Source organism: Dysidea avara, chromosome 3 (assembly GCF_963678975.1).
Source record: "Dysidea avara chromosome 3, odDysAvar1.4, whole genome shotgun sequence".
NCBI lineage: Eukaryota > Metazoa > Porifera > Demospongiae > Dictyoceratida > Dysideidae > Dysidea > Dysidea avara.
This window is the reverse complement of record NC_089274.1, coordinates 24,963,892-25,108,070: the sequence shown is the minus strand read 5'-3', so window position 1 is coordinate 25,108,070 and position 144,179 is coordinate 24,963,892. Positions and strand designations below refer to the sequence as shown.

Below are 144,179 nucleotides of genomic sequence, written 5' to 3'. Positions count from 1 at the left end.
AACTATGAGGGAGCTATTGTCATGGCACGTAATACTAGTATTCCTACCAATGATTATGGGAAGATATCAATGTCATTTAAAACTGCTGTTGGTCTTGATTTATCAGAATTTTGTCAAGATGATGTGATGAATTGTGAGAATTTGAAGACAAACTAATTAACTTATTAGCTATATATTATGGCAAACATTTACAGTTAGTTATGAAACTTTTGTTTATTCTATACAGGTAATTTTGTAAAAGCTAATTTAAAATATAAAATGGCAGTAGAGGGAACCAGTTTGATAGACATTAACATTTCAGAATTGAAAAGAGAATTGCATGTAGAGTGGAGGAGGTTTAAGGGTTTCACAAAATCCTCCTTAAAAGGGCCTTGATCACTTATTGACTACAGTGTTAAAACATTTCAGGTGAAGTTTATCACTACATGAATTATACTTATTGTATAAGTTAAAGAACAAGCTATTACTGAAAGCTCGAATCACTCAAATTTAACCCCAAACTTGAATTTGTTCTCCAGCAGTTTTAGATATATTAAGCATCAATAATTATTTTAAAAATTATTAATGTCCCATGCATACACACTTAAAGATTATTGCATTAAACACTGACTGTTAAATTTTTGGAAGTAAACATGATTACTTACAACCTATGTGTATTGACTGTGTGCGGAGTTGTGTAAGGATAGGTTTTATGCTGGATGCCACAAACACTGATGAAAGAAATCATATCAAATGATTAGTTATCATAACCAAAGAAATGACCTTAATCATGCACATTGTCAAGCTCTCATGACACTTATTTTATGCAGTATGTTACATAAGACAATGTGAAGGTGCAAGTGAGAAAATCAAAGCTATGAGGTAGCCACCCCATGAAGTGCAATTGACAAAGAGTCGTCACTGACAAAAAGGTTATCTGATGGTAGCAGCTGTGGCAGCATGCCTACATATTGTGTATCATGATAAACGTTTATGCATGCAAGACATTATACTCCAGTACATATTTCAACTGATGTTTTCTAGCACAGGTAATTCAACATCACTTAAGAAGGTTGAAAATTAATGCAATTGCAGTCTAGACAGCTGTCTGTAAGTGCATATTTCGACATGCGGCATAAGTGTTGTAAATCAATTTGTAAACAAACTATGTGAGCTGGCCACATCATCACATTCATCAGCAAATCATGATAGGCATCATGAGAATTATGTTGCAAGTAGCTAAAATAGTAGCTACATCATCAGCAAATCATACTTTACTGCCCACATTCTGGTCCCAGCCTAAATATTAAAGATAAAGTTGTCGCAATAATTTTCACTACAAAGCATTCCAACTGACACATTTGATGGTCACTTAATAGCCAGTGCCACAAGAAATCAGTTAACTACAACAGAAAGTAATACAATAACTACATGGGATAATTATAAATATTAGCTGGAGTCAGCTGCAGACTGCATAAAGTAAAGGAAATTCCTATTGGTAATGTGAATTAACTCCTCTTATAAGTACAGTGGAGCCTCAGTTATCCGAACCCAAATGTGTCTCAGGAAATGAAAAAGGTGTTCAGACAAGCCAGTGAATTTTTTGGATAACTGAAGTCCATACGTTCAGAGCTCTGTTGAAATACTCGAATATAACATACACTTGGTAGTCAAATACTCTAATAAAGCCAGCAGTAATTTCCATTTTCGGATAAACCAGGGTCGGATAACTTAGGGTCTATTGTATGCAGCTGGTTATGGTAGTTTAACTAGGATATGGCAGTCAGCTGCAGATTGCATTGCACTGAGTAAAGGAAATTCCTTTTAGCTAGTAAATAGTAACATGACTCAATTCCTCAGTTCTTTTAGTTTTTACAAAAGATAATCCTTACCTTTTTGCATTGTGGTATACTGAACTCTCTAGTAAAATCTAGGGGAGTTAATTATTGTTGTTATTATATTTGATTAGCAGAGCTCACCTGGGGCGTAAAGCTAATTTACAAGTACAATTACAAATACGTATTATAGTTAAATCCTCCCGTCCCTGGTCGGTATAAACCAGTTGGCTATTATAATCTTTTTTTAAATTTATTTATTGTTACTGGGCAGACGGCAATTGCCGATGCACCCAGAGGGTGATCAACACCCCAAAGAAATCACACATACACATAAGATATACAGCAAACAATTAGATAATGTATCTACGTTTTCTGATTCTATGACAGATACTGGCAAGCTGCTCCAATCTTTGATTGTTCTTGGAAAAAAAGAATGTTGGTAATAACTGGACCGTGTACTGGGTTGGATAAAGTGGTGAGTGTGGTGGTGTCTGGTGGATCGTTGAGTTGGCAAGAAATATGGTGGAATGGATAATCCTGATAAGTTGTTGATTCCTTTATAAAATGTTTGTGGTCGACCAATTCTTCGTCTAGATTCAAGTGACGGCCAATCCAAAATCTCTAGCATATCAGTTACACTGCTAAGTCTATTATATAGTCAGACAGTGCCCACCGAGCAGCTCTACGTTGGACCTTTTCTAGGGATAAGATGTCATTTTGTTGGTATGGGTCCCATAATGATGCCGCATACTCTAAAACAGGATGAAATATAGTAAGGTAGGCAGTGGCTTTAACTGAGGGAGAACAGTTACTCAAGTTGCGTCTTAAAAAGTTGAATAATTGTGATGCTTTTGCAACAAGTTTAAATAATAATATGATTAGACCATGATAGGGATTTGTGTAACAGGACACCCAAATACAAATGCTCATCTCTTACTTCTAGAATATGATTATGTAGTTGGTAGTCATATTGAGTGGATCAAGTGATCGAGAGCATCGAATTAGTACACACTTAGATACATTGAACTTCATTTGCCAAAATGTTGCCCACTGAGATAATAGATCAAGATCACGCTGAAGGATAATAGAATCATTTTCACACTTGATAACTCTGTATAAGATGCAGTCATCAGTAATCAGACGAATTGAAGATGACACTCTATTTGCAATATCGTTAATGTATAATAAAAACAATAAGGGACCCAAGACAGTCCCTTGAGGCACACCCGATAGTACGGAAACCAGTGAGGAACTAGTACCATCTACAACAACAGATTGTGTGCATTGGATAAGCCAGGATTTGATCCAAGTCATAATAAAATTATCAATTGTACAATTTTTGAGCTTAATAAGGAGACGTATGTGAGGGACAGTGTCAAAAGCTTTACTAAAATCCAATAGTATCACATCTGTCTGAAATCCACTGTCCATTGCATGAGATATGTCTTCTACCAGTGAGATTAATTGTGTTTGGCAGGAAAATCCTGACCTAAATCCATGTTGATTATCAATTAAAATGTTATTATGTTGAACATGATCCATTATAGAGTGAAATATTACATGTTCCGTTATCTTACAACAACATGATGTTAAGGAAATGGGACGATAATTAGATGGCGTATTACGGTCACCTTTCTTAAAGACAGGACAGACATTTGCAGTAAGCCAGTCAGAAGGGAGAACCCTGAGTTTAGTGACTGTTTAAAAATAATTTCTAATATGGGAGCTATTTCTGCAGCACAGTTCTTTAACACAAAGGGGGCAATCTTATCGGGGCCTTGAGCCTTGTTTGGGTCGAGGTTATGTAACAAAGTTTGTATACCACTGGTTGAAAAAGAAATTTCTGGCATAGGAGTAATAAAACTGTTGTCATCCAATTTAGGTATGTTTGATGTGTCCTCTAGGGTAAATACAGACTGGAATTGATCACTTAAAGCAGCAGCTTTTCCCTGTGGATCAGATACTATGGAACCATTCACAAGTAAAGGAAAAATTCCTGATGAATCTTTGCATTTGGCTTTGATGTACTTCCAAAACTGTCTGCGATTGCCAGAAAAGAATCATCAAACATTCTTCTACAGTAGGAAGAGTGTGCTAACTCCAGTTTATTATTCACTTCATTTCTTGCTGAACAATATGCAGCCCAGTCTTCATGTTTATTAGAGAGAGAAACCATCACAAATGATGAAAATATGTGCAAATAAATACGCATGTGGGCCCTCGGTCAACATGCGATCACAAATGAAACTAATGTGGGCATGGAAAGGGAAAATACAAAAAAATACAATTATATGGATGTTACTTAATTAGGGTTCCACTCCCTACAGTCCTTCGCCAAGAATATTCTCCTGGATGCCAACATACTGGCAGAAGCAGCAGTATCTAGAAGTTTCTTGATGGCTGACCTTGATGGTTTCACTACAGGATGGACAAAAGTTAATAAATTCAGCAGATCCGTGACTGTGGATGGTTGGTAATGGCCTAGGACAGATATCTCAATTGTGTCATAATAGTTAGAGATGTTTAGATGGTCAAATTCAGCTAACAATTGGAGATACTCCACTTTATTCTGCTTCCTACCGCGGGCAGCCTGAATATGCTGACTGGAGTCCAGAGGGCAGGTTAATTCTAGGAGGGTGATAGATGGGCACTTGGTGTTGCATATCACAATGTTTTTTAGCATTGAATGTATACCCTTAGCCTACAATCTGAAGTAGTTGTCCAGGTAAAATGACGTTTAGCTAAATGCTGCTCAAATCACTTGCATTTGTTGTTGTTGTTTTTCTGATCTCCCAATAAAATTAGTTAGCGCCTCTGAAAATAATTACCGGTGGATTGTAAAATCGTAATACCGATCGAGCCGATATCCTCATGCTGCAGCATCAAAAATGGTAGATCCAATTTTGAAGCTATGTTAAGGAGTGATTTTTACTGTCATACGTCAGAGTGGAACTCCTCTGGATCCGCCCTTGCAGGTACAACATCGTTTTAGGGAGTCGTGACCGTGTTGTCCGTCACTTCCGGTTTGGTTGTAAATACGACTACGTGGCTTTGAGGTGCAACCAATGTCCTTGAAATTGGCTGCACGTGGAATTATGTAGAGATACAACAGTATACTCATACTGAATGACCTTATATGTAACTAGTTACTGTCCATCGTCCTCACAGTGGCGTGACTGCATGCTTATGCAATATGTTACATAAGACAATGTGAGGTTGTTGTGATAATAGAAGGTCAAAGCTATGTATGGTTGTTTCCATGCAGGGCTGGCACAAAAGACAGCAACACATCCATGGTAACGGCTTCAGCATGAGTTTCTATGACTAGATATTATGTAATGTTATTATATAATACTAGTTACAACTGCCCAGCTACAACGTTACATAATATCTACTCTTAGAAACTCATGCACTACCACCCATGACTCTTGTCTGTGTGGCTAAAACAGTATAATAGTGAACCCCTTTGATGAGTAGCTATAGTACATTCCTATAACAATTAAAGCCAATAAGCTGTAACTCTATAATGCATGTACATTGCAATATTAGTCTGGTTTGCAGGCAATAAATATCAATCAGTTAGCTAATGGTTCATTTAAATACTTTGTAATGCTAGACTAACTGGCTGATTGGTTACAGGTATAACTCATTTACTAGCAGCAAATCATTGCAATTAAGCAGTATTATAATTTATGCTTATGTCTATTTGGGAGTGAACAACCTAATACTTATGTGTATTGACTGCATGTGGAGTTACGTAAGGAGATGCAATATGGATTTATGCTGGTTGCAGTTGAAGAAACCATATTATATCAAACAGTTAGCTATCATAACAATTGTAATGAGGTAAGGGAAACCACATTATATCAAACAGTTAGTTATCATAACCAACGAAATAGCCTTAACTGTACACATGGTCAAGCTCGCATATCCACTTATGCAATATGTTATATAAGACAGTGTGAAGATGCAGGTGATAATAGCGCTATCCATCCATGCAGTGCAACTGACAAAGGGTTGTCACTGATCATTGGTAGCAGCTGTGGCAGCATGCCTACAAATTGTGTATCATGCTATCCACCACTTCAAATGTATAAACATTTATGCATGCATTTATACTCAAGTACATATTTCAGCGTTATCTAGCACAGATCTTTCAACATCACTTGAGAAGATTGAAATTTAATTAACGAAATTGCAGCTGTGGGTAAGTGCAAGTATTGACATGTGGCATATGTACTGTATTGTAAACAAATGATGTGAGCTGGCTACATCACACTGTAAATCCAACTTTGTCATCTTAACAAACATTTTGTTACTGCCATTTTGTAATGCCTTGTTTGATCATCACATTCATCAGCAAATCATGACTAAGCATCATGAGAATTATGTTCTCAACTAGCTAAATATCTACATCAGAAAATCATACTTTACTGACATACATTCCCAACTATATAAGTAGCAACATAAATTACAGTTATGTAACACAATGAAGTATATAGTGTACATCCATTACAGCTATATCTGAAGGCAGTACGTGACATGCAGTTGTCACCAATGCTGTTAACTACTTCCATCTGCACTGCCAGCAATATTGATATTATGCTCTTTTTGGTACATACAATAAGTAAATTGTCAGTAAATAACATTTAAAATTGTATTTTTACTACCTGGAATTTTATCAATTAAAAGCTAATAATGTATAGGGGGTTGCAGTTACCCTAGAGGAGTTAGTTCACGTTTGCAAAAGAATTTTCCATTATGCAATCTGAGTATCTGACTACAATATTTTTTAGTTGACTGATTCCTTGTTGCACCGGCTATTCAGTGACTACCAAACATGTCAGTTGGGATACTTTGTAGTGAAAACTATTGTGACAGCTTTACCTTTAATAATTATCATTGCAATTTTATAAGTACTCAGCTGCTTATGGTAGATATTGTCAGGTTGCATGGAGTAAAGAAGATTCTTTTGGTAACGTGAATTTTATCATTAACTTCTCAGTCTAGTTTTTAGTTTTTACCCTTTTTGCAGTGTTGTAGTTAGCTATACTCTCTAGTAAAATTCAGGTGTGTTGAATCCTCCCGGCCCTGGCCAGAGATATCCCCAATGGGAGTTGCTTATATGGTTACTTTATATTTTTAACATTGCATGGATGAATTGTATATACTTGTATACCCTACAATCTATAGTCACATGTCCCAATAAAAATGACATTCAGCCTAACTGTAATCCATTCTTTATAATTCTGGCTGTGGTAGCTACATGTTGTCCACAGGTCTTTGATGTAGGTCAAGGGTGAATCTTAATGTAGGTTCTGTCTTGATTGTCCACTTCACAGGTGAAGTTTATCACTAAATTTAAATTGGGTTACTTATTGCATATATAAGTTAAACTAATATTACCAGTAGTGCTCAAACCACTCAAATTGCCTGCATTCATTATAAAACTACCCAAATTTGACCTCCAATGTATTTAGTACCTCTAGCTAAAAATAGTTACTGATGTAATGTTTTTAGACTTGTTGAAAATGGTTTTAAAGGTGTGATTTTACTATCATATGAGCCCCTCTGTATCCGCCCCTGTAGATATACCATCATTTTATGGTTATTATCCTGTTAGGACTGTGTCGGTGAATTCTGGTTTAGATAGTTTTGTGCAACCAAAAGTTAACTGCACATGGAATTATGTAAGGAGACACAACAATATACATTTATGCTAGATGCCACAAACACAAAGAGATGAACCCACATTTTTCAGTATCACTGAAAATACCATGGCTGTGGCATGACTGCTTATGGTGTGACTGCTTATGGCATGACTACTTATGGCCGTGGCGAGCCATGGCTGTCAGTGTGGCATGACTGCTTATGCAATATGTTACATAAGACAATGTGAAGGTGTTTGTGATAATAGAAGATCAAAGCTATGTGTGGTTGTTGCCATGCAGCGCAACACAAAGGATGGACCTACATTCAGTTTTCATACTGTGGAATGACTGCTTATGCAATATGTTACATAAGATAATATGAGGGTGCTGTAGATCAAAGCTATTTGTGGTTGTTGTCAAGCAGTGTAGAAACACAAAGAGTCGTGGCAACACAATGAGACATCACTAGTGGTAACAGCATGCATGAGTTTCTAAGATTAGATATTATTATATAATACTAGCTACAAAACATTACATAATATCTACTTTTAGAAACTCGTGCTGTTACCACCCATGACTCTTTGTGTGCACTGTACTGCTTGGCTACAATAGTGAACCCCTTTTTATAGGTAGCTAAAGTACATTCCTATAGCAATAAAAGCCAATAAGCTGTATAACTCTTACTCTATAATGTACGTTGAAATAACAGTCCAGTTTGCAGGCAATAATATCAAGCAATTAGTTCAATTTTATTAATGCTAGACTATTTAGTTAATTGGCTAGAGGTATGACATATTTTTTTAATTAAGCACTACTACAATTTGAGAGTAAACATGATTTCAACCTATTTGTGCATTGACTGCATGTGGAGTAATGTAAGGAGATGCAACATTTGGATTTATGCTGGATGCCACAAACACAGATGAAAGAAACCATAATCAAACGATTGGTTATCATAACCAAAGAAATGACCTTAACACTATACACATTTCTCATGACCACTTATGCAATATAATGTGAAGATGATCAAAAAGTATGGTAGTGCTGTATATTAGATAGTACTGTATATAGGGATCACGGAAGTTTGCAACTTTTCACAACAAAATATTGACCAGAAACCAGCTTCACAATACGTGGTGTTTTGGCAGTATTGGTTAGGCATAACCAAGCCCAAAAGTGCCCTCAGTATGATGCAAAACGCTTACTATAAGTCACAATTCTTTTGTATTCGGTGGAATTTTCTGCTGACTGTCTAACTAATTGCCTGATGCCTTCAGACAAGCATACTCAATAACGGCTAAGGCTACTGATGATTTTTTCACTGCTAGATATCACTTCAGCCCGACAGGTGCCTTTTGGCATACCACAGTACACATGCAGACTGCATGCTTCATGGATTACCTTTGCCTCTTTGTGTGTTACTTAATTATCTTTGCTGACAGTGTAAGATGTCAATTGTGGCGGGGTGCTTTGATGGCTTCCCTATACATTTATAACAGAAATTGTCCATAGTTTTTTGTAGTACCCGCCGATTATGCTCATTAATTTACCTATTATGCTATGCTGCACTGCCCAAAAATTTACCTATTATGCTTAAATTAATGCTCAATATTTACCTATTATGCTCAAATTATGCTCAATATTTTTACCTCAGTTCCCATGTTTTTCTAATAACTTTGCACTTTATGGGAAAGCAGTAAGTGGTTGAAGCACAGACTGTAAATCCTTGCTTGTCGAAATGCAAGTCACAGAAAAGATCGATATACTCTAATAGAACAGTCCGCTACCTGATAATTTTATTGGAGTTACTGACTGTTCTATTAGAGTATATCGATCTTTTTGTGGGATATGTATTTTGATATAAGCAAAAATTTATAGTATTGCACAACTTTTCTGCCTATTATGCTAGCATTATGCTCAATGCTTTCAGGCACCTATTATGCCCATTATTATGCCAGCATAATCGACGGGTCCCTAAACTGAATTGATTGCAGAGGCGCTTCTTTCATTTGTAATGCTATGTAACAGGTTGAACATAGCTGAATAACGAAGTGTAATGGCCACTCTCCACTTTTCAAATTAATATTTGGGGGCATGCATTCAGACAAAATCATTAATTCTGGTGCCTATCTTTCTAGAATGCACGGGTTCAACAGTCTGTCCAGTCATAATTAAGTAAACAAAAGGAAATATTAAAATTTTAAGTTTGTTTAGGGATCAAAGGAATAAAAAGTAGTGAAACAAGTGAGGTCCCCCTACACCTGAAGGTATATTAGTGGACATTACTATTCATCCCTAATTCAGTCATGGGTATAGACTAAAATAGAGATTAATATTGTCCACTAGTATATATGTATATTTCAGGTTAGAGTTGTGGAACTGGACAGAATATCATATCCGCTTACTGAGCAGATCATAACTGTCGATTATCCAGCTAACTGATATTTCTTGCAATTTTTGTGCTGCACCTAGCTAGCATGTAATAATAAGTTATGTTCCCTTAAAATTTTTGGTACAGTTTTTCAGATTGTCCCTAGCCTATAGTGGCCAAAGTAATGGGCACAAAGTGATTATAGCAGAATCCTACTACAAATGTCAGAAGTGTGATACATGAGAAGAGTACCCAAAATGTACATTTTTGAACAAACAATCTTAGAGATTATAATTATAGTCATTCAATCATGCAAAAAATAGCTGTTAACTGGAATAACTGGCCAGTTAATGAGTTTACCCTGTAACATTTAACTGGTAGCTACAACCACTACCTTCTATGAGGGATTATAGAAATAGAAAGTACTAAAACAAGGGAGGTTGCCTATACAGTGGAGAATCAGTCAATTATCTGAACCCAATTATCCGAACATTTAACACCAAACTGACTGCTCAATTATAGTATTGTCAACAAGTGTATGCTTTATTAGAGTAATTTACTGAATATAAATCAATGGATGTTTGATTATTACATACTATAACACCCCTCCCCCATATGTGACCCAGTCTGACAAAACCCGGCTTATCACCTATTTAAAAGTATCGAGAAATGCCAGTTTTAAGTGTTTAGTGTGTTGTAGCTCGCCAATGGTTGAAGCTATGTGTACCAAATTTTCACACATTTTACACCAATTTCTTACCTTCCAGAACATCCACTGTGCAAGTAGCCAACAACTAAGTTTCCCACCATTTTAGATAGTTGTTAAACCTAGGTTGACTGTATCAGGCGAGCTGCAAATTGGGTGGGAGGCGGGGGCCCTGGAAGGCGGGAAAGATGGTGTTCAAAAATTGAAAAGGAAGGCCAAGAGATGAATTAGGCCAAGTTTTGAGCCATTGAGGTCTCAAAACTGGATAAAATGAAAGGAAATTCACAGTAGAGGCAATTAATCAACACCACAGAGCTGTACAGCCACATACAGTCATTCCTAGGTTGACCAGAGCTCCATTAAGGCCCCACACCACAAGTACGGATTAGTCTCGCGTGGCCAGATCGCTTCAAAAATTGAAAAGGAAGGCCAAGAGATGAATTAGGCCAAGTTTTGAGCCATTGAGGTCTCAAAACTGGATAAAATGAAAGGAAATTCACAGCAGAGGCAATTATTCAACACCACAGAGCTGTACAGCCACATACAGTCATTCCTAGGTTGACCAGAGCTCCATTAAGGCCCCACACCACAAGTACGGATTAGTCTCGCGTGGCCAGATCGCTTCAAAAATTGAAAAGGAAGGCCAAGAGATGAATTAGGCCAAGTTTTGAGCCATTGAGGTCTCAAAACTGGATAAAATGAAAGGAAATTCACAGCAGAGGCAATTATTCAACACCACAGAGCTGTACAGCCACATACAGTCATTCCTAGGTTGACCAGAGCTCCATTAAGGCCCCACACCACAAGTACGGATTAGTCTCGCGTGGCCAGATCGCTTCAAAAATTGAAAAGGAAGGCCAAGAGATGAATTAGGCCAAGTTTTGAGCCATTGAGGTCTCAAAACTGGATAAAATGAAAGGAAATTCACAGCAGAGGCAATTATTCAACACCACAGAGCTGTACAGCCACATACAGTCATTCCTAGGTTGACCAGAGCTCCATTAAGGCCCCACACCACAAGTACGGATTAGTCTCGCGTGGCCAGATCGCTATTTTCGCGCAGGGGCTTATCGATTGAAGATTATAAGCGCCCGCATAATCTTCAATCGATAAGCCCCTGCGCGAAAATAGCGGTCTGGCCACGCTAGACTACGTATGGATCGCCACTGGGTTCGGGAAAAGCAGCCAGCAAAACCAGACCACTCAAGTCTAGCTGATTTTAATGTGGAATTAGATGGTTTATTCATGTGGCTGTGTGTCCTGGGTGAAAAATCGAATCCGCTGACGTGGGCGATAAGACCGGTTTTCTCAGACTGGGTCACATATTAGTTCAGATCATCAATTCTCCACTATATAGCTACACCAGTAGTGCCCAGTGTAACTGACAAAGAGTCATAGAGTGGTTTGTAGTAACAGCTATGATGGCATGCCTGCAAATTGTGTATTATAAAATATGTAATGTAATGCAACCATATGTATACAATGTATAATATAACAAACAACCTATATGGGGGTACTTATCTAAAGCCAAAGAACTCTATAAAGTGTAGATTTCAGTAACAGTTATAGTAAAACATTGGGTTATGGTTTGGCTACGACTACCTAAAACAGCACTAGCGCAATCCAAAAATTGATACAACTATTTTGATAGGGTATACAGAGTATTAGGCATGTAGCCAGGTTTGGGATTTCCAACAGCAACTCTGTTACAAGCAACAGAGGTCTTGGGGCACAACTTAATAGTCCGATAGTCAACAGATTTGATGTAACAGCTATGACAAAGAGTCATAGAGTGGTTTGTAGTAACAGCTATGATGGATTATGTTGAAACATGAGAATTATGAGAATTATGTTGCAACTAGCTAAAATAGTAGCTACATCATCAGCAAATCATACTTTACTGCCCACATTCTGGTCCCACCCTAAATATTAAAGATAAAGGTGTCACAATAATTTTCACTACAAAGCATTCCAATTGACACATTTGATGGTCACTTAATAGCCAGTGCCACAAGGAATCAGTTAACTACAACAGAAAGTAATACAATAACTGCATGGGATAATTATAATTATTAGCTGGAGTCATGATCAGCTGCAGGTTGCATAAAGTAAAGGAAATTCCTATTGGTAATGTGAATTAACTCCTCTTATAAGTACAGTGGAGCCTCAGTTATCTGAACCCCAATGCATCTCAGGCAATGGAAAAAGTGTTCGGATAAGTGAATTTTTTGGATAACTGAAGTCCATACATTCAGAGCTCTGTTGAAATACTCAAATATAGCATACACTTGTACTCAAATACTCTAATAAAACCAGCAGTTATTTCCAATTATCGGGTACAGATAAAACCAGGGTCGGATAACTGAGGGTCTACTGTATGCAGCTGGTTATGGTAGTTTAACTAGGATATGGCAGTCAGCTGCAGATTGTATTGCACTGAGTAAAGGAAATTGCATTTAGCTAGTAAATAGTAACGTGACTCAACTCCTCAGTCTAGTGCTGGTACATTAGTTCTTTAGATTTTACAAAGGATAACCCTTAGCTACCTTTTTCAGTGCAGTGTGGTATACTCTCTAGTAAAATCTAAGCGAGTTAATTATTATTATTATATTTGATTAGCAGAGCCCACGTGGGTCGTACAAATTCATAATAATGAAAAGATTGACTGTTGCCCCTAGCAACCTAAATTTTACATTATTTGTAGGTGTCAATGTCTTAAGTCACCTCTCTAAGTTTTAAAAGGATAGCATATATAAGTCATGAGATATGACATTTTGAAGTTGCAATTTTCCCATACATTGTCAATGAGAGGGGCAACAGTTGCCCCTTCCCAGTAATCACACAAATTATGGGATTCAAAGAATGCCATATCTTATGACCTATACACTATCCATTTATAACGTGGAGAGATTATTGTTGACATTCACACCTACAAAATTACCAGTAAACTATCACTTGCATGTGTTGTATGCAAAGCACTTGAGCATATTATCTCAACTAATATCCACTCACATCTTAATAGACATGACATCTTTATTGACCAGCAACACGGTTTTAGAAGTGGAAGATCATGCAAGACTCAGTTAATTGGCACTATATCAACGACTTTGTGGAAACTTTAAATCATTTGGGCCAAATTGATGCAATTTTTTTAGATATGTCAAAAGCCTTTGACACCGTACCATTAAAGAGATTAAGTTGTGAACTTTCTCACTATGGTATTCGTGGATATACCCTCAAGTGGATAGAGGATTTGCTTACTGGTAGATCTCAACTGACAAGTAGTTGTAAATGGCGAATATAGTGATCCAACTACAGTGATTTCTGGAGTTCCACAGGGTTCAGTATTTGGCCCTTTATTATTCCTTTGCTATATCAACAACATTACTCAAAACCTTACATCTAAAGTTTGATTATCATGCTGATGACACCTTAATCAACCGTAGCATTTTGAATAAACAGGAAGTTGTTACTCTTCAGAATGATTTGAATACAATGATGAAGTGGTCTATAGACTGGCAAATGTCATTTAACCCAAACAAATCTGAATTTCTAAGAATTACGAACAAAGTCAACTACATTTCATCTGATTACTGTGACTATTTGAGAAATTGCCAAATACCCTTCGTTAATCATGCAAAATATCTGGGTGTGATTATTGACAAGCATTTAAACTGGACTGAACATATTAACATGATAACAGCTAAGGCTAACTCTGTAAGAGGGTTTCTACAACGTAACTTATATTAAAAGTCCTAATCAAAATTACGTTCACTGAGCATTAGCTACATGCTGCTCAAATCACCTGCATTTGTTATTTTAAAATTCTTTATGCTGTAAAGTCAAAAATAAATAAATAACTAATTCTGACCTCCCAATGAAATTAGTTAGCGCCTCTGAAAATAATTATCGGTGGATTGTAAAATCGTAAAACCGATCGAGCCGCGATATCCTCGGCTATCGTTTTGTTCACCCATGTTGAGTCCATAAGCGCCTCAGGTGCTTTTATAAAAATAATCAGATATTAATGTGCGCCTATAAAGATCGATAATACGAGACACACAGACACAAGCTTGGACACAAAAGAGAAGATATATTCAACTTTCAGGATGTGAGGTACGTTTCTTTTTTGTACGAAACGTGTACTACACGGTAATTTACCCTGGGGGCATTATTTAAATATACTCTATACTGTGACAGACCCTTTGTAGTCATGGTTTAACTTGCACAATCTGCCTTGGCTTATACAGGTGTGATCAACTTAGAGGCTTGGCTAAGGGAAGTGTTGTAATGTCTGAGTTTGGCATAATAGAGCAGGCAATGATTCTTAAGGTCATCACTTTAATTTTATATGTACATATGTCACACATTGGTGATTCCAATTGATGTGCTGCAAGATGAGTTTTTGAAGATACAATGTAGGGTTGGAACGAATGTACAGATAAATCCTCCGAAACTCTTGAAAATGTTACCAAAGCTTTGTTACAAATGTCATGTCAACAATTAATGCACACAGCTGATGGTAATTAGGGGTACTGTACACTGTAGTACAAACTCGCACACTTCATTATAGCTCCAGTACAACCATTGTTTAAACATACAGTGGAACCTGTTAATCAGGACACTTGAAAATGAGTACACCTGTATAACCTGGATGAATGGTAATGGTCTCAAAATGTCCGTTTGCATGCAATCTGACTTGGAAAATCAGGACACCTTGATAATCTGGACACTTTTGTTCGGTATTAATACACAGGGGTTTCACTGTATAACTAACCAAAAAATATGTAAATGGCAGCTCCCACAAGGAGTGACTATACTTGTGCAACTGGTTTAACTTGTTAGTATCCATGGTAATGAAGCTTTGGTGCAGTAAAGCAGTATCCAAAAGTTATTGTCTTAACCCTAATACAAAGTAGTCAGGATAAATTACCTGCAGCATTCTAACATTTGCGCTAGTCTTTTAAGGAGGTAAATAGTTGTTGGAAGTCTTCCAATTTCCCTAAACAGTCTCTGTGGTGTGTGTGGCCACAGCACTTTTTTTTCTTTGTCATTGAGTTGGGTAGTATCTGGTACAGTTCAAACCTCATACACACTTGCATTCATACACTACTCAGCTTATATTATTGTGTAATAGAAAGCAATATGATGAGCAGCAGTCACCGAGAGTAAGAATAATTTGTTGTTTTTTTCTCCCATGAAACAAGCATGAGTTATGTGCATTTGATTACGTTGCGGTATAACATAACTTTATCATTGCTGTTTCTAAGCTTCTTGCTTAATAGCATTGATGTATACAACTGTACCTTGATGAATGCCCCAGTTCATGGTGAATAGAATGACACAAGTCCCAACTCTATAGCCTATTGTACTCAAGACTTGTGATCGATTAAACAAAGTGCCTGTAAATTTCTGTACAAGTCGATTGTTTTGCTCTTCTTGATGTCTATTGCTACAACTCCGAAATTACTTACCGGATAATGCTGAAACTAACAGCCCATTGGTTTTCCAACTAAAAAAGTCAGAAATTCAAGAAAATGCAGACAAGTCAATTTTTTGCTCAGCGGGTCACTTATTGTCTACTATCTTCCAAGATTAAAATATGCTAGGAACTGATTATAATAATTCCATTCCCTAATGTTTTTGCACTAACTTATGTAAACTATCTGTATGTTGTAATGCTATATATGGTAATGCTATATATGGTAATGCTATATATGGTACTGTAGCACCATAAACAATTATTACTTTTGAAAGAAGTATTAAAGAAATGCTGGCTAAAATGTGCTGGGTGTTACCTTAATTAAATACAGTTGGCATGCATTGAATGAACCTCACTAATAGGGCCATGTGGCTAGGGATATATTATGGCCTCAGCAATGGAGCAGTATGTCCCATACACATTAACGTATGCAAATAAATTTTGATGTCAGAAAAATTTGATGAATCGACAAATTCATATGTTTATAAGCACCTTTAAAAGTACAGATTTTGTCTACAATTTCTTGATTTTCGTCAATATTTTATTCGTCAAATCTGCTGAAGTGTGAATTCGTCAAGTTTTTCTTACATCAAAATTTCCTTGCATACGGTAGCTATGTTCGGAGGTGGCCACTATATCAAAGTAGTCTTATTAAACACATGGCTTCTAAGTGAGGTGTTATGAAGTATAAGCAACTACAGTGGAACCTCTCTAAAAGGACCTCCGTATAAAGGGCACTGAACATTCAGTCTCTTGATAGTGTACAGTTGATAGTGTACAGTTTTAGAATGTCCCTTTACAAGCCTCTACCAATACAATCATACCCCTGAAAACACAACTCCCAATATAGTTCCCACACAGGGATTATTCACCACCAGATCCCCATAATAAAATGTGCCTATTGGAAGCTAAGCATTGTAGATATCTAGATACATAATATTATTTATTTCATCATTGCAGATGGATTTTGTACTTACAACCATAATACCATCTACTTGGAACCAGGGATGACGTCTTTCGTTTGTAATAATTACATACTGAAAACTTCCACAGATGTCCCTGCTCTGAGTCACCAGGTAGGGATGACTGTGCTAGCACAGTAGCCAAAGACTTTGCTTTGTGTGTGTGTGCGATATTTATGTGATATGATAGTGTACAGTAGTTGTGTCCACATTAGGTCTTGTGTAACATGTGACCTGTACTGAACTCAAGACTTTTATTACTTAATCATGTTGTAGTTATTAGGTTTTGTATGACATCATTAATGGTTACCACTTGTATATATAGTATCTATTAGTTAGTTGTCATGTGGTTGTGTTATCAGTTTTATTTGTTACTATTAAAAGTTATTATTGCATGTGATAAGTCAAGGGACTGGTTAACTAAAGTACTAGAGGGTACATTACACGACCTATCCCCTAATTATATTCCAATATGTTTACAGATTTAGTTTACTACATCAAGTTGCTGGGTGTCAATAGCAGACACTACCATATGACACATACACAGACTATAACTACTGGACCTCAACGAGTCAACCTAATTTATGAACAGGTTACTGTGATCAAGTCTATAATTATGCAGAAGTTACAAATGAAGCAGCTCACACTTCATGTTATATAATAATGCTTACAATTCCCATTAAATATTTCTCTAGGTCTACATAGGAAGTGTCTTGATGATAACCACAAGGTCTGTACATAATATACCGCTTACAGGATATGCATGTTATCTACTGATAATCCAGCTTTTTTTGTACTGCAACTGGTCCTTTCAAGTTGTAGCTTTTTTGTTTTCCCTATAAAGTTTTTGAGCCCAGCTTCATGTACCACACACAGTACATGGTGTCCATTAGCAAGAGCCTTCATACACTTGAAATCATCTTTAACACTTTGCAAGTAACTCAGTTTAGTTTAGTGCTTACTCCATACCCTATGGTCTATGATATAAGTTATGTCCATGTGTAGGTAACATCTTCTGTGTAAGCCAGACCAGAAAGGAATTAAGAACAACAATCCTGTAACCATCAAAATAATAATGTATCTCAAGATAATTGTATAAAGAAATGATGTAACTAAAACAACTAAACTTCATCCCTCAGTAAAGTGTACCTAAATACAATTTCATAAATGTACTCTTGGGAGGAGGAGCGGTCAGTCTGCTAGCATCATTACTGCTCACGGCTGTGTCACTTCATCCAGTGGTCATGTATAGGCTATGGAGTAGAGTGTATAATAGAGTAGTGGTCACATGGCAGCATGTTTATAATAATGTGTGAATATCACATGTGCCTTGTGGCGCTTATGATCATGAGCTCCTGATACAGTCAAACCTGAACACATGCATAATCGACATTGTTTCCTAATAAGACTTTGTAAGTTGATGAGCTAACCATCCTGACATTTTTTGAGCTTTAATTGATCTAGTGTGTGGTATTCATAAAATTAGGGTGAGAGATTTCACTGTGCAAGTTGCCCTTTGTAATGTTTTGGCGAAAGTCAGACTTACTGAGTGTTACTAAACTGGGAATGGAGTGTAATATTGCCCACTCACTAACTATATTCACACCATTATAATGACCTGTACTATGACCCTGTACTTACCCTATCACTCACATCAACTTCACGATGAATCTGTGTAGTTTACCAGAGTGAAGGTCAGCTAACATCATACTGCGAACAATATATGTACACATACAATAATGTAACTGCATCATAACTGGCAAAGCCGTTTTTCATTACCAGTGCATGCAAACACATGCTGTTACAAACAGCCATACTGTACAACCAAACACTCGAGACACAAAACAGATAATGTGTTTGAAACTGTCAATAGTAATCGACGGTAAAATCCTAATTTTGATGAAATAAAACAGAATACTATAAACTAATTTGCAGTATGTACGTGAAGACAGTTCCGTACAATGGTGACACCACTGAGGATAATACTCCTTATAGATCCACTAGGGAGAAGGAATTTCACTATTTTTACAAGTAACAGTAATGATCAACATGTCATATAGAAGTACTCATGTCAAAGCACATTAAAATTTCACAAATCAAACTCCACAGCCTTCGTGATGTTATTGTTAGGTAACAAATGTATCACATGAGCTGGCTAACATGGATCTTGTGACCTTAATTTCAATACCAACATTCTAAACAATATCTGAGCACTTGCAGTATTTATTTCAGCATTAAAAGTAATTTTCTTTTGGAACATGAGGTTCATGTTTGACGACCTGAATGAAGAACAAAAAGTGTATCGTTCAAGTTGAGTACGTAACTAATCAAATCATTATTTTCTTTTCTTCAGACTAGTTTGTTAATTTACTGAAATTAATTAAGGCTGGCAAAAGTAATTTCTGCCAGACCCTCAACACATTTACTTTCATACATACTGCACTGTATGTTGACTTAGTTCGTACTCCCTTGTATGTTGTGCTGTAAAGCCTATAATAATAATAATAATGTTCTCAGCACATTAGAGGGTATACTGTACGTACGTATACATGCACACATGAACACCGCTGTTTACATTGCTGATCACCAAAAATTGAAACGATTAGGGCATACGCTCCAAGCAAGAACAGGAAGTACAAGTACAATTTAAAGTACCACATATGCTTGTATGTACAAAAAATACAGCACTTGAGTGTGTCTCGAGGCAAATACAGCGCTCGATTTTGCCTCATCTCTTGACATGTCCCCTTATGCGTACACACATGTAGCACTGCTTTAACTGTAACACCCACTCACGATATCCTCAAAGCATGCAGCATTTATAGCCCATGTGTTTAAACTCTATTGTAACAAAACTGCAACAACAAAAATACAACATTCAGCTAACCTGTCTATCACTAAAGAACTTATAACCAATTCAATAAATTCCAAATGCAGCTTTTAACATAGATTATAATTATGATATACATACTCCATGCTTTTAGTCACATTAATTTGTAAATACATATGCATGCTTGTAATTAGAAACACAAATGGCTGCTGTTCATCACATTGCTTTCTACTACACAATAATATAAGCTGAGTAGTGTACGAATACAAGAGTGCATGAGGTTTGAACTGTACCAGATACTACTCAACTTAATGACAAAGAGAAAAAGGCTTCACACACCACAGAGGCTGCTTAGGGCAATTGGAAGACTTCCAACTACCATTTATGGTTTAGCACCCTCCACAAAGACACACGCAAAAGTTAGAATACTGCAGGTAATTTATCCTCTAACTACTTTGTATCTCCAAATACTCATCTTGTGGCACGTCAATTGGAATCACCCAGAGTGCGGCGTATGTATATAGCTAGCATGATAACATTAAAGTGTGTACGTGCCATTGATGACCTTAAGAATCATTGCCTGCTCTATTGTGCCAAACTCATAGACATTACAACACTTCTTTTACCCAAACCTCTAAGTTGACCACACCTGTAAGCCAAGGCATATTGTGCAAGTTAAACTATGACTTTAATTCCTGTCACAGCATTCAAATAATGCACCCAGGGTAAAGTACCGTGCAGTACACGTTTCGTACAAAAAAGTAACATACCTCACATCCTGAGAGTTGAGTATATCTTCTCTCTTGTGTCCAAGCTTGTGCCTGTGTGTCTCGTAATATCGATCTTCATAGGCGCACCGTAATCTCTGATTAATTATTTTTATAAAAGCGCCTGAGGCGCTTATGGACTCAACATTAGTGAACAAAACGATAGCCGTAAAATCGCGTAAAATCGTAATACCGATCGAGCCGATATCCTCATGCTGCAGCATCAAAAATGGTAGATCCAATTTTGAAGCTATGTTAAGGAGTGATTTTTACTGTCATACGTCAGAGTGGAACTCCTCTGGATCCGCCCTTGCAAGTACAACATCGTTTTAGGGAGTCGTGACCGTGTTGGCCGTCACTTCCGGTTTGGTTGTAAATACGACTATGTGGTTTTGAGGTGCAACCAATGTCCTTGAAATTGGCTGCACGTGGAATTATGTAAAGAGATACAACAGTATACTCATACTGAATGACCTTATATGTAACTAGTTATTGTCCATCGTCCTCACAGTGGCGTGACTGCATGCTTATGCAATATGTTACATAAGACAATGTGAGGGTGTTGTGATAATAGAAGGTCAAAGCTATGTATGGTTGTTTCCATGCAGGGCTGGCACAAAAGACAGCAACACAAAGAGCCATCCATGGTAACGGCTTCAGCATGAGTTTCTATGACTAGATATTATGTAATGTTATTATATAATACTGGTTACAACTGCCCAGCTACAACGTTACATAATATCTACTCTTAGAAACTCATGCACTACCACCCATGACTCTTGTCTGTGTGGCTAAAACAGTATAATAGTGAACCCCTTTGATGAATAGCTATAGTACATTCCTATAACAATTAAAGCCAATAAGCTGTAACTCTATAATGCATGTACATTGCAATATTAGTCTGGTTTGCAGGTAATAAATATCAATCAGTTAGCTAATGGTTCATTTAAATACTTTGTAATGCTAGACTAACTGGCTGATTGGTTACAGGTATAACTCATTTACTAGCAGCAAATCATTGCAATTAAGCAGTATTATAATTTATGCTTATGTCTATTTGGGAGTGAACAACCTAATACTTATGTGTATTGACTGCATGTGGAGTTACGTAAGGAGATGCAATATGGATTTATGCTGGTTGCAGATGAAAGAAACCATATTATATCAAACAGTTAGCTATCATAACTATCATAATGAGGTAAGGGAAACCACATTATATCAAACAGTTAGTTATCATAACCAACGAATTAGCCTTAACTGTACACATGGTCAAGCTCTCATGTCCACTTATGCAATACGTTATATAAGACAGTGTGAAGATGCAGGTGATAATAGCGCTATCCATCCATGCAGTGCAACTGACAAAGAGTTGTCACTGATCATTGGTAGCAGCTGTGGCAGCATACCTACAAATTGTGTATCATGCTATCCACCACTTCAAATGTATAAACATTTATGCATGCAAGACATTTATACTCAAGTACATATTTCAGCGTTATCTAGCACAGATCCTTCAACATCACTTGAGAAGATTGAAATTTAATTAATGAAATTGCAGCTGTGGATAAGTGCAAGTATTGACATGTGGCATATGTACTGTATTGTAAACAAATGATGTGAACTGGCTACATCGCACTGTAAATCCAACTTTGTCATCTTAACAAACATTTTGTTACTGCCATTTGTAATGCCTTGTTTGATCATCACATTCATCAGCAAATCATGACTAGGCATCATGAGAATTATGTTCTCAACTAGCTAAATGTTTACATCAGAAAATCATACTTTACTGCCATACATTCCCAACTAAATAAGTAGCAACATAAATTACAGTAACACAATGAAGTATATAGTGTACATCCGTTACAGCTATATCTGAAGGCAGTACGTGACATGCAGTTGTCACCAATGCTGTTAACTACTTCCATCTGTACTGCCAGCAATATTGATATTATGCTCTTTTTGGTACATACAATAAGTAAATTGTCAGTAAATAACATTTAAAATTGTATTTTTTACTACCTGGAATTTTATCGATTAGGAATTTTATCGATTAAAAGCTAATAATGTATAGGGGGTTGCAGTTACCCTAGAGGAGTTAGTTCACGTTTGCAAAAGAATTTTCCATTATGCAATCTGAGTATCTGACTACAATATTTTTTAGTTGACTGATTCCTTGTTGCACCGGCTATTCAGTGACTACCAAACGTGTCAGTTGGGATACTTTGTAGTGAAAACTATTGTGACAGCTTTACCTTTAATAATTATCATTGCAATTTTATAAGTACTCAGCTGCTTATGGTAGATATTGTCAGGTTGCATGGAGTAAAGAAGATTCTTTTGGTAACGTGAATTTTATCATTAACTCCTCAGTCTAGTTTTTAGTTTTTACCCTTTTTGCAGTATTGCAGTTAGCTATACTCTCTAGTAAAATTCAGGTGTGTTGAATCCTCCCGGCCCTGGCCAGGGATATCCCCAATGGGAGTTGCTTATAAGGTTACTTTATATTTTTAACATTGCATGGATGAATTGTATATACTTGTATACCCTACAATCTATAGTCACATGTCCCAATAAAAATGACATTCAGCCTACCTGTAATCCATTCTTTATAATTCTGGCTGTGGTAGCTACATGTTGTCCACAGGTCTTTGATGTAGGTCAAGGGTGAATCTTGATGTAGGTTCTGTCTTGATTGTCCACTTCACAGGTGAAGTTTATCACTAAATTTAAAATGGGTTACTTATTGCATATATAAGTTAAACTAATATTACCAGTAGTGCTCAAACCACTCAAATTGCCTGCATTCATTATAAAACTACCCAAATTTGACCTCCAATGTATTTAGTACCTCTAGCTAAAAATAGTTACTGATGTAATGTTTTTAGACTTGTCGAATTTTTCTGAAAATGGTTTTAAAGGTGTGATTTTACTATCATATGAGCCCCTCTGTATCCTCCCCTGTAGATACACCATCATTTTATGGCTATTATCCTGTTAGGACTGTGTCGGTGAATTCTGGTTTAGATAGTTGTGTGCAACCAAAAGTTAACTGCACATGGAATTATGTAAGGAGACACAACAATATACATTTATGCTAGATGCCACAAACACAAAGAGATGAACCCACATTTTTCAGTATCACTGAAAATACCATGGCTGTGGCGTGACTGCTTATGGCATGACTACTTATGGCCGTGGCGAGCCATGGCTGTCAGTGTGGCATGACTGCTTATGCAATATGTTACATAAGACAATGTGAAGGTGTTTGTGATAATAGAAGATCAAAGCTATGTGTGGTTGTTGCCATGCAGCACAACACAAAGGATGGACCTACATTCAGTTTTCATACTGTGGAATGACTGCTTATGCAATATGTTACATAAGATAATATGAGGGTGCTGTAGATCAGAGCTATTTGTGGTTGTTGCCAAGCAGTGTGGCAACACAAAGAGTCGTGGCAACACAATGAGACATCACTAGTGGTAACAGCATGCATGAGTTTCTAAGATTAGATATTATTATGTAATACTAGCTACAAAACATTACATAATATCTACTTTTAGAAACTCGTGCTGTTACCACCCATGACTCTTTGTGTGCACTGTACTGCTTGGCTACAATAGTGAACCCCTTTTATGGGTAGCTAAAGTACATTCCTATAGCAATAAAAGCCAATAAGCTGTATAACTCTTACTCTATAATGTACGTTGAAATAACAGTCCAGTTTGCAGGCAATAATATCAAGCAATTAGTTCATTTTTATTAATGCTAGACTAGTTAGTTAATTCGCTACAAGTATGACATATTTTTTCAATTAAACACTACTACAATTTGAGAGTAAACATGATTTCAACCTATTTGTGCATTGACTGCATGTGGAGTAATGTAAGGAGATGCAACATTTGGATTTATGCTGGATGCCACAAACACAGATGAAAGAAACCATAATCAAACAATTAGTTATCATAACCAAAGAAATGACCTTAACACTATACACATTTCTCATGACCACTTATGCAATATAATGTGAAGATGATCAAAAAGTATGGTAGTGCTGTATATTATATAGGTAGTACTGTATATAGGGATCACGGAAGTATGCAACTTTTCACAACAAAATATTGACCAGAAACCAGCCTCACAATACATGGTGCCTTGGTAGTATTGGTTAGGCATAACCAAGCCCAAAAGTGTCCTCAGTATGATGCGAAATGCTTACTATAAGTCACAATTCTTTTGTATTCGGTGGAATTTTCTGCTGACTGTCTAACTAACTGCCTGATGCCTTCAGACAAGCATAACTCAATAATGGCTAAGGCTACTGATGATTTTTTCACTGCTAGATATCACTTCAGCCCGACAGGTGCCTTTTGGCATACCACAGTACACATGCAGACTGCATGCTTCATGGATTACCTTTTCCTCTTTGTGTGTCACTTATCTTTGCTGACAGTGCAAGATGTCAATTGTGGTGGGGTGCTTTGATGGCTTCCCTATACATTTATAACAGAAATTGTCCATAGTTTTTTGTAGTAACTGAATTGATTGCAGAGGCGCTTCTTTCATTTGTAATGCTATGTAACAGGTTGAACATAGCTGAACAACAAAGTGTAATGGGCCACTCTCCACTTTTCAAATTAATAGTTGGGGGCATGCATTCAGACAAAATCATTAATTCTGGTGCCTATCTTTCTAGAATGCACGGGTTCAACAGTCTGTCCAGCCATAATTATGTTATTAAAAAGTAAACAAAAGGAAATGTTAAAATTCTAAGTTTGTTTAGGGATCAAAGGAATGAAAAGTAGTGAAACAAGTGAGGTCCCCCTACACCTGAAGGTATATTAGTGAACATTACTATTCATCCCTAATTCAGTCATGGATATAGACTAAAATAGAGATTGTCCACTAGTATATACGTATATTTCAGGGTAGAGTTGTGGAACTGGACAGAATATCATATCCGCTTACTGAGCAGATCATAACTGTCGATTATCCAGCTAACTGATATTTCTTGCAATTTTTGTGCTGCACCTAGCTAGCATGTAGTTATAAGTTATGCTCCCTTAAAATTTTTGGTACAGTTTTTCAGATTGTCCCTAGCCTATAGTCGCCAAAGTAATGGGCACAAAGTGATTATAGCAGAATCCCACTACAAATGTCAGAAGTGTGATATTAAAACATGAGAAGAACACCCAAAATGTAATTTTTTGAACAAACAATCTTAGAGATTATAATTATAGTCATTCGATAATGTAATAATATATATAGCTGATAACTGGAATAACTGGCCAGTTAATGAGTTTACCCTGTAACATTTCACTGGTGGCTACAACCACTACCTTCTATGAGGGATTATAGAAATAGAAAGTACTAAAACAAGGGAGGTTGCTATACAGTGGAGAATCAGTCAATTATCTGAACCCAATTATCTGAACATTTCATTATCCTAACACAAAACTGACTGCTCAATTAAGTATTTGTCAACAAGTGTATGCTTTATTAGAGTAATTTACTGAATATAAATCAATGGATGTTTGATTATTACATACTATAACACCCCTCCCCCATATTAGTTCAGATCATCAATTCTCCACTATATAGCTACACCAGTAATGCTCAGTGCAACTGACAAAGAGTCATAGAGTGGTTTGTAGTAACAGCTATGATGGCATGCCTGCAAATTGTGTATTATAAATATGTAATGTAATGCAACCATATGTATACAATGTATAATATAACAAACAACCTATATGGGGGTACTTATCTAAAGCCAAAGAACTCTATAAAGTGTAGATTTCAGTAACAGTTATAGTAAAACATTGGGTTATGGTTTGGCTACGACTACCTAAAACAGCGCAATCCAAAAATTGATACAACTATTTTGATAGGGTATACAGAGTATTTGTATGTAGCCAGTTTGGGATTTCCAACAGCAACTCTGTTATAAGCAACAGAGGTCTTGGGGCACAACTTAATAGTCCAACAGTCAACAGATCATTTCATGGATAAATTAATAATGAAATTATTTGTATAACACCCTGTTTTATTTTGGAGTGTACTGAGTAGCAGTTGTGGTTCCTCAAGACCTTTCCGGGTTTGCTCTTTTACCTTTGTCTTTAGGTTACTGATGTCTTTGAGGGGATACATTGATAAATGGGCATGCACATACAGAGATGAATCCAGTGACAAAAATGTAATAATTTGTAAGCAATCAAAGTATTATTTTTTCTAACTGCAATAAAGTGTATTGACGATATGTCTTGTACATCCAAGTACATGATATAAATACAGGAGGTCTATATCTATTCTCATGCATGACTAAAAATACTGCAGACTATATATATATAGCAGTATAAGCTCGTATACTCAGTTTTGCATCGTCCACATTTATATTGCTATATACAATGGTTAATCTAGAAATATTCCTTCCCTAATGAAAACCCTGAATTCAACACTACACCATTTCCAACAGTACAAAGTATTATTAAATAAATCTGTTAATACATGGATATTTATATGAATGCTCTATTAGAGTATAATTTATCTCAATTTTCAAACAGGCTCATCCCATCTGTGAGTCCTTCCCTGAGAGATAATTATTATAAAATTGTTGTGCTGTGCTACATGCTGTACCAAACTAAGTTCCTGTAGCGGTGGAAAGCTTAGAAATCTAGATTTCAAAGGGAAGTTTCCTTAACTTTTCACTTTTTTATTATTTATACAGTGTTTAAATAATTTAAACAAGATTAATGTTAATGGTGCAGCCCTCAGAAAGGATATGGTGAAAAAAGATGTGAGTACATGTTAATACCCTAACACTATAATGATACAGAGAAGCATTACACAATCCCGGACTGGAACAACTTGAACATTGAGGACTTAAGTAATTGTGATTTAGATTCCTTTAAAGGTTATTTATTTCATTGTTAGTTAACCACTATACATGGTTTTTGTACATTAGTGTTGTACCCTTGATGGGTTTTGCTAATCAGCAAATAAATAAATAAACTTGTTTTCCTATTTAAAGTTCCTGTTTGTGAATGAGTTCCCACAATAGTTTTATGATAAAATTGCCAAAACCCCTTACACATTTGCACACAAATTTTACTGTCAGTAAAACAGATTAATTGAATATGCATATTTCAGCAAGCAATGGGTTCTGCTGAAATGAGGATATTATATTGTCCATATTAATTCTTAACTGCAGCTTTCTTAATTTGCAGCTCCTTCCACTGCACGGTTTACAGGATACTCATACGGATTAATAATAATAGTTTCTCCTTCTGGTATTTCTAAAGGGTGTTCATGTTGCTGCTCATCATAAATATTTGATACTCCATGGTGCCTGACAAAGTGTTGAGGATATCGGATTGGTGGAGAATGATTACTGTAAACAAAATTAAAATATTTATATGGTGTTACAACATAAAATTAATACAAACACTTTGTGGTTTTAATATATTTACATGCTAGCTACAAATACGTAATATGGTAACAAAGTTGCTGTTAGTATAAAATTAAAATTTGATAAATTCCACCCGATAATTATAGAAGTGTACTGATATGAAAATTTACCAATATACCAATATCCAATCAATATAATGGCTACAAAATTACTGTTTCCAATGCCAATATTTTTTAGTGCTGGGTTGCATCTGAGCACTTTCAGTATGGACAATGAATGTTAAACATTATGGCAAAAAATGTTGCCAAAATGTTTTTGTAAAATGAAAAAAAAAGACTTGTGGCCCTTGGCCACTATGAAACAGTTAGCATCATCAGCTAATCACTTTACCCACAGTGCTACAAGGTCAGTCATACAAAGTATTGAGTAATAATACAGGATATGTACGCTATATTATTTGAAAGAAAAATGATCGATTAAAGTGGTGCTGCAGCCCTTTCCAAAAAAGTTAATGATGAACAACTATCAAAAATTTGTGAAAATCCCATATAAAAATGTTGATAGCAAATGCGGCTCAAACTATATATAACTCATTACTAATGCTATAGGTGGGCTTTCACTAGTCAATTGTACTACCTCAGGCAGAAGAAATCACCACTTTGTAAGAGGCGCTGTACTGGTCTAAAGTACATCTAGCCCTCCCATAGCATTAGTGGTGATTTGTAGTCTGAGCAACATTTGCTATCAACATTTTTAGATGGAAATTTCACAAATTTGATTCGCACTTCCTGCCACATGCCACAATACATTCATTCATCATCATGACAATCACATGCTTATTAAAACATTTTTGATATGCATATCCTCTATTATAGTACTTAAGTGAAATATTTGCTAAAAGTAAACTTTTCACTGATTTCCAATACTACTGATATTTAGACCAGTTAACTTTACATCCTGCAAAATTTGCATGCGCTTTTGAAACCACACTTTAAATCTATGACATGTAAGCATCGTCTCTGTTAGCCTTTACACATACCACTAAACAGTAAAATATATACACAATATTACAGACAACGAATTTATTATCCCTTCAATACAAGGATCAAATGTCCTGTGCACTCCTCAATCTCAAAACTAAAGCAGATTATTAACAAGAATTCTAAACTTACATAATATTCTGCTCTACCCTTGTCAATCAAGCTCTACACTCTAATCAAGACAAATTAGGTACCAAGCTTGAGCCAGTTATGCTTTGAAAACAGCCTATTGTGTTTGTGAGCAGTGCTAAAAAATCAAGCCCAAATTATCCCTCAAAATCAAGAAAGCTGACTGTTTTATTAGAGTGTATATCAGTGCTTCTGATAGCAGTGTTAGAGTAAGTGACTGCTCTATTAAAATATCTCAATCTTTTTTGTAAAAATGCAAATAATCAGCCATGAAACAATTAATATAATAATATTTACATGCTTTTTATATGAAGTGTAGTAATACTGTGTTTCTTTTTAGCATGCTGATGACACTCTAATTAAATAAATTTTGAAAATCATCCCCATTATACTGGCATAATGCTTGATAATTTTAAGACACATGACAGTGTGTTGTGCGGTCAAGTAGTGTGCACCACACCATAAATATATTGACAGGAAGAAATGCATTTTTAACTCATGCATAGCTTTCTCGAAAGCACACAATTTTTGCATTATAGTTGCCAGCTACCTTTGGTATCTCACTTCCCAAATTTCAGCAAAATTGCTTCATGCATTTGTGAAATACAAGCCCTCAAAGTTATGCTTAATTTCTTTCTCTCTCTCTCTCTCTTTTTCTTTCTTTCCTTAGCCTATATAATTCTTCTTTTTGCACACTTTACAAAAAACCAGTATAAAATCCAAATGCACAACTCGAATACTCGATTGCTGTGAATTTTGGCATTACATTAAGGAGGTATTGAGGTAAATTCATATATACACCAAGTCTAATATTCTTGGAGTTATGGATGATTACTTTCATGTCTGAAGGGTAAACCACCTAAGGGAATGGCTTGAAAATTGGTCTGTGTGTAGATTGCAGGCCTATCAACCCTCGGCCTCTGGGATTTACCATGAGACTAATTTTGCTATCAAGCTCAAGCTCTCATAAGCAGTAGCTCTAAATTCATGAGGCCAATCAATTCTCATGGATCAATACCATGAGACTCACAATTTCACTGCCAAACTCAGGCCAGAGACCAGAGTCAAGGTCTTATACAAGCAGTACAAGGTGCTTTTGGTTCTTTGAATGATCCGTAGTTTACATAATTGGTAGCATCATGTGGGCTTCCTATTTGCAAGTGTACTGCATTTGTGTGGATAATTTCTTTGCACCATGTTTTCTTACACTGAGAGATGATCATCTAGTGCTGAGTGTTCATATTGTAGAGCCAAGCTAAGTTTAGTGGCACCTTCACAACGATGCTCATGAACAAGACCAAATCGAAACAGTAACATGTAGCAGTTATGAACAACATGTTTTGCTTATTGTATCATGAGTAACGTCATCTGATGGAGGCCAAGGGATGGTGCATGTGAAGTCGGTAGTGATTCAATGAACCCAAGGAAACATTATTCATGACACCCACCACATTGTAATGTTATACACAAAGGTACTGTGTCATCCTTTCTTTCCTAACTTGATGTTGGTTCCACTATAAAAGTTAGGCCATAAATAGAGATGCAAATGCGTGATTATAAGCAGAGATTTTCCCAGCAATTAAAGTAGAGCAGTAAAATTGTCCATTTACTAAAAACATCAAAGTCAGTTTGTTAATTTTATAGACTCATTGAGTCAAACAATTTACCATATCAAAATAATGGTGAGTAAAGTAGGGTGGTGCTCTGTGAGTAAAGTAGGGTGGTGCTCTGTGAGTAAAGTAGGGTGGTGCTCCATTCTTAAGGAATGGGGAAGCCCTTGCAATGAATATGGCAGCCAGTTTGAATCCTGATCAAGAATTGGCCTTGAACCTACTGACTACTGCTTAATACCAGTACTATGAACAGAATCTGGACGTGGGTTTACGTCAGAACTCAAAAGAGGCTAATGCTGAGGAGGCAATACAACTACTAAAGCCCTTGGTTCAGACACCATGAACACCTGCTCTCCAGGCTTTGTGGCCAAAGAAAAGGTAAGTAGTATGTGTTTGGTGAGAATTTTATTTATTTTTAGCCTCTAGGTTGAATTGATACATCTCAACTCCCAAGTTGTAACATGGCCTTGTGTCACATTTTTAATTCAAGAATTTTCCAACTCAAGTGTTAAACACTGCAGTAATGGCAGAGGGAAATAATGGAGTAGGGCTGGGACATGTTTAAAAAGAACAACTAAGGAACAATGGCTTAGCAGCATTCAAGTAAAGATATCTTTAGATGGACAAATGAGAAGATGCCATTACTGTAAGTACAGCAATCCATGAGTAGCTTTGTGATGCACGTGTTTTAAAAGCTATAGTGATGCTCATAAAAGATGGGTATGTGAATATATATGTGCTACATGTTGAAGGTGGCCTACTCCCCAGGAATGACCGGGTGCTATGCCAGTGCAATCACCTGCTGTCTCTGCCTATATGATGATGTGCAGATACAGCAAACTGTTCTGGACATCATAACAGAGTCTTCAAGTTTTTCTGTTTCCTGGTTGGCAGATATATAAAAAATAGCAGTGAGAGTTGCAAAGTTACAAGGAAAAACCAACTTGATGTACAATTGCAGGGGTTAAAATACTCTAATAGAACAGTCACCAAATAAAAAGTGAACAAAAAGTTGTCTATAGCTCGAACAACAGTTTTAACTTCCAAATCCTTAACCACTGAACTATAGTCAGCTGCTCAGCTCACTTTGTATAAATGTAAATTCTAGTTTACAAAATCCTAACAAAAGTTCATAAGTAATCATAGATCTACCAAAGGAATAATTCAAATTGTTCTAAAACATCCCATGCGTTAAAAATTAATAATACAACAGCCAAAGAAAATTCCACAATACCACTGTGATTTCTGTCTTCCAGAATATCATAATCATCATTGTGCATGTAGATAAGAAATTTGGTAAAAACAAGCCCCAAAACCAGTTGATGGATGGGTTTGGGATATTTAAAATACAGTACAACAAGAAGTAAAGTATTACAAAAATTAGTCAAATAAAATTCACAGTATTTATAATACTATTGTATTTCTGTCTGTGAGGAAATTGGGTAAAAACAAATCACAAAGCCAGTTTATAGCTGGAATGGCTGCAATGATGTTAGTTGTTAATGCTAATAAGCCATTGATAGGTATTAACACCACTGCAGCCATTTCTTGGCCACCACCTTTGATTATGCACACCTTTATTCACCCAATCTTTTGAAGGATGCACCCTTTTTACAGCTTAGCTGTTTTGCATGGTTAACTACACATGATCAAGGTTTCGTGGTCCAAGCCTAATGCACACACATACATGTACAAGTCATGTAACTAAGTAAGTAACAACTAAAATGACACAGTTTAGAGATGCATGATAATACTCCACTTGAGATGTATGTACAGCAAACATATATTTTTATGCATATATTATTGTATATGACTGTCACATTTCTAAACAGCTATAATTATACATTTGATAACATACCTGTTCAAACTTTGCTCCACTTCTTCTGACCTATACGACATAAAGATGTTAACTGTATACGTAACTGATGTATGAATTATTTACGATATTATGCTATTGAAGCTAGTTAATATGCGAGTGGGTTTGGGGCCATCATGTGCTCTGATGGTTGCTGTACATTATAGCACTACAGCACATGCAGCATAAGACTTTTGTGCATGTACGTACACAGATTTGCACGTTAAAGCATAAAGCTTGCTACCACTCATATATACACATTTTCATTTTCAGTGTGGTTTAGTTTAGCAAATTTGGCAAGTCTGTCATTCCCAGTTTACTCTCTGTGACACCTGGCTGTTCTTCTCACACACACCTTAAAACAATATGGTATTATAATTCTATAAACTGCATAAAAGTGGATGAATCCAAACAACAGATGTACTACCAAATGCCTCAACTCAAGGAACACACTTCCTAAGATTGAGTTTTAAACTGTAACAGAACAAATTCAATGCTAGAAGAGAATCCAGCGCATAAGGAAGAAATTTACAAAAACTATAAGAACAACAAACTTTACAGTTAATAGCTATTATATTATTTAAACTGCACATGTACACATATGCTAACTTATATAAATCATTTTCAACAACACAGGTATGGCTGTTTTTCACTGATATAATCACAGGCTCAGGTTTACTTCTTCTCCACCAAACAGCAGCCACAACAATGGATACTATGACCACCACTACAGTGATAACTGATACAACAATAGGAACAACAATAGCAGCAGTGTTGCAATCACTACTATCACTTGATGTAACCAACTGCTTGTCCACTACAGACATAGTCATTTGTACTGTAGACATGACAACGGCAGTGTGAGTGTAAGTTACATATACTGTATTTGGTGTGTTTTGAACTGTGCTACTACTACTGGATGGTGAGATGCTGGATTCTGCAACTTTATTGGAGGATGTGGACTCTGAAATACTACTGCTACAAGTAGATACCCTGACACTAGTAGAGGATGAAACACCAATGGTAGATGGTGCTGCTGGAGTTACTTGACTCCGACACGTCTGTGTTGCTATTGGTAAATCGTCAATATCTTCCATGTGGCTAACAACTACACATTACAAGGTAATCTATAATATTATGTGTATAAATTAACAAAATAATGATTATAACAATATTGTACAACCTGGGACTTTACAAATGTATGACATGCAACATCACTTCTCATTGATACATCAACCAGATAATGAAGACTATACATGTAGCACCTCCAATATTTAATTTTACCTTATTTAGTAAAACTCAGCAAGAACAAAAATAATAGTAATATCCATAATAATAATGCCAACACTATTCCGCTGATTACCTTGACTACTTAGACATCCAGTTAGCTCAACAGCAAAGCAAGGATCGTCATCACTATCAAGTATTTGAAACTTGATTTCAGTTGAATTAACAGGTAGAAATATTGGCATAACAAGTGTGCCAAGTAAAGTATACTCCTTAAAAAACCAAAATTAAATGCATTATGTTCTTGGTAGTAGTAATGTATACATACATTTGCTCCACCAATATTGCTGTAGAGTACATCGCTGGAGTCATAATACAAACTAAAGGAGACTTCATTATTGGTGCTAACAACTTGTAGTTGTGTCAGGTAAACCAATTCAGTAAATGTTATGGTGGCACTCTGTGGTGCTCTGTGTGAGGCACACCAGGGATCTTGTAAGTTCAACACCTTCTTAGATTGACGACCAGATGATGTCACCATAACCTTGTCTATGTTATCATCATTAATGGTAGCAACAACAGGGCATTCTACATGAAAATAATGTGTATAGTATACGTACTCTCATTAAATATAGCAATAATATCATTAAAACAGCGAAATTGTGACCACAAATCATGATGGAAAATTTCATGGTTTCATAAAACTCAGCTAGGCTCATGTTTTAGCTAACATGCCACTTTAAGAGACAATTACTTAGTTTCCATAATTATATAGTTGGGGGGATTCATTAAATTTACATACTAATCTCATGTATAGTAGTACTGAGTCCATTACTGACAACTTTGTTCTGTAAGGACTATAGGTACAGTGTACTGCAATATTTTATAATTTTAGTTATTTCAACAGGGATACAACATTAGCCAAGGCTGTTTCTCAGCTGTGCCCTGAGCAAACAAGCATACACACATACATAATAAATGAAAGCATAGCTAAATGGTACCGCTTTAGTTGATATGGTGGAAAGGCTGTTCCAAATGACTGTGTCACAATAGTACAGACTTCTCTTCCCACAGTTTAAATGTATAGGAGGTACATATTGATGACAAATATTGCACCCATGAGGACGGCTTGTCACAGACACAGCAGTTTTGAAGGTGCCTTGTAAATAGAAGGGTAACCACAAAATTTAATATAGTGTAGATTCAAGAGTGTAGCAACAAAATTTAGTAGGTGAAACATACATGGCTGTTCTAGTATAGACAAGACTGCTCTTAATAGCATATATGTGACCGGATTTCACATAACCAGGCTTCCACACACACAAAATCAAACTTACGTTTTTACCAGAATTGGATTGCTAGCCTAATACACTATCATATTCCACACTGTACTTCCTTCAGGACTGGCAAGTCTGGTTTCTGTGGCAGCTTTCTTCCGACCCTGTCAAAGCCACGAGTGGGAGATTGGTGCCATTGAATGGCCATGGCTTTGTGATAATGGTGTGTAGTGAGCTGGGACTTCACAGAGAGCTCGCCAATAGTGTTCTCAGTCAATTTGGAGTGATTTGAGGGCCATGGAGGGCCATGGAGAGCCCAAACTTGGCTTCTGGATTCCAATCGTCTTCTTGTTTTATTTTATACCCTTATATTGAGCCCACCCACCGCCCCCCACCCTCCCACCCTATTACTACCACCTGTGATATTATTACCCGCTCGAGAAAAGCTGCCCAAAACAGGGCTAATTTTGGGTATCAGAAATGTATACACCCACTCAGTGATAGCTAGTAAATACTTGGTGCAAATTTTGTTTGCACAGCTGTAGGCACTGGGAAGTTATTACACAATGATTACTTAAAATCGCCATATCTCCTAAAGAAGCTTTGTGCGTCGAAGCCGGGTTTTGTCAAATTCAGTCACATATTTTATTTATTTATTAATGTTTGACAGTACAAATAAAGGTACTGAGAGCCACTGGCAAGTGCTGCCAGGAACTCAAACTAAAGAAAGGGGGAAATACAAAAATAAAATAATTTATTAGGTAAGTTCTCTGTGCAAGGGTGTCATCAATGCTGTGACACAGTGGCAACAAGGGCAGTTGTAATGAAAAGAATGCACATTAGTATCATGAAAATTTTGAATAAAGTTTTTCCACATGTATAGTTATATAGTTTACGTTTGATAATGCAAATAGGAAGAGATAAAATATCTAAGTTCTTTTCTGTGGCAGCTACCTTGTTTGTCATAATAGTAGCTACACCACTGGCATATTCAACCCCTTCCCTTGCACGTAATAGTGAGTTAACTAATCTAACCTTTAACAAAACATCCATATAGTTCCATTCTAAGGCAAACTGAAGCACCTTCCCACTGTATAGGAGTGACACGTACAAACTGAGCTAGTACTGGATGGGAGAAATTCCTTGTTTCTTCTTCCAAACCGCAAACACTGTTTCCAGCAAATATCTAAAAAGTATATAGTGAACTAGTATTTGATAATGTGCAATATCTTTACTTACAATTTGGTTTGAAAATTGTTCCCTAATACAGTCAAACACCCTATCAGACCTTGCATACTCCACAAAATACTGAGTTACATAACCACCAGCAGCTTGTAGAATTGATATCGCCTCTACCACAACTTCAGCACCAAAATCAATTTCAATGTATTCATCTTGTGTAATAGAACATTGAGAATAGTCAGAACACCACCCAATATCAGATTTTATTGCTTTAACTGGTTTGTATTGTTCATTTGCAGATGTGGAAGTTACCCTTGTACCCAATACAGAGCTGATTAGTGATCCCTCTTCAAGTAGTCCTATTCTGTTAATACACTGCGTGACTGTAAGGAAAAAAGTTTACACAAAAAATTAAGCTCATATATAGTACAAAAAATAAATTAACTATACACTTACAGTACCTATCTCTTGACTACAGAATAAAACCACATTAATGATATTTAGATGAGTTAAAGCATATAAGAAGGGTGCAGTGTTTTTGCAGGTTTATATATATATATATATATGCCTATACAGAGTGCCATGACTGCCATTTCAGCTCATGATCAGAGGTACAAAATTAGTCTATTGTTATCTTAGTTACTTGATGGTAGTGGATAAATTTTCACATACTGTGTATGTTTGTATTGGAGTATATGCACAATTTAGTAAGTTACATATCAAGACAAATAGTATAGTGTTTTGTGTTGCCAAGAAAGCTGACGTGCAACACCAAAGTTCAAGACACACAGCGTCATGCAGCCAAGAAAGTTTGGTGCATGAGTATTAACAAGAAGAGAAGGACGCATTTTCATGGCAATGCATTTCCTACAACTGTTTAATAGCACAAATGTGCCGTGAAAAGAAGATACGGCCTTTACAATTCATGACATGACAATGCTGTTATTATCAAATTTGATTGTCAATGTGGCCATTTCTTGATTGTCACCTTTCATCTCATTATACAGTGTAAAACACAGCTTGGTTGCTCTAGAATTGTTGTATTTAGCTACATATAGTGGTTTAAATGGTCACTTATCATGTGTGAATATTTACTTTAGCGTATTATGTTATCCTTCATGCTCACTATAACTGGTATAAATTTTTAGTTGGTAGCACTCAGATGATAGATATTATGCATTATAGTAGAACCACATGTACACATAGAAAATGCTGAGTGAGTATAAGCCATTCCAGTGTTGCTGGTTATCATGTACAAGTACATACAAGGCAGTTTGGTGACACATATTAGGTAAAGGAAAGGATTTCCATGTGGTAACCACATGTAGTAAATACTATTGCCTTCTTGATATTCATGATGCAGAATTTCAAGTGTGTGCAAACATTTCAAACACTTCATGCTTTGTGGGGGGAAGATTTTCACAATGGTTAATTGTGAATTCATACTTTTCCTTGCAAATTGGCTATTATAGTGAGCTAGTTAACTTATTACTATAAATCATTCTTAGACTATAAATCATTCTTAGACTATTCACTCTTGAATTTTAAATCACATTGCTTGTGAAAAATATTCTTACTTATTTACACAGTACATTGATGTTAGCATGTATCATAATCATTGTAACTATTTGAACAGAAGTTCAGCAAATCATGGAATGTCATCACTAAACCGAACAAATTCCAGACCCATGCATGCAGTGATGGCTTCATCCTCAAGCAACACATTCTCTATAGACACGTGCTAAAGGAGCAGGAAGTTCCTCTGCATTCAACTTCAGCTTTTATAGGAATTGCTATCCTACTAGTGATAATTATAGGTATCTAGTTTTACCCAATAGCTTTTGTAATGCATGGTTTATGGCAGCTAATGTAAACCTGACATGATACCACAGGGGCGGATCCGAAGGGGGGGAAGTTTCAAAGGGTTCCATGGAACCACCATTTTGGAAGAGCCTTAATATTATTTGATAAGCTGTTGCCAAGTTTTTCTCTAATTCAGTATGCTAGTGAAATAACAAGTACTCATCGCAAACACTTAGAGTGACAAAAACACTTGTTTTAGCTACTTTCTTTACTATAAAATCACTTGAACTGGTATACCCCAGCGTCTTCATATATACGCAATAGATGCCTCTAAAGTAATTATCGTTTTGTTGTTTAAAGTTATTGCAGGGATGGATCCAGGAGCTGACAAGGGGAGGGGCACAAACAGGCTAAGTCATAGGTGCGTGGCTGGGGGAAAATGAAGAAGCAAATAATCACCTCTTGATAGTATTATATTTGCCAGCTTGCATGGTCTTTGCAGATGGCTATGGAGTTTTAAAGCTTTTTAAAGGCTATGAGCATCTCAAATACCCGCAAAGTATAATTATTTTTAGAGGCACTTTGGTTTCAGGTGAGTTTGCACTAATATGGGCATATTTTTTATGAGATCTTGTATTAAGGTTTAGCGTTTCAATAGAAAGAAATAACTAGCTATAATGCACGGCTAGCTACTCCACAAAGCATTTCTAAATGCCAAGATTTAACAGTGAAACATTGCTTGAGAGTAATTATTTGCTATGAAATATGCTAGGTAGTTATACTGAAGTTGTAATTACCATGTTCCAGAGTGGAACTCCTTTTTAAAAGTCTGGATCCGCCCCTGTACCACAGGCTCTAATGATTATACACAATCTGATGCTTCGAGTGATGGATAATAGTGTAATATTTCTACCATGTACTACCTATTAATTTATTGGAGCAGGTCATGTTCTGTGCTTGCTATATATGTATGTGTAAAACACGATTAGTTACAGATGAGCTAACAAGCAAACAAAATGTAGCTCTTTTGCTACATATGGGTAAAGACCATAGTGGTGAGGTCAATTACATAAGTAAAAAGTGATAGCAAAATGTAGTTTAATACAGAAATGGTGCTAGCTATATTATCTTTTCTGCAAGATTGCAGCATCATCATATACATTTCATGTTATAGCTCATACAATTAGGCTATGGAAACATTATAAGCAATTTCTTACTGGCATTATAATATTCCAAGCTATTGTATTTCAAAATATACTGTGCAAGCAATGACTATTATTTTGCTTATGCTTCCTAGCAACATTAGTACAGATGTGCTGGCAGTCAATAATTTTGTAGTGCGTAAACATCTATATCATATATAGCATCACTGGCCGCTGCATCACTGGCCGCTGCATCACTGGCCGCTGCATCACTGGCCGCTGCATCACTAGATCATGTGATGACAACCAGTGCTGCTGCTGCCGGGGAGTCAAGCACAAAGACCAGCAACTGCCACTTAACTTTTAATAGCCTTACTGCACACTGATGATGCAAGATATGTTGAGGTAGACAATAGGTAGTTTTAAAAGATGCCACAGTGCCTTGCGGGTTTCTGCCCACACACGCAAAGAATACAATCAAACTGTATGATATGTAGTCTATTATGCAAGCAAGCCATTTTGTCAAGGTAAAGGCTGTTGCATTATCCGATTATGAAGTGGTATATATTGTACATCAGCCGGACTGCACAGGTGACGGACCGGCACCATCACCCGGCGCACAAACGAATAGTATTTTGTGACACCAGCCACAGCCTACAGTACATCCTTACCTCCAGTGGTCACTTTCACTTCTGTTGTTAAGTAAAGCAGCAGGGTACAGTAGCATATGCAAATCAGCCGAGTAGCAACCAGTCGACCCATAATGCTTCACAGATCACGTGCCTAAATCGATAGTTCATTATTCCGAATATTATTGTATTTTATTATTATTTATTTATGGATGTACATACATAATAATTCAAAAATAAAGGTTTAGGCTCCAGGTCTTTGTTCATATCCATGTCCTGTAACTTCATCAAGTTTTTGTTTAAAGGAAGATATAGTAGGTGCTGAGACTACGTCAGATGGTAAGGAATTCCACTCATTAACAACTCTCTAACTAGCAAATTTGCTCTCAATTTCAATCTGGTTGATCAGAGAAGACCATTATGATTATGATGAATGTGAACAACAAAAAAAAAGAGAGACAAATATGTGAATCCTTGGACTAACATGCGACCACAGATCTGATCTACACAGTATTTATTTATTTATTATCTAATTCATCCAAATAGGAAGGGGTGGCACCAAAAGGTTAGACCTGCACGAGGGTGCTTCCCCAAAATATTACACACATACGTGTACATATAAGTTACTATAGCATACAAAAAAATAAGAAATAACTGCACAGAGAACATGTACAAAAAGCAAGAAAACGCAACACATGCACACACAAGACAAACTAACAGATTACACAGAATCAAAAAAGTAGTGCTTTACAGCATGACGAAAAGCAGTACAATTTGACGACGATAAAATGTCAAAAGGAATATTGTTCCATATAAATGGTGTATTGCCAAAACAAGAATACCAGAGGGCATTGATGGTAGACTGCAGTGGGAGAATGGAAAGTGAATGCCGTCTCGTACAAGAGGTCACAAAAGAACAAAAGTCATTAAATTTGACCGCAATTCTATTGTTAATAATATCATAAAGGAGATTGACTGAAAGATAATCACGGCGAGATTTTAAAGATGGCCATCTCAACTGTTCCAAACATTGATCTGATGACTTGATCCATAAAAACACAGAGGGATCCCACCGACTACCACATACCCAACGAGCAGCACGACATTGGGTGTTTTCCAAAAGCTGAATGTTCTTTTGAGTAAAAGGATTCCATAGCTGACATCCATATTCTAACAAAGGGCGAACAACGCATCTATAGGCAGTAGATTTAACTTGTGGAGGGGCACCCCACAGAGTGTGGCATAAATAATTCAAACATTTGGTAGCCTTAGCAGCAATAATTTTACAATGTTTAGACCAACATAAATTAGTAGCAATATGAAGCCCCAAAGAGCATACTGAGATGGACCACCGAAGTGGAATATCATTCACAGAGTAAGTAGTAGTAATTGGAGAGCGTTTGTTTGAGATGTACAGAGCCTCACATTTAGGTGGACCAAGGCGAAGTTGCCAGTGTTCTGACCAGAAAAAGACATTATTCAAATCCTCTTGCAGTAAATTGCAGTCACTACTGGACTTAATCTCTTTATACAGTGCTACATCATCAGCAAAAACATTAAGCTCAGAGTGAGATATGACTTCATGTAAATCATTGATGTACAAGGGGAACAGTAGCGGTCCAAGAACTGAACCTTGGGGCACCCCCAAGAGAACTGGTAACCAATCAGAGTAGCAGCCATTCACCACCACCCGTTGATGACGATTGGTCAGAAAACCCCTCAACCAATTCAGAAGTGACCCTGTAATCCCTATTGCATTGAGTTTAATAAGCAGATGCTCATGAGAGACAGAGTCAAAGGCCTTTGCATAATCAAGGAATATACAGTGGGTAGTACTCCGACGTTCAAGACAAAGTGCCCAGTTATGAATCACAGACAACAATAAGGAAATAGTAGAATGGTTTGGGCAAAAACCATGTTGACATTTACTAAGTCTACAGTGATTAGAAAGGGCAGATCCAATTTGACAACGAAGAATTCTCTCTATCACCTTAACAATAATAGATGTGAGACTAATAGGTCTGTAGTTACTACAAATCACCCTTCTTAAATACAGGAACAACATTAGCAGTGACCCAATCCTGTGGCAGCTTTTAAGTTATCATTGACTGATTAAACAGTTTAGACAAAGGTACACAAATGTAAGCAGCTGCCTTCTTTAATAATAATGGAGGAATAAGGTCAGGACCATAAGCCTTAGAGACATCAAGGTTAATCAATTCCTGAAAAACATCAGTAGTCAGTTGTGGGCATGGCAAGGAAAGAAAAAATGTAACTACATGCATACATACATACATACATACATACATACATACATACAAAAAGAAAAAGTCCTATAAAGTAACTACAAAATCTAGTTCAACCAGTCTGGGTCGATAGTCCATTCTTTACAGTTCCTCCCAAAAAAAGATCCTCTGAGATGCAGAAATTGATGCCCCAGCCATTTCATCTAAAACATTCTTTTTTTAATTTCAGGTAATGGCCTCTTGTGTGGTGTACAGTACTTAGCTAGTTTTAAAAATTTAGACTAGTCAATATGGAACAGATCAGACTTTACAGACTCCTTGAGCCTTCTTTACCTGTACACAAATACTAATACTAATATTGTAGTAGCTGTTCAATAGTTTATAAGTCTCAATGAGGTCTCCACGTTTCCTTTGATAATACAGGGAGTAGTTTCCTTAATCTGGATTCATACGGAAAGATAGTCTGGGGACAAGTTTGGTCGCTCTTCTCTGCACTCTCTCCAAAGACCGTTCTTGTGCCTTTCTTAGGTCCCTTTGTAGTTCCATAGCATCACAGACACTCTTGATTATTGAGCATACCTTGGTATCATCCGCAAACATATCTAACTCACACTGAATAACTTCTGCAAGATCATTAATGTACAATACAAAGAGCAGTGGTCCTAGTACCAATCCTTGGGGGACTCCACAAGTTACTTTAGACCAATGAGATTGGATTCTATTTAATACTACTCTTTGTAAATGACCATCAAGAAAATTCTTTAACCACAGTAGAAAATTGCCTCCAATTCCATAGCCTTTTTAACTTCTCAATAAGCCGGGCATTGAATCAAAGGCCTAACTTAATAAATCACATCTATTTCAGAAATGTTTCGAGAAATTAGCATTTACAATGAATAATATAGCACTACATAGCAGCTAAACTTAATAACTGGCTTGTCACCATGAAGCAAGGGGACACTAGCAAACCAATAGCTAGGCTAATAGCTAGCTAGCTATATCAAAATTGATCAAGACTGACTTGGGGCATGGGCTCCACTGTCACCACTTGCCTATTTATTATCACTGCATAGGTGACTTGAATATTGGCATCCTCTGTGATCAATTTTGACAAGTCAATGTACTCCCATCAAGGTAATTCAAAGAATGCAGAGCTACATACATACACCTGTGTCTATGCGTTCATCTGATTTAAATATATACAAAAATTAGGAATTAATATTCTTGATTGCAAGAATTTTTAATTTTTGGCTGTTACAAAGTTAGGATGTGCAATCTATCTGCCATTCCAATGAGCATGGCATCAGCTCCATTGATATTTCAAGGTAGCTATAAACTGAATAAGGACTACATATAGCTATGTATAGCAGTTAACTTGCATTTGCAATAATTAAAGACCCTGCAGGTCATATGCATCAGCACTGGTAGCTAGTCTGATTCTTGTCATATCAGAATGTGTGACATGATGATGTTACTGTCTATGATATGCAATAGACAGCCATAGTTCAATTACCTTACTAGTAGAAAGCTAGGTAGCTAGCAGAAGCAACAAGTGCAATTGTATTGTAGGCACAAGATGCAAGGAAAGAGCAAGGGGAATTACTCAAGGGATAATCACTTCTAAAGATCAATGAGAAGTAATCAAATTTATATTTAACAAGAAATGGTTAAATTGAGAAATAGTCTTACTATTCTATAGAACGTCTACATTTATTTCATTGAAGCCATAAAAAACAAGTGTGTGAGCTGAAATTGAACCCTTCATAATTATGACCAACTACACTATAACTACAAACTAAATCATTTTAAAAATCGTTACATTTTTTATTGGTACACTGTATATAAAGAATAGTATAGCTAAACAGTTATGAATATTATGTTGACATGTGACATTATATAGCTGAGTAATAAGTACTAAAGCTATGCAAAAACAGAGTCCACATTGTGTCATACATACACCCTGTAGCAGCTATATCATTCTTGCTGAATGACATGCTGTTCGCCATAAATTGGATTAACAGCAACTGAGGTAGTAGATTCATAGAGTGATGATTGAATTTCATCTTCTTACATAGATACATCCAGTAATTCATAATCTGCAATGATATCTTCATTTGATGATTTCTGTACCACTCCATCAAAGTTTGCAGGAGTACTGATGTTTTGTGGCATCGTTGAGTTTTCATCTGTAACTGTTCTGTTATTTGTTACCGCTGGTTCTGCTGGAGGATTTTAGTGCCATGAGTTAGAGATATTTGTGGCTTCTTCTCTTTTTTTTGTCAACTTTTCTGCGGCCTCCTAAATTAGGATCTCTAACCAAAGAGTAGTGAATCTCACCCAAAGAATCACTGTAAAAATTGTAGAATATATTATTATAGCAAATAGAAATATAGCTACTTGTATGTACATAGTGTCATTGTGCTGCATAGATAACATTAGGACCTTTAGTAAATATACACTAAGTTGTCTTTTACGTCACTTATGTGTGTCCATACAATGTTAAGCAGGCCCATGCCATCATATTATAAGTGTGTACACAAGTACTAACTTGTATAAATCATTAATAACAACACAGGTCTGGCTCCTTGGCTTTGATGAATCACTTTGTTTATTCTTATGCCTGGTCCAACAAATCAACACTACCACATTGCACAGCACCACAGTGATAGCAAAGACAACTGCAGCAGTTGGAACAACTTTAATAATCAGATCACAATCAATGCAGTCACTATTGCCTTCTCTTTTCTGAGCTACTGGGCAGCTAGAATCAGTACCTTGCACTGTGTAATGTCAATAATGTACACTGACTAGTCACTTGTAAAGACAGTCATACCATTAACAGATGACACTGTGATAGCTACAACAAAAGATCACTAGTATATATGTAAATTAGCATGTGACATGTATGCATGTGTATTATTTCTTACAGTTACACCATGTGGTAACAGAATTGGATTACTTGATGAGGCATTGCTAACCAGTTCTGTACTAGGAACACGCACAAGTGCCACATCCTATAATAGTCCTCATGAGCCAATGGAAGCCAGAAAGTCTAGGTTTGGATGGTGCTCCAATTATCTTACATGCAATAGCACAACAGATGAGTATGAATACATTGAAATTGACTTTGGTGCTGAAGTTGTAGTAGAAGCAATAAGCACTGTTAGTGCTGGTGATGGTTATGTGACTCAGTATTATGTGCAATATGCAAGATCCAATGGAGAATATAATTGTATTAGAGAACAAATATCAAATCAGACTATACGTTTACATCTGCAATATATATTTTGTATACCCATAAACTATATCTTTGCAGGCGTTTGTTGGAAATAGCAACTGTAATTTGGGTGAAGAGTTAAGAAATTTTTCTCATCCAGTATTAGCTCAGTTTGTACGTGTTTTTCCTACACAATGGGTTGGTACTTCAGCCTATCTTAAAATGGAACTGTATGGATGCTTTATTGATGGTACGTACATAGGACCAATTGGTATACTAGCATATTGACTATTATTGATGTTTATAAAATGTATAGTGCATGGGTAATTTGAGCTTTCCATAATGTTGTATAGTATAGATTCCATGTGTCATTTTATACACTCAGCAATAATACATGTAATATGATTCCTGAATACAGTAGCTATGCCACAAATCTATGGAAGACAATAGTATAGTTGTCATGTGTGTAATGATGATCCACAACTTGTGGGAGTTGTGCTTTACTCTTCACTGTTTTTAGAATCTCTCAGTTACCATACTTTATCCAATTACATATTAGGAATATTTATTAGCTAACTACACAGAATTGTGACTGCTATTCGGAGGTACGTATTTCTGTTAACTAAGATACCAATTATTATTGTGCAGTTTTTGGGCTTACTCCTATGTATAAATACTGATTACTTCTTTTTTTGAATTTAATATTACAGTAGTGTTTGTGCTTTGTGGGGAGGTAAACCCACATAACTGTCATGCTTGCCTTACACAGAATGTTTAACTCTCACTATATTTGATGCTAACAGAGCACAATCAGTGATGGTAACATCATCCCGTTCTGATTCTGACGAAGTTTCAAACTTATCAGATCCATGGTGTGCTGATGCTGATGCCCCTCAAAATGTTACCATGTAGTTCAGTGAATTAATTTATTTGACACAAATACAAGCTGTTAGCACCGATGGTATTCATTTTAGCTTGTACACTGATTCAAATGGGAGAGTCTATAATAACATTAACAAAGCAAATGTAAGTCTTTTACAGGTGTTGGTCCTATTGAAATGTTCTTGCACTGGTGTATAGGAATTTAAGTGGAACATTTACTATGCCAATATGGCCACCAATTAATTCAAGTTACTTTCAGTTTCATATGTATAGCAACAATGGCTTTCCTTGCTTTGCTGTTCAGCTAATTGGATGCCCACTAAGTCAAGGTATGCTGCATGATATATATGCATACTAAGTTTAGTATACATTTTAAAATCACATATAAGTTCTACTGACAGGGAAAGTATTCACTTTGTTTTATTGTGTTGCATGCATCCACTATGTACATAGTGTGTATTTTAACAAAGAAGCTATACATATGTGTGTGGGTATTTTTTTAATATGATGTGAAGAACCTATTTAGCTAAACATGCTTGGGTTACAGCTACTCATTATTGTGTGTGCGTGCGTGTGTGTGTGTGTGTGTGTGTGTGTGTGTGTGTGTGTGTGTGTGTGTGTGTGTGTGTGTGTGTGTGTGTGTGTGTGTGTGTGTGTGTGTGTGTGTGGGTGTGTGTGTGCGCGTGCATGTGTGATAGCATGCATATGAGTCACTGAAACATCTATGGTTAAACCAAAATTCATGAACTCATATATACCACAGTAAAATAACTTTGCTAATAACCTTGTAAAACTATATATATTTTTTTGTACAGTTGTCCACCATTTGGAAAGCACAGATCATATGCCAGTAATGTCTTCTATCGCTCAGACATGTCAGCCACCAATAGCAGTAAATTCAACTGGTAACATAAACCTTCAGTGTTGTCACAATGATGCATGGCTATAATGTGCACTGATTGAAAGAAAATCTAAGCAAATATAAATCCCCTCCAGTCCTGATAATACAAATGTAGCTATATTTCTTTGGCCTGTCTTAACTATTCATGACTAGCTAGCTATGTCTACTATATAACTTGTAACTTCTAACCACCCCCAAAGAAGAGTTATAGCTAGCTAGCTAGCTATTAGCAGCTTAATTAGCTAACTCAGAGAGTAGTTATATAATTATATAGTTTATATAATAATTGACTTACTTCCAGCAGTCTTGGTAATTTCATTTGTAAAGTACAGAAAACAGTTGTAGAACAGAAGAATTTTGATTTTAGTAAGTGGAATAGGACGTCGACCCATTTACACACGATTCTGGCTCGGTGTGACTGAATGAACCTTGGAATGAACTCAACTGAGCTGCAGATAGGCTACGTAGCTAGCTATATTACTAGCCACTAGAGATGCGGGACTCACAAGTTGATCAGGATAACCTGTCACACCGTCAATAAAAATCACCTAGCTACACTTCTACGAAGTTATAGCAGTGCCCTGCAGGGCAGAACAGCAGGTGACCTTTACAACTGATTGAGTTGTTTACCCCAAGGTTTCCATTAGAAATAGCTACCGTAAATTTGTGCTGAATTGTTTTTGTTGTTATTTTTGTACTTTACAGCATGTTTACAAAATACATGCAAGAGATGTTTGATTACATCATTAAAAGTACACGAAAAAATTTGGAATTTTCAACTAGAGTAGGGGGTCGTTTACATCTTGACGTAAAAAGGCACTTAATCCCATGGGGCTCCCATGAGAAGATTTAACGTGAGCACTCCCATGGGTCACTCATGGGAAAGAATAACGTCACTATACCCTTGGGTCACTCATGGGAAGATTTTACGTACTTTACACTCACGTAAAATGCTGGTAGAAGGTAGGAGATCCACTTGAGAGCCTTATCCCTGGGAAGACTTTACGTAACTTTGTAAATCACGTGATACAAATGTCACGTGATGCGATCTAATCACGTGAGCATTGTTAATCAAGATTCCTATCGACTTGTTAAACTTATCACGTGAGCATTGTTGTACGAGACTCCTTGTTAAACAATAGTGCTGAGATGTGTTCTCTGTCGAGATCAAGATCTACATGGATTTTACTGCTCTGCTTTGGAAATCCTCTTTGCTTCACACAACCTCGTAGCTCTGGATGCTGAGCCATTGGCTGCTGGTGTCATTATCGGAATAGCCCTTCTAATTACTGTAGTGGCTGCAGTATACTTATATACAATTCCCTTAGTCATGCGAGGGTAAGCTAGCTACTATTGTATTACTTCTATGCAACTACAGCTAGCTATTTTTAGATTTTACACTACTTTCTGTCTGATAGAAGCATGGAGAATGCTATAGATACAATAGGGGTAAAAGGTGAGCTTAAAATTTCTCAGTGGATCAGAGGATCAAATGCAGCTTGGATACAGGAGTATGACAAACTTACACCATCACATGGAAATTTTAATCTGAAACATGGTGGCGACTATTCATAAAAATTTGCTATTCCTATATATATGGCTTTATACAATGAGAAATAAAGTCACTGATAAAAAATGGCCATTATGCAATTCTGGGTGTATCCCAAATCACAAAAGGTCATGAATTCATTACTACAGAAGACAATAAGATTACAATACCTTTTACTTTCAACCTGCTCAGGTAGCTAACTCTGAGGAACACCAACACTAATGATAGCTAGGTAAATGATGAGTGAGGAAGAAAATTAGAAAACGTTGACAAACGCAAAGTTAACGTCAGTATCCTGATGTGTATGAAACTGCCCAGACTCAGTGTGTTATCAAATAAATGATTACAAAGCATTATAACAATTAGTGGAAAGTGATCCTGGTTTTATTTGGAATGATATCCATTTGTCTAAAGGAAAGTTAAACAAAAGTAGGCTGGTGGAAATGGATGTAGGTGGTAAAAAAGAAAATATTTATATTAATCTGCACCCTGTGGTGGAGTGAAAGTATGCAGTGAGCCTTCATGCAGCTATGTTGCTGCAGTGTGAGAAAAAAAGATGATGCAAATTGCATCCATTTGCACCATTAAGCCATGTAAATGACTGTGCAGTAGAGTTTGCATATTTGTTTCCAGAAAATTCAAATGACAACCGTCATCGGATATTTGCACTCATCAGAAATCAAAAAGAACTGACGATTAATTTACATAGTCATGCAATTCATGGGCCAACTAAAACTGCCAAGTGCGTACAGGAAAATATTTCTAGAGCTGCATCACTTAATTCAACACTAGCACCTATTGATATAAGTCAAGGAAACGGTTTAGAATTTGTGCCAGGTGTAGTTGATAAGGCTAGTACACATTTTGGCCAAATAAGGACTGAAATAAAAAAGGCCAAACTGACATCATCTGCAGAGAAAACATTTGACTTTTTACAGATGGAACAGAATCTTGATAAAATTGATACAGAAGAGATTAAACAGCTAGGTGACGCTACTCAAGGATATGTGGTTAAAAAATTATCAAGACCATATCTAGTTTCTGCTGGACTGGAGGATGGAATAAAATACATATTGACAATGAATCCATACATGAGTGAATCGCTATCAATGTCTGAGTTTATACAAACAGATATAACAATACAATGTAAGTACAGAATTTACATACTTGTCCAATACTATAGCATTTGACTATTACTTGATGGAATGGGAAGTGGTGTCTAGGGTACATCTTTCCCATCAAAATAGCGATGCGCATGCACTTTCTTTCACCAAAATGTTTTAAAAATGCAAAGCGGATCATCCCAATTTCCGAAACTCTTTTGAGAATAGTGACAGATTGGTCAGATACTGAAATAAATGGATTAAAAAGAAGTATTGGAGAAGATTCAGCCATGCAATTACTGATAGGTTGCAAGGTGCATTGGATTAGATCCTGGCACTGTGTACGTGGCAGAGTATGGAAAAGGTTAAAGAAAAAGCAGATATTCAACAAAACTGCTACAGCTAGTATACACTGTGATGCCCCTAGTGCACTGAAATACTTTAAAGTATTGTGCTCACAATCATCTACAAAAACTCTACTTAATGTTATAAAAGTTTTGTCATTGGAAGAAGTGGAATTTCTGGACAAAAACTGCAATTGGATTGCTGCTAAGAAAAGGGTTGAAAGGTGGATCAGCCCTAACACTTAAAAATGCTACATAAAGATCATGCTGACATGGATATTGATACTTGGAAGAGATGTCCACCAACAACCAATGCTGTTGAACAGAAGAATAGAGATTGTAAAACTGCTACTCCACAATTGTTACTTCCTGCTTTAGTTAATCTATACAAAATGGACAAAGCTCTTTGTGCTAAATATGTTGTTGCAAAGCAAGGACATTCAGTGTCCTACAATGACCAAAGTGAGGCTAAAAAGCAAGTGACTGCAGCCAAATGAAAACAGCAAAGAAAACGCCAACATCAGCAAGAAGCAGAATGCACCAGTCTACCAGATAAGCATGCAAGATGACTTGAAGAAAAGGTCTCTTCGAAAGTGGGCCAATTTATACTTTTACGGGGATTTCATTCTTATAATAGACTTTAGGTAGTAGCTGCTTTTATTTTTGAGTGTGTCTCAGTCCTTGACCTGATGACTTGATGTGTCTTAAGCTTGATATGCTATGTTGCTTGATATATTATACTTGCATTGAGATGCATATTATTATTGTTATTTACCTTATGCACAGATCTAAATCTTTGGTTTTCAGTAGACTACAGAGTAGCTTGTTAAGGTATATATATCATGAAGTGTGTTTCATGCATGGGCTTATAGTGCTCATTATACATACATGTAGTTTGACATGGTATTTGTATTTACATAATTACATCAGTTGTATTGGAATATAGCTTGAGTAGTGAGGTCAAGAGGGCAATGCTGCACAGGCAAAGCTGAGGTTTCAACCATGAGCACTCTACAGTATCTTTTGTACAGTATCACTAAATGGTACTTTAACTGGTATATAGTATTTTTTATGTATGCTGTCTTCAATGTGAAACGGTAAAGGTAAGCATGTTAAATAGCGTAAAGGGAGAACAAGATTTAGCTTTGTTCTTCAACGTGTTAAATGTTGGGTTTATACATGATGTCTTTCAAAAGAATGCTGTATTTTGTGGAAAATAAACCTCAGTGATCCTCCCATGCAAAATACTTTATAATGGTTAGCTATTATTATTCAAACTTACAATATTGGAAGTTTTGAGGTTTTCTGGCCAAAAACACCACCCCAAAACCAGCCTCACAATACCTTCATGGTGCCTTGGCAGTATTGGTTACGTATAGTCAAGCCCAAAAGCCTTCAGTACAACCTGAAACAATTTCAATAGTGTAAGCCACCAATTACCGGCACCATGTCATCCGTTTGGAATGATGTGTTATATGAAATTCCAGTTTGCACTATTCAATAGAGCAGTCTTTAGTCTCTTAGCACACATAAATTTAACATTGGTGATCATCGTGTAGTGAGTGAAGTTGCAAAACATATCATGCCCCAATTATTGGCATGAGGTACATATTATTGACACTCTTTACTTCAGTGATTGACCAATTATCTGCAGATTTTGCAAATTAATCAGTATCTCTCTGGTGCCTTGTTGGTTCATTGTGAAAGTTTTGTGGGATATACAGTCCTTGGATAACTCTGTTTCACACAAGTTTTATGAAGATGAAGACAGCCATTCAAGAGATATTCAGTTCAGAAATAAAAGCATACTGGTTTCCAATACAAAATTATTTTACATAACTTCATATATTCCATAGTTTGTATAATTTACAAGTGCCAATATAATTGGTACCTGTCGATAATTGGCAACTTGCGTACACTAGATTGCTATGAATTTTTTATTCAGTAGAATTGACTAACTGACTGATGCCTTCAATCAAGTAACTTGATAACAGTTAGGGTTACAAGCTTGCACTGTTAAACATTGTTTCAGCCTGACTGGTGCCTTTTGGCATACCACAGTACCTACAATGTATGCACACATCATGCCATTTCTTTTCACTAACAGTGCAAAATGTCAGTTTGTAGCACATACGATTTCTTCTACGTATGCTGATTATCATGTTTATCTTGAACAAAATAGTCTGTATTTCCGTAGTGGCCAGATTTACTGCAAAGGTGTTTCTCATATCTGTAAGGCTGTGTAGGGAATATCTGTTTGTAAATTTTATAAAATAATTATGTTTTTGTGTAACTTAAACAGTTATGTACATGTAAGTTTCATACAAAACATAGCAGTGTATTGTGGCAGGTGGTTTATCCGTGGACTCATGTGCTGTCATTTTAAATTTACAGCAGTAGACATGCTAGAAAAAGGGCTTCAGCCCAGATCCAGTCACATAATTATGCCATAATTCTCAATATTGTATATGATGCATGTATATTATTTACATGTATATATTTGTATATAGCTCACAGAGTGATATCGGTACCATCTACAGTAGAACCTCTATTTAACGGACACTTTGGGACCAACCAATTTTAGTGAAATTTTACTGTTATAAGGAGGTTGTCCTCTTTCAGAGGTAAATTGTATTGGTAAAGGTCTATAGGGACTTCAGTAACTGTCCTTTATAAGGAGGTTAAATGTACAGTGTCCTTTACAGGGAGGGTCCATTAAAAGAGGTTCCACTGTACAACCCACCTGACTTGAGTTTGATGGGGAAAACCATTAAAATAAAGTTTTCTATAAAAGGAGGAGTAGAAAAGTGGCACAAAGGGACAGTACCAGTGGCAGATCTAGGATTTTAAAAGGGGGTTTCTGAAAGTTGGCATAGCTGAATACGACATCTGATGACATTTCTCTGGAAATTTTTGAGATTTTAGAAACTGAGATTTTTTTTGAAATCAGATTTTAGGCTATTTTTAGTTACCAATTGCAACAAATCCAATGCTTTAAACTGTAAATACTATAGCTAACTCTATAGGGAAAATATGGTGACTACAAACTATAGCCTTGGTTGCTCTATTAGAGTAGTTACATGACTGCTCTATTAGGTATCTCAATCATTCTTGTTGCAGGAGATAAAAAGTGAAGTGTTGCTGAGGTATAAATGGTGTTAGATAAGTGCAACTGCATGCATGCTACTACGTACAGTGGTATATAGTTGTTTGCTACGACAAATTGTCAGTACAACAATGTTTATGTATTTAGACTGCAACTGAACTAAATTTAAAAGGGGGTTTCTGTCGAAACCCCAGGAACCCATCTAGATCTGCCACTGAGTACCTTCATTTGATGGAAGAAGTGGGAAGTATGGCGTATACTTTCCTTGTGACAAACAGACTGTTTTATTTTACCTAATGATCCTGACATTACAGTAACTGAGAAGTGGGGAAGTGTAGTGTATACTTTCCTTGTGACAAACAGACTGCTTTTATTTTACCTGATGATCCTGACATAGATTGCAGTAGCTAAGCCGGAAGTGGGGAAGTGTAATCACTAGTGTATACTTTCCTTGTGACAAACACACTATTTTTATGTTATATACCTAATGATCCTGACATAGACATCATTAATATAAAGCTGCATGCATGCAATGTTTTTATATTCAAAATGATTTCAATATAGTGCACATGTGATCATGTTGCATCACATGACCTTTGTATCACGAGGTTTGCAACATGAGGACTTCCAAAACAGAGCCTGTGTATGTCTGTCTTTACATCCATATCGAAGGGGCGTATTTAACCTGCCTACTTTGGATGACTTAATTATCTACAACAAGATTCTGTGCTGTAATATGATGAACCATGATGTATTTGGAGAAATGTCTGACTCCTTCCACTGTGCACCTCAAGTGCAGGGTTTCCAAATGTTCCAAACCCCCTTAAAATTTTAATAAACAGAAACTGAACACACCATTTGTTATACAATACAAAAGTAACAACATATGAGCACAGTACAACAATTTATATTCAATTCTCAGAATTTAGAGATGGAACATGCCAGAATCCTTACTAAACTGTTTGTTGAAAGATAGTCTAATAGAGCATTTGAGATTTCAGAGTTTATTTCCAAGGAATTCTTACAGCCCGCATTGTAAGTATAGATCATACAAAGCTGGGTGTGGACTTATATATGGATGGATCTCCTGTATATATTTATCTAATCCAAAATAGCCAAGCTGTTAAAAAAAGTGTGCGGTAGGGACCCGCCGATTATGCTCATAATTTTACCTATTATGCTATGCTGCACTGCTCATTAAATTAATGCTCAATATTTACCTATTATGCTCGATTATGCTCAATGTTCATACCTTAGTTCATATGCTTTGCTACTAGTTTAACACTGTATAGAAAAAAATGAGTGGCTGGAGCATAAATAATAAATTCCTGCTGCATATGTAAGAGAAAAGATCGATATACTCGTCAGTTTGATGATTGTTCTATTAGAGTTACTGACTGCTCTATTAGAGTATATCGATCTTATTTTGCAATTGTCATTTTCCAGCAAGAATTTATACTATCGTACAAATATTTAACCTATTATGCTGGCATTATGCTCAATGCTTTTAGGTACCTATTATGCTCAAAATTATGCCAGCATAATCGGCGGGTCCCTAGTGTGCGGCCCTCAAAAAGGCTTTGGTGAAAAAGGCCAAGCGGCACCAAAATTCACCTGAATTGGCGTTATTAAATTTTTTACCATTAACCTACCATCACAGCCATTTCTTGGCCGCCACCTTGGATTTCACATCTTTTTTCACCATAGCCTTTTTGAGGGCCGCACACTTTTTTTACAGCTTGGCTGTTTTGGATTAGATTTCACTTCTTTTTGTATTTGCATACCCCAAAGCCAGCCTATGGCCGGCTTTGGGACTTTTTTAACCTATATTTTTTTCTTTGCCACAGGAAGAAGAAAAGATGAAGCAGATGTACTTTAGATATTTCTGATTTTATCAGTAAATGTACAAATCAAGACACACGGTAGTGTGTCGTGCGGCCCAAGAAGCCGGCGCGCCAGACCGTGAGTATATTGACAGGAAGAACGAAAACGTCATTTTCACACCTTTGTATCTCGGTGATCACGTATCTGATTAGAACCAAATTTGCTACACAGTTGCCCGCCAGTCAAGGGAGTCTACATTCCAAATTTGAAGGAAATCGCTCCAGCCATTTCCGAGATACGAGCTGCCAAAGTTTCGTTTTTTTTTTCTTCGTTTTTTTTTTCTTCTTCTTCTTCGTCTTTTCGCACACTTGCAAAAATTGCTATAACAAGCAAACGCGTACTCCGATCGCCTTGAAATTTGGCACACAGAAAGGGAGTCCAAAGGCGAATCCTAGCATCAAATTTGGTACAAATCCGATGAATGGTTCAGGAGTTATGACCGATTATTCGCGTAAAACAAGATCGATTTGTTGTCACGCCTACAGGGTAAACCGCTTCATGGAATGAGTTGAAAATTGCTATGTAGATGGAGTAACCATCGTAGGAGTGCCTTTTGGTGGTTTGAAAGAAATCGAGATAAAGACCACGGAGATATGACACAAAACCCAACCTGTGTCATAATTACGCGATCGATTTTAATGAATAAAAAAGTATTAGTTTTCACGCCTACTAGGCAAACCGCTTAGAGCAATGAGCTAAAAGTCGGTGTATATATAGCTGGAATAATCTTCATAGAAAGTCCTTGCAGTAGTACAGAAGAATCGGATTACAAACCACTGAGTTATGATTTGAAAGCCAACTCCGTGTAGCAAATGCGAGATCGAAATACTCTAATAGAACAGTCACCCTAATAGAGCATTCGGCTAATTTATTTACTCCATTATAGAATTTTATTACATCACAAGTTATTCTGTAGGGAGTTCAGCTGCAAACAGTTAATCTTATAGACAGTTCAGCAAGAAGACAGTCACCATGTGGAGAGTTAAGCAAATATACCACTATAGAGATTCAGAACATTACAAGTCACACTGAAGAAAGTTCAGCTATAAACAAGTCATGCACTGTGCAGAAAATTCAGCTACAATTAAGTCACTCTCTAGAGAATTCAGTTACACAGAATTCAGCTACACACAAGTCACTGTGGAGAGAGTTCTGCTACAAACAAATTACCCTTTAGAGTGATCAGCTACAAACAAAACACTTTGCAGGGTGTTCAACTGCAACAAATCAATTACCTTTAGAGCGATCAGCAATGAACAAATCAACACAAATCTACCTGTAGAGAGATCAGCTAGAAACAAATCACCCTGAAGAGAGTTCAGCTACAAAAAATCACCCTGTAGAGACATCAGCTAGAAACTAGACACAATGTAAGGAGTTCAGCTACAAGCAATCACCCTGTAGAGAGTTCAGCTAAAACAAATCAACCTGCAGAGAGATCAGCTACAAACAAATCACCTTATAGAGAGTTCAGCTACAAACAGATTACCTGTAGAGAGATCGGCTACAAACAAATCAACCTGCAGAGAGATCAGCTATATACACACAAATCAACTTGTAGAGAGATCAGCTACAAACAAATCACCCTGTAGAGAGATCAGCTAGAAACTACACACAATGTAAGGAGTTCAGCTATAAACAAATCACCCTGTAGAGAGATCAGCTACAAACTAGACACAAAGTAAGGAGTTCAGCTACAAGCAAATTACCCTGTAGAGAGTTAATCTACAAACAAATCAACCTGTAGAGCAATCAGCTAGAAACAAATCACCCTGTAGAGAGATCAGCTAGAAACAAATCACCCTGAAGAGAGGTCAGCTACAAAAAATCACCCTGTAGAGAGATCAACTACAAACAAATTGCCCTGTAGAGAGATCGGCTACAAACAAATCAACCTGCAGAGAGATCAGCTACACACAAATAAACTTGTAGAGAGTTCAGCTACAAACAAATTACCCTGTAGTAAATAGCCACCTACATTATTAAGGCCAAAAAAAATTGGCCTTACTGGCTTAGACAGCTTCCACTATAGCTACATTTGTGTATCAAAATACGTACTTGCATATCAACAATCAGCATTAAATGCTAACAGTAGCAGTAGCAGTTACTGTAGCTAGTAAAAATGTCATCAAGTTTAATATTTCACTACTATACAATAGACTTGGCGTCATAATCAGAAACAATATATACAAGCTTGATAAGGGGTAAATTACTTGAGTATATGTATTTAATTACAAGCTTTTACTGGGTTTTCTTACAAAACATAAACAAATTAACTTTACTTACAAACCAGCAATGTATAAAATAATTGTGACATACTATTATATAAAGTTACTTGCAATTGGTATTGCATCTTAGCGTATTTGAACCATACAAACAGCAGTGATTACAAGGCTACACATTAACACTTATAACTCATGATCTACTATTGGTCCCAACTTTAAACTCACAGTGATGAATGGTAGGTATTAGAGCAACATGTAAACCAAAAATAAATTTAATTAAAGAATACATATTTTAGAAAATTAAGATCAAAGGAAAAGGCTACATTTTTGTGGTTTGACCTTTTCCTTTGAGCAATTATAAAACATTATATATCACCTGAAAGAGACTTTAATAAACATTTCAAAACTCTAAACCAGATGTTTCTACGTCAATCACAAGCAAAGTTATGGCCATTTTATTGAAGACATGTAAGCAATATAAAATTTTCAGCAGAAACTTTAAGTGGTCATAACTTAAAGGGAGACCTATGAAATGAGCCAAATTTTGGTGTGAGAAAGTTTCTTGAAAAGGTCCATGTTTGTGCCAAATTTCACGAAAATCAAAAGGGGTCCGGATTTTTTTTTGTTGATTTGGTATGGAATGACCCTAATGTGAGATTGTGGCCTCTATTGGATGAGTCAATAAAATGAGGGATTTCAATAAGCAATCTTGTAGGAAAAGATGATAATTAGTGGAACTCTCCTTACCAGGGGCGGATCCAGAGTTTGGAAAGAGGGGGGGCACCTTTCTCAAAAACAGTTGAAGACCAAAAAAACTTACTGAAAACCAGTTGAAGACCAAAAAAAAAAAAAAAAAAAAAAAAAAGGTCGCAACAATAATAGCTAGTTATCCTTACCAACTATATCACGTCTGTTACGTAAAATAAAATCCTATTTATAGCTTCATAGGTAAGCTACACTGCCTCATGAACATTGTGACTACTTTATTAGAGTAATTGACTGCTCTATTAGAGTATCTCGATCTTGTATGCAATTTCGTGAAGGGGGGGGGGGGCATTTGCCCCAAATGCCCCATCCTGGATCCGCCACTGCTTACCCAGCTACATCTCCAATAATAAGAGATCACGTACACAAGGAAATGAACATAAGCTTAATCTACTCCACTTCACTGTATACAAATTTAGCTTCTTTCCTAGATTGATAAAATTTGTGGAACAAATTGCCAATTAGCTACTAATGATTGCACACTAACTGAATTTGAACACATTTTCTGTCTATATTTTATGAACAGTAATTACTAATCAAAAGATATTGTATTTACACTGAATTTTTTATGAGTTTTACAATTATTAATACTAGCTCAGAAATTTCTCTTCTTCATTCAAGGCTATATAGGAATGTTAGGATCTGAGAGTTTTTAGTTACACTACTGAAGCAAGAATAGTCAACAGATATAAATCTTGTACAGTCTGCATTTAATTGTTTAAGTTACTTCAAATTTTTAAAGAGGGTCAAATAAATAATTTATTGTCCCTTCATAGTACAGCATTTTTAAAATAGGGAATCAAATATTGCAAGTGGAATATTTGTTCCCGCTCAAACCACTAAATGGTAATTCAATAATATATCAAAAATTATGTATTTGTCATATGAAGGTATTAATGATGCTAATGATCTGATGTGATGTAAAAAAGCTGTTTATTAGATTATAAGGTCTGTATACTGATCATGAAGAGTTGTAAGTGGGAGGGGGATTATATTAAATGAGGTTAGGAATCTATAGCTCTTTCTGTGAATCATATTTTCACAGATTTCTGTTAAGTTCTATTAGAGTAGATACAGCTGTCTGTATGATTGCTTTATTGGAGCATATTTTATCATTTTCTACCTCCACCATTTAAATTTGCAATGATTTTCTCTCAATGATTGGCAGAGCCACTCTTTTTCATGGTAGGAATTGTATCATTGTAATATTGCTGAAATGTAATTTTCATTAAATTCATAGCAAAAAAACAGCTGTTTGATCATGACAAGCAACTTGAGATATTTAAGTTTGTGCTCAGACTATGGAAGCTGTAGCTATATACTCTGAGCTGTACTCTCAATAGTGTAGAAAATCCATCCAAAGGGGTTGCCTGAAACCCCAGCACACCCTTGCTATCACAGTCTGTAATGAAGACCTCTGTGCAAGAATTCTACAACAAACTCATACAGGTATTTTTTTGTTAACAGTATTTCTGGAATTGTGTCCTGCATAATGCAGCTACTTTCTGCACTCTGTCAATTCCTTGAGACATCTGTTGTATATATAAATTTGCAGTGAAAACCATTTTGCCATCCCTCCGTAAGGATTATTGGTACAAAACACAGAATATAATATAGCTACCCAGATAAACTCATGCATCTCATTCGACTAAGAAAGGTCACTTTTCTTAATTTATCGCATGTCCCTGTATACATGCACTTGCAAAGATACTGACATACTAAAGACCAAACAACAATAATTTTACTACATGTATATTACTAAGTGTGTGCATGTACATCTTTTATGTCCACAGAGAAAACAAATCTGTGTAATATCGCTGTTTCACACAAATCCTTGTGCTAATCTCATAATGCATCATAAGTGACACTCTCTCTATTGTAAAACTACCTGATGTAAACAAGTGTCTGTGGCAAAACATCCGCTTAATTTTGGTCTCAAGCTTTCTAATTGCTTTGTCACCATGAACAGCAGCATTCACAACAATATGAATTGTTATTAGATTGGGAGAGTTAGCAACAAGTATAGCAACACCTTCACTGGTCACTGATTTCACATTCAACACAACATGTACCAGTCCACCATGAGCTGATATTGTACTCATAAAAGTAGAGGAGATCACAGCAGTATAACTTTCTATGTACAACTGCTGCAAGTTTGTGTTGCATAATACAAAGAGTGACTGGCTAAGAAGATCATGACTATAATGTAAATACTTCAGCTCCTTACAGCTGGTTAATATATCTTGCAGGCCAGTGATATAGTGAGAGTGTAGGGACACATCCAACACACAGTGGATAAGTGATGGGAAGTGGGACAAAACTGAAATGCTACCATCAGCTAATAGGGACCTGCACTCCCTATCACACTGTGTAGACCACAATTCAATTGCACGTAGACTAGTACATTTCTGAAATGATACAATCAATTGTAGTTTATCATTTTCTGTAGTTAGCAAAGCACATACTTCTACTGCTAGGTGGGTTAACTTCATATCACTTAATATTTCCCACAATAGTACATGGCTCTCTACATGGCGAACTTGTATACCCAACAAGTTTAGTCCCTGTAGGTTGTGACAGGTGCTGGCAATGGTGCGCAGACCTTGTAAACTAGTCAAGCACTCGTCATTATACATCAAACTGAGTCGCTGAAGGTTTGGACAAGCAACAGCAAGTTGCTCAAGGTCTTCAGGACACAATTCACAGTCAGAGACATCAAATTCAAGTAATAACCAAGAATCATAGTTACCATTAAACAGTTGCTCTTCTGCAATGTAAACTACACCCGGTGATGTTTTACGTGCTACCTTACCACTACCAGCATGAATCTTTCCAGTAAACCATGTAACCGCATAATCATCTAATCCCAACAATCCAACACTGTTGGGTTTTACATATGGTGGGGTAGCTGCGTGACCAAAGTCCAACTGGAATTTCGGCAGAACAGTGAACAAGTTCAATGGAGCTCTAAAGCTACTATAGACCTCAATATGACCAGTGTGGTGAGGTGTACATTTAGAGTGTGCGTTATTCCAACTGTACATTATTCCATCTCTAAGCATTAGTGGGCTGGCAAACACAATGTTCAATCTCTGCGGTACTAATCCTTTTGATATCCAATAATCCAACCATGATGCTGTTTCATTTAGCATCGTGGGTGGGAAATCAAATGAATTATTCGGCTGAAATCTGATTGTGAGTACTTTCAGGTTTACAATGTCACCACCCACAATCTCAAGTAACTGTTTGATATCAAAACTATCCTGGCACTGAACATCAAGTCTCTGTAGATCAATCACCTGAAACAAAATCGTTTTTAGTAGTTCAGAGTCTAACTTAGTTGTTGGTAGGCTAAGTTCTATCAGATTGTTACAATATCCCATTACTGTGACCAGTCTAGATGGAGGTGTCTTGTGATCCAGAAAGGATAATCGTTTCACATGTTGCCCACACAACTTCAACACATTATTCACATATCCTTCATCACCAGTGTGGTAATAAGGCCACACAAACTCTCTCCACAGTGACGGTGTTTCCATCACACTTCTTAGTCTTCGTGAAACATATAGCAACTTAGTCTTGTCACGTACTGATAACGACGATATCATACGAACTAACAACTCTGTCGGGAGTGACAGAAGGATACTCTGAGACTCTCCATTATTCTGATGTGTATTTAAGTCGGGATCTGTAGTGAGCCTAGAATTTGGCCCAGAAAATAAGCTGTGAAACGAGCCCATACGTTCCGTCTGTGACCGGCGATACTGTGGGATACCACGTGATACAATTAAAAAAATAATTGAACTATATATCTGGGCCGGGTGTATTTTTTGGGCACACTTTTGACTTTAACCCTGAATTGACTACTGTAAATGCAAGACAGTACAAAACAATGATTTAGCTTATATTAAAGAGGTAAACAAACCCTAATCCTAAGGCCACCAATTATAGATTCCTTGTTCCTGTCACCCGACCGCATGGTAATTTTAAAGCCGCATGCAAATTTATTATTGCATTTGATAGCCACATGAGCTAAATATTACTACTGGCAGGGAGTTGTGTGGTCATGTCATTGGGATGAAGACTAGTGTCTTGGTGGATAGGTACCTTGTAACTAAAAAGTTCAAATCAGTACACAAACATAATACACAGAGTATTGTTTGATAGAAGCTGTGACAGCTGTCCAAAAATGAATCTATAGCTATTACATTGAATGTCAATATTATTATAGAAACCATGGCAAAAATACACACCACACTATAAACTGGTGATACACTGTTATATAAACAAATTTTCTGCCATCAACTGCTAAAGTGATACAAAATTCATGCACATAATAATATTATAAGCAAAATAATTTTGTATACATTAATTAATCATCTTGTGTGCTATGTTGTACAACATGTACACCATAAGAATTATTATTAACTGCAGTTATACTAGTAGAATCAGAGGATGGTGGCTCACTACTCTTTTTCTTCAGAGTATCACTCACAGTCTCATACCGCACATCATCTTCTATTGAGGGTGCAGGGTATTCATATAGATGACTACTGGTAGCGCGATTGGCTTTCACTGGTGACCTCAAGTTCTCATCTCTTATCACATCAACTGTTTTACCAGAATCAACTTCATCTGGTGTGTAGTAGATGTTTGATACGTTTCTCTCTGTATGGGGATTCTGATGGCTTTGTGACAATGATGAACTTTGAAGTAAAGAATGATCTGTCATTTCACTGCAATAAAGAAACCATACGTTATGTTCAACAGGAATGAGCCAATTTTAACATGATGAAATATATGCATGAAGGGTGACTATTTTGGCAACCTGCACCCTAGGTAGCTGAGACTCTATAGACAAAGGGATGTGGATGTGTCATTACTTTAGTTGGCAAAAGCAAAAAAAAATCTCAATTTCAAATTGAGCAGTCTTTATTGCTCAACTGTTTCTAATTCAGTTGCAAACACATGTTTTGTACATAAAAGCATGGTGACATTCTTCTGTATTTAAACCAGAATATGGTATAGCAAATGTAGAGTAATCTTTCACAGAATGATCCTGGGGCCCTAGCAAAAGGGTTTTTTTAAGGCCCTTATGATGATATATGCACAAACGTGAATTTGTGGCACTAAGTGGAGAGCTAAAAGGTGGTCACAAAAACACACAGTATGCAAAGCGAAGGGGCTGATCCAGGGGGTTTCTGAGGTTTCCAGTATATTCAAGCAATTAAAATAGATATTACATATTTGCAAAGGTATCAAATGCTCAGATTGAAATACTCTAATAGAGAAGTCAACTATCCTAATACAACAGTCACATTTTGTAAAAGTTGCATAGTTTACATGTATACCAACACAGTAAAAATAGTCTAAAATTGTATCTCAGCATGTTTAAGGTACGAAAATTTTCCTCAGAACGTGCCCCCAGACCCCCACAATGCTATCCATGTTTGTTGTATACTTCAAACTTTACATAATTCTGCCTCTTAAGTCTTTAGCCTGCTCCTGATATGCCAGCAGAAGCAAGCAAAAGCAGCCTATACCAATCTTAACACATGTTTAAAATGTCAGCTATAAAGATTTTTAGGTGAAAATTGGTACCAGATAATTTCAGAATAATAATTTCCTGGAAGAGCATGCCCCTAAATTTAAAGGTGCATGCAACAGAAAATTTGTAAACCTGTCACTGAAATTCCTGGAGCCACCCTTGAAGCATGCTCCTGCTGGGGGAGGGACATGCCCCCAGACAGATTTTTATTTCAAAAATCAACCCTTTGAGAATGAATCTAGAAGCAGATCTGACTGGAAATTATGTGACCATTCAGGTAAGTACCAATTATTAGTGCAGTTGCATAGGTTTAATGAGTATATTGTTGTTGCTTTAGTTTTCACAGTAACTGTCTATTCTTTGACTGATCTATTTGGGGTTGTGCAATAATAATGATAACGTGATTATTGTGATACCTATGTCATTATTGTGGTAAAGATAATGAATTTTCTATTGTGGATAACTCAAGATAATAGTAAATCTTCATAGACTATTGTATATTAAAAGCAGGCAGATGATACTCTTATGAGTACAAGGTCACACAATCAGCTGTAGTGATGCTGAAAAAGGCAATTTTCCAGCCTTAAACAATTATTATTACACAAAACTGTACTTGTAAAAGTACTTGTTGACAATATTTCATTATCAAGATAATAATGGTTTATCATTTTTGTTATCAAAACTTATCATAATACAGGTTTTTTTCATTATATCGCACAGCCCTAGCTCTATTGGAGTATTTCAATCTTTCTTACTGGTATAAATTAGTGGTCCAGTTAATTTGTTAAGGGAACTATGTACATACCATGTTAGCTCAGTGATACACTTTTTATAATTTGCATATTTTACTCCTTGGGGCTTGTATCTGGAATTTTGGAGCCCTAGATTTGGTATGCTTGCACGGGGCACTATAGCAGGCATTTCCTACTTTGCCAATACCCCTAAGACCTTCCCTGGTCCTTTAATTTAGATCTTTTATTCAATTGGAGATGTTTCATGACATATACCCTATTATGAATTTTCTGCCTAAGGAGTAACGTATCCTCCTTTGGATCCATCTATGCTCTGTATCTACACATGATCAGTGTCAAGCTACTTGAATAAGTATCAATGTGTTTGCCATTCACATTGCTACAAAACACATACATGAACATACTTTTTAGTGCTCTCCTCGACATCTTGTGATCTATACAACAAAAAGTATATAAATAAAAAGGACCCATACATCAACAACTAGAGTCTATTTGCATTCACATGAGTCCTGTAATATCAAGCAAGTGAATTATTTTTTCTCTCAATAGCTTCATATTGAAAAAAAAAACATGTTACAAGAAATTTTGTGTGAAAATTTGTGTGTCATATAACTGACTTGTTCTTGTTCATATTAAAGCACTTTTTTCTTAACTGATAGTTGTGGCATTAGAAGACTTTACAGTGTTACATAATGTTTGGGAAGATGGCCTGTGTAACAAAAATGTTTTCTTTAAATATCAGAGCTATAGTGATAATAGACCTTAAATACACATAAAATTAATGTAATTATAACATCTTAGCCAACAATAAAGAATACAAACACTTTTTATCATATAATGCAGCGTAACACAGGATATATATATATATATATAATATATAACAGACTAACTGGTATAGATCATTTTCGACAACACAGGTGGTACTATTCAGCATTGATGTCATTGAACGTTTGGGTTCACTTCTCCTCCACCAAATAGCAGCCACGACAACAATTGTGACCACCCCAATAGCAATAAATATTACCACAATAGGAACCACAATGATTGCTGGACCACAGTTGTCATTATCACTTGATGCTAGTTGAACCATTGGATCAGAAGTTGCAGTAACTTGTACAGTGATAATGGAGGTTATCAGATACACAGTTGAAGTGACATTTATAGTGTTTGTAACATTACAAGTAGCAGGTACATTTGTGGAGAACACTTCTGATGAAGTATTATTCATTGACACTGGTGCAGTGGATACTGTGGTAGATTCTACAGCTGTTGTTGGATGAATCTGGCATGTCTGTAGTGTAGGTAGAACCGGTGAAGCGTCCATGTCCTCTATGTGATTGACCACTATATACATACATGAAAGATGTTAGCAATAATTATAGTATGTTCACGTTGAGCTGAATCCTCAAAAACATTTAATAACTCATGGATGCAATTACACACGATCTTGAAATTTGGCTCATTTGTAGTACTGCTTGACCCGCTAAAAATGTTTCAAAATTTTTCTGTTCAAATGTTTGACATAATATTTACGGCCAATCAAAATTTTCACAATACATTTCCTATGGGGAAGCCATATAAGTACAGTGTCCATTACAGCCCTTTCCCGAACTTGTAATGGGGCCAAACTGTACGTGTCTGTTGTTGACACCTTTGCTATTACCAATAATCATCTGGTTGGCTGAAATGTTAACTCTGTTGAGAAAAAATCCACTTTTAATTTTTAGCTGTTTTTCAGGGTTCAGCTCAACATGAACATACTATAGCTGGTCACATAATTGGAATAAATTATAATTTTGAAGTGAAACAAACTTTAGAATCTTTTGCTGATGGCATGTTAGGCAGTACAACTATCTTAATTAATGCACATCAGGCCATACAATAATGTTTCTGCCGGGTCCTACTAACTCTTCAAAATTGAACAGGTGACCAGGAATCATAGGTGTAGGAAGTGGGGTATGCCCACCCACCCCCCCTCCCAATAATTTGGCTAGCCATCCCCTAAGTACTCAACTGTCTACTTATAGTTACCACCAATGTTTCAGATTATTCTATAATTTCACCTTTCTATTAAATCAGCAATCCATAAAGAATTATGAAATTATCAGCTTGCACAGTGTCTCCTCAGAAACACTCAGATCGACGATTGTGACAAGCACCTCCTCTAAAATTAGTTTTTGTAGTGTTTGTGACTAACATAGAAGTAAATTACACAAATAAGAATGCACTGCTCAAGCATGTTTTTACTATCTGAAATTCAATCCCAAAGTGTTAGTTTTCTCAAGTGTTTTAAAAAAAATTCTTGGGGCAAACACCCCTAGTTTAGCATGCTTAGCTTTTATTTTATCCTTACCATTGTCTGCCCCCCCCTCCCCAAACCATGAGATGCTTGCTACACCTATGCAGGTTAAGAATTTTCTACGTTCACAAAATTTTAGTTTCAAGATTCGTATTCGCAGGGTCATGTTTGGCCTTATTACAGGTCAATTAGCATTACAGAAGAACAAATTGTGCAATTGTATTCCACCTTTGTGTTGTGCATGTACATAGAAGAGATGGTCTGTACAATATTGGTGCAGTGCACTAAATCAAAATTTAATGTAACCGGCTCACTTCAGAAATATGTAAATAAATTTTGTGGTCTGATTTATATAGGAACTAGCCGGCCTACTGCATATGCATGTGAAAAACACGCACTACTATAAACCTTGCACCATTTGTACTCTAAGAAGACTTCATCTAAAGGGATATATGCTGTATGCTGTTGAGAGCTAACCATGTCTATACAGAAGTAGTTGACACATGAATTTAAATGATTTACCGATGGGTCTGGCTTTCTACACTGTTCACCAGTTTAATGGCCTTGGTAGTACACAATCTTTTATTACATGCACTAATGCATGCTATTTTACTAAACTCTTCAAGTAATTCTTATCATCATTGGCCACTTTACAATGCTGAGCAAAAATGTACTGCTTTGTGAGGTTGACAGTGCAACATGTTTTTACCTTCATGAGATAGGCATCCAGATAGTTCAACAGCAAAACAAGGAGGTACACTGGATCCAAGCAATTCAAATGTAAATCTTGTTGAATTAATAGGTAACCATAGTGATATAGTTCTAATAGTTAATGCCTGTATTGCATATCCCTAAATAGACGTAAACAAATACATCACATATTTAACTATTATAGTGATAAAAACTCACAATTATTCCACCAACATTTACGTATAACATGTCATTTGAATTATAATACAACCTAAAACCAATTCCATTGCTGCTAGAAGCTCTCATTCTTGTCAAGTACACGAATTCATTGAATTGAATGATGGCACGTTGAAAGGATACTTCTGCAGCACAGTATGGATCAAATAATTCCAACACTTTTGCAGAATCATTCTTGGCAGATGTCACAAATATTGTTAACATGTTTACCATGCTAGCATCAAATCTTGTGGTAACCGGACATTCTATATAGAAAGGAAATACATACAGCATAATAAATTGTGCAGGAAGGATGTGATCATGAACACATCAATTTTGAAATATCTCAACATTTGGTTATTATGCAATCTTCAATACTTTTCAAACTATTTAGTTACAGATTGCAGACATTTCATTCAGGATATTTCATGTGATCATGCAGGTATCACAAACTTGGTGTTTGCATGCCTGGTCACACTCTAAAACAATGATTTTGCATATAGAATGGCCACTTGAATTTAACAGTCAATTGATCCTATATACTTTTTAAACACAGGAAATTAATAAGGCTCATAACATGCAAAGGTACATCAGAGCCTGAGGAAGGAAAATTGCTGTTAAAATTGCTACTAGGTGTTGCCTGAAAGGAGTAGAGTGTAATGTGAAACACTAGCATTCTAGGGGGTCTGGGGACATGCTTCTCCAGAAAAATTCTACACTCAGACATGCAATTTTAGTTATATATATTTCACTGCCAGAGGTGTAGCCAAAACCCAGGCATCAATAATTGTATAATCACTAAGATCAAGATAGTCTAATAAAGCAGTCACAGTATTTAAGGAAATGTAGTTTGTGGAGGGCAGCTATTGTCAGCAAGTAGTTTTCCTTTTTTTTGGTCTTGCTATACAGCTAGGCCAAAAGTCTGCTATGCCCCTGTTCACTGCTAGCTATATGCTCAAACCATCTAGCCTATATATAGTTGTTTCAGACTTTCTATTACTAAAAAAAATTAGGAATTTTAAATTAGAGTAGGGACAGTGTATAGTGCTGCAATAAAGAGTACTGAAACAAGCTGGATCGGAGTAGTATGTAATGTCCAAATACTGTAAAACAATAAGAAGTGAATATCCCTACTGTGCATTGAGTGTACCACAGTAGGGATATTCACTTCTTACTGTTTTACAGTATTTGGACATTACGTACTACTCCAATCCAGTACTTTTCATTGCAGTACTATACACTGTCCCTAATCTAATTTAAAATTCCTAAAGTTTTGTTTGTAAAGTTTTTTAGCAAGCTCATGACCACTAAATAACCTGCTTTTCACAAAACCAGTCACAATATTTTAAAAGAGTTAATCACAGTACTATTATACTAGACTATGACTCATACAATAACAATACTGATCAGTGGGCATGGCTCTACATAAGCCTGCAGAAAATAATGAACATGGATTCATGCATACCTACAGACTGATGAATGGGCATGGCTACCACATGTCTACAGACAGTAATTTACATAAGAGGGCGTGGCTCACGAAAGAAGTAGGGCTATGCTATAATGTGTAGTAACACATCAACATTTAATTTAGTACGTGGGTCAGACCTGAATAATCTTTAAAGCGGAACCTGGATGACCCGACTTGTTATTCTTACTAAATAAATTTTATTGACTTACACATTGCTATATAGTTTGCTGCGAGTTGCTCTCAGTGATCGATATCAACAGCAAGTCACGTACGCGTGTGTTCAAATATTTTGATGCAATCGGCGACCAATTGTATTCGAATAGTTTGATGCAATATACACTGGTAGATGAAAGCTGTGTGCTGTAGTCTTTTAACACTCAGTAGTAGAACCTTGACTGATGGCCATGGTAAAGAAGGATAAAAGGTAAGGCAATAGCACAAGCATTGTATGTTTATCAATATACCAAAGGTTTTTCTTAAGCAAGCTAGAAACGTTTCTGCGAAAGAATTAGGGCTGTAGCTGTAGCAAGAGCTGTAGCCAGTTTTCCATTATGCTTGACTGAAGGCATCAGGCAGGCAGGCAGGCAGTAGAAGAATTTTTTTTTAATTCTGTAGCAACTTGACGGAAGCATTTCGGATCAATCTGAAGACACTTTTGGGGTTGGTTTTACCCAATCAATACTGTCATGTCGTTGTGAGGAAAAATCGCGGCAGGTTTTTGGGTTATATGATATCAAGGATTGCCCCCACACCTTTGATGTCCCTGCTATACAGTACTATTGTACTGTATGATATTCCATTAGGTAGGTAATTGTAGAACTGACATATAGACAGGCCATAATTACATAATGAAAATTGATAAGATTGTTAGTTCATTAGGATGACAGAAGACCAATACTTGCAATACACTACCAAAATTAATGTTTATCCAAAAGGATGAATCTCTGGCTAAATTGATAGAGTTACTGATATAGCCCACAATAATATACTGCATGAAGCATGATTAATGATAAACAATCTTACCATTGACAAAACATCCATACAATTCCATCCTTAGACAAGCTACTGTACCAACCCATTGTGTGGGAGTGACACGTATGAACTGAGCCAATACTGGATGAGAAAAGTTTCTTGTATCTTTAACCAAACTGCAGTCACTACTGGTAGAAAAGGCCTGAAATTCATACATTCATTGAACATGAGCCATTGTATTGAGAACTCACAGTTTGATTAGATTCTTGTTCCGTAACACAATTAAATTCTCCACTAGACCTTGCATATTCCACATTGTACTGAGTTACATAACCACCAGCAGCACCAAAAATGGATATTGCTTCTACCACAATTTCAGCAGCAAAGTCAATTTCAATGTATTCATCTCCTGCACTAGCACATGTGGTAAAATCTGAGCACCATCCAAATCCAGATGGTGATACTTCAGTTGGCACATGAGGACTGCTAGAAGATGTAGCACTTGCTCGTGTACCAAATATTGGATGGATTAAAGATGCCTCATCTAGTAATCCAATTCTATTAACACATTGTGTAACTGTAGTAAGAAAAGATGACAAAGAACTTGTAATATACAAACTTATGGAATTAACTTCAGTCCAAGTGCAGCTACAGATAAGTGTAGCAGTTTTGATTAACTGTCTGTAACCAGTTATAATAACTCTAATTTTTCAAAATCAGATCCCTGAGGTGAGCAGGCTTTATGGGCATCTATGACCATAGTTCAACAACTAGTATAACCCACTGGAGTATAGCATGATGCCCAATTATGTAAAAGTAAACACCAGCCTGTAAAACAGCTCGAAGAAAGTAATTGACCTGTTGCGGCAATTGAATATAGTTAAGAGATGCACTTCTACTGCATAACTTCAATGTCAAAGGCTCCTTACAATGAGTGATGTGTTAATTATCCAGCATTACTTGTTAACTTCCAACAGAATTTATTGCAGAAGTTATGTGTTGATTAATATCTATGTAATTTTAATCACAAATTGATTTGATCAAATTAAAAGCAAAGCATTTCAATATCCCATTCTACAGGCTTTTATAATTAACACTGTTGCATATTTACAAGTATTTTGGATGGTTTCAAATAATTGCCACACCTTTGCTTCTTTCAAGACACTTGTGAAATTGCTAACCTGAAAATAATACTATGACTTCATCATTTATAATTGTCAACAAACTTAGCTATAATAATGGTTGCTGCTGACCCAAAATTGGATTTTTCAGGAGTGTTTATATGTAATGAACTTTTCATTAATTTGACTGACTCATTACTCATCACTATACTGGTGCCAGCTATTATACCACAATGGGCATGGCAATATCAGTTGTATCATGCACCATTGCAAGTGTGTTGAATCTCAGTACACCTGTGTAGCTAAGTCTACAGCTGCAAACCTGCCCTTCAGTGCTAACGTAACTTGTATTCTCATAATGAATTAACCCCAACATATCGTAGCTGCATGGTTGGTAACATGAAGTGTATCAAGTAATTTTACCAAAGTTCTCACTATGAGATAATCTACACCCGTGGTTTGCTTGATATTGTGCATATCAAGTAAATCACTTGGGCACATGATCCAAAAAGTGTGGCAATTATTTGTGACCAAAGCCATGATATGAAGTATCAGTACTCATTCAGTCTACCTCTTTTACTGGCTGGTAATTTCAAGTAGTAAACAAGGTGGAAGAATTTATAAATGACTTCCATATAATGCTGTTATATCTATGAATACAAGTTATAATGACATTCATCCAGAAGGTCTCACACATATTACTGATGTCAGCTGATCACCCCCCATGCATGTTTGGCTATGCCACTGACCATAAATACCATTGACTGACAGTATTTGATTGTTTGATCATATATAGTATATGTACGTAGCACTTGCACACACTGTACTTAGCATCATTGTATATAGTTACTTCAGTCTGTACCTCCTGAGTGGACCCTTCAATGAAAATACTATACTGTCTTCAATGATGATATACCTTCAGTAATTATTGTAGACTGGGTAGCTAGCTAGCTTATGCATGCATGCATGCTACATCTGCTATTTGTCTATCACTTTGCAACTTGCACAAGGGGTATAATAGTAGTGTACACATCAAAGATTGTGTCTAGGTGTCTAGCCATGCTAAGTCACCACTGAGGAGGGATCCCACGCCAATGGCATTATAGTAGCTAGCTACCGACCTCGCCACTGCCGTGACACAAATTCTCGCACTCGCCTCTCAGTACATGCACGTAGCTACAAGCATAGATATACTAACCTGGGGTTGGTATATCTATGCTACAAGCATACACAAGTAGATATTACCTCCGGTAATCAGTTCAACTTCAGTTGTCAGGAATAGCAGACAATAGTGAAAGGATAATGTATATAGCACACTCCTTTCCATCATCACGCGTGAAGAATCACCTGATGCATGTAGTCTATAGCAGCATGAAAAAATGTAGCTAATGTTACATGGGGCAATTGGAAACAGTGGAAATGGAAACTGGAAACGGAAAGTGGAAATGGAAAACGGAAATGGTATCCTAGAGTAAAAACCTCACTTAGTGGTCACCTCTTAAAGACCACCTTTTTACAAAGACCACCTCGAGCTCTGTACAAAGACCACATTGTAAATAGGTTCTAAAGACATACATGATGATTAGACAGCTTCATGGTCACCTTTTATAAAGTCCACTTCTTTTCAAAGACCACCTCTTTACATGGTAATATTCAAACAGGTATTTCGTGACTCACAGAAAGGGGTCACCCATATTTTGATCCACACTTCACTCAAGTCACTGAGTCATCGCTTATAATTAGTTTGTACCAGAACGTGTCATAACAAAAACAGTCCATGCATTAAAAATGCAGCAACTAGCAATCCGGCTCTACAACTTAGCCTGTTTGTGCTCCTCCCCATGCCAGCTCCTGGATCCGCCCCTGATATAATCATGTGGGAAAATTCCTACATTATCATGCATGTTATACAATAGGTTCTCAATTATCCAGGTTCAACTTTAATTATCTGAACAGTATATGAATGACTGTTCTACTAGAGTATTTGACATCTGCTGTATGTTCTGTTAGAGTACAGTAGAATAGTTTAACAGATGTCTGTATAACAAATGAATGAGCTTCACACATGAACTGGCACAATGGTGTTTGAATAATGGAGTGAGCTACCATAATTCAATGTCAAAGTATGGATTTTCCCACATAATTATAATGCTATATTGTAAGAGCAATTGGAATTCTAGGAAACCAGAAAAGAAAGTAAGAATAGGAAAGACCAATAAAAAAAATGCTCAGTGTGTTATTAATGTTAATGCAATACTTCTCTGCAGTATTGTTATATAAATCTTTCTGCTAAAACAGTGAAAACATGCTAATAGAGTAGTCACCTACATTGAATATTCTAATACACAAATGTGACTGAATTTTGGAAAATCACCCATGTGGGCGTGCATGAAATAATTAGAATTTTTATGTTTAGTGGGTTGCTAACAAAGGCAGGACACAGCTTTAAAATTATTTCAAGAATTTTCTTGTAATTTAAGGTATTGAGAATGGCTTACAACTAGGGCTGCACCAATTCTAGTATCGGTATCAGTATCGGGCCGATACTGCTGTTTTCATGAAGTATCGGAATCAGCCATTATATTGTTGCAGATACCGATTCTTATCACGTGCGAGAATAAAATAACGTTTGTTTGTACTTGCTTATTTTACTAGCACAGTGGACACCTAAAAGTATCAAGTATAACACTAATAACTACCAGCAAGACTACTGATCTATGCTGAAACCTACATGTGAAAATGCTGTACTGAGAAAAAGATCGATATACTCTAATATCAATAACTCTAATAGAGCAATCAGGTAGAAGTGACTGTTTCAGTATTAGAATATTCTGTGTTTTTGTAAGCAACATTATGATATTATCTAAACTTCTCCAGAAGAATACTGGAATATCCACTGGTATGCATTTCAGTGACTTCCTTCTTTGTAAATCTTGATTGGCTACTTCATTATAAACATGGACCATACTGAAAACGTGTACAAGAAAACCATGAAATGCACTATATAATAAATGTGTGCACTATGAAGTAGCTACTTTAGGGTACTTGGTATCGGTACTTGTACTTGCAGATACTTCCCAGCTGAGTACTTGGTATTTGAAGTATCGGGGAATCGGTGCAGCCCTACTTACAACTATTAACAAGTAGATTTGCACTGTAAAGTTTGTTATTTAATCATTAAATATTATAGGTGTCAAATGCACCCATATGGGTGATTTTCCAAAATTCAGTCACAAACTAATAATGCTTTGTTGGTTAGCAAAGGTATAATCCGAGGTATAATCAGATCAGGGCCACCCAGAGAAATTAAGGGGCCGAGTTGAAGTGCATGGGGCCCCATGGGCCAAACTGTAAGTTGAAGGCCAAAAAAAAAGAAAAGGTCATTACATGCTGACAATGTCAACAGCTACCCCTCACCAACCATATCTCCTTATTTATAAGCTTGCTATACTGCTCTTCTGAAGAATACTGTGACTGCTCTATTAGAGTATTTAGATCTGATTGCTCTATTAGAGTATATCGATCTTTTAAACAGGTATTCAATTGGGGCCTCACTATTAAAAATAAAGTGCTATGGCAGCACCTCTAGGTGCTATTTTTTGACTGAAGCAGTCAAAATTTAGCACTTTTAGGTGCTACCATAGGCGGATCTAAGGGGGGGCCAAGGGGTGCTGTGCCCCACCTGGCCCTTCTCTTGCCCCCCTTGGACTCAGTACTATATTGATACCTGAAACTGGAATCATGCATTCATACTGTATTCAGAAGTATAGAAAGCCAATGGGCAAATAGAAGACAACAGTTATAAATGTACTTTACAGTTATACTGTATACATTTTAAAGAAAGTGAGGCAACAAGTTAAAATTTTTGTGCCAAGATCGAGATACTCTAATAGAGCAGTCACTACTCTAATAGAACAGTCACATTTCTAATGTCATTATAACAATGCTATACACCTTTATATTACACTTTACAATCAAACTATGAGGTGCCGTTTGAGACAAAATTACCTTTCCTGTTCTCTCTCACATTTTACACTTCTGATATGTATATACGAACTCGGATATATATATGCGAACTCGGATATATATATGCGAACTCGGATATACATATACGAACTCGGATATATATATCCGAACTAGGATATGCATATCTAACTCGGATATACATATCTAAGTTCGGATATGCATATCCAACTGGGATATGTATATCTAAGTTCGGATATGCATATCCGACTAGGATATGTATAACTAAGTTCGGATATGCATATACGAACTCCGATATGTATATTTTCCAGATCCCACCTCCTGAGATGTCACAATGATATCCTATTCGTGACGTGGCACTGAAAAAAATCGTTTCTACAAGTATGAGCATTATCGATATCACATATAATAATCGTTATCATAACTATAGCTAATAGTAAAATTATGAATGTTCTATTAGAGTATATTTATAGTACATGACAAGGAGCGCATGTGCGCCTGCGCTCATGCATGATTGCATGCCTGAATCGACTTAATTAGTTGTTTGGGCGCATGCTTAATGATGTATATAATATAATATGCACTTTGGATACAGTCTAGTTATCTACACATAACTAGCAGGTATTTTATAAATTTCTACATACTGAGCTAGCTAGTCCTTCTTTACTGTACAAAATATTGCACAATGTACCAATAAGATCGTCTGTATAGAGGACCCGCTTTTCACACGAATTTAAACTTGTACCTTACCGGCCCAGAATCGACTTATATACACTGTTAAAATGAAGAATAACCACAATTAAAGAGTTCCCATAATAGGGAGGATTAGCACCCTTGGAGAGTAACCATCACTCTGAAGGTGTAACACATGCTCTGAAGGTGGTGTCACTTACTCTTCAGAGTAATCGTTATTCTCTTCAGAGTGTTGGTTACTCTCCAGGGGAGTTAAATCCTCCCTACACTGGGAACTCTTTAGAATGGTGGTTACTCTTCATTTTGAACAGTGTAATAAGTACTCCTTCCTTCCAAGAACTGTACCCAAATGGAATAGACTGAGTGATGATACTATTGAAACTGACTGTGTAGAATTATTTTAACAAAAAAAATTAGCACTAATCATGTAATAATTATTAACTATATTTGATTGTAATTGCACATCAGCATTATACCCCTGGAGCATAGGCAGTGGAGACGGGGCCAGGGGGGCCATGCCCCCCCCCCCCCCCCCCCTCCTCCCACTTTTACTGATGGGACACTGTTTACAAGAAAATATTGAGATACTCTAATAGGACAGCAGTGTAGCAAGCTACTTTGCTACGTATATGTGTAGTTATAAATAAGGAAATATAATTGGTGGAGAGCAGCTATCGTCAGCAGGTAATGACCTTTTTTTTGGTTTTCAACTTACAACTGGCCTGGCCTCCTCACTCTTTGGCCTGCTCCACCGCGCCCTTGCCCTGGAGACTCCTGCTGATTGAAAATAAATGAAACATATACATTGCAAACAAATATATGTAGCTAATAGCAATACACAGAATTATAAATAATATACCTTATGGTTTATTTATTTCAATATTACTGGACAGACAGAATCATGATAGTTATGTCCATGGGGATCAGCCTGGAGTAAGTTACAAAAATCAATAGTTACAGCAATAAATCATGTAATTTAGCTAACTAAAAACTGTTCAACAGTGAGAGATTCAAAAACGTGCATGCAATACATTCTACATGGAATGTATAATAATTTATTTTTATATATCTACAGGAATAATCATGCACAAGACATGAAAATGAAGAAATATGGCACAGTGAAAGATACAGCCAGTAATTGGATGACACCAAAGCGGCACTCAACAATGAAATCTATATAGTAATCTCTGCACAGTGTCATTTTCTATTAAGAGAAGCTTTTTCATACTCTAAATTATGCATTATCTACTAAGCCAGCTCTGCTTCAGCATGAGAAAATCAATTAGTATGACTAGGATGCATTATTAAATCCTATACACTGTATATGTAGGGTCTATATGTGGTCAATAATAAAAATATCATTTAAGCATGCATAATGACTTATGAAGGTATAATATTAATGGATTTATACAGTTTCCTTGTACGTGAATACATCTCGTACAGGAAGTATTAGTTAAACTACATAAGTATGCTGCATTCATAGTTTGCAACATTATGGGGTCATGTCATGCGCAAGTACAAAGTGGAGATCATACAACGCTGAGCTACTAGAATGATCTTGACTTGTCTTATCATGATTGACTGTATTTCATTTGAAGTTACCATGCATCATGTGAAGTATCAGTGCTAGGCTTAGAGAAGATATGTTTATCGTATTACTTTTGTATCAAACGGTTAACAATTTATGATATAAATTAGAGAAGTTTTTGTCATTTTCTATACACCATCACATCAAAGAGAGGACACAATTTTGAAGTCATTTGTGATCAAGCCCTACACTATTGTGTATCTAGATATTATATTTCTGTTTCGGTCAAGCTATACCTATTTGAAAAGTTGTTGCTCGGGTTCTGTTTACTGCAAAACGGGTCACCAGTGCTACCCAATCAGCTAGTGATTGATGACAACTCTCCCTACAGTGTAAATCATGACCAGTGCATGCAAATATCTGCTGGACAGACACTATAATAATTATAAAGCATCAGGGGCATGCCTAGAATTTTATTTTTCAAAGATAGTTTCCACTGCAAAGCAGTCTAAGTAGATCCAGGTGCTCCATGCATTGATGAAGACATAAGTCCTGTACTCTGGATGCTACATATTATGGTCTACTTGTAGTCTAGCTACTGAACTGACCTAAATATTATGCCTGATGATCTCTCTCTCTCACACACACTACACATACACACACCACATGCACACACAAAAGCAAATTAAAGCCTCATGCAGCTGTACAAAATACAGCTATTGCCACCCAGTGAGCCAGCACAGGGATGTCTGCACACCACTCAGGCACTTGAGTCTAGTGCAGGAAAATCCACCGGGGGCAGGACTAGTAACCCTCAGGAGGTAGTACCACGTCAGATGAAGGTGCTGCAACTGTAGAGGGTTTTAATGTGGTGACTTTTCTATTAGAGTATATCTCGAACTTGTGTAACCATATATTTTTGTTTGGGGGAGGAGGTGGGACTGTGCTCCTCCAGATCCTCCACTGTAATAGCAATAATACATTTTGATGTACCTGTGTTGATTTGTGCGGTTGCCAAGAAAATTAACAGTAACACACTGGCCTGGGCTTTGCTTGCTATTGAAAATTACAGTTTCCTGAAACCCCTGGAAAGCCCATCGGAACATCCCTATACATGATATAAGTGGGTAAATTGTGTATAGCTTGATTTGAATGTACAAGCTGTGCCTCTATCCATTACAATTACAGTTACTATACTATATAGTTAATGATAATTATACAGTACTAGATTTGATTCAGAAGTCATGATCCACATATCATGTTGTTGACCACAGCATGCTATATATTAGATACATCATGCTAAACAAAGTAGCTCAATGACAAGGATCTAACTGGTGTATGTTTGTTGTATATACAAGCATTTATCAATTAAACCGGTGTTGTGTGCATATATATAATGCATGGCATGCTCTGAAGTTAGCACTACATACCTTCAGATATAGAACAGAAAAAGGTTTTTTCTCTCAAAATTTGATGCGTATCCTATAGTCTATAATCATCTCTATTACACCCTTTACGAGGTCAATAGGTCATGTATGTAATATATTATGCAGTGTTAATATTTTCCTACCACAACACATCCATGTAAATTAACAAACAGGTAGATGCAGTTGGTAATATTGTTGGGAAGTCAAGAAGACATTCAAGATCAATCTTTTTATTAGATCCTAATGGTGGGATACAGTCTGTACCAGTACAAAAGATCAACGCTTCCATATGCCTTCACTAGTTCAAATCAGTATACATACATGTATATAAGAATGGTTGCAGTGACGGATCTCGAAATTTTCAGAGGGGTTTCAGGTTCAGGAAGTTTGCAGTGACTAATCCAGCTGGAGTTGTTAGGCTGAATGTTAACTACTCAAATATAATCTATAGCAGCAATGATAGTCAATAAAATCACCCCACAACATTGTTTCAAAGTTGAATCTAGCCTTTGCAGAAAGCTTTGAACCGAAATAGCAATTGTGCTAATTAAAATAGTAAATACTTTTAGAGGCGCTCAACACATGTTTTGAGCAATTTCAAGGTAAATATATGAAGTTTGACCAATAGAAAGCTCCATTAGTTAAATCTCTTAGTGATTTGTACCACCTACCCGAATCGTAAATAGATTTGAGGCATGCACATCATTTCAAATGGTGCTTTCCATTGAAACCAGTGCAACCCCTCAATCCACTACTAAGTTATTATGCATTTTCATGGTCTTCACATCTGTCTAGGAAGTCAACAAAATATATATGAATACAAAACTAAGCTTAAGTGTAAGAACTATCAATTCCCAATTAAAACAATTACTTTTATATTTTAAAGCTTCACAGCATGTAGCAGCACCTGTGAAGCATAACAATTCTGCTATTGAGCTATAACATCTGTAGCTTTATAAACTTAATTATAATTTTTTATCTAGATGCACCATACAAAATCTTTTAGTTACTATACTATAACTACTTTGTAATAAGTTGATGATTCATGTATAGTAACATAAAGTGGTTGTAACAGTAATCATTTCAATATTATTTAGATTGCTAAAAGTTGGCTACACAACTCCAAAATTATGCTGACCCCCTTTCAAACCCATCTCCATCTTTTCATTAAACAAATCTGCATCCTGGTAGCATGTAGGTATCCTCAGAATCAACAAACAGGTAGATGCAGTTGGCAAATATTGTTGGGAGCCCAAGAAGACAAGGTCAATCTTTTTATTAAATCCTAAGGGTGGTACGCAGTCTGCACCAGTGCAGAAGATCAACACTTCCTCCAGCTTACATATGCCTTCACCAGCTACAATCAGTGTATGTACATGTGTATAAACAATGGTTATAAGTTATTATACACATTCACCTTCACATCTGTCCAGGAAGTCAACAAAATATATATATGATTGCTCCTCTGTTGCTCTGAGTGGGTTGCTATCTTCTGAAAAGGATGTGCTAAACATTCCTTTTAACATTACTTTAAAAATACATGTGGAGGTATAAATTTATTAAAAAATACTCAATGTGATTTGTGCTAACCTGCAGTCAGTGGTATCTTTGGTTTACAAAATAGAGGCTCCATTATTTCCGGGTAGTGCTTAACATAATGCATGACACCACTGCAGTGCAGCCCTTCAATAAATTGGTCAATGGCTGCCTTTGGCTTAATGACACAGTGATAATCAATTAATAAAGATACAATGCTATGTTTATCTTGTATCTTTAAAGCAGTAGTTAGCATGTGGCAGCCAGTCTCTAGCAACAGAAATTCATTTTCAGGCTCTTTAAAAATGTCACATAACTGTTCATCTGTATTTGCAGCTTCAATCTATATGCAAAATTATAGCATATATTGCAGGTACAGAAACTTATAGCCAAGTACCTCAGCAACAACAGATTGGAGTTGCAGTGGTAAGTGTTCACTTGGCACTTTAATTCCGGTTGTCTGACCAGTGGTCATGTAACGAAATAGAGCATCAGCAAGGATAGGAAATCCTGGCCCACCTTGAGCAATGGACATTCCAGCATAACATCCCATTGCTTTGAAATGCCCAGCCTTGGAGAATATTTGAAGTATAGACACACCAGAAATTTCTGTGCAGAATTACCTGGATTGCTGGAACATTACCAGTGAGAAACTTCTTCATCCCACCATACATGATGTCTGATTCTTTGAATGCTTTAATTAGCAAACGAAAGAATTCACGTTTTGGGCCGCCATAGTCTATTCCAGCCTCACCAACAAATGTGACCTAAATCAGTCTCATGTTAACTAACAAGCATACATGGATTGTACATTACCATTAGAGACTTCATTGGATCAAACTTCTTCTTCTTTGCTTCTTTTAAAGCATCCTTTAATAAGTTGCTGCGTCGAATGTCAATGCTGAGTTCATCATTTAAAGATGATTGAAGATGCTGTATGATTGACTGTATGCTAATGAACAAAAGCACAATAAAAACTTAATTACGGTATTGCTTATAATATTATACTTGTTAAAATTTTGAGGGTCAGGATTTCCAGTATTTTCTACACTATTACTACAAGTTTGTAGCAATATACACTCATCTGTCTCTTGCTCATCAACACTTAGTAGAATTATACCACTGACAATGTATCATAAAAAGTGGCATGGCTACACTATATTTAAGTTACCTGTTATCACTTTGATACTGATTTCCATCACTCGTATAAGGTCCACTATCACTCTCATCACTACTATCAATTATTAAAGTTAACAATGTATACACCTTAGCTTTTACCTTATTTGTACTACATCTTCCCTTGACATCCTCTCTTCGTCTTCCCTTGACCTCTCTTCATCTTCCCTTGACCTCCTCTCTTCATCTTCCCTTGAACTCCTCACTTCATTTTCCCTTGAACTCCTCACTTCATCTTCCCTGGACCTTCTTTCTTCATCTTCCCTATTCCTCCTATCTTCATTTTCCCTTGACCTGCAAAGATGTGAATGTACTCTTAGACTATAAAAACATTAATGCATCCTTAACTCTTAGCTTGGTTTATTATTTTTATGTGAAACGAGGTTGCATTAATTTTATTATATTATTTGTATGTGTGTCTGTATTTCAATTTATATAGTGCATTGTTTTAATTGTATGATTTCCAGAATATGTGTGTGCTGAAGTGCATGCAATTAGTCCAAACAGTGAATTGTAAAATAATGATCAAATCCAATCAACCTCCTCTCTGCATCTCCCCTTGATCTCCGCTCTGCACCTCTGGTTGATACCCTCTCTTCATCTCCTCTTGATCTCCTCTCTGCACCTCTGGTTGATCTCCTCTCTTCATCTCCCCTTGATCTCCTCTCTGCACCTCTGTTTGATATCCTATCTTCATCTCCCCTTAACTGTCTCTCTACATCTCCCCTTGACCTACTCTCAGTGACTTCCCTCGACCTTCTGTCTACATCTTGGGTCTCTGAAACCTCATTCTGTCCAGGTTGTCCTTGATTTCGTCTTGATGGAAATGGTATTAATAAATCTTCATCACTATCTCCAATACTACATGTGCATATAAAAATAGAATAAAATTATATCATTCTGATACTCCATGTAATTTGTATGCAATACCTACCCATCACAAACTTCCAAATGCTCAGGCAGTTCGAAAATTGGAAACAACTCAAAGCACTTTGAACATGTCTCAACCTATACAATATAAAAGTTAGGTATTATACAAGCTAGTAGGAATTATTACAACAAGCAGATTGAAGGAGAACTGTGGAATCTAAGCAGGATTAGTGATCAACCAAAAAAGGTATGAAACAAGGGAATATACAGCTAAAAAGGAGGGGGAAAAGGTTGCAAATATAATAGTGGACATTAGAATTTTAATCCCTATACTTCAGCCTATAACCATGACCGAGTTAACTAGCTAATAAAACTGCAGGTATAGACAACCTCTTTTGTTTCACTACTTTTTAGCTATTTCCTTGTTAGCTAATAATTTTTTTTTGTTCCCTAATCATACAGTATGTTAGTATCATACAGTATGATATTGCTGTATAGTAGGGACCACAAAGGAGTAGGCATGGCCCACAAAATATTATCACCCAAAAAACAGTCTCAATTTCCCGTGATGACAATGAGGCAGTAATGGTTAGGTGAAACTAAGCCCAAACAAGCTTTCAGATTGACCCGAAATGCTTTCAACAAGTTGCTATGGAATTTTGAAAATAATTGATTTAATGGAATTTTCTACTGACTGACTGATGTCTTCAGACAAGCATAACTCAATAACGGCTAAGGCTACGGGCTTGATTTTTTCACTGTTCGATGTTGCTTTGGCCCAAGAGGTGCCTTTTGGCATACCGCAGTATGTACAATGCATTCTTCATGGACTTACCAGTGTCCTCTTTTGTTTCCCATTCATCTTTGCTGACAGCGAAAAGTGTTGATTTGACGATAGCATGCAAAGGTGCCTCTTTACAGTGACTTGCCTTTGCTTTAAATCTTTAAGGTGATCACTAAAGCCTGATAGTCTAAAGTGTTGATTTGGCGATTGCAGAGGTGCTTTTTGAACAGTTTCTTGTTTCGAAATACTGCGTAACAGGTTGAACATGGCTGACAACGAAGCATAATGGTTACTTCACTTTTCAGACGATAATTGGGTTGCGCGGTGCCATTTCAGATGCAGTATGCGTGAGTTCACCAGTCTTAATAATTATTTACAAAAAAAAGTTAACAAACAAGTACACAGAAAGATTTGGAATTTTCAACTAGAGTAGGGACCATAACACATCAATAAAAAGTACTGAAACAAGCTGGAGTAGTGCACGATATTCGATCACAGTAAAACAATAAGAAGTACTATATCTCTACTGTGCATTTCTCTGTATACTTGTCTAATTTTTGTTGTTTACTTTTTATAACATACTATTGTATGACTCAAAAAGGGCATACCACATCAGAAGAAGAATGACACCTGGCATACCAATGTAGTGTCTGAACACATGCCCCAACTATAGTATATACGTGTTGAACTGGATCCTCTAAAACAATTAATAACTCTTGGATGGAATTACATAAATTCTTGAAATTTGGCTTTGTAGTATTGTTTGACCTGCTAAAACTACTTCAAAACATTTTCATTTAAATGCCTGACATAATTGTTTATGGTCAATAAAAATTCCCCATAAACTGCACATGTCGACTCTGCTCTGGACAACTTTCCTGTCACTACTAATCATCTGGTTGCCTGAAATGGTATATCTCTTTCAGAAAACATCTACCTTTTGTTCTTACCTGTTTTCTAAGTACCCAGCTCAGTGTATACATACTATAATAATTATTAACAAATAGGCAAGTTCCATTATCCTTCATTTTAGCTATGTTCAGGACTTCAGGTTACTATGCAGCATTATAGATGAATAAAAGTAGAGAAACACCAATGCAATGAGTCCAGTCACTACAGAAAATATGGATAATTTTAGATACTCAGCGGAGAGGAAACCGTATATATGCACCACTGAAAATTGACACCTGGGACTGTTATTGGAAAGTGAGGGAACACAAAGCAGCCAGTCAGTCAGCATAAAATTCTACATAGCAACTATTGGAAGAGGTTCACGTCACAATGAACATACCTTTGGGCTTGACTATGTCTGCCAAGGTGAATTTAATAATATCTACCATAATAATAGCTAATAGCTACCACCTGCAGCCATGCATAGAGATATGTATGTAGCAGTTATAGCTAGGTACTAGGTAAGCATTTATAATACTTAGCAGCAATAACTGTGTGTGGGAATATATGTATTCCAACCTGCATCCACTCTAAATTTGCTATCAGAATGCTTAAAGAGATACGAGTACTGTAGCAAATACAGGAAATCTCTTTAACATGCTCAAACACCCCTGACGGATTGATGCAATATGTACTCACTATAAAAACATATAATATTTCATAATGAACAACAAATATAGTTATATTAGGTATACTACACATAGATGGTTTAAGGGATATACCAAATTTCAAATTTTCTGGAGAAATACTTCACCAATTACAGTGTATACCATAACACAGTAATGAGTAGATATTCTATTGCATGCAGTTTGGTCAACAGTTATATATGAGCAGTGATGCACCAATTAACCAGTAAATAATTGGAAATCAGTTATCAGCCATATTTTAACAATATTGATATTAATAGGAGATTAATAACTCTTAACAGTGCCGCATCACAGGTTATCAGTTACAAGCAAGATCTGCACAATGTAGTTACAAATCACATTACTTCAAGATTTGCATCCTCATCACTGTATGTTTCTTCATCTTCCTGTATGATAAAAAGTAACAGCCTACACTTATTAGTACACTAAAACCTTATAAGCAATATATTTAGTACACATGGTGCATAGTCCATACAACGTATCTTCCTCGACTATATCATATGATCAATTAACTACAAAAGATCCCTTCCCATTGACTACAAAATTGAAAACAGAGGGAACAGCTTGCTGAGTGGAACTGGTGTGTCTTCCTGAAATTGCTACTCATGTGAGGGGAAATAATTAAAAGTGTACAGCTAAACCTGTGTATCAAGGACACCTTTTTGGACCAACCAAAAGTTTCCTGATTATCAAGGTGTCCTGCTTTTCTATGTCAGTTTACATGTATTTTGGGACCATTACCAAGTATCCAGATTATGCAGATGTCCTCCATTTCAAGTATCCTGATTAACAGTCCCACTGTAAACTGCTAAAATGCAGTGAAGCCCGGGACAAGAAGTGAGCTTAAGGCTAAATATTTGCAATTAACTAAAGTCAAATTTATGAATGTGGTACTGTTACCACCATGTGATACACATTTGCTACAATTGTCATTGAGATGGAATTCTCAACTTACTGCTGATCAGAATAGTTATTTGCTTTCAGCACTCGGTAGGCTATACTGCTGACCCAGTAACATGCCTATTTTGGTAAAAACCTATAGTACAGTGCTATTGTATGATCAAAACCCCATATATACAGTAGCTATGATAGGAATCAAAAATAGCACTCGAGAGGTTATGATCTTCCTAGTTTTTAGCACCCACACATCAGCATATAATCACATACACATATATGCAGTACGTTGTTATATCTGCATACCAATACAAATGGCAAAGGGTTCAGTGCCTGGATGTAGATAATCATTCCAGACTTTGCCAGTGAAGCTACATTCTTCCCATCCCACTCAAAGGAATCAGCTAAAGAAGGCCTAAAAAGTGTACGGGACCCAGCTCCAGCTCGCTGCAGGAACAAAAAATTAAATCTTTCCCCTCCATCTTCTATTTCTGTCTTTGAAAGGCCCAGTGGTTGGGCAAAGACATGGGAGACTTCCAGAACAATGTCATCTGATGACATTAGTGAATTAAACTGCATTTTACCAAGTAGGCCTCTCTCAGCCAAAAAATTCCGACGGTGTCCTCTTGGAATTGGTATCTGTGGCTTGGTGCACCAACTCTTTGGTAAGCATAAAATATCATGAACAAACTGAGATGCCTTGGTAGCTTGATTAAACTTCTTTCGTTTCTTTTTAAACTTCTTTCGTTTCTTTAAAAATAAACTTGGAGTGAGTTTGCTACTTGGCCGTCTTCTTGATTCTGAGTTTCCAGCATGATGCAGGCCTGCCACCTGTGCAAATATAGATGTTTGGGATCTTCCTGCTAACAAGATTAATGAGATTATCATAATATCAATGTACTGCTCGAAATAAAACACAAGAGTATGCAAATAACAAAGATATTATTTTATTGTTTTAAATTTTAGACAATGAAATATTCAGCCATCTGAAACAAAATGTTTCAGCCACCAAGTAACAGACACATATCATTTGGAAACAACTATATATATATGCAGCTGGATTCCATGCAAGAATGCTGAACCCCTTAAATCTGCTAATGGTATCACTTTAGCTTACGCAGTCATGTAAGGCTTACCAGGTGTTAGAGCAATTGTCATTATGGTACTAAGAAAAAACACACTCCTTGCAAACCAAGGCTGTGACCACAAATGCACAAATGTCAACTTGTGCGCTGCACTAACTGCATGTAATAAAGCCATATTACCACTATGTGTACTACATGAGGCTTTAATTTTATACATGTCCAGCTTAGTCCACTGCATGTGCTTGGGAAAAATTAAGATGGTGCAGAATACAGCTAATGGACCAGTAAAGCATTGTAAAATATATAATATCCTTTAAACATACACGATACTTATAGGAGGTGACAAAGAACTTATGTAACTGGTGTCATAGAGTGATAAAATTATTCAATTCAAAACAGATGTACTAGTTCCAAAGCGATTTTGTTGTCACAGCTACAGAATAATAAAATTATTTAATACAAATGTACTACATATGCAATTTCAGTGATATCCTGGGAGTCAATAGAGTGTGTGATGTGCTGCTCTGAGCAAATAGAGTTAGCATTGTCATGCAACAGAATATGAATGTGAATCTTGCTGCACTCAACCATTGCCTAGATATACTTGTGCAGCTTCCCTTTAACAATACCAGAGACAGGTTGCTGACCCATGGGAGGCTAAGTCTACACACAAATAACAATAAGCATGTGAATATAATTAAGGAATGAGAAGCATTATTCCACAAGTTAATAATGTGGAGGGAGAGTATCCCACTGCTGCATAGCCTTGCTTGTACAAATGTGCCTGTAAAGCCTAAGAGCTTCTAAGCTTTTTATATACAGGATAACTCTGTAGTTTTCTGCATTTGACCAAACTTTAGCTAATTTATTTCACCAGAAGCCTTTTGAATTTACATAGAAACCCTTAAAGACCTTTGACCCCCCAGGCTCGGTTCTGAAACCATTTAACAAAATTCATTTTCAAGGGCACATTTGTACAAGACTATATTATAGTACTGTAGTTGAATACTCTCCCTTCCACATTAATATACCCTATACTTGAATATTAGGGAGGTTAGTAAGTGACACATATACTGGCTCAGTTCAGACCCTGTCCACTATAGTTTACACAAGAACATAACCTTTGATCAGTGACCAGGTTTGTGGGATAAGGTGGGAGTCAGCTATGCATATAATTATTACATCATGCAGATCATTTCTTCTATCTGAGACTACTGAGAGCTCACTTGCAGGGCCACCAGAAGCAAGAACAGAAAATAAAAGTAGGGTCCCTGCAGTATGGAAAAGAAATAGAGTCAACATTTTACTGAGGTCCCAAACAGGCTATGGTCAGGGAAATAGCTGCTGCAGTATGTGCCCTGCTCCCTGCACACTAATAAATCTGTCATAATTATGGTGAGTATAGTTGCTCTTTGTAGAGATTCTAATTGTGAGGACACAGTCATTTTGGTGAGTGAAAACTTTTAAACTGACATTCCTCTATAGACCTTACATGAATATGATTAAACACAACCAATAGCTAAGTAGTAAAACTATTTTACAAAAAAGCATACAACCATTCCAGTCCATTCTACATGCCATGTTTTGCAGCATCCCAATAAACTTATCATAATTAAAGCCCACATGGTACAGAATTTGCCAGGAAATAATGTCCTTTAGCAATGGAACACAGTTTTAGGGTACATAGTTACTAGGCTAGCAAATAGGCCAGACATATAGTAAATAATCAAGTTACAGTATGTGTTAATGACCACAAAGGCATGCCCCCAAGGTCAATAATATTGTTATGTTGTGCTGGCCTACCTAGCTTGCCTTAGTAACTATTACAGTAATTTTAAATATTAGCTACTAGTGGTACGTAGCTATTCATCTGCACATTAAAAGTTAGAATGAACAAGATATCAGTGTCTCTAACTGATAGGCACTATAGCAAATTAATGGATAGCTACTGACTATACACTTAGGCAAATTCAGTCCTTCAGTCAAGTGTATGGTAATTGAGTTGTACGTAGCTACAATGCTTAAAGTAAATATCTATGTTGACTGAGTGGCCGAAACATGCACATTCAGGAAAGGAGAGCAACAAATATATAGCTAGTTAAAATGATCAGGCAAATTGCTTAGTGATGCCTATTCCACTTAAACCCGGCCGTCCAGTATAGCTAACATGTCTGACTTGCCAGTTACTCAGTTTTTGCCGACTGAACTGTGATTACCAATTTCAGTGGGCTTGCATTCCGTGGCCAGTCACACCAACGATTTATTAGACAGTATTAGTAGCTACTAAAAGAATGCAGACAGACGGTTAACTTTCCACTGCACGGTCTGTCCTGCAACAACGGGTTAGCTAGCTCACCTGTAGTGTCAAGGTTAGATGGCGACAAATCCAAAGTCTCAGGCAATGAGATCCTGCTGCGATTCAAGCTGCTCAGTCCCTCTCTTACTGCAGCAGTCACTATCTCAGCTATGGATTCAAGGGAACCTGGCGGCTGACCACTATGTGGGAGCTGATCTCGGGAGTTAGAAGACATAGCTAGTTACTCAGTTTAATACTCCGCCACGGCCCAGGCCTCTCCCCAAGGAATTCACGCCAACAACTACAAAAACTTTCCAAATAACGAGTTGACTGCTGTATCACCTTGCGCTCGGGCGCGCCGCGTGAGACGTGCATGGTGCACGTGACATGCGCAACAAACTCTCCATACACCCACGCAAAGGTGATCATAGCGTGGGCGGATGGGGACGAGACTACTAGCTGCTACCAGAGGCCGAGAGCGTTATTTGGAAGATCTGAGGAGAAGTAGCTAACAGTGAAATGGAAGATTCTCAAAGCTCCGATTCCAACACTACTAGTGTTTTAGGTGTAGGCAGACCAAGAGTCGATGTAGATCGCAATCACCTGCAGTTTTTGAGAGGTTTGCGCTTCACCTGGTTAGAAATTTCATTGATACTGAATATTTCGGTAAAGACACTTCAGAGAAGAGCCAATGATTGGAATATCGCCAAGTATACCGATATACCTGATGATGCATTAGACAGCACTGTCAGAGAAATTTTGGTACAGTTTCCAACAGCTGGGGAAGTCATGCTTAATGGACATTTGAGTTCCAGAGGAATGTCTTTGCAACGTGCTAGATTACGCAGCAGTATCCATAGAGTAAGAGGTCACAATAGGCAAATTCATTCACCAATAGTTAGAAGGGAATACTGTGTACCTGGGCCAAACTATCTTTGGCATGCAGATGGCAACCATAAACTAATACGCTACAGGATAGTAGTGCATGCAGCAATTGATGGCTTTTCACGAGTAGTTACTTATATTAACTGTGCTGTGGACAATACAGCCGAGACAGTACTGGAGCATTTCATTAAATCTACTTCAGAGTTTGGTCTGCCATCACGCATTAGAACAGATCGTGGTGGTGAAAATATTGGCATTTGGAGGTACATGAACTACATGCGTGGGGAAGGACGTGCATCATGCATTGCTGGGTCTAGTGTACATAATTCACGAATTGAAAGGCTTTGGAGAGATGTTAGAACAAATGTCCTGTCTACCTATGCAATTGTGTTTCATAGCTTAGAGAATGAAGGGGTTCTAGATATTGAAAATGAGGTTGACTTATTTTGTTTGCACTATGTGTACCTACCACGCATTCAAGAGTCCCTTCAGATTTTTAAACGAGGGTGGAATCATCATGCATTGTCTACTGAATGTGGATGGTCTCCAATGCAACTGTTTACAGCTTATTCACTTGAAAATCCCCTTTTTGATACAAATGTGGATGAACTATCATATGGTATAGACTCAGACAATGACGATATTGAAGAAGACTCAGAAAGAGAGGTTTCTGTTCCTGAAACTTCATCTCCACTGTCTGAAGAAAATATGGTTGTTTTAAGAACTGATATAGATCCATTGCAGGATTCTAGAGTATACGGAGTTGATCTCTATATCAACACCATTGTCTTAGTATTTGCTTTGTTAGAAAATCAAACTGTTTAGATAGATATTTAATTTTCTATACTGCATTAGTTCATGTGTAAGATTTAATCTGCAGCTGTCTATGTATATGATTGTGTAAAAGCTGAAATAATTGTATTGTTTGGATTTAGCAATAGCATAGCAAGTCACTTGAGAATCAGAGAGAGAGAGAGAGAATTCTTCCAAATGCAGGTAGCTCCGGGAAAAGGAGGTTTCTGTATAGTTCATAATTATTTAGCAGTCACCCTGAAGAACATGCCCCCCTAGACTCTAGAGTGCTTCCCATTATGCTATAGTGAGGGTGCTTCTCACACTATAATTTAAAGTCTATGAGTATCTTACTACGTACATGATTTTGGTTACGATGTTAATAGAGGTATAGACCCAGCATGGTAAACATCTAAATTGAAAGCCAGTTGCCAAAATTCCCTGAGCCACCCATAGATTACATGCCATGCATTATATATATGCACAAAACACCAGTTTAATTGATAAATGCTTGTATATACAACAAACATACACCAGTTAGATCCTTGTCATTGAGCTACTTTGTTTAGCATGATGCATCTAATATATAGCATGCTGTGGTCAGCAACATGATATGTGGATCATGACTTCTGAATCAAATCTAGTACTGTATAATTATCATTAACTATATAGTATAGTAACTGTAATTGTAATGGATAGAGGCATAGCTTGTACATTCAAATCAAGCTATACACAATTTACCCACTTATATCATGTATAGGGATGTTCCGATGGGCTTTCCAGGGATTTCAGGAAACTGTAATTTCAATAGCAAGCAAAGCCCAGGCCAGTGTGTTACTGTTAATTTTCTTGGCAACCGCACAAATCAACACAGGTACATCAAAATGTATTATTGCTATGACAGTGGAGGATCTGGAGGAGCACAGTCCCACCTCCTCCCCCAAACAAAAATATATGGTTACACAAGTTCGAGATATACTCTAATAGAAAAGTCACCACATTAAAACCCTCTACAGTTGCAGCACCTTCATCTGACGTGGTACTACCTCCTGAGGGTTACTAGTCCTGCCCCCGGTGGATTTTCCTGCACTAGACTCAAGTGCCTGAGTGGTGTGCAGACATCCCTGTGCTGGCTCACTGGGTGGCAATAGCTGTATTTTGTACAGCTGCATGAGGCTTTAATTTGCTTTTGTGTGTGCATGTGGTGTGTGTATGTGTAGTGTGTGTGAGAGAGAGAGATCATCAGGCATAATATTTAGGCCAGTTCAGTAGCTAGACTACAAGTAGACCATAATATGTAGCATCCAGAGTACAGGACTTATGTCTTCATCAATGCATGGAGCACCTGGATCTACTTAGACTGCTTTGCAGTGGAAACTATCTTTGAAAAATAAAATTCTAGGCATGCCCCTGATGCTTTATAATTATTATAGTGTCTGTCCAGCAGATATTTGCATGCACTGGTCATGCTTTACACTGTAGGGAGAGTTGTCATCAATCACTAGCTGATTGGGTAGCACTGGTGACCCGTTTTGCAGTAAACAGAACCCGAGCAGCAACTTTTCAAATAGGTATAGCTTGACCGAAACAGAAATATAATATCTAGATACACAATAGTGTAGGGCTTGATCACAAATGACTTCAAAATTGTGTCCTCTCTTTGATGTGATGGTGTATAGAAAATGACAAAAACTTCTCTAATTTATATCATAAATTGTTAACCGTTTGATACAAAAGTAATACAATAAACATATCTTCTCTAAGCCTAGCACTGATACTTCACATGATGCATGGTAACTTCAAATGAAATACAGTCAATCATGATAAGACAAGTCAAGATCATTCTAGTAGCTCAGCGTTGTATGATCTCCACTTTGTACTTGCGCATGACATGACCCCATAATGTTGCAAACTATGAATGCAGCATACTTATGTAGTTTAACTAATACCTCCTGTACGAGATGTATTCACGTACAAGGAAACTGTATAAATCCATTAATATTATACCTTCATAAGTCATTATGCATGCTTAAATGATATTTTTATTATTGACCACATATAGACCCTACATATACAGTGTATAGGATTTAATAATGCATCCTAGTCATACTAATTGATTTTCTCATGCTGAAGCAGAGCTGGCTTAGTAGATAATGCATAATTTAGAGTATGAAAAAGCTTCTCTTAATAGAAAATGACACTGTGCAGAGATTACTATATAGATTTCATTGTTGAGTGCCGCTTTGGTGTCATCCAATTACTGGCTGTATCTTTCACTGTGCCATATTTCTTCATTTTCATGTCTTGTGCATGATTATTCCTGTAGATATATAAAAATAAATTATTATACATTCCATGTAGAATGTATTGCATGCACGTTTTTGAATCTCTCACTGTTGAACAGTTTTTAGTTAGCTAAATTACATGATTTATTGCTGTAACTATTGATTTTTGTAACTTACTCCAGGCTGATCCCCATGGACATAACTATCATGATTCTGTCTGTCCAGTAATATTGAAATAAATAAACCATAAGGTATATTATTTATAATTCTGTGTATTGCTATTAGCTACATATATTTGTTTGCAATGTATATGTTTCATTTATTTTCAATCAGCAGGAGTCTCCAGGGCAAGGGCGCGGTGGAGCAGGCCAAAGAGTGAGGAGGCCAGGCCAGTTGTAAGTTGAAAACCAAAAAAAAGGTCATTACCTGCTGACGATAGCTGCTCTCCACCAATTATATTTCCTTATTTATAACTACACATATACGTAGCAAAGTAGCTTGCTACACTGCTGTCCTATTAGAGTATCTCAATATTTTCTTGTAAACAGTGTCCCATCAGTAAAAGTGGGAGGAGGGGGGGGGGGGGGGGGGGCATGGCCCCCCTGGCCCCGTCTCCACTGCCTATGCTCCAGGGGTATAATGCTGATGTGCAATTACAATCAAATATAGTTAATAATTATTACATGATTAGTGCTAATTTTTTTTGTTAAAATAATTCTACACAGTCAGTTTCAATAGTATCATCACTCAGTCTATTCCATTTGGGTACAGTTCTTGGAAGGAAGGAGTACTTATTACACTGTTCAAAATGAAGAGTAACCACCATTCTAAAGAGTTCCCAGTGTAGGGAGGATTTAACTCCCCTGGAGAGTAACCAACACTCTGAAGAGAATAACGATTACTCTGAAGAGTAAGTGACACCACCTTCAGAGCATGTGTTACACCTTCAGAGTGATGGTTACTCTCCAAGGGTGCTAATCCTCCCTATTATGGGAACTCTTTAATTGTGGTTATTCTTCATTTTAACAGTGTATATAAGTCGATTCTGGGCCGGTAAGGTACAAGTTTAAATTCGTGTGAAAAGCGGGTCCTCTATACAGACGATCTTATTGGTACATTGTGCAATATTTTGTACAGTAAAGAAGGACTAGCTAGCTCAGTATGTAGAAATTTATAAAATACCTGCTAGTTATGTGTAGATAACTAGACTGTATCCAAAGTGCATATTATATTATATACATCATTAAGCATGCGCCCAAACAACTAATTAAGTCGATTCAGGCATGCAATCATGCATGAGCGCAGGCGCACATGCGCTCCTTGTCATGTACTATAAATATACTCTAATAGAACATTCATAATTTTACTATTAGCTATAGTTATGATAACGATTATTATATGTGATATCGATAATGCTCATACTTGTAGAAACGATTTTTTTCAGTGCCACGTCACGAATAGGATATCATTGTGACATCTCAGGAGGTGGGATCTGGAAAATATACATATCGGAGTTCGTATATGCATATCCGAACTTAGTTATACATATCCTAGTCGGATATGCATATCCGAACTTAGATATACATATCCCAGTTGGATATGCATATCCGAACTTAGATATGTATATCCGAGTTAGATATGCATATCCTAGTTCGGATATATATATCCGAGTTCGTATATGTATATCCGAGTTCGCATATATATATCCGAGTTCGTATATATATATCCGAGTTCGTATATACATATCAGAAGTGTAAAATGTGAGAGAGAACAGGAAAGGTAATTTTGTCTCAAACGGCGCCTCATACATATCAAACAGGTTTTATCTCATATATGCATTGCAAGCATACACTTTTTTAGCTACATGCTATCAAAAATGCTTCCAAATTCAAACCTAAAAGGTCTAAATTTTAAGAGTTTTCTCTAACTACAGTCTTAAAACTGTATGTCTATCATTCATCCAGCTATACTGAATAGAGTTATGCAATTGAATAATAACTTGTGTACTAGAATTCCTCTTAGTGGAGTAAACACTGTTGTACACTAAAACTTCTTGCCCCTCCTTGGCCCCCCCTGACAGTGCCTCCTAGATCAGCCTATGGGTGCTACCATGGCACCTCAGTTTTAACAATGTTCCTGGGGCCCCTTTCAGGCTGGGGCCCAGGAAAAAATTCCCCAGTTGTCCCCCCCTGTGGGCGACTCTGAATCAGATTGCAAAAAGGTATCTTTTCACCAGCATGCTAGCAAACATACAAACATATAACAGTTGACTCTTCCTACTGATTAAGGTGCTCCTTATATCAAATAAGGCCAGATATTGTAGCTTTATGATGGAATATTTCAGACTGCAATGATAAAAAAAGCTATGAAGTTCTAAAGTTCAAAACAAGGGTCAAGTGTTTGTGGGTGAATAATGGATTTGTTTGCAAATCCCATACTGCTAATTATAAGTTATCAACACTAGCTACTCCACTGCACTGACTATTCTGAAAACAGTCCTCATACAATGTAGCTATAATGGATTTTTTCAGTTTTTAGCTATATAAAAACTTAATGCTAGATCGCTTGGGCTAATTAAATTGCTTCCTTTAGCAACTAAAGCATTAGTTAAAGTAGTATATAGTTAAAATGCAGGTTTACAATGTGTGGGAGCTATACCTCCTGCTACCAGAGATTCTATTTATTTGATTGCTTCACTGACATATACATAATTATATACAATAATCTAATTTCAAGTGACTCTAATTAGTACTAAATCACCATGTACTGCATGTATACATCCCTTGTATATTATTATGCATTTCAGAGTCACTATATATGCAGGTGCATAGCTTTTGTCAGTGTAAAGAAGTACAGTACACATATGATGTACTACAGTATAAATGAGACTAGAAATTTGAAGTGACTATGATGTAAAGGGTGTAATGGTAGTTACCTTGTTACATGCATGGTTACCTCAAATAATCATGCTATCCATGCAAACTCATGCCATTCCCACTGTGGTATTAACTTTGAAATATATTTGGTTTTTGTTCAGTTACCTGACAGTTACTAGACCATGACATTTGGCTGATAGCTGCCTTGTTACATGGTTACCTAATATACAGCCATGCTATCCCGAACTCGTGCTGCTCCCACTGTGGCATTATAACTTTGAATTTTTCTTCAGTTACCTGACAGTTACTATATAAATTCTGACATTTGGCTGGTATACAGTTACCTTGTTACATGGTTACCTAATACAACCATGCTACCCCAAACTCATGCTGCTCCCATTGTAGGATCAGCTTTGAATCTTCTGTTACCTATAAAGCAGTAATTAGCTACTGCTTAAATCATGACATTTGCCTGGTAACTGGGTTACCGCATGTACTGTTGTGGCACTTAAAACTAGTACTGCTCAGTACAGTATCTCTCTGCTCCAACAGTTTTGTAGCTATAAGATTTGATTAATATCAAGTTAATGAAAATAGAAATCATAAAATTGAAACAGTCTCTCCTTCTGTTACCTTGTTACCTATGTTACTATGTAACTTCCCTAAAAATCGACATTTGCCTCTCCACGTATGTAGCCATATCTAGTTAGTAGAGTTTGGGCAGTTGGCACATGTAGCCATCTGACCCTCAACACCACCACACTTAATTTGTACAATCCATTTATAATCTTGCATCTGCACTGTTAAAACGAAGAGTAGCCACAACTCTTACAGAGTTCCCATAATAGGGAGGATTTAACACCCCTGGAGAGTAACCATTACTCTAAAAGAGTAACACATGCTCTGAAGGTGGTGTCACTTGCTCTTCAGAGCAATGGTTATTCTCTTCAGAGTGTTGGTTACTTTCCAGGGGTGTTAAATCCTCCCTACACTGGAAACTCTTTAGAGTAGTGGTTACTCATCATTTTTAACAGTGTGGTGTTGCTCAGAACTGGGCAAATCAGCTGTGCTGCCTGCCCAGTTTTATTTTTATTAATGCTTTACAGCACAAGTGCTGAAGGTCTGTGGGACACCTGGTCCTACAGCCTGCTCAAAGACTTTAGCTACTTAGACTTTAACTACTTAAGGTGTATTTGAAAAGTTGGAGAAAGGAGAAAAAATCCATGACTGGACCTAGGTAGCTTCGAACCTGCAGCCATCCGATTTACGCTCGAACGCTTACAGGAGTCTACCAGGTGGTCAGGATGTTTTCTCCTTGTTATTTTCATGTAATTATAGCTATCCATAGGAATTCTAGAGAGTAATGAATAATAAAGAAGAATAAAGGACATAATTTAGTGGCGCGATTTAGGGGTGGGGTCCAAGGTTTCCACGATAACCACCTTTCAAAATTGATTACGCAACAGTCGAGTATTTTAATTAATTGTTGCGGCGTGCGCGCTAATAATCACTCCTACGATTCGTGTGGGTGATAAATCACCAAGAGTTATGTACCTGCGAAACTTCATACTTTTGCCCATTACGGCGTTCAACAGCATGTAGAGCAGCTCAGGTATTTCCGACCACCATGTACTTTAGGACGCAATATTTCCTAGAGGAACAACAAGATTCGATCAATTATTACACTATTATGAAGACCTATGACTATAACCTCCATATATAAAATATAAAAGGATTCGGTAGTATCGTCTGGCTGCAGTGGCCTCGGAAAGCCACTGTCCAAAAACGTCGATGCTCGGACAACGACATGTGTGCTCGGACCCCACCCTCTACACCCTTCCCATGCAACTTCAATAGCTATTGTGTGGTAGTGATTGATAGAGCTAACTTTGGGCTACCCCATGATATAAGCAGATTGGATTTTTATTAACTGGTATTGTAGATAGCCGGTTTTTCCCAAAGGTGGTAACTTGATCAATCGTCGGACGCAAAAAAATCATTATATTTTCGGACTTTTCATTTATTTGTGATAATTTTGGTATTTTATGACTTTCAGTAAAGCACTAACTTACAAGGTTTTAAATGCAGTAATTTAAACACAGGTATAGGGTGTTTTTGTCAATTTTAGGTGGAAGAAGCCAAGCTACATATAGCTGTATTATAGTACGTCTATACAAATTAGCTAAATAAGGCTACTTCTCTACTCATTTGACATTTTGATATTGTTTAAGTCAATTTCTGGTAGTGGAGGTCAGCAGTAAACTGCAACAGTGTGTGAAGCCTCGCTACCGCATATATGACTGTTCTATTAGAGTAGTTTATATTTTGAGCGAATTTCGCTGGTTTAAATTTTACAGGTTTTCGTGTTTGCATGACCCAACGTCTATGACTTGCTCCAGAACAAATTCTAGGAAAATACAGGAGCTTACAACACGAAAGTTAACAAGTGAAATTCGCTCAACCAATAAACTACTCTAATAGAACAGTCATATATGCGGTAGCGAGGTTTTGCACACTGTTACAGCTTATTGCTGACCTCCACTATCTGAAATGAAATTGATTTTAACAATATGAAAAATGTGAAATGAGTAAGAGGAGTGGCCTTATTTAGCTAATTTGTATAGACGTACTATACTACAGCTATATGTAGCTTGGCTTCTTCCACCTAGAATTGACGAAAAACACCCTATACCTGTGTTTAAATTGCTGCAATTAAAGCCTTTTAAGCTAGTGCTTTACTGAAAGGCGCAAAATACCAAAATTATCACAAATAAATGAAAAGTCCGAAAATATAATGATTTTTTGCGTCCGACGTTTGATCAAGTTACCACCTTTGGGAAAAACCGGCTATCTACAATACCAGTTAATAAAAATATAATCTGCTTATATCATGAGGTAGCTCAAGGTTAGCTCTATCAATCACTACCGCACAATAGCTATTGAAGTTGCATGGGAAGGGTGTAGAGGGTGGGGTCCGAGCACACATGTCGTTGTCCGAGCATCGACGTTTTTGGACAGTGGCTTTCCGAGGTCACTGCAGCCAGATGATGCAACCGAATCCTTTTATATTTTATATATGGAGGTTATAGTCATAGGTCTTCATAATAGTGTAATAATTGATCGAGTCTTGTTGCTCCTCTAGGAAATATTGCGTCCTAAAGTACATGGTGGTCGGAAATACCTGAGCTGCTCTAGTATGTCGTAGTAACCCTTTTTTTTTGAGAAACCCCTCTGAAAATTTCTAGATCTGTCATTGACATTCAAGTTTATTCCTGGACCACTTTGCGATGACAGGTGTAAAAATCTCACTGAGTGTACTTGAAAGGGTGAAATTCCCAGAAGATCTTCTCACCAAAAAAGAATTTCGTTTACAGTTTGACGTAACTTGAAGCTACGTATATAGCTATATACGTTCGGAGATCACGTGATGCTCGCGCGTAGCGCTACTCCCCCCTGGCAATGTGCCACTTCTCCTGACTGGACTATTATTGATGAACAACTTCGCCAAAGGTTGAATGATCTTCACTTTAACCTTAGCAACGAGATTTGTGATTCTGGAACTGCAGCATTAAGATTTTCTGAGATACTGAGTGAGCTCTTATTAGAATTTGATGTTTTACGCTCCCACGGCCATCATGGAAAGCATCGTGTAAGGAAAATTGAGTCTACCGTTTCTGAACTGGCCGCTATGAAACGTAATCACCGTCATCAGTTATCCACCAATCCTAGATCATTCTTGACCGTGATGCGTGCTCACAATAAAAGCCTCCGCTGTTTTCGAAAGTTTGAGAACGACAGGAAAGTACTTCGAAATGAGAGACGTTTTCGACAGAACCCTTGGGCATATGCCCATGATCAGTGTTTTCCATCCAAGGACTCGTGTGAGCCTACTTTTCCTATGTCCACTGCAGTTGGATATTTTACTGAAACCTATGCTGAAGGCAGTGTCTCTTACACTGGTCTCCCTGAGTGGGTACTAAAGAGTCTTCCAGATTCCTTCAATGTGCCATTTAATGATTCTGCCATTACTCCTGGAATTGTCAAGGGAACCCTTGGCCGCTGCTCAGCTAAGTCATCTCCAGGTCCTAACAACATCACATATTTCCACCTCAAGAATTTACCAGCGTCTCACCATTTTCTAGCCACCTTATTTAATAAGCTGTTAAAATCTAAAACTTCTCCACCTATGTGGTCTGCTGCTAGGATTAAGTTATTGTATAAGCAGAATGCTACAGATGATCCTAAGAACTTCAGGCCAATTGCTCTTACCTCCGTGGTGGGTAAATTGTTCCACAAGATCATTAGTCAGTGACTGGAGCATTATCTTATTACTAACAATGTTATTGATACATCTGTACAAAAGGGCTTTATCTGCAGGTTTCCTGGAATTTTTGAACACATTTATTCTGTTTCTAACATCATAGAAAAGGCTATCTCCTCTAAATCACCGTTGATGATGACATTTATTGACCTTCAGAATGCATTTGGGTCTGTCCCTCACCAGTACATATTTGACATGTTGGAAGGAGTTCAGGTCCCAGCTCCATATGTTTCATACATTAAATCTGTTTACTCACATTTGTCTGCTACTATTCAATGCCATCAGTGGACGACTCCACCAATTTCTATTCGCCGTGGAGTGTTTCAAGGAGACACTATGTCTCCCATAATATTTATTCTCACGTTTAATCCTCTACTGAAGTTAGCAGAAGATTTGAACAAAGGCCATGGTTTCCTTTTTCAGTTGTCGATCCCTAACTCTTCCGACCTCCCTCCAGTTGGAGCATATATTTACATTAAATGGTTGGAACCAGGTGATGAACTCCCGGGGTGGTACAAGGCACAAGTTAGTGAATACAACCTGGATGGTTCATGTAAAGTAGTCTATGATGATACTTCTTCAGTGATTGTTTCTGAAATTGTCTTGCTTGAAGAAGTTGAATGGCTACCCTGTAACAAGCGTTCAGCTCGGTTTGTTTCACTGTCAACAGGACCTAAACAGTTGAAGCCTCGATGGAAATCAGAGCTTAAGATCGCTACATCTTCAGAACATTCTATCAAGGCATATGCCGATGATGCAACTTTAATCTCTACATCTAAAGAAGTTCACACTAAAGTGCTAACTGAAATAGACTCGAAAGCTGGTGATGTTGGCTTAAAACTGAAGCCATCTAAATGTGTTTCCTTATTGTTTGATGGCACAAAATTTTGTTCTTGTGGAATAACTCTATCTGGTGGTACTACCAAAACTATCTTAGATGGCCCGACCAAATTTTTGGGGAAGTTGATTGGAGTTTCTGCTCATGCTACCAAAAGTGCTTCTGGCAAAGCTATGTTTGCTAGGTTCTCTGACCTTATACAGAAAGTTGATAGTTTGCCATTAAGACCTGAGTACCAAGTATGGATTTATAGGAATTATGTTCTCTCAATCATCAGATTCCATCTCACTGTTGATAGTGTTGGACCATCCACTATCAATAAAATGGAAAATCTAGCTACTAAATACCTGAAACGTTGGCTCTGTTTACCTCGCAGTGCCACTCGTGTGATCTTGAACTATCCAGGTGTTTGCTGTCCTAGTGTGCGTTCAATTTCAAAGCAGTGTAAACTTAGTTTACTTGCCAACATCTCCTCTTCATCAGATCCGATGATTAAGGAGTTGGCCTTACAAGTGGATCTTTCCTCCAATTTCCTCCAGATTAACAGTTCTCATCAGGAGTTACTCAATGAAGCCAGAGCTCAACTGGACTCTATTCCTACGGCTCGCAAGCTCTACACAGCTAGCAAACACCTTGCCATTTCTAGAGAACTGACACTATGCAGAGAGAAGCTGGACACTCTCTCTGTTCAATGTAAATTTGAATCAAGTGCTGTTCTGGAAGCTGACTCTAAGCTGTGGAATCGACTCCTGTTGGGTTTTCATCCAGGCCAGCTTTCGTTTGTGCTGCGAGCTTCATCAGATACATTACCAACTCCGTTAAATTTACGTCGCTGGCATATACAAACTGGTGCAACTTGTTCACTTTGTTTGTCACCTCGTCCAACTTGTCACCATGTGCTAAATGGGTGTCCTGTGGCTTTGCAGCAAGGCAGGTTTACTTTTCGTCATGATGCTGTTTTATTATGTTTGATGTCTGAGTTGCAGGCTTGTTTGGATAATGTAGAAATATTTGCTGATTTGGATGGCAAACGTGAGTCTGACTCTCCTCCTGCCACCATTCCCCCTGCTGTACTAGTGTGTTATCACCGACCTGACATTGTTATATATAATGCAGAAATGAAATCTGTTGTACTTCTGGAACTTACCTGCCCATTTAATTCTCGTGCTGACCTTTCTGCTGCACGAGAACGTAAGCAGGAGAAGCCAGAATATCTGCAAATTATTGCTGAGCTTGACCGCTTGGGTTTTGTTAGTCATTACCACACAGTTGAAATTGGTTGCCTTGGCCATTACCTTACAGAGACAGTAACATCTATGAAAAGAGTTTCAAATCTGAGTTTTTCCAAGACGAAAGCATTGCTTGATAGAGCAGCTGCTGTGGCTATAACTTCCTCTCAGAGAATCTTTTATGCACGTAGTAATCCAACCTGGACACTTTAAGTTAAGTTTTGTAGTTAATTATTTTTGTATGTATCCTTGCCATGCCTACGCGGATCTTATCTTTGTAGTCGCATGTGTCCGAGGCTCTGTATGTAATTTTGTCATTTCATCATTATTCTGATGGTTAAAAAAAAAAAAAAAAAAAAAACCTATTATATAACACATCGCCTATATAAACGGTTAAATGATCGTGCGGCACTCAAAAGCTGGTGGATAAAGTTGGTGAAAGTATCAAGATAGACTAGACCATAGTTGTTCAAATCTAGCTATATAGCTACCAGAAACATGAGGCTAAGCTGTGCGTGGATCATTGCCTTTTCCGCTATAATATCAGCGGTAGCTGCAGTACCTTTTGCTTCAGGAGGAGGTTTCAACCTGCTTTGTCTCTACGATAACTGCTACAGCGAAATGGTAGCATGCAAAGAAAAGAATTGTCAAGATTTTTTGACATGTGGTGCTACGTGCATAGCTCATTGGGATGAAGACACCACCAAGGGGAAATATGATGTCCTAAATTGCACGAGTAAGTGCCAGTTCACTTATACTGATGATAATTCCGACAAATTCATGACCTGCGCTGCCAGCAACGATTGCTTGGAGCTTCCTCCCATACCAAGCACATGTCGAGCGGCAAGTGCAAAACCAGCAAAGCAACTTTCTGTGAAAGACCTTCAAGGTGATTGGTGGGTAGTTCGTGGATATCATCCAGTCTTTGATTGCTACGCCTGCACGCATCAGCATTTCGAATCAATGAGCGACACTACTTGGCAGTTTGCTTCATCATCTGTTGTGACCCTTGTTGATGGTACCCATAAAGCTTTTTCATTGAAAATTGAAATGCCTGTTGAACCACCTGGAAAGGGCTTTACATTCACGTACGACTTTGCAGGAGCAGCCAACAATGCTACATGGTGGGTCGTAGATAAAGCTGATGACGGGTCATATGTGCTGGTCTACTACTGTGGTGCTGTTGCGGACTGGAACTACGAGGGAGCTATGGTTATGGCACGTAGTACTAGCCTTCCCAGTAGTGCATATACTAAGATAGCGGAATCATTTCAAAGCACTGTCGGCCTTGACTTAAAAGATTTTTGCTCCAACCAAGTTACGAACTGCAACAATGGAAAAATCTGAAGACTGACTGCAAGCCGGTTTGCTGACTGTTTACTCGAGGGTGCTTGTAATCTAGGTTTATAGCTATTTTTAACAATAGGTTGTTTTTTTCTATAACGTGAATTTTTTACAATATATAATATAGGTTGTATATGTATATTTTTAAAGTTTGATTACTGCTATGCCCTCGCCACTCATAGCTATACATGCGTATGTATGCATAGTTTTAGAGGGGCATATAGCGTCCCTATATAATATTTATAGCTATGGCATTAACTAGCTACGTATATGCGCAGCATGCAACATAATTATTGTAGCTACATAACTTTCAGCACTTCTTGCATGTATTTTTAGTGCGAATTAAGGCGTAGCGGTATTGCGCATGCGATACCATGCACTACTTTTTTTTAAATAGAGCTTAGAGTTGCAGTGTGGTGGATGCATGGGTGTGCCATTAGTATAGGCATTCCAGTATCCGAGATTTTTTAATAAAAAATTCTCCGTATATTCCCCTTTTGGGGTTCCAACGAGTGTACGCCCTATCTTTTCTTTAATCTTCAATCAGGCTGCTTGTCTTCATCCAACGAAACCATATCGAGGCATTAATTTCCATATCATCACGTTCTTTAAGTAGCATAATAGCAGCGATTTCCAACCTACCAATTTTTCACACATATTTTTGCTACTTAAATTATACACCTTCAATAAACGTTTCACAAGCTGCCGTTCCAGTAAATAGTAGCCAATGCTTCGTACTTTGTATTGCACTTTACTGGATTAAAATCTATGCGGTAGCTATTTATTGAAATACAGCAAATCAAAGTTTGAGAAATAAAAATCCCCATAGGGAGCCCATACAAATAATTGCGTACGTAATTCTAATTGGAAGAATGTGGCACCTGTGATAGCCGAAGTTTCTGAGTGTTCCCGCGTGAATCTGCTGCTGATGAGGACGAAGAAAGTGGTTCTGGGCAAACCGTATATGCTGATTTCGATTTTGCCATGTGTTTTTTTGATTGGAGGACGATTGATGTTGGATTACGATGGAAATATGGCCCTTTTAAAGGTAAATCGCCATCTAACACTGCTCAGAATTCAGTATTACAATCACTATGGGAGCTATTTCTGCAGCACAGTTCTTTAACACAAAGGGGGCAATCTTATCGGGGCCTTGAGCCTTGTTTGGGTCGAGGTTATGTAACAAAGTTTGTATACCACTGGTTGAAAAAGAAATTGCTGGCATAGGAGTAATAAAACTGTTGTCATCCAATTTAGGTATATTTGATGTGTCCTCTAGGGTAAATACAGACTGGAATTGATCACTTAAAGCAGCAGCTTTTCCCTGTGGATCAGATACTATGGAACCATTCACAAGTAAAGGAAAAATTCCTGATGAATCTTTGCATTTGGCTTTGATGTACTTTCAAAACTGTCTGCGATTGCCAGAAAAGAATCATCAAACATTCTTCTACAGTAGGAAGAGTGTGCTAACTCCAGTTTATTATTCACTTCATTTCTTGCAGAACAATATGCAGCCCAGTCTTCATGTTTATTAGAGAGAGAAACCATCACAAATGATGAAAATATGTGCAAATAAATACGCATGTGGGCCCTCGGTCAACATGCGATCACAAATGGAACTAATGTGGGCATGGCAAGGGAAAATACAAAAAAATACAATTATATGGATGTTACTTAATTAGGGTTCCACTCCCTACAGTCCTTCGCCAAGAATATTCTCCTGGATGCCAACATACTGGCAGAAGCATGCAGCAGTATCTAGAAGTTTCTTGATGGCTGACCTTGATGGTTTCACTACAGGATGGAGAAAAGTTAATAAATTCAGTAGATTCGTGATTGTGGATGGTTGGTAATGGCCTAGGACAGATATCTCAATTGTGTCATAATAGTTAGAGATGTTTAGATGGTCAAATTCAGCTAAAAATTGGAGATACTCCACTTTATTCTGCTTCCTATCGCGGACGGCCTGAATATGCTGACTGGAGTCCAGAGGGCAGGTTAACTCTAGGAGGGTGATAGATGGGCACTTGGTGTTGTATATCACAATGTTTTTTAGCATTGAATGTATACCCTTAGCCTACAATCTGAAGTAGTTGTCCAGGTAAAATGACGTTTAGCTACATGCTGCTCAAATCACTTGCATTTGTTGTTGTTGTTTTTCTGATCTCCCAATGAAATTACTCAAATTAGTTAGCGCCTCTGAAAATAATTACCGGTGGATTGTCCAATCGGGCTATCGTTTTGTTCACCCATGTTGAGTCCATAAGCGCCTCAGGTGCTTTTATAAAAATAATTAATCAGATATTAATGTGCGCCTATAAAGATCAATAATACGAGACACACAACCACAAGCTTGGACACAAAAGAGAAGATATATTCAACTTTCAGGATGTGAGGTACGTTACTTTTTTGTACGAAACGTGTACTACACGGTAATTTACCCTGGGGGCATTATTTAAATATAGTCTATACTGTGACAGACCCTTTGTAGCCATGGTTTAACTTGCACAATCTGCCTTGGCTTATACAGGTGTAATCAACTTAGAGGCTTGGCTAAGGGAAGTGTTGTAATGTCTGAGTTTGGCATAATAGAGCAGGCAATGATTCTTAAGGTCATCACTTTAATTTTATCATGCTATGTACATATGTCGCACATTGGTGATTCCAATTGATGTGCTGCAAGATGAGTTTTTGGAGATACAATGTAGGGTTGGAACGAATGTACAGATACATCCTCCAAAACTCTTGAAAATGTTACCAAAGCTTTGTTACAAATGTCATGTCAACAATTAATGCACACAGCTGATGGTTATTAGGGGTACTGTACACTGTAGTACAAACTCGTACACTTCATTATAGCTCCAGTACAACCATTGTTTAAACATACAGTGGAACCTGTTAATCAGGACACTTGAAAATGAGTACACCTGTATAACCTGGATGCATGGTAATTGTCTCAAAATGTCCGTTTGCATGCAATCTGACCTGGAAAATCAGGACACCTCGATAATCTGGACACTTGTTCGGTATTAATACACAGGGGTTTCACTGTATAACTAACCAAAAAATATGTAAATGGCAGCTCCCACAAGGAGTGACTATACTTGTGCAACTGGTTTAACTTGTTAGTATCCGTGGTAATGAAGCTTTGGTGGGGTAAAGCAGCATCCAAAAGTTATTGTCTTAACCCTAATACAAAATAGTCAGGATAAATTACCTGCAGCATTCTAACATTTGCGCTAGTCTTTTAAGGAGGTAAATAGTTGTTGGAAGTCTTCCAATTTCCCTAAACAGTCTCTGTGGTGTGTGTGGCCACAGCACTTCTTTTTCTTTGTCATTGAGTTGGGTAGTATCTGGTACAGTTCAAACCTCATACACACTCGCATTCGTACACTACTCAGCTTATATTATTGTGTAATAGAAAGCAATATGATGAGCAGCAGTCACTGAGAATAAGAATAATTTGTTGTTTTTTTCTCCCATGAAACAAGCATGAGTTATGTGCATTTGATTACATTGCGGTATAACATAATTTTATCATTGCTGTTTCAAAGCTTCTTGCTTAATAGCATCGATGTATACAACTGTACCTTGATGAATGCCCCCAGTTCATGGTGAATAGAATGACACAAGTCCCAACTCTGTAGCCTATTGTACTCAAGACTTGTGATCGATTAAACAAAGTGCCTGTAAATTTCTGTACAAGTCAATTGTTTTGCCCTTCTTGATGTCTATTGCTACAACTCCGAAATTACTTACCGGATAATGCTGAAACTAACAGCCCATTGGTTTTCCAACTAATAAAGTCAGAAATTCAAGAAAATGCAGACAAGTCATTTTTTTGCTCAGCGGGTCACTTATTGTCTACTATCCTCCAAGATTAAAATATGCTAGGAGCTGATTATAGTAATTCCATTCCCTAATGTTTTTGCACTAACTTATGTAAACTATCTGTATGTTGTAATGCTATATATGGTACTGTAGCACCATAAACAATTATTACTTTTGAAAGAAGTATTAAAGAAATGCTGGCTAAAAATGTGCTGGGTGTTACCTTAATTAAATACAGTTGGCATGCATTGAATGAACCTCACTAATAGAGTCATGTGGCTAGGGTTATATTATGGCCTCAACAATGGAGCAGTATGTCCCATACACATTAACGTATGCAAGGAAATTTTGATGTCAGAAAAATTTGATGAATCGACAAATTCATATGTTTATAAGCACCTTTAAAAGTACAGGTTTTGTCTACAATTTCTTGATTTTCGTCAACATTTTATTCGTCAAATCTGCTGAAGTGTGAATTCGTCAAATTTTTCTTACATCAAAATTTCCTTGCATACGGTAGCTATGTTTGGAGGTGGCCACTATATCAAAGTAGTCTTATTAAACACATGGCTTCTAAGTGAGGTGTTATGAAGTATAAGCAACTACAGTGGAACCTCTCTAAAAGGACCTCCGTATAAAGGGCACTGAACATTCAGTCTCTTGATAGTGTACAGTTGATAGTGTATACTTTTAGAATGTCCCTTTACAGGCCCCTACCAATACAATCATACCCCTGAAAACGCAACTCCCAATATAGTTTCCACACAGGGATTATTCACCACCAGATCCCGATAATAAAATGTGCCTATTGGAAGCTAAGCATTGTAGATATCTAGATACATAATATTATTTATTTCATCATTGCAGATGGATTTTGTACTTACAACCATAATACCATCTACTTGGAACCAGTGATGATGTCTTTCGTTTGTAATAATTACATACTGAAAACTTCCACAGATGTCCCTGCTCTGAGTCACCAGGTAGGGATGACTGTGCTAGCACAGTAGTCAAAGACTTTGCTTTATGTGTGTGTACGATATTTATGTGATATGATAGTGTACAATAGTTGTGTCCACATTAGGTCTTGTGTAACATGTGACCTGTACTGAACTCAAGACTTTTATTACTTAATCATGTTGTAGTTATTAGGTTTTGTATGACATCATTAATGGTTACCACTTGTATATACAGTATCAGGAGCTTATGAGCCACCAAAGGCGGCGAAGGAGCATGAAACTCGGTTCCATCACAATCCAAATTACGTCACGTTTTTTGAATAAATTGCTACGAGTGTCGCACACAATTAGTATACAGCATCGATTAATGAGATTTTACTTTCCTTATATGGAAACTAATCGCTAATGAATTTGGATTTTGATGGCACCCAGCAGGCTACGTAAGTTTCATGCTCCTTCGCCGCCTTCGGCGGCTCATAAGCTCCTGACAGTATCTATTAGTTAGTTGTCATGTGGTTGTGTTATCAGTTTTATTTGTTACTATTAAAAGTTATTATTGCATGTGATAAGTCAAGGGACTGGTTCTAAAGTACTAGAGGGTACATTACACGACCAATCCCCTAATTATATTCCAATATGTTTACAGATTTAGTTTACTACATCAAGTTGTCGGGTGTCAATAGCAGACACTACCATATGACATATACACAGACTATAACTACTGGACCTCAACGAGTCAACCTAATTTATGAACAGGTTACTGTGATCAAGTCTATGATTATGCAGAAGTTACAAATGAAGCAGCTCACACTTCATGTTATATAATAATGCTTACACTTCCCATTAAATATTTCTCTAGGTCTACACAGGAAGTGTCTTGATGATAACCACAAGGTCTGTACAAAATATACCGCTTACAGGATATGCATGTTATCTACTGATAACCCAGCTTTCTTTGTACTGCAACTGGTCCTTTTGAGTTGTAGCTTTTTTGTTTCCCCTATAAAGTTTGTTTGAGCCCAGCTTCATGTACCACACACAGTACATGGTGTCCATTAGCAAGAGCCTTCATACACTTGAAATCATCTTTAACACTTTGCAAGTAACTCAGTTTAGTTTAGTGCTTACTCCATACCCTATGGTCTATGCTATAAGTTATGTCCATGTGTAGGTAACATCCTCTGTGTAAGCCGGACCAGAAAGGAATTAAGAACAACAATCGTCTAACCATCAAAATAATAATGTGTCTCACAATAATTGTATAAAGAAATGATGTAACTAAAACAACTAAACTTCATCCCTCAGTAAAGTGTACCTAAATACAATTTCATAAATGTACTCTTGGGAGGAGGAACCGTCTGTCTGCTAGCATCATTACTGCTCACGGCTGTGTCACTTCATCCAGTGGTCATGTATAGGCTATGGAGTAGAGTGTATAATAGAGTAGTGGTCACATGGCAGCATGTTTATAATAATGTGTGAATATCACACGTGCCTTGTGGCGCTTATGATCATGAGCTCCTGATACAGTGAAACCTAAACACATGCATAATCGACATAGTTTCCTAATAAGACTTTGTAAGTTGATGAGCTAACCATCCTGACATTTTTTGAGCTTTAATTGATCTAGTGTGTGGTATTCATAAAATCAGGGTGAGAGATTTCACTGTGCAAGTTGCCCTTTGTAATGTTTTGGTGATAGTCAGACTTACTGTGTATTACTAAACTGGGAATGGAGTGTAATATTGCCCACTCACTAACTATATTCACACCATTATAATGACCTGTACTATGACCCTGTACTTACCCTATCACTCACATCAACTTCACGATGAATCTGTGTAGTTTACCAGAGTGAAGGTCAGTTAACATCATACTGCAAACAATATATGTACACGTACAATAATGTAACTGCATCATAACTGGCAAAGCCGTTTTTCATTACCAGTGCATGCAAACACATGCTGTTACAAACAGCCATACTGTACAACATTAAAGGCAAACCAAACACTCGAGACACAAAACAGATAATGTGTCTGAAACTGTCAATAGTAATCAACGGTAAAATCCTAATTTTGATGAAATAAAACAGAATACTATAAACTAATTTGCAGTATGTACGTGAAGACAGTTCCGTACAATGGTGACACCACTGAGGATAATACTCCTTATAGATCCACTAGGGAGAAGGAATTTCACTATTTTTACATCACTATTTTTACAAGTAACAATAATGATCAACATGTCATATAGAAGTACTCATGTCAAAGCACATTAAAATTTCACAAATCAAATTCCACAGCCTTCGTGATGTTATTGTTAGGTAACAAATGTATCACATGAGCTGGCTAACATGGATCTTGTGACCTTAATTTCAATACCAACATCCTAAACAATATCTGAGCACTTGCAGTATTTATTTCAGCATTAAAAGTAATTTTCTTTTGGAACATGAGGTTCATGTTTGACGACCTGAATGAAGAACAAAGAGTGTATCGTTCAAGTTGAGTACGTAACTAATCAAATCATTATTTTCTTGTCTTCAGACTAGTTTGTTAATTTACTGAAATTAATTAAGGCTGGCAAAAGTAATTTCTGCCAGACCCTCAACACATTTACTTTCATACATACTGCACTGAATGTGCATGACTTACTTCGTAGTCCCTTGTATGTTGTGCTGTAAAGCCTATAATAATAATAATAATAATGTTCTCAGCACATTAGAGGGTATACTGTACATACGTATACATGCACACATGAACACCGCTGTTTACATTGCTGATCACCAAAAATTGAAACGATTAGGGCATACGCTCCAAGCAAGAACAGGAAGTACAAGTATAATTTAAAGTACCACATATGCTTGTATGTACAAGGAATACAGCACTTGAGTGTGTCTCGAGGCAAATACAGCGCTTGATTTTGCCTCATCTCTTGACATGTCCCCTTATGCTGTATTTTCCGTACACACATGTAGCACTGCTTTAACTGTAACACCCGCTCACGATATCCTCAAAGCATGCAGCATTTATAGCCCATGTGTTTAAACTCTATTGTAACAAAACTGCAACAAAAAAAATACAACATTCAGCCAACCTGTCTATCACTAAAGAACTTATAACCAATTCAATAAATTCCAAATGCAACTTTTAGCATAGATTATAATTATGATATACATACTCCATGCTTTTAGTCACATTAATTTGTAAATACATATGAATGCTTGTAATTAGAAACACAAATGGCTGCTGTTCATCACATTGCTTTCTACTACACAATAATATAAGCTGAGTAGTGTACGAATACGAGAATGCATGAGGTTTGAACTGTACCAGTTACTACCCAACTTAATGACAAAGAGAAAAAGGCTACACACACCACAGAGGCTGCTTAGGGCAATTGGAAGACTTCTAACTACCATTTATGGTTTGGCACCCTCCACAAAGACACACGCAAAAGTTAGAATACTGCAGGTAATTTATCCTCTAACTACTTTGTATCTCCAAATACTCATCTTGTGGTACGCCAATTGGAATCACCCAGAGTGCGGCATATGTATATAGCTAGCATGATAACATTAAAGTGTGTACGTGCCATTGCCTTAAGAATCATTGCCTGCTCTATTGTGCCAAACTCATAAACATTACAACACTTCTTTTACCCAAACCTCTAAGTTGACCACACCTGTAAGCCAAGGCATATTGTGCAAGTTAAACTATGACTTTAATTCCTGTCACAGCATTCAAATAATGCACCCAGGGTAAAGTATTAATGTTGATTAAGCTATTTGTTTGATGTTTGTTTGTGATCTGTGCGCCATACTCTTTTCAGAGGTCTGCATAGTAATAATATAATAATAAGTACCGTGCAGTACACGTTTCGTACAAAAAAGTAACATACCTCACATCCTGAGAGTTGAGTATATCTTCTCTCTTGTGTCCAAGCTTGTGCCTGTGTGTCTCGTAATATCGACGATCTTCATAGGCGCACTGTAATCTCTGATTAATTATTTTTATAAAAGCGCCTGAGGCGCTTATGGACTCAACATGGGTGAACAAAACGATAAGGCCCCTATTTGGTGATTATTAGTTTCTCATCCAGCCTTTCTAATTATTATGATTCGGGCGGGAGGGTATTACCATTATGCCATTATTTTCACACTGATGTACAGACCTTGTCCAAATTGTCTTTCTTTCTTACTACAAACATTTCCTTCACCAGCTGATTCTACTTTTCGTGATCGCCAACTGTTTTTCGACAGTCAACTGAAAGCGAAGTCGATAGAACACGATTGCAACTGGCACTGCACCAATTTGCTAAGGACAACAACAGTTCTCCTGGCGATATGTAGCGCATTGTAGCGTTCATCAACAAAATATTATAAGAGTTTGGCCTCACGTGTTCTTCTGAGCAAGCACAGAGTAAATAATGGCTTACCATGCGGTAGCTTAAGAAGGATGCGGGCGGTGGATAAGAAACTAATAATCACCGAATAGGGGCCTAACCGTAAAATCGTAATACCGATCGAGCCGATATCCTCATGCTGCAGCATCAAAAATGGTAGATCCAATTTTGAAGCTATGTTAAGGAGCGATTTTTACTGTCATGCGTCAGAGTGGAACTCCTCTGGATCCGCCCTTGCAGGTACAGGGTATCACTCTTTTCACCCTATTTCATAACCCTACAGAACTTAGACTAAAAACGGTGAACCAAAAAGGCGAAAAAAAAAGTGCAGTATTGAAGTGGGATAGAACCTAGGATCCCAGTGTGATGGGACAGTGTGATGGGCCAGTGTGATGGGCCAGTGTGCTACCGATTATGCTACCGCTGCTAGCTCCCTTGATTCCCTTCTTTTGTATCTTATAAATGTGACTAACGAAATAAGCTGTATATAGTAAGAAGAACCTAACCCTAAAGGTGAAGAAGAAACCAAAGCTGAACTCTAACCCTAACGCTAACACTACTAGACGCTTCCCCTAAAGTCTACTACTCGTGGCAACTACTGGACGCTTCCCCTAAAGTCTACTACTCGCGGCAACTACTGGACGCATCCCCTAAAGTCGACTACTCGCGGCAATTACTAGATGCGTGCCCTAAAGTCGAAGAGAGAGAGCAACAACTACAGTAGGAAGTCTGGATGCTTTTGAGCTTAATATTACGTAAGGGTTATGAAAGGTGGTGAAAAGAGTAAAACCCTGCAGGTACAACATCGTTTTAGGGAGTCGTGACCGTGTTGGCCGTCACTTCCGGTTTGGTTGTAAATACGACTTCGTGGCTTTGAGGTGCAACCAATGTCCTTGAAATTGGCTGCACGTGGAATTATGTAGAGATACAACAGTATACTCATACTGAATGACCTTATATGTAATTAGTTATTGTCCATCGTCCTCACAGTGGCGTGACTGCATGCTTATGCAATATGTTACATAAGACAATGTGAGGGTGTTGTGATAATAGAAGGTCAAAGCTATGTATGGTTGTTTTCCATGCAGGGCTGGCACAAAAGACAGCAACACAAAGAGCCATCCATGGTAACGGCTTCAGCATGAGTTTCTATGACTAGATATTATGTAATGTTATTATATAATACTGGTTACAACTGCCCAGCTACAACGTTACATAATATCTACTCTTAGAAACTCATGCACTACCACCCATGACTCTTGTCTGTGTGGCTAAAACAGTATAATAGTGAACCCCTTTGATGAGTAGCTATAGTACATTCCTATAACAATTAAAGCCAATAAGCTGTAACTCTATAATGCTTGTACATTGCAATATTAGTCTGGTTTGCAGGTAATAAATATCAATCAGGTAGCTAATGGTTCATTTAAATACTTTGTAATGCTAGACTAGCTGGCTGATTGGTTACAGGTGTAACTCATTTACTAACAGCAAATCATTGCAATTAAGCAGTATTATAATTTATGCTTATGTCTATTTGGGAGTGAACAACCTAATACTTATGTGTATTGACTGCATGTGGAGTTACGTAAGGAGATGCAATATGGATTTATGCTGGTTGCAGATGAAAGAAACCGTATTATATCAAACAGTTAGCTATCATAACAATTGTAATGAGGTAAGGGAAACCACATTATATCAAACAGTTAGTTATCATAACCAACGAAATAGCCTTAACTGTACACATGGTCAAGCTCGCATATCCACTTATGCAATATGTTATATAAGACAGTGTGAAGATGCAGGTGATAATAGCACTTTTCATCCATGCAGTGCAACTGACAAAGAGTTGTCACTGATCATTGGTAGCAGCTGTGGCAGCATACCTACAAATTGTGTATCATGCTATCCACCACTTCAAATGTATAAACATTTATGCATGCATTTATACTCAAGTACATATTTCAGCGTTATCTATCACAGATCCTTCAACATCACTTGAGAAGATTGAAATTTAATTAATGAAATTGCAGCTGTGGGTAAGTGCAAGTATTGACATGTGGCATATGTACTGTATTGTAAACAAATGATGTGAGCTGGCTACATCACACTGTAAATCCAACTTTGTCATCTTAACAAACTGCCATTTTGTAATGCCTTGTTTGATCATCACATTCATCAGCAAATCATGACTAGGCATCATGAGAATTATGTTCTCAACTAGCTAAATGTCTACATCAGAAAATCATACTTTACTGCCATGCATTCCCAACTATATAAGTAGCAACATAAATTACAGTAACACAATGAAGTATATAGTGTACATCCGTTACAGCTATATCTGAAGGCAGTACGTGACATGCAGTTGTCACCAATGCTGTTAACTACTTCCATCTGCACTGCCAGCAATATTGATATTATGCTCTTTTTGGTACATACAATAAGTAAATTGTCAGTAAATAACATTTAAAATTGTATTTTTTACTACCTGGAATTTTATCGATTAAAAGCTAATAATGTATAGGGGGTTGCAGTTACCCTAGAGGAGTTAGTTCACGTTTGCAAAAGAATTTTCCATTATGCAATCTGAGTATCTGACTACAATATTTTTTAGTTGACTGATTCCTTGTTGCACCAGCTATTCAGTGACTACCAAACGTGTCAGTTAGGATACTTTGTAGTGAAAACTATTGTGACAGCTTTACCTTTAATAATTATCATCGCAATTTTATAAGTACTCAGCTGCTTATGGTAGATATTGTCAGGTTGCATGGAGTAAAAAAGATTCTTTTGGTAACGTGAATTTTATCATTAACTCCTCAGTCTAGTTTTTAGTTTTTACCCTTTTTGCAGTATTGCAGTTAGCTATACTCTCTAGTAAAATTCAGGTGTGTTGAATCCTCCCGGCCCTGGCCAGGGATATCCCCAATGGGAGTTGCTTATAAGGTTACTTTATATTTTTAACATTGCATGGATGAATTGTATATACTTGTATACCCTACAATCTATAGTCACATGTCCCAATAAAAATGACATTCAGCCTACCTGTAATCCATTCTTTATAATTCTGGCTGTGGTAGCTACATGTTGTCCACAGGTCTTTGATGTAGGTCAAGGGTGAATCTTAATGTAGGTTCTGTCTTGATTGTCCACTTCACAGGTGAAGTTTATCACTAAATTTAAAATGGGTTACTTATTGCATATATAAGTTAAACTAATATTACCAGTAGTGCTCAAACCACTCAAATTGCCTGCATTCATTATAAAACTACCCAAATTTGACCTCCAATGTATTTAGTACCTCTAGCTAAAAATAGTTACTGATGTAATGTTTTTAGACTTGTCGAATTTTTCTGAAAATGGTTTTGAAGGTGTGATTTTACTATCATATGAGCCCCTCTGTATCCTCCCCTGTAGATACACCATCATTTTATGGCTATTATCCTGTTAGGACTGTGTCGGTGAATTCTGGTTTAGATAGTTGTGTGCAACCAAAAGTTAACTGCACATGGAATTATGTAAGGAGACACAACAATATACATTTATGCTAGATGCCACAAACACAAAGAGATGAACCCACATTTTTCAGTATCACTGAAAATGCCATGGCTGTGGCATGACTGCTTATGGCATGACTACTTATGGCCGTGGCGAGCCATGGCTGTCAGTGTGGCATGACTGCTTATGCAATATGTTACATAAAACAATGTGAAGGTATTTGTGATAATAGAAGATCAAAGCTATGTGTGGTTGTTGCCATGCAGCACAACACAAAGGATGGACCTACATTCAGTTTTCATACTGTGGAATGACTGCTTATGCAATATGTTACATATAAGATAATATGAGGGTGCTGTAGATCAAAGCTATTTGTGGCTGTTGCCAAGCAGTGTGGCAACACAAAGAGTCGTGGCAACACAATGAGACATCACTAGTGGTAACAGCATGCATGAGTTTCTAAGATTAGATATTATTATATAATACTAGCTACAAAACATTACATAATATCTACTTTTAGAAACTCGTGCTGTTACCACCCATGACTCTTTGTGTGCACTGTACTGCTTGGCTACAATAGTGAACCCCTTTTATGGGTAGCTAAAGTACATTCCTATAGCAATAAAAGCCAATAAGCTGTATAACTCTTACTCTATAATGTACGTTGAAATAACAGTCCAGTTTGCAGGCAATAATATCAAGCAATTAGTTCATTTTTATTAATGCTAGACTAGTTAGTTAATTGGCTACAGGTATGACATATTTTTTCAATTAAGCACTACTACAATTTGAGAGTAAACATGATTTCAACCTATTTGTGCATTGACTGCATGTGGAGTAATGTAAGGAGATGCAACATTTGGATTTATGCTGGATGCCACAAACACAGATGAAAGAAACCATAATCAAACGATTAGTTATCATAACCAAAGAAATGACCTTAACACTACACATTTCTCATGACCACTTATGCAATATAATGTGAAGATGATCAAAAAGTATGGTAGTGCTGTATATTAGGTAGTACTGTATATAGGGATCACGGAAGTATGCAACTTTTCACAACAAAATATTGACCAGAAACCAGCCTCACAATACATGGTGCCTTGGCAGTATTGGTTAGGCATAACCAAGCCCAAAAGTGCCCTCAGTATGATGCGAAACGCTTACTATAAGTCACAATTCTTTTGTATTCGGTGGAATTTTCTGCTGACTGTCTAACTAACTGCCTGATGCCTTCAGACAAGCATAACTCAATAATGGCTAAGGCTACTGATGATTTTTTCACTGCTAGATATCACTTCAGCCCGACAGGTGCCTTTTGGCATACCACAGTACACATGCAGACTGCATGCTTCATGGATTACCTTTTCCTCTTTGTGTGTCACTTATCTTTGCTGACAGTGCAAGATGTCAATTGTGGCGGGGTGCTTTGATGGCTTCCCTATACATTTATAACAGAAATTGTCCATAGTTTTTTGTAGTAACTGAATTGATTGCAGAGGCGCTTCTTTCATTTGTAATGCTATGTAACAGGTTGAACATAGCTGAACAACAAAGTGTAATGGGCCACTCTCCACTTTTCAAATTAATAGTTGGGGGCATGCATTCAGACAAAATCATTAATTCTGGTGCCTATCTTTCTAGAATGCACGGGTTCAACAGTCTGTCCAGCCATAATTATGTTATTAAAAAGTAAACAAAAGGAAATGTTAAAATTCTAAGTTTGTTTAGGGATCAAAGGAATAAAAAGTAGTGAAACAAGTGAGGTCCCCCTACACCTGAAGGTATATTAGTGAACATTACTATTCATCCCTAATTCAGTCATGGGTATAGACTAAAATAGAGATTGTCCACTAGTATATACGTATATTTCAGGGTAGAGTTGTGGAACTGGACAGAATATCATATCCGCTTACTGAGCAGATCATAACTGTCGATTATCCAGCTAACTGATATTTCTTGCAATTTTTGTGCTGCACCTAGCTAGCATGTAGTTATAAGTTATGCTCCCTTAAAATTTTTGGTACAGTTTTTCAGATTGTCCCTAGCCTATAGTGGCCGAAGTAATGGGCACAAAGTGATTATAGCAGAATCCTACTACAAATGTCAGAAGTGTGATACATGAGAAGAACACCCAAAATGTACATTTTTGAACAAACAATCTTAGAGATTATAATTATAGTCATTCGATAATGCAATAATATATATAGCTGATAACTGGAATAACTGGCCAGTTAATGAGTTTACCCTGTAACATATATTTCACTGGTGGCTACAACCACTACCTTCTATGAGGGATTATAGAAATAGAAAGTACTAAAACAAGGGAGGTTGCCTATACAGTGGAGAATCAGTCAATTATCTGAACCCAATTATCTGAACATTTCATTATCCTAACACCAAACTGACTGCTCAATTAAGTATTTGTCAACAAGTGTATGCTTTATTAGAGTAATTTACTGAATATAAATCAATGGATGTTTGATTATTACATACTATAACACCCCTCCCCCATATTAGTTCAGATCATCAATTCTCCACTATATAGCTACACCAGTAATGCCAGTGCAACTGACAAAGAGTCATAGAGTGGTTTGTAGTAACAGCTATGATGGCATGCCTGCAAATTGTGTATTATAAATATGTAATGTAATGCAACCATATGTATACAATGTATAATATAACAAACAACCTATATGGGGGTACTTATCTAAAGCCAAAGAACTCTATAAAGTGTAGATTTCAGTAACAGTTATAGTAAAACATTGGGTTATGGTTTGGCTACAACTACCTAAAACAGCGCAATCCAAAAAATTGATACAACTATTTTGATAGGGTATACAGAGTATTTGTATGTAGCCAGTTTGGGATTTCCAACAGCAACTGTGTTATAAGCAACAGAGGTCTTGGGGCACAACTTAATAGTCCAACAGCCAACAGATCATTTCATGGATAAATTAATGTGATAGTTTAATGAAATTATTTGTATAACAGCCTGGGATACATTGATAAATGGGCATGCACATACAGAGATGAACCCAGTGACAAAAATGTAATAATTTGTAAGCAATCAAAGTATTATTTTTTCTAACTGCAATAAAGTGTATTGACGATATGTCTTGTACATCCAAGTACATGATATAAATACAGGAGGTCTATATCTATTCTCATGCATGACTAAAAATACTGCAGACTATATATATATATATATATATATGTATAGCAGTATAAGCTCGTATACTCAGTTTTGCATCGTCCACATTTATATTGCTATATACAATGGTTAATCTAGAAATATTCCTTCCCTAATGAAAACCCTGAATTCAACACTACACCCTTTCCAACAGTACAAAGTATTATTAAATAAGTCTGTTAATACATGGATATTTATATGAATGCTCTATTAGAGTATAATTAACTAGTATCTCAATCTTTTTATGAATTTTCAAACAGGCTCATCCCATCTGTGAGTCCTTCCCTGAGAGATAATTATTATAAAATTGTTGTGCTGTGCTACATGCTGTACCAAACTAAGTTCCTGTAGTGGTGGAAAGCTTAGAAATCTAAATTTCAAAGGGAAGTTTCCTTAACTTTTCACTTTTTTATTATTTATACAGTGTTTAAATAATTTAAACAAGATTAATGTTAATGGTGCAGCCCTCAGAAAGGATATGGTGAAAAAAGATGCGAGTACATGTTAATACCCTAACACTATAATGATACAGAGAAGCATTACACAATCCCGGACTGGAACAACTTGAACATTGAGGACTTAAGTAATTGTGATTTAGATTCCTTTAAAGGTTATTTATTTCATTGTTAGTTAACCACTATACATGGTTTTTGTACATTAGTGTTGTACCCTTGATGGGTTTTGCTAATCAGCAAATAAATAAATAAACTTGTTTTCCTAATTAAAGTTCCTGTTCGTGAATGAGTTCCCACAATAGTTTTATGATAAAATTGCCAAAACCCCTTACACATTTGCACACAAATTTTACTGTCAGTAAAACAGATTAATTGAATATGCATATTTCAGCAAGCAATAGGTTCTGCTGAAATGAGGATATTATATTGTCCATATTAATTCTTAACTGCAGCTTTCTTAATTTGCAGCTCCTTCCACTGCACGGTTTACAGGATACTCATACGGATTAATAATAATAGTTTCTCCTTCTGGTATTTCTAAAGGGTGTTCATGTTGCTGCTCATCATAAATATTTGATACTCCATGGTGCCTGACAAAGTGTTTAGGATATCGGATTGGTGGAGAATGATTACTGTAAACAAAATTAAAATATTTATATGGTGTTACAACATAAAATTAATACAAACACTTTGTGGTTTTAATATATTTACATGCTAGCTACAAATACGTAATATGGTAACAAAGTTGCTGTTAGTGTAAAATTAAAATTTGATAAGTTCCACCCGATAATTATAGAAGTGCACTGATATGAAAATTTACCAATATACCAATATCCAATCAATATAATGGCTACAAAATTACTGTTCCCAATGCCAATAATCTTTAGTGCAGGGTTGCATCTGAGCACTTTCAGTATGGACAATGAATGTTAAACATTATGGCAAAAAATGTTGCCAAAATGTTTTTGTAAAATGAAAAAAAAAGACTTGTGGCCCTTGGCCACTATGAAACAGTTAGCATCATCAGCTAATCACTTTACCCACAGTGCTACAAGGTCAGTCATACAAAGTATTGAGTAATAATACAGGATATGTACACTATATTATTTGAAAGAACAATGATCGATTAAAGTGGTGCTGCAGCCCTTTCCAAAAAAGTTAATGATGAACAACTATCAAAAATTTTTGAAAATCCCATATAAAAATGTTGATAGCAAATGCGGCTCAGACTATATATAACTCACCACTAATGCTATAGGTGGGCTTTCACTAGTCAATTGTACTACCTCAGGCAGAAGAAATCACCACTTTGTAAGAGGCGCTGTACTGGTCTAAAGTACATCTAGCCCTCCCATAGCATTAGTGGTGATTTGTAGTCTGAGCAACATTTGCTATCAACATTTTTAGATGGAAATTTCACAAATTTGATTCGCACTTCCTGCCACATGCCACAATACATTCATTCACCATCATGACAATCACATGCTTATTAAAACGTTTTTGATATGCATATATATCCTCTATTATAGTACTTAAGTGAAATATTTGCTAAAAGTAAACTTTTCACTGATTTCCAATACTACTGATATTTAGACCAGTTAACTTTACATCCTGCAAAATTTGCATGCACTTTTGAAACCACACTTTAAATCTATGACATGTAAGCATCGTCTCTGTTAGCCTTTACACATACCACTAAACAGTAAAATATATACACAATATTACAGACAACGAATTATTATCCCTTCAATACAAGGATCAAATGTCCTGTGCACTCCTCAATCTCAAAACTTAAGCAGATTTATTAACAAGAATTCTAAACTTACATAATATTCTGCTCTACCCTTGTCAATCAAGCTCTACACTCTAATCAAGACAAATTAGGCACCAAGCTTGAGCCAGTTATGCTTTGAAAACAGCCTATTGTGTTTGTGAGCAGTGCTCAAAAATCAAGCCCAAATTATCCCTTCAAAATTAAGAAAGCTGACTGTTTTATTAGAGTGTATATCAGTGCTTCTGATAGCAGTGTTAGAGTAAGTGACTGCTCTATTAAAATATCTCAATCTTTTTTGTAAAAATGCAAATAATCAGCCATGAAACAATTAATATAACAATATTTACATGCTTTTTATATGAAGTGTAGTAATACTGTGTTTCTTTTTAGCATGCTGATGACACTCTAATTAAATAAATTTTGAAAATCACCCCCATTATACTGGCATAATGCTTGATAATTTTAAGACACATGACAGTGTGTTGTGCGGTCAAGTAGTGTGCACCACACCATAAATATATTGACAGGAAGAAATGCATTTTTAACTCATGCATAGCTTTCTCGAAAGCACACAATTTTTGCATTATAGTTGCCAGCTACCTTTGGTATTTCACTTTCCAAATTTCAGCAAAATTTCTTCATGCATTTGTGAAATACAAGCCCTCAAAGTTATGCTTAATTTCTTTCTCTCTCTCTCTTTTTCTTTCTTTCCTTAGCCTATATAATTCTTCTTCTTGCACACTTTACACAAAACCAGTATAAAATCCAAATGCACAACTCGAATACTCGATTGCTGTGAATTTTGGCATTACATTAAGGAGGTATTGAGGTAAATTCATATATACACCAAGTCTAATATTCTTGGAGTTATGGATGATTACTTTCATGTCTGAAGGGTAAACCACCTAAGGGAATGGCTTGAAAATTGGTCTGTGTGTAGATTGCAGGCCTATCAACCCTCGGCCTCTGGGATTTACCATGAGACTAATTTTACTATCAAGCTCAAGCTCTCATAAGCAGTAGCTCTAAATTCATGAGGCCAACCAATTCTCATGGATCAATACCATGAGACTCACAATTTCACTGCCAAGCTCAGGCGAGAGACCAGAGTCAAGGTCTTATACAAGCAGTACAAGGTGCTTTTGGTTCTTTGAATGATCCGTAGTTTACATAATTGGTAGCATCATGTGGGCTTCCTATTTGCAAGTGTACTGCATTTGTGTGGATAATTTCTTTGCACCATGTTTTCTTACACTGAGAGATGATCATCTAGTGCTGAGTGTTCATATTGTAGACCCAAGCTAAGTTTAGTGGCACCTTCACAATGATGCTCATGAACAAGACCAAATCGAAACAGTAACATGTAGCAGTTATGAACAACATGTTTTGCTTATTGTATCATGAGTAACGTCATCTGATGGAGGCCAAGGAATGGTGCATGTGAAGTCAGTAGTGATTCAATGAACCCAAGGAAACATTATTCATGACAACCACCACATTGTAATGTTATACACAAAGATACTGTGTCATCCTTTCTTTCCTAACTTGATGTTGGTTCCACTATAAAAGTTAGGCCATAAATAGAGATGCAAATGCATGATTATAAGCAAACAAAGCAGAGATTTTCCCAGCAATTAAAGTAGAGCAGTAAAATTGTCCATTTACTAAAAACATCAAAGTCAGTTTGTTAATTATATAGACTCATTGAGTCAAACAATTTACCATATCAAAATAATGGTGAGTAAAGTAGGGTGGTGCTCTGTGAGTAAAGTAGGGTGGTGCTCTGTGAGTAAAGTAGGGTGGTGCTCCATTCTTAAGGAATGGGGAAGCCCTTCAATGAATATGGCAGCCAGTTTGAATCCTGATCAAGAATTGGCCTTGAACCTACTGGCTACTGCTTAATACCAGTACTATGAACAGAATCTGGACGTGGGTTTACGTCAGAACTCAAAAGAGGCTAATGCTGAGGAGGCAATACAACTACTAAAGCCCTTGGTTCAGACACCATGAACACCTGCTCTCCAGGCTTTGTGGCCAAAGAAAAGGTAAGTAGTATGTGTTTGGTGAGAATTTTATTTAGTTTTAGCCTCTAGGTTGAATTGATACATCTCAACTCCCAAGTTGCAACATGGCCTTGTGTCACATTTTTAATTCAAGAATTTTCCAACTCAAGTGTTAAACACTGCAGTAATGGTAGAGGGAAATAATGGAGTAGGGCTAGGACATGTTTAAAAAGAACAACTAAGGAACAATGGCTTAGCAGCATTCAAGTAAAGATATCTTTAGATGGACAACTGAGAAGACGCCATTACTGTAAGTACAGCAATCCATGAGTAGCTTTGTGATGCACAAGTTTTAAAAGCTATAGTGATGCTCATAAAAGATGGGTATGTGAATATATATGTGCTACATGTTGAAGGTGGCCTACTCCCCAGGAATGACCGGGTGCTATGCCAGTGCAATCACCTGCTGTCTCTGCCTATATGATGATGTGCAGATATAGCAAACTGTTCTGGTCATCATAACAGAGTCTTCAAGTTTTTCTGTTTCCTGGTTGGCAGATATATAAAAAATAGCAGTGAGAGTTGCAAAGTTACAAGGAAAAACCAACATGATGTACAATTGCAGGGGTTAAAATACTCTAATAGAACAGTCACCAAATAAAAAGTGAACAAAAAGTTGTCTATAGCTCGAACAACAGTTTTAACTTCCAAATCCTTAACCACTGAACTACAGTCAGCTGCTCAGCTCACTTTGTATAAATGTAAATTCTAGTTTTACAAAATCCTAACAAAAGTTCATAAGTAATCATAGATCTACCAAAGGAATAATTCAAATTGTTCTAAAACATCCCATGCGTTAAAAATTAATAATACAACAGTCAAAGAAAATTCCACAATACCACTGTGATTTCTGTCTTCCAGAATCATCATAATCATTATTGTGAATGTAGATAAGAAATTTGGTAAAAACAAGCCCCAAAACCAGTTGATGGATGGGTTTGGGATATTTAAAATACAGTACAACAAGAAGTAAAATATTACAAAAATTAGTCAAATAAAATTCACAGTATTTATAATACTATTGTATTTCTGTCTGTGAGGAAATTGGGTAAAAACAAATCACAAAGCCAGTTTATAGCTGGAATGGCTGCAATGATGTTAGTTGTTAATGCTAATAAGCCATTGATAGGTACTGCAGCCATTTCTTGGCCACCACCTTTGATTATGCACACCTTTATTCACCCAATCTTTTGAAGGATGCACCCTTTTTACAGCTTAGCTGTTTTGCATGGTTAACTACACATGATCAAGGTTTCATGGTCCAAGCCTAATGCACACACATACATGTACAAGTCATGTAACTAAGTAAGTAACAACTAAAATGACACAGTTTAGAGATGCATGATAATACTCCACTTGAGAGGTATGTACAGCAAACATATATTTTTATGTATATATTATTGTATATGACTGTCACATTTCTAAACAGCTATAATTATACATTTGATAACATACCTGTTCAAACTTTGCTCCACTTCTTCTGACCTATAAGACATAAAGATGTTAACTGTATACGTAACTGATGTATGAATTATTTACGATAGATATTATGCTATTGAAGCTAGTTAATATGTGAGTGGGTTTGGGGCCATCATGTGCTCTGATAGTTGCTGTACATTACAGCACTACAGCACATGCAGCATAAGACTTTTGTGCATGCACGTACACAGATTTGCACGTTAAAGCATAAAGCTTGCTACCACTCGTATATAGTATATACGAGTGGTAGCAAGCTTTATGCTTTACTATATACACATTTTCATTTTCAGTGTGCATGGTTTAGTTTAGCAAATTTGGCAAGTCTGTCATTCCCAGTTTACTCTCTGTGACACCTAGCTGTTCTTCTCACACACACCTTAAAACAATATGGTATTATAATTCTATAAACTGCATAAAAGTGGATGAATCCAAACAACAGATGTACTACCAAATGCCTCAACTCAAGGGACAAACTTCCTATAATTGAGTTTTAAACTGTAACAGAACAAATTCAATGCTAGAAGAAAATCCAGTGCATAAGGAAGAAATTTACAAAAACTATAAGAACAACAAACTTTACAGTTAATAGCTATTATATTATTTAAACTGCACATGTACACATATGCTAACTTATATAAATCATTTTCAACAACACAGGTATGGCTGTTTTTCACTGATATAATCACAGGCTCAGGTTTACTTCTTCTCCACCAAACAGCAGCCACCACAATGGATACTATGACCACCACTACAGTGATAACTGATACAACAATAGGAACAACAATAGCAGCAGTGTTGCAATCACTACTATCACTTGATGTAACCAACTGCTTGTCCACTACAGACATAGTCATTTGTACTGTAGACATGACAACGGCAGTGTGAGTGTAAGTTACATATACTGTATTTGGTGTGTTTTGAACTGTGCTACTACTACTGGATGGTGAGATGCTGGATTCTGCAACTTTATTGGAGGATGTGGACTCTGAAATACTACTGCTACAAGTAGATACCCTGACACTAGTAGAGGATGAAACACCAATGGTAGATGGTGCTGCTGGAGTTACTTGACTCCGACACGTCTGTGTTGCTATTGGTAAATCGTCAATATCTTCCATGTGGCTAACAACTACACATTACAAGGTAATCTATAATATTATGTGTATAAATTAACAAAATAATGATTATAACAATATTGTACAACCTGGGACTTTACAAATGTATGACATGCAACATCACTTCTCATTGATACATCAACCAGATAATGGAGACTATACATGTAGCACCTCCAATATTTAATTTTACCTTATTTAGTAAAACTCAGCAAGAACAAAAATAATAGTAATATCCATAATAATAATGCCAACACTATTCCGCTGATTACCTTGACTACTTAGACATCCAGTTAGCTCAACAGCAAAGCAAGGATCGTCATCACTATCAAGTATTTGAAACTTGATTTCAGTTGAATTAACAGGTAGAAATATTGGCATAACAAGTGTGCCAAGTAAAGTATACTCCTTAAAAAACCAAAATTAAATGCATTATGTTCTTGGTAGTAGTAATGTATACATACATTTGCTCCACCAATATTGCTGTAGAGTACATCGCTGGAGTCATAATACAAACTAAAGGAGACTTCATTATTGGTGCTAACAACTTGTAGTTGTGTCAGGTAAACCAATTCAGTAAATGTTATGGTGGCACTCTGTGGTGCTCTGTGTGAGGCACACCAGGGATCTTGTAAGTTCAACACCTTCTTAGATTGACGACCAGATGATGTCACCATAACCTTGTCTATGTTATCATCATGGATGGTAGCAAAAACAGGGCATTCTACATGAAAATAATGTGTATAGTATACGTACTCTCATTAAATATAGCAATAATATCATTAAAACAGCAAAATTGTGACCACAAATCATGATGGAAAATTTCATGGTTTCGTAAAACTCAGCTAGGCTCATGTTTTAGCTAACATGCCACTTTAAGAGACAATTACTTAGTTTCCATAATTATATAGTTGGGGGGATTCATTAAATTTACATACTAATCTCATGTATAGTAATACTGAATCCATTACTGACAACTTTTTTCTGTAAGGACTATAGGTACAGTGTACTGCAATATTTTATAATTTTAGTTATTTCAACAGGGATACAACATTAGCCAAGGCTGTTTCTCAGCTGTGCCCTGAGCAAACAAGCATACACACATACATAATAAATGAAAGCATAGCTAAATGGTACCGCTTTAGTTGATATGGTGGAAAGGCTGTTCCAAATGACTGTGTCACAATAGTACAGACTTCTCTTCCCACAGTTTACATGTATAGGAGGTACATATTGATGACAAATATTGCACCCATGAGGACGGCTTGTCACAGACACAGCAGTTTTGAAGGTGCCTTGTAAATAGAAGGGTAACCACAAAATTTAATATAGTGTAGATTCAAGAGTGTAGCAACAAAATTTAGTAGGTGAAACATACATGGCTGTTCTAGTATAGACAAGACTGCTCTTAATAGCATATATGTGACCGGATTTCACATAACCAGGCTTCCACACACACAAAATCAAACTTACGTTTTTACCAGAAATGGATTGCTAGCCTAATACACTATCATATTCCGCACTGTACTTCCTTCAGGACTGGCAAGTCTGGTTTCTGTGGCAGCTTTCTTCTGATTCTGTCAAAGCCACGAGTGGGAGATTGGTGCCATTGAATGGCCATGGCTTTGTGATAATGGTGTGTAGTGAGCTGGGACTTCACAGAGAGCTCGCCAATAGTGTTCTCAGTCAATGTGGAGTGATTTGAGGGCCATGGAGAGCCCAAACTTGGCCTCTGGATTCCAATCGTCTTCTTGTTTCATTTTATACCCCTATATTGAGCCCACCCACCGCCCCCTACCCTCCCACCCTATTACTACCACCTGTGATATTATTACCAGCTCGAGAAAAGCTGCCCAAAACAGGGCTAATTTTGGGTATCAGAAATGTATACACCCACTCAGTGATAGCTAGTAAATAGATGCATACTTGGTGCAAATTTTGTTTGCACAGCTGTAGGCACTGGGAAGTTATTACACAATGATTACTTAAAATCGCCATATCTCCTAAAGAAGCTTTGTGCATCGAAGCCGGGTTTTGTCAAATTCAGTCACATATTTTATTTATTTATTAATGTTTGACAGTACAAATAAAGGTACTGAGAGCCACTGGCAAGTGCTGCCAGGAACTCAAACTAAAGAAAGGGGGAAATACAAAAATAAAATAATTTATTAGGTAAGTTCTCTGTGCAAGGGTGTCATCGATGCTGTGACACAGTGGCAACAAGGGCAATTGTAATGAAAAGAATGCACATTAGTAACATGAAAATTTTGAATAAAGTTTTTCCACATGTAGTTATATATTTTGTGTTTGATAATACAAATAGGAAGAGATAAAATAAGTTCTTTTCTGTGGCAGCTACCTTGTTTGTCGTAATAGTAGCTACACCACTGGCACATTCAACCCCTTCCCTTGCATGTAATAGTGAGTTAACTAATCTAACCTTTAACAAAACATCCATATAGTTCCATTCTAAGGCAAACTGAAGCACCTTCCCACTGTATAGGAGTGACACGTACAAACTGAGCTAGTACTGGATGGGAGAAATTCCTTGTTTCTTCTTCCAAACCGCAAACACTGTTTCCAGCAAATATCTAAAAAGTATATAGTGAACTAGTATTTGATAATGTGCAATATCTTTACTTACAATTTGGTTTGAAAATTGTTCCCTAATACAGTCAAACACCCTATCAGACCTTGCATACTCCACAAAATACTGAGTTACATAACCACCAGCAGCTTGTAGAATTGATATCGCCTCTACCACAACTTCAGCACCAAAATCAATTTCAATGTATTCATCTTGTGTAATAGAACATTGAGAATAGTCAGAACACCACCCAATATCAGATTTTATTGCTTTAACTGGTTTGTATTGTTCATTTGCAGATGTGGAAGTTACCCTTGTACCCAATACAGAGCTGATTAGTGATCCCTCTTCAAGCAGTCCTATTCTGTTAATACACTGCGTGACTGTAAGGAAAAAAGTTTACACAAAAAATTAAGCTCATATATAGTACAAAAAATGAATTAACTATGCACTTACAGTACCTTCTCTTGACTACAGAATAAAACCACATTAATGATATCTAGATCAGTTAAAGCATATAAGAAGGGTGCAGTGTTTTTGCAGGTTTTTTATATATATATATATATATATATGCCTATACAGAGTGCCATGACTGCCATTTCAGCTCATGGTCAGAGGTACAAAATTAGTCTATTGTTATCAGTTACTTGATGGTAGTGGATAAATTTTCACATACTGTGTATGTTTGTATTGGAGTATATGCACAATTTAGTAAGTTACATATCAAGACAAATAGTATAGTGTTTTGTGTTGCCAAGAAAGCTGACGTGCAACACCAAAGTTCAAGACACACAGCGTCATGCAGCCAAGAAAGTTTGGTGCATGAGTATTAACAAGAAGAGAAGGACGCATTTTCATTGCAATGCATTTCCTACAACTGTTTAATAGCACAAATGTGCCGTGAAAAGAAGATACGGCCTTTACAATTCATGACATGACAATGCTGTTATTATCAAATTTGATTGTCAATGTGGCCATTTCTTAATTGTCACCTTTCATCTCATTATACAGTGTAAAACACAGCTTGGTTGCTCTAGAATTGTTGTATTTAGCTACATACAGTGGTTTAAATGGTCACTTATCAGGTGTGAATATTTACTTTAGCGTATTATGTTATCCTTCATGCTCACTATAACTGGTATAAATTTTTAGTTGGTAGCACTCAGATGATAGATATTATACATTATAGTAGAACCGCATGTACACATAGAAAATGCTGAGTGAGTATAAGCCATTCCAGTGTTGCTGGTTATCATGTACAAGTACATACAAGGCAGTTCGGTGACACATATTAGGTAAAGGAAAGGATTTCCATGTGGTAACCACATGTAGTAAATACTATTGCCTTCTTGATATTCATGATGCAGAATTTCAAGTGTGTGCAAACGTTTCAAACACTTCATGCTTTGTGGGGGGAAGATTTTCACAATGGTTAATTGTGAATTCATACTTTTCCTTGCAAATTGGCTATTATAGTGAGCTAGTTAACTTATTACTATAAATCATTCTTAGACTATAAATCATTCTTAGACTATTCACTCTTGAATTTTAAATCACATTGCTTGTGAAAAATATTCTTACTTATTTACACAGTACATTGATGTTAGCATGTATCATAATCATTGTAACTATTTGAACAGAAGTTCAGCAAATCATGGAATGTCATCACTAAACCGAACAAATTCCAGACCCATGCATGCAGTGGTGGCTTCATCCTCAAGCAACACATTCTCTATAGACACGTGCTAAAGGAGCAGGAAGTTCCTCTGCATTCAACTTCAGCTTTTATAGGAATTGCTATCCTACTAGTGATAATTATAGGTATCTAGTTTTACCCAATAACCTTTGTAATGGTATACAGCAGTTAATGTAAACCTGACATGATACCACAGGGGCGGATCCGAAGGGGGGGAAGTTTCAAAGGGTTCCATGGAACCACCATTTTGGAAGAGCCTTAATATTACTTGATAAGCTGCTGCCAAGTTTTTCTCTAATTCAGTATGCTAGTGAAATAACAAGTACTCATCGCAAACACTTAGAGTGACAAAAACACTTGTTTTAGCTACTTTCTTTACTATAAAATCACTTGAACTGGTATACCTCAGCATCTTCATATATACGCAATAGATGCCTCTACAGTAATTATCGTTTCGTTGTTTAAAGTTATTGCAGGGATGGATCCAGGAGCTGATAAGGGGAGGGGCACAAACAGGCTAAGTCATAGGTGCGTGGCTGGGGGAAAATGAAGAAGCAAATAATCACCTCTTGATAGTATTATATTTGCCAGCTTGCATGGCCTTTGCAGATGGCTATGGAGTCTTAAAGCTTTTTAAAGGCTATGAGCATCTCAAATACCTGCAAAGTATAATTATTTTTAGAGGCACTTTGGTTTCAGGTGAGTTTGCACTAATATGGGCATATTTTTTATGAGATCTTGTATTAAGGTTTAGCGTTTCAATAGAAAGAAATAGCTAGCTATAATGCACGGCTAGCTACTCCACAAAGCATTTCTAAATGCCAAGATTTAACAGTGAAACATTGCTTGAGAGTAATTATTTGCTATGAAATATGCTAGGTAGTTATACTGAAGTTGTAATTACCATGTTCCAGAGTGGAACGCCTTTTTAAAAGTCTGGATCCGCCCCTGTACCACAGGCTCTAATGATTATACACAATCCGATGCTTCGAGTGATGGATAATAGTGTAATATTTCTACCATGTACTACCTATTAATTTATTGGAGCAGGTCATGTTCTGTGCTTGCTATATATGCATGTGTAAAAACACGATTAGTTACAGATGAGCTAACAAGCAAACAAAATGTAGCTCTTTTGCTACATATGGGTAAAGACCATGGTGGTGAGGTCAATCAAATAAGTAAAAAGCAATAGCAAAATATAGTTTGATACAGAAATGGTGCTAGCTATATTATCTTTTCTGCAAGATTGCAGCATCATCATATACATTTCATGTTATAGCTCATACAATTAGGCTATGGAAACATTATAAGCAATTTCTTACTGGCATTATAATATTCCAAGCTATTGTATTTCAAAATATACTGTGCAAGCAATGACTATTATTTTGCTTATGCTTCCTAGCAACATTTTAGTACAGATGTGCTGGCAGTCAATAATTTTGTAGTGCGTAAACATCTATATCATATATAGCATCACTGGCCGCTGCATCACTGGCCGCTGCATCACTGGCCGCTGCATCACTGGCCGCTGCATCACTGGCCGCTGCATCACTGGCCGCTGCATCACTGGCCGCTGCATCACTGGCCGCTGCATCACTGGCCGCTGCATCACTGGCCGCTGCATCACTGGCCGCTGCATCACTGGCCGCTGCATCACTGGCCGCTGCATCACTGGCCGCTGCATCACTGGCCGCTGCATCACTGGCCGCTGCATCACTGGCCGCTGCATCACTGGCCGCTGCATCACTGGCCGCTGCATCACTGGCCGCTGCATCACTGGCCGCTGCATCACTAGATCATGTGATGACAACCAGTGCTGCTGCTGCCGGGGAGTCAAGCACAAAGACCAGCAACTGCCACTTAACTTTTAATAGCCTTACTGCACACTGATGATGCAAGATATGTTGAGGTAGACAATAGGTAGTTTTAAAAGATGCCACAGTGCCTTGCGGGTTTCTGCCCACACACGCAAAGAATACAATCAAACTGTATGATATGTAGTCTATTATGCAAGCAAGCCATTTTGTCAAGGTAAAGGCTGTTGCATTATCCTATTATGAAGTGGTATATATTGTACATCAGCCGGACTGCACAGGTGACGGACACCATCACCCGGCGCACAAACGAATAGTATTTCGTGACACCAGCCACAGCCTACAGTACATCCTTACCTCCAGTGGTCACTTTCACTTCAGTTGTTAAGTAAAGCAGCAGGGTACAGTAGCATATGCAAATCAGCCGAGTGGCAACCAGTCGACCCATAATGCTTCACAGACCACGTGCCTAAATCGATAGTTCATTAATCCGAATAATTATATTATTTATTTATGGATGTACATACATAATAATTCAAAAATAAAGGTTTAGGCTCCAGGTCTTTGTTCATATCCATGTCCTGTAACTTCATCAAGTTTTTGTTTAAAGGAAGATATTATAGTAGGTGCTGAGACTACGTCGGATGGTAAGGAATTCCACTCATTAACAACTCTCTAACTAGCAAATTTACTCTCAATTACAATCTGGTTGATCAGAGAAGACCATCATGATTATGATGAATGTGTACAACAAAAAAAAAAGAGAGACAAATATGTGAATCCTTGGACTAACATGCGACCATAGATCTGATCTACACAGTATTTATTTATTTATTTATTTATTTATTATCTAATTCATCCAAATAGGAAGGGGTGACACCAAAAGGTTAGACCTGCACGAGGATGCTTCCCCAAAATATTACACACATACGTATACATATAAGTTACTATAGCATACAAAAAAATAAGAAATAACTGCACAGAGAACATGTACAAAAAGCAAGAAAATGCAACACATGCACACACAAGACAAACTAACAGATTACACAGAATCAAAAAAGTAGTGCTTTACAGCATGACGAAAAGCAGTACAATTTGACGACGATAAAATGTCAAAAGGAATATTGTTCCATATAAATGGTGTATTGCCAAAACAAGAATACCGGAGGGCATTGATGGTAGACTGCAGTGGGAGAATGGAAAGTGAATGCCGTCTCGTACAAGAGGTCACAAAAGAACAAAAGTCATTAAATTTGACAGCAATTCTATTGTTAATAATATCATAAAGGAGATTGACTGAAAGATAATCACGGCGAGATTTTAAAGATGGCCATCTCAACTGTTCCAAACATTGATCTGATGACTTGGTCCATAAAAACACAGAGGGATCCCACCGACTACCACATACCCAACGAGCAGCACGACGTTGGGTGTTTTCCAAAAGCTGAATGTTCTTTTGAGTAAAAGGATTCCATAGCTGACATCCATATTCTAACAAAGGGCGAACAACGCATCTATAGGCAGTAGATTTAACTTGTGGAGGGGCACCCCACAGAGTGTGGCATAAATAATTCAAACATTTGGTAGCCTTAGCAGCAATAATTTTACAATGTTTAGACCAACATAAATTAGTAGTAATATGAAGCCCCAAAGAGCATACTGAGATGGACCACTGAAGTGGAATATCATTCACAGAGTAAGTAGTAGTAATTGGAGAGCGCTTGTTTGAGATGTACATGCAGAGCCTCACATTTAGGTGGACCAAGGCGAAGTTGCCAGTGTTCTGACCAGAAAAAGACATTATTCAAATCCTCTTGCAGTAAATTGCAGTCACTACTGGACTTAATCTCTTTATATAGTGCTACATTATCAGCAAAAACATTAAGCTCAGAGTGAGATATGCATGACTTCATGTAAATCATTGATGTACAAGAGGAACAGTAGCGGTCCAAGAACTGAACCTAGGGGCACCCCCAAGAGAACTGGTAACCAATCAGAGTAGCAGCCATTCACCACCACCTGTTGATGACGATTGGTCAGAAAACCCCTCAACCAATTCAGAAGTGACCCTGTAATCCTTATTGCATTGAGTTTAATAAGCAGATGCTCATGAGAGACAGAGTCAAAGGCCTTTGCATAATCAAGGAATATACAGTGGGTAGTACTCCGACGTTCAAGACAAAGTGCCCAGTTATGAATCACAGACAACAATAAGGAAATAGTAGAATGGTTTGGGCAAAAACCATGTTGACATTTACTAGTGATTGGAAAGGGCAGATCCAATTTGACAACGAAGAATTCTCTCTATCACCTTAACAATAATAGATGTGAGACTAATAGGTCTGTAGTTACTAGAAAGACATGGATCACCCTTCTTAAATACAAGAACAACATTAGCAGTGACCCAATCCTGTGGCAGCTTTCCAGTTATCATTGACTGATTAAACAGTTTAGACAAAGGTACACAAATGTAAGCAGCTGTCTTCTTTAATAATAATGGAGGAATAAGGTCAGGACCACAAGCCTTAGAGACATCAAGGTTAATTAATTCCTGAAAAACATCATTATAGGTACACAAATGTAAGCAGCTGCCTTCTTTAATAATAATGGAGGAATAAGGTCAGGACCATAAGCCTTAGAGACATCAAGGTTAATCAATTCCTGAAAAACATCAGTAGTCAGTTGTGGGCATGGCAAGGAAAGAAAAAATGTAACTACATGCATGCATACATACATACATACATACATACATACATACATACATACATACATACATACATACATACATACATACATACATACAACAAGAAAAAGTCCTGTAAAGTAACTACAAAATCTAGTTCAACCAGTCTGGGTCGATAGTCCATTCTTTACAGTTCCTCCCAAAAAAAGATCCTCTGAGATGCAGAAATTGATGCCCCAGCCATTTCATCTAAAACATTTTATTTTTAATTTCAGGTAATGGCCTCTTGTGTGGTGTACAGTACTTAGCTAGTTTTAAAAATTTAGACTAGTCAATATGGAACAGATCAGACTTTACAGACTCCTTGAGCCTTCTTTACCTGTACACAAATACTAATACTAATATTGTAGTAGCTGTTCAATAGTTTATAAGTCTCAATGAGGTCTCCACGTTTCCTTTGATAATACAGGGAGTAGTTTCCTTAATTTGGATTCATACGGAAAGATAGTCTGGGGACAAGTTTGGTCGCTCTTCTCTGCACTCTCTCCAAAGACCATTCTTGTGCCTTGCTTAGGTCCCTTTGTAGTTCCATAGCATCACAGACACTCTTGATTATTGAGCATACCTTGGTATCATCCGCAAACATATCTAACTCACACTGAATAACTTCTACAAGATCATTGATGTACAACACAAAGAGCAGTGGTCCTAGTACCAATCCTTGGGGGACTCCACAAGTTACTTTAGACCAATGAGATTGGATTCTATTTAATACTACTCTTTGTAAATGACCATCAAGAAAATTCTTTAACCACAGTAGAAAATTGCCTCCAATTCCATAGCCTTTTTAACTTCTCAATAAGCCGGGCATTGAATCAAAGGCCTAACTTAATAAATCACATCTATTTCAGAAATGTTTCGAGAAATTAGCATTTACAATAAATAGTATAGCACTACATAGCAGCTAAACTTAATAACTGGCTTGTCACCATGAAGCAAGGGGACACTAGCAAACCAATAGCTAGGCTAATAGCTAGCTAGCTATATCAAAATTGATCAAGACTGACTTGGGGCATGGGCTCCACTGTCACCACTTGCCTATTTATTATCACTGCATAGGTGACTTGAATATTGGTGTCCTCTGTGATCAATTTTGATACGTCAATGTACTCCCATCAAGGTAATTCAAAGAATGCAGAGCTACATACATACACCTGCGTCTATGTGTTCATCTGATTTAAATATATACAAAAATTAGGAATTAATATTCTCGATTGCAAGAATTTTTAATTTTTGGCTGTTACAAAGTTAGGATGCGCAATCTATCTGCCATTCCAATGAGCATGGCATCAGCTCCATTGATATTTCAAGGTAGCTATAAACTGAACAAGGACTACATATAGCTATGTATAGCAGTTAACTTGCATTTGCAATAATTAAAGACCCTGCAGATCATATGCATCAGCACTGGTAGCTAGTCTGATTCTTGTCATATCAGAATGTGTGACATGATGATGTTACTGTCTATGATATGCAATAGACAGCCATAGTTCAATTACCTTACTAGTAGAAAGCTAGGTAGCTAGCAGAAGCAACAAGTGCAATTGTATTGTAGGCACAAGATGCAAGGAAAGAGCAAGGGGAATTACCCAAGGGATAATCACTTCTAAAGATCAATGAGAAGTAATCAAATTTATATTTAACAAGAAATGGTTAAATTGAGAAATAGTCTACTATTCTATAGAACGTCTACATTTATTTCATTGAAACCATAAAAAAAAACAAGTGTGTGAGCTGAAATTGAACCCTTCATAATTATGACCAACTACACTATAACTACAAACTAAATCATTTTAAAAATCGTTACATTTTTTATTGGTACACTGTATATAAAGAATAGTATAGCTAAACAGTTATGAATATTATGTTGACATGTGACATTATATAGCTGAGTAATAAGTACTAAAGCTATGCAAAAACAGAGTCCACATTGTGTCATACATACACCCTGTAGCAGCTATATCATTCTTGCTGAATGACATGCTGTTCGCCATAAATTGGATTAACAGCAACTGAGGTAGTAGATTCATAGAGTGATGATTGAATTTCATCTTCTTGCATAGATACATCCAGTAATTCATAATCTGCAATGATATCTTCATTTGATGATTTCTGTACCACTCCATCAAAGTTTGCAGGAGTACTGATGTTTTGTGGCATCGTTGAGTTTTCATCTGTAACTGTTCTGTTATTTGTTACCGCTGGTTCTGCTGGAGGATTGTAGTACCATGAGTTAGAGATATTTGTGGCTTCTTCTCTTTTTTTTGTCAACTTTTCTGCGGCCTCCTAAATTAGGATCTCTAACCAAAGAGTAGTGAATCTCACCCAAAGAATCACTGTAAAAATTGTAGAATATATTATTATAGCAAATAGAAATATAGCTACTTGTATGTACATAGTGTCATTGTGCTGCATAGATAACATTAGGACCTTTAGTAAATATACACTAAGTTGTCTTTTACGTCACTTATGTGTGTCCATACAATGTTAGCAGGCCCATGCCATCATATTATAAGTGTGTACACAAGTACTAACTTGTACAAATCATTTATAACAACACAGGTCTGACTCCTTGGCTTTGATGAATCACTTTGTTTATTCTTATGCCTGGTCCAACAAATCAACACTACCACATTGCACAGCACCACAGTAATAGCAAAGACAACTGCAGCAGTTGGAACAACTTTAATAATCAGATCACAATCAATGCAGTCACTATTGCCTTCTCTTTTCTGAGCTACTGGGCAGCTAGAATCAGTACCTTGCACTGTGTAATGTCAATAATGTACACTGACTAGTCACTTGTAAAGACAGTCATACCATTAACAGATGACACTGTGATGTTACCAGTTGAATTTACTGCTATTGGTGGCTGACATGTCTGAGCGATAGAAGACATTACTGGCATATGATCTGTGCTTTCCGACAACTGTACAAAAAATATATATAGTTTTACAAGGTTATTAGCCAAGTTATTTTACTGTGGTATATATGAGTTCATGAATTTTGGTTTAACCATAGATGTTTCAGTGACTCATGTGCATGCTATCACACACGCACACACACACACACACACACACACACACACACACACACACACACACACACACACACACACACACACACACACACACACACACACGCACGCACACACACACACAATAATGAGTAGCTGTAACCCAAGCATGTTTAGCTAAATAGGTTCTTCACGTCATATTAAAAAAATACACACACACATATATATATAGCTTCTTTGTTAAAATACATACTATGTACATAGTGGATGCATGCAACACAATAAAACAAAGTGAATACTTTCCCTGTCAGTAGAGCTTATATGTGATTTTAAAATGTATACTAAACTTAGTATGCATATATATCATGCAGCATACCTTGACTTAGTGGGCATCCAATTAGCTGAACAGCAAAGCAAGGAAAGCCATTGTTGCTATACATATGAAACTGAAAGTAACTTGAATTAATTGGTGGCCATATTGGCATAGTAAATGTTCCACTTAAATTAAATTCCTATACACCAGTGCAAGAACATTTCAATAGGACCAACACCTGTAAAAGACTTACATTTGCTTTGTTAATGTTATTATAGACTCTCCCATTTGAATCAGTGTACAAGCTAAAATGAATACCATCGGTGCTAACAGCTTGTATTTGTGTCAAATAAATTAATTCACTGAACTGCACGGTAACATTTTGAGGGGCATCAGCATAAGCACACCATGGATCTGATAAGTTTGAAACTTTGTCAGAATCAGAACGGGATGATGTTACCATCACTGATTGTGCTCTGTTAGCATCAAATATAGTGAGAGTTAAACATTCTGTGTAAGGCAAGCATGACAGTTATGTGGATTTACCTCCCCACAAAGCACAAACACTACTGTAATATTAAATTCAAAAAAAGAAGTAATCAGTATTTATACATAGGAGTAAGCCCAAAAACTGCACAATAATAATTGGTATCTTAGTTAACAGAAATACGTACCTCTGAATAGCAGTCACAATTCTGTGTAGCTAGCTAATAAACATTCCTAATATGTAATTGGATAAAGTATGGTAACTGAGAGGTTCTAAAAACAGTGAAGAGTAAAGCACAACTCCCACAAGTTATGGATCATCATTACACACATGACAACTATACTATTGTCTTCCATACATTTGTGGCATAGCTACTGTATTCAGGAATCATATTACATGTATTATTGCTGAGTGTATAAAATGACACATGGAATCTATACTATACAACATTATGGAAAGCTCAAATTACCCATGCACTATACATTTTATAAACATCAATAATAGTCAATATGCTAGTATACCAATTGGTCCTATGTACGTACCATCAATAAAGCATCCATACAGTTCCATTCTAAGATAGGCTGAAGTACCAACCCATTGTGTAGGAAAAACACGTACAAACTGCGCTAATACTGGATGAGAAAAATTTCTTAACTCTTCACCCAAATTGCAGTTGCTATTTCCAACAAACGCCTGCAAAGATATAGTTTATGGGTATACAAAATATATATTGCAGATGTAAACGTACAGTCTGATTTGATATTTGTTCTCTAATACAATTATATTCTCCATTGGATCTTGCATATTGCACATAATACTGAGTCACATAACCACCACCAGCACTAAGAGTGCTTATTGCTTCTACTACAACTTCAGCACCAAAGTCAATTTCAATGTATTCATACTCATCTGTTGTGCTATTGCATGTAAGGTAATTGGAGCACCATCCAAACCTAGACTTTCTGGCTTCCATTGGCTCATGAGGACTATTATAGGATGTGGCACTTGTGCGTGTTCCTAGTACAGAACTGGTTAGCAATGCCTCATCAAGTAATCCAATTCTGTTACCACATGGTGTAACTGTAAGAAATAATACACATGCATACATGTCACATGCTAATTTACATATATACTCGTGATCTTTTGTTGTAGCTAAACCTTCAGTGTTGTCACAATGATGCATGGCTATAATGTGCACTGATTGAAAGAAAATCTAAGCAAATATAAATCCCCTCCAGTCCTGATAATACAAATGTAGCTATATTTCTTTGGCCTGTCTTAACTATTCATGACTAGCTAGCTATGTCTACTATATAACTTGTAACTTCTAACCACCCCCAAAGAAGAGTTTAGCTAGCTATTAGCAGCTTAATTAGCTAACTCAGAGAGTAGTTATATAATTATATAGTTTATATAATAATTGACTTACTTCCAGCAGTCTTGGTAATTTCATTTGTAAAGTACAGAAAACAGTTGTAGAACAGTAGAAGAATTTTGATTTTAGTAAGCGGAATAGGACGTTGACCCATTTACACACGATTCTGACTCAGTGTGACTGAATGAACCTTGGAATGAACTCAACTGAGCTGCAGATAGGCTACGTAGCTAGCTATATTACTAGCCACTAGAGATGCAGGACTCACAAGTTGATCAGGATAACCTGTCACACCGTCAATAGAAATCACCTAGCTACACTTCTACAAAGTTATAGCAGTGCCCTGCAGGGCAGAACAGCAGGTGACCTTTACAACTGATTGAGTTGTTTACCCCAAGGTTTCCATTAGAAATAGCTACCGTAAATTTGTGCTGAATTGTTTTTGTTGTTATTTTTGTACTTTACAGCGTGTTTACAAAATACATGCAAGAGATGTTTGATTACATCATTACAAGTACACGAAAAAAATTGGAATTTTCAACTAGAGTAGGGGGTTGTTTACATCTTGACGTAAAAAGGCACTTAATCCCATGGGGCTCCCATGGGAAGATTTAACGTGAGCACTCCCATGGGTCACTCATGGGAAAGAATAACGTCACTATACCCTTGGGTCACTCATGGGAAGATTTTACGTACTTTACACTCACGTAAAATGCTGGTAGAAGGTAGGAGATCCACTTGAGAGCCTTACTCCTGGGAAGATTTTACGTAACTTTGTAAATCACGTGATACAAATGTCACGTAATGCAATCTAATCACGTGAGCATTGTTAATTGAGATTCCTATCGACTTGTTAAACTTATCACGTGAGCATTATTGTACGAGACTCCTTGTTAAACAATAGTGCTGAGATGTGTTCTCTGTCGAGATCAAGATCTACATGGATTTTACTACTGTTCTGCTTTGGAAATCCTCTTTGCTTCACACAATCTCGTAGCTCTGTGGATGCTGAGCCATTGGCTGCTGGTGTCATTATCGGAATAGCCCTTCTAGTTACTGTAGTGGCTGCAGTATACTTACATACAATTCCCTTAGTCATGCAAGGGTAAGCTAGCTACTACTGTATTACTTCAATGCAACTACAGCTAGCTATTTTTAGATTTTACACTACTTTCTGTCTGATAGAAGCATGGAGAATGCTATAGATACAATAGGGGTAAAAGGTGAGCTTAAATTAAAATTTCTCAGTGGATCAGAGGATCAAATGCAGCTTGGATACAGGAGTATGAAAAACTTACACCATCACATGGAAATTTTAATCAGAAACATGGTGGCAACTATTCATAAAAATTTGCTATTCCTATATATATGGCTTTATACAATGAGAAATAAAGTCACTGATAAAAAATGGCCATTATGCAATTCTGGGTGTATCCCAAATCACAAAAGGTCATGAATTCATTACTACAGAAGACAATAAGATTACAATACCTTTTATTAGTATAGGGTTAGTGAAACAGTGCCAACCAGAAACAAAAAAATATTGCACTACTTTCAACCTGCTCAGGTAGCTAACTCTGAGGAACACCAACACTAATGATAGCTAGGTAAATGATGAGTGAGGAAGAACATTAGAAAACGTTGAAAAATGCAAAGTTAACGTCAGTATCCTGATGTGTATGAAACTGCCCAGACTCAGTGTGTTATCAAATAAATGATTACAAAGCATTATAACAATTAGTGGAAAGTGATCCTCGTTTTATTTGGAATGATATCCATTTGTCTAAAGGAAAGTTAAACAAAAGTAGGCTGTTGGAAATGGATGTAGGTGGTAAAAAAGAAAATATTTATATCAATCTGCACCCTGTGGTGGAGTGAACGTATGCAGTGAGCCTTCAAGCACCTATGTTGCTGCAGTGTGAGAAAAAAATATGATGCAAATTGCATCCATTTGCACCATTAAGCCATGTAAATGACTGTCCAGTAGAGTTTGCATATTTGTTTCCAGAAAATTCAAATGACAACCGTCATTGGATATTTGCACTCATCAGAAATCAAAAAGAACTGACGATTAATTTACATAGTCATGCAATTCATGGGGCAACTAAAACTGCCAAGTGCGTACAGGAAAATATTTCTAGAGCTGCATCACTTAATTCAACACTAGCACCTATTGATATAAGTCAAGGAAACGGTTTAGAATTTGTGCCAGGTGTAGTTGATAAGGCTAGTACACATTTTGGCCAAATAAGGACTGAAATAAAAAAGGCCAAACTGACATCATCTGCAGAGAAAACATTTGACTTTTTACAGATGGAACAGAATCTTGATAAAATTGATACAGAAGAGATTAAACAGCTAGGTGACGCTACTCAAGGATATGTGGTTAAAAAATTATCAAGACCATATCTAGTTTCTGCTGGACTGGAGGATGGAATAAAATACATATTGACAATGAATCCATACATGAGTGAATCGCTATCAATGTCTGAGTTTATACAAACAGATATAACAATACAATGTAAGTACAGAATTTACATACTTGTCCAATACTATAGCATTTGACTATTACTTGATGGAATGGGAAGTGGTGTCTAGGGTACATCTTTCCCATCAAAATAGTGATGTGCATGCACTTTCTTTCACCAAAATGTTTTAAAAATGCAAAGCGGATCATCCCAATTTCCAAAACTCTTTTGAGAATAGTGACAGATTGGTCAGATACTGAAATAAATGGATTAAAAAGAAGTATTGGAGAAGATTCAGCCATGCAATTACTGATAGGTTGCAAGGTGCATTGGATTAGATCCTGGCACTGTGTACGTGGCAGAGTATGGAAAAGGTTAAAGTAAAGCAGATATTCAACAAAACTGCTACAGCTAGTATGCACTGTGATGGCCCTAGTGCACTGAAATACTTTAAAGTATTGTGCTCACAATCATCTACAAAAACTCTACTTAATGATATAAAAGTTTTGTCATTGGAAGAAGTGGAATTTCTGGACAAAAACTAAATTGGATTGCTGCTAAGAAAAGGGTTGAAAGGTGGATCTGCCCTAACACTTAAAAATGCTACATAAAGATCATGCTGACATGGATATTGATACTTGGAAGAGATGTCCACCAACAACCAATGCTGTTGAACAGAAGAATAGAGATTGTAAAACTGTTACTCCACAATTGTTACTTCCTGCTTTAGTTAATCTATACAAAATGGACAAAGCTCTTTGTGCTAAATATGTTGTTGCAAAGCAAGGACATTCAGTGTCCTACAATGACCAAAGTGAGGCTAAAAAGCAAGTGACTGCAGCCAAATGAAAACAGCAAAGAAAACGCCAACATCAGCAAGAAGCAGAATGCACCAGTCCACCAGATAAGCATGCAAGATGACTTGAAGAAAAGGTCTCTTCGAAAGTGGGCCAATTTATACTTTTACGGGGATTTCATTCTTATAATAGACTTTAGGTAGTAGCTGCTTTTATTTTTGAGTGTGTCTCAGTCCTTGACCTGATGACTTGATGTGTCTTAAGCTTGATATGCTGTGTTGCTTGATATATTACACTTGCATTGAGATGCATATTATTATTGTTATTTACCATATTCACAGATCTAAATCTTTGGTTTTCAGTAGACTACAGAGTAGCTTGTTAAGGTATATATATCATGAAGTATGTTTCATGCATGGGCTTATAGTGCTCAATATACATACACGTAGTTTGACATGGTACAGTATTATTTACATAATTACATCA

General features: G+C 36.9%; 7 protein-coding genes and 4 long non-coding RNA genes across 17 annotated transcripts in view; 5 read left to right on the top strand and 6 right to left on the bottom strand.

Moving 5' to 3' along the window:
* The window catches only part of LOC136248435 (uncharacterized), a 732-nt gene extending 576 nt beyond the window's left edge, over positions 1–156 (top strand). Inside the window, exon 1 of the mRNA XM_066040217.1 lies at positions 1–156. This exon is cut by the window's left edge and continues 576 nt beyond it. Coding sequence (XP_065896289.1) covers positions 1–156 — 156 coding nt within the window.
* Positions 157–14,449: 14,293 nt separating this feature from the next.
* Positions 14,450–17,392, top strand: LOC136250433 (uncharacterized). The gene is made up of 2 exons (XR_010698537.1): positions 14,450–14,661; positions 16,988–17,392. It is a non-coding gene; the product is annotated as an uncharacterized lncRNA (long non-coding RNA).
* A 650-nt stretch (positions 17,393–18,042) lies between these two features.
* On the bottom strand, positions 18,043–20,929 carry LOC136250434 (uncharacterized). The gene is made up of 3 exons (XR_010698538.1): positions 20,590–20,929; positions 18,631–18,699; positions 18,043–18,242 (listed from the first exon to the last, which is right to left on the bottom strand). It is a non-coding gene; the product is annotated as an uncharacterized lncRNA (long non-coding RNA).
* A 6,703-nt stretch (positions 20,930–27,632) lies between these two features.
* On the bottom strand, positions 27,633–40,060 carry LOC136251867 (uncharacterized). Its single transcript, XM_066044271.1, has 8 exons — positions 39,934–40,060; positions 36,375–36,700; positions 36,171–36,321; positions 34,187–34,446; positions 33,995–34,130; positions 33,241–33,739; positions 32,635–32,664; positions 27,633–27,976 (listed from the first exon to the last, which is right to left on the bottom strand). Exons 1-8 carry the CDS (start codon positions 40,022–40,024, stop codon positions 27,802–27,804), a joined length of 1,668 nt encoding a protein of 555 aa, XP_065900343.1. The 5' UTR covers positions 40,025–40,060; the 3' UTR covers positions 27,633–27,801.
* A 22,276-nt stretch (positions 40,061–62,336) lies between these two features.
* LOC136251866 (uncharacterized) lies at positions 62,337–72,579 on the bottom strand. Of its 3 annotated transcripts, XR_010699232.1 has the most exons (9): positions 72,425–72,579; positions 70,310–70,635; positions 70,110–70,260; positions 67,622–67,884; positions 67,422–67,563; positions 65,304–65,757; positions 65,031–65,122; positions 64,818–64,847; positions 62,776–62,849 (listed from the first exon to the last, which is right to left on the bottom strand). XR_010699232.1 is itself a non-coding variant. In XM_066044268.1 (8 exons), exons 1-8 carry the CDS (start codon positions 72,507–72,509, stop codon positions 62,486–62,488), a joined length of 1,815 nt encoding a protein of 604 aa, XP_065900340.1. In that variant the 5' UTR covers positions 72,510–72,579; the 3' UTR covers positions 62,337–62,485. The 3 variants fall into 3 exon arrangements, 2 of the variants coding, with proteins under 2 accessions (XP_065900340.1, XP_065900341.1); XM_066044268.1 differs by lacking the exon at positions 65,031–65,122 and having other exon boundaries at positions 62,337–62,849; XM_066044269.1 differs by lacking the exon at positions 65,031–65,122 and having other exon boundaries at positions 62,337–62,819.
* A 7,285-nt stretch (positions 72,580–79,864) lies between these two features.
* Positions 79,865–86,374, bottom strand: LOC136251864 (G2/M phase-specific E3 ubiquitin-protein ligase-like). 4 transcript variants are annotated; one of them, XM_066044264.1, is made up of 13 exons: positions 86,254–86,374; positions 85,120–85,161; positions 82,458–82,531; positions 82,064–82,384; positions 81,626–81,817; positions 81,519–81,581; positions 81,356–81,469; positions 81,164–81,299; positions 80,971–81,114; positions 80,745–80,918; positions 80,402–80,690; positions 80,229–80,339; positions 79,865–80,168 (listed from the first exon to the last, which is right to left on the bottom strand). In XM_066044264.1, the coding sequence occupies exons 1-13, from the start codon at positions 86,350–86,352 to the stop codon at positions 79,924–79,926; spliced, it is 2,004 nt and encodes a 667-aa protein (XP_065900336.1). In that variant the 5' UTR covers positions 86,353–86,374; the 3' UTR covers positions 79,865–79,923. The 4 variants fall into 4 exon arrangements, with proteins under 4 accessions (XP_065900336.1, XP_065900337.1, XP_065900338.1 ...); XM_066044265.1 differs by having other exon boundaries at positions 81,519–81,578; XM_066044266.1 differs by having other exon boundaries at positions 82,064–82,339.
* Positions 86,375–99,315: 12,941 nt separating this feature from the next.
* On the top strand, positions 99,316–102,358 carry LOC136248434 (uncharacterized). The gene is made up of 3 exons (XM_066040216.1): positions 99,316–100,164; positions 100,252–102,297; positions 102,350–102,358. Exons 1-3 carry the CDS (start codon positions 99,316–99,318, stop codon positions 102,356–102,358), a joined length of 2,904 nt encoding a protein of 967 aa, XP_065896288.1.
* A 539-nt stretch (positions 102,359–102,897) lies between these two features.
* LOC136248433 (uncharacterized) lies at positions 102,898–103,623 on the top strand. The gene has a single exon (XM_066040215.1). It carries the CDS (start codon positions 102,898–102,900, stop codon positions 103,621–103,623), a length of 726 nt encoding a protein of 241 aa, XP_065896287.1.
* A 2,190-nt stretch (positions 103,624–105,813) lies between these two features.
* On the top strand, positions 105,814–108,632 carry LOC136250431 (uncharacterized). Its single transcript, XR_010698533.1, has 2 exons — positions 105,814–106,019; positions 108,322–108,632. It is a non-coding gene; the product is annotated as an uncharacterized lncRNA (long non-coding RNA).
* Positions 108,633–109,491: 859 nt separating this feature from the next.
* On the bottom strand, positions 109,492–112,792 carry LOC136250432 (uncharacterized). 2 transcript variants are annotated; one of them, XR_010698536.1, is made up of 4 exons: positions 112,314–112,792; positions 111,068–111,099; positions 110,221–110,289; positions 109,492–109,832 (listed from the first exon to the last, which is right to left on the bottom strand). It is a non-coding gene; the product is annotated as an uncharacterized lncRNA (long non-coding RNA). The 2 variants fall into 2 exon arrangements; XR_010698534.1 differs by lacking the exon at positions 111,068–111,099 and having other exon boundaries at positions 109,495–109,832; positions 112,314–112,754.
* Positions 112,793–120,257: 7,465 nt separating this feature from the next.
* On the bottom strand, positions 120,258–132,978 carry LOC136251863 (uncharacterized). Its single transcript, XM_066044263.1, has 8 exons — positions 132,852–132,978; positions 129,039–129,364; positions 128,835–128,985; positions 126,859–127,118; positions 126,667–126,802; positions 125,913–126,411; positions 125,259–125,288; positions 120,258–120,598 (listed from the first exon to the last, which is right to left on the bottom strand). Exons 1-8 carry the CDS (start codon positions 132,940–132,942, stop codon positions 120,424–120,426), a joined length of 1,668 nt encoding a protein of 555 aa, XP_065900335.1. The 5' UTR covers positions 132,943–132,978; the 3' UTR covers positions 120,258–120,423.
* Positions 132,979–144,179: the final 11,201 nt, after the last annotated feature.

Bases quoted from the DNA above. Each gene is read 5' to 3' on its own strand.
- LOC136251867 (XM_066044271.1), bottom strand. From the start codon at position 40,024: ATGGGTCGACTGGTTGCTACTCGGCTGATTTGCATATGCTACTGTACC. The intron at 36,701-39,933 runs GTAAGGATGTAC...TTTTCCTTACAG, and splicing joins AGTGAAAGTGACCACTGGAG to TCACGCAGTGTATTAACAGA. The intron at 36,322-36,374 runs GTAAGTAAAGAT...TATACTTTTTAG, and splicing joins AACAATTTTCAAACCAAATT to ATATTTGCTGGAAACAGTGT.
- LOC136251866 (XM_066044268.1), bottom strand. From the start codon at position 72,509: ATGATGGAAAGGAGTGTGCTATATACATTATCCTTTCACTATTGTCTG. The intron at 70,636-72,424 runs GTAATATCTACT...TTCTTACTACAG, and splicing joins AGTTGAACTGATTACCGGAG to TTACACAATGTGTTAATAGA. The intron at 64,848-65,303 runs GTTAGTCTGTTA...TTTGTTGTATAG, and splicing joins GTCGAAAATGATCTATACCA to ATCACAAGATGTCGAGGAGA.
- LOC136251864 (XM_066044264.1), bottom strand. From the start codon at position 86,352: ATGATATTTTATGCTTACCAAAGAGTTGGTGCACCAAGCCACAGATAC. The intron at 81,582-81,625 runs GTAAAAGCTAAG...AATAATTGATAG, and splicing joins GAAGATGTAGTACAAATAAG to TAGTGATGAGAGTGATAGTG. The intron at 80,691-80,744 runs GTACTTGGCTAT...TTTTGCATATAG, and splicing joins TCCAATCTGTTGTTGCTGAG to ATTGAAGCTGCAAATACAGA.
- LOC136248434 (XM_066040216.1), top strand. From the start codon at position 99,316: ATGCTCGCGCGTAGCGCTACTCCCCCCTGGCAATGTGCCACTTCTCCT. The intron at 100,165-100,251 runs GTGGGTAAATTG...TCTGTACAAAAG, and splicing joins CAATTGCTCTTACCTCCGTG to GGCTTTATCTGCAGGTTTCC.
- LOC136248433 (XM_066040215.1), top strand. From the start codon at position 102,898: ATGGTAGCATGCAAAGAAAAGAATTGTCAAGATTTTTTGACATGTGGT.
- LOC136251863 (XM_066044263.1), bottom strand. From the start codon at position 132,942: ATGGGTCGACTGGTTGCCACTCGGCTGATTTGCATATGCTACTGTACC. The intron at 129,365-132,851 runs GTAAGGATGTAC...TTTTCCTTACAG, and splicing joins AGTGAAAGTGACCACTGGAG to TCACGCAGTGTATTAACAGA. The intron at 127,119-128,834 runs GTTAGATTAGTT...ATTTTCATGTAG, and splicing joins ATATGGATGTTTTGTTAAAG to AATGCCCTGTTTTTGCTACC.